The sequence below is a fragment of the Callospermophilus lateralis genome, chromosome 19 (assembly GCF_048772815.1).
Source record: "Callospermophilus lateralis isolate mCalLat2 chromosome 19, mCalLat2.hap1, whole genome shotgun sequence".
Classification (NCBI taxonomy): domain Eukaryota; kingdom Metazoa; phylum Chordata; class Mammalia; order Rodentia; family Sciuridae; genus Callospermophilus; species Callospermophilus lateralis.
Genome location: NC_135323.1, coordinates 16,299,812 through 16,422,583, shown reverse-complemented (window position 1 = coordinate 16,422,583; position 122,772 = coordinate 16,299,812). Strand labels below are relative to the sequence as shown.

Below are 122,772 nucleotides of genomic sequence, written 5' to 3'. Positions count from 1 at the left end.
CGCTCTTCTCAGAAAAAAAGGAACTCAGGTCTGTGACAACCCAGAATCTCAGCCCAACTATCAAGTGGCACCAAAGCTTCTGCTTCTGAGATGTTAAGAATGGTTACAAGAAATGCATTGGCCCGTGCCCAGGAAATGTGTTTTTAACAGAGTTGAGTGATCAGAATGCTAAACTGGTTCTGACATATGCTGCCAACATGGAAGAACCTTGAAGACCCTGTGCCAAGTAAATGTCAGTCATGAAACTGCAAATGCTCCATAATTCTACATATGGGAAGTGCTTAGAATAGCCCCATTACAGACAGTGGGTGGAGGTCGCCAGCTGCGGCAGAGGAGATGGGGAATCCTTGCTTAATGGCTCTGCAGCTTCGGTTTCACAGGAGGGAGAGTTCTGGAGATGGGTGCTCATGACAGTGGCACAGAGGTATGTCTGTAATACCGCTGAGTTGTATGTTTAAAAATGGTTGAGATGGTAAAGTTTATGTTTTTGTGTTTTGCCACCAAAAAAAAAAAACATTTTATCACAATTAAATTTTTTTTAACTTTAACACAATTTTTTAAAAATGCCAAATTGATGCAGCTGCTGCTATGCTTCCTCAATTGGTATGAGCTGTGTAGAAAATGTCTTCCCCCCCCTCCCTGTGGTACTGGGGTTGAACTCAGGGGTACTCTGTCACTAAGTTGTATTCCTTGCCCTTTTATTTGTTTTTTTATTTTGAGACAGTGTCTAAGTTGCTGAGGGTGTTGCTGAGTTACCAAGGTTCTTACTACGTTGCCACACTGGCCTTGAACTTGGGATCCTCCTGCCTCAGCCTCCTGAGTGGCTGGGATTCCAGGCGTGCACCACTGAGCCAGGCAAAAGCATGCATATCCTAATTGGAGGTTTTGCTCAGGACTAGTAGAAATGTTTGAAATGACTTCATGCATTGTGAATAACCTCAAGTCTGTCCCCCACTGTTTTTGAGAGAATAACACAGTGGTAAAGAACATGGAGGCCAGCTGTCTAGATTCATAGGCTGATTTTGCCACTTACTGTGTGACTTCTACACCTGAGTTTCCTCAACCTTAAGATAGGAATAAAGATTTACCTGCCTCCAAGAGTTACGTGGGTTAGCACAGACAGCACAAAGTTCTTAGAGTGTTACGGCACCTGATAAACACTAGCTATCATCCATCGTGATCTACGTTATTTTCTTTCTTAGAAACTTGGTTGCAAGACAAAACATATTCAGTAACTGAATTCATCAAATTAATTTCATAGATAAGAATTAGGACTCTCATGGGTCCAAAGAGCAGTACTTCCACTGGACCTCAGAAAAATTAGAAGCTGTATCTGGGACCCCAGGCAGTCACATTTTGTCCCTCTGAGACCACACAGCTTCTGACATTTGTCTCTGTCCCTGTCCTCTCATCTTCCCTCTGGAGACTGGCTTTTCTGCATCTCTGTACTTGTCAAAGAACTGCCTCAGCTCCAAAGCTGACTCCTCTCTCCTCCGACCACCGCCAAGATAACCCGCGTGGACTAGCCATACTCCAGGAGAGAATCTAACTGGCTCATTGGGTCAGCTTTCTTCCCCTGGTCCATTCAGCTGTGGTCAGTGGGACACAATCGTGTAATATGACCGTGGCTGCAGGGAACCCCCTGTAGTGAGCGAGCGGGCAGCTCCTTCCCTGAGTATATTCTCTGAGTCACTCAGAAATTATCCTCTCCAGAAAATTAGATTTTTATATCCAAATTTGGAATCTCATTCATATCACTTTTATAGTACTAATTACTGTATTAAATTACATAGTCCATTTGTTCATGTTCACTCTCTGGCCAAAACAAAAGATTGGCCAGGTAGAGTATCACACCTATAATGCCAGCCACTTGGGAGGCTGAGGACTGGGAACGCAGTTCAGTGGTAAAGTGTCCTTGGGTTCCATCCCCAGTATCTGCACTGGATATGTGTATATATGAAAGATGAAGGCAGATGGGAGGTCTCTGTTGCTTCTCGCTATAACAATAGCGCCTGGCACACTGCCTGATATTTAGGATTGATTCAAGTAAAAATCATGAAAAAAAATGAGGGCTTTGATGGTCAGATTCCATTTCCTTTCTTTTTTTTTTTTTTTTTTTTTTTTAAGAGAGAGAATTTTTTTTTAATATTTATTTTTTAGTTTTCGGCGGACACAACATCTTTGTATGTGGTGTTGAGGATCGAACCTGGGCCGCACGCATGCCAGGCGAGCGCGCTACCGCTTGAGCCACACCCCCAGCCCCAGATTCCATTTCTTCAGAAGTGCTAGTCATTAGCTGGTGCCTCTCTGCCACATTCTAATAGTCCCCCAGTATCACTTTCATTTACCCCAGGAAATCTTACCTCTTTGCAAGACTTGCTATTTAGTTCTGTGATCCATTGCCTATAATTTGCTTTTAATCCATGACCTGGAAGATACTACCTTTATGAGAGACTTGTTTTGTTTTTGATAATAGGGACTCAATGCAGTGTGCTTCACCACTGAGCTAAGTCCCCAACCCTTTTTACTTTGAGACAGGTTCTCACTAAGTTGCCCAAGCTAGCCTTGAACTTGTGATCCTCCTGCCTCAGCCTCCCAGATTGCTGGGATTATAAAGTTGTCTATTCAAACTGGGTGCAGTGGCACTGTAATCCCAGTGACTCTGGAGGCTAAGGAGGATCGCAAGTTTGAGGCCAACTTTAGCTGTTTTCTTTTTGTTTGTTTCTGTTTTGGTGGTGCTGGGGATTGAACCCAGGGCCTTGTGCATGTGAGGCAAGGCCTCTACCAACTGAGCTATATTATATCCCCAGCCACCCAGCTTTAGCAATTTTGTAAGACACTCAGCAACTTAGTGAGACCCTGTCTCAAAAAAGATGGGGGAGGTAGCTCAGTGGTAAAGTGCCTCTGGATTCAATTTCTATTTATCTGTTAATAGTTTTGCTTATGACAAAGTTGTTTACCTTCCCAGGAACCAGGAAAATTAATACTGAGAAAAGGAAAACCTTTTTTGAAAAAGCAATAAGAGTCCAGAGGAGCCATCAGGTAACTTAACAGATTATGTGACCTCTGAGGAATGAGTAGGAATTTCCCAGGCAGATGGGGGTTTGAAGGGCATCCTAAGCAGAGGGAAGAAAATTGAACTTGAGTGGATCCAAGCGCTGGGGTCAGGGGAGAAGTAGAGGTGGCTGCTGGGAAACTGGGAAGAGATGAGAACTGAATGACCTCTTTTATTTGCCAAGCAAAATGTATCGGGGATTGTGTGCAAACCCAAACACAATCCAGATTCTAACCAGTTTAAACAAGATGATTTATTGTCCTACGTAACAGGAAGTTCAGGGTAGGGCAGCCTCCAGGCCTGGTTGATTTAGTGACGTCCTGAGAGCCAGGGTCTTTCCACCTCTGTTCTGTTGGCCCCAGCACCTGCAGCAGCCTGGGGTTTGTCTGCACAGATGACCGCTTCTCTGAACTTCCTTCTTTGGGAAGAGGCAGCTCTTTGTGGTCCTGTCTCTTCTTGACGCACCCTCCCGCTCCTGACTCCCCGTCATTGCTGGGGAAGTGAGGATCGCTGTAGACAGTCTGAGCTGGGGGTGGGGTCTGCTTTTCCCTGGGGTTCATGACTGGGTGGGGAGTACTGGGTACCTAACAAAGTGGGCGTTCAGTTAGTGAAGACAAGGATCTGGGTCTTCACAAAACAGAAGCCTTGAGGTATTCCCAGCAGGGAAGTGACACTGTCAGGTTTGTGTTTTTTTGTAAAATCATTCTGGCAGCTGTGCTGAAGAGACATCTGAGCAGGGCCAGAGCAGAAGCAGGGAGCCCTGGAAGAAGAAGATTGGATGAGGAGGAGGGCTGCCGTCACGACCAGCTTATCGCGGTCTATTCTGGCCTGTTTGGGGATCCTCCGGAGAAACAGAACCAGCTGGATGTTTATCTAGGAAGAGGGTTGAGATAAGGTAGTGGTTCACATGATAATGCAAGCCAAGATGTCCCAAGCTGGAGGCTCAGGAAGGCTGGTGGTGCAAAACAGTCCTGAGAACCGGGAGCACCAAGGGCAGAGTACCAGTGCCCCAGCTCGTGCCGTCAGGCAGAATTAATTCAACTCCTCCACCTTTTTCTTTTCAAGCCCTCAACAGATCAGATCAGGCCTACTCACCTTTGGGATGACCATCTGCTTTTCTCAGTCCATCAATTCAAAAGCTAATCTCTTCCAAAATCGTCCTCACAGACATATCCAGAAATGATGTTTAACCAGCTCTCTGGGAACTATGTAGCCCAGTCAAGTTGACAGAAAATTAATTATCACAGTGGTGGTGATGGTTGTGCAATATTATGAATGTGTTTAATAATACTGACCTATATGCTGAAAATGGCTAAGAGAATACATTTTATGTGTATTTTACCCAAGAAAATTGAAAGAAAAATGATTAACCATCAAAGGGCCTGACAGATCTGACATGTTCCAGTGATACCTCACTCATTCCTCCTGCCCATGGCCTCTTGTTCTCGGTCACATCAGCCTGCCTTAAGTCCTTGAGCATCTTTGCTCATGCTGTTGTCTCTGTCTAGAACACTCTTGTCCACTCTCTGCTCTCCCCCTCTGCCTCATCCTCCTCTTAGCCTTCAAATCTTTGCTCCATTAGCATCTCCCCAGGGAAGCCCCTGACTTTCCTCCAGAGGCCGCCTCTTCCTCCTCATTAATCAGCACCCTGTTCTTTTCCTCAGCACACAATTAAGAGTTGGTTATGGAAATGACTGTATATGTAACTGGTCCTGCAGTCACTTGTCAGGGTCCAATCCTAAGGTCCACGCATGCAGGATCCTCATGCTTCCTGTCCAACACTGCCTCCAAGGCTGAGACTGGCACTTGTTCACAGGGTCTCACCGAGTTGCTTAGCGCCTTGCCATTGCTGAGGCTGGCTTTGAACTTGTGATCAGTACGGGGTCAGTAAATGTTGAATAAGCCCAGGCAGACATCTGGTTGGATCAGATGGTGAGGGTGTGAAGTCAAGCGCAGAGATGGCTGGCTCTGCCAAAGTCATATGTTTAATTAGATACTGTTTTGCAGTGTTCAGGAACTTCACATCATTTGTGGTTACTATTTTCATTAGTAACTCACATGATATGAATGTGAACATGACAGTTCTTTAAATTTAGAAGGCTGTACAAGCTTGGCTAGGCACTCATTAAACTCTTTATGAGACCCTGGGGATTTCCCTCTTACCCTTTAGTTCAGGGCAAAATGTTGGGGTCCTAGCCTTTCTGTCCAAGCCAGGAAAGTCATATCTGTCCTCTACAGCATTTTTCTCATCCTGACTGCATTAGGACAGATGTCCAAAAGGGAGGGGTCTTTTCTATCTATAATCTGTCTGGCTGAGTCCATCCAATTTTGTCTTCATTCATTTATGGGACACATACAGTGTGCCAGGTCCATGGGGGCCTGGGAGTGTACAGAGGAGTAAGACAGGCCATAGCTGTGGAACCCCGCCTGCAGAGGTCTGTGGCCTCTATTTACTGATGGGTTGATATTTGTTAAGCTTTCACAGACGAAAAACAAAATGGACAAAGATGAGACTCCTGCCTCAAAGAGATCACAGCCTGGAAAGAAATTGATGATTATGATAATACAAATGTGTGGACTGGGAGCAGAGGCACGCGCCTGTGATCCCAGCAACCCAGGAGGCTGAGGCAAGAGGATCCCAGGTTTTAAGCCACCTTTGGGGGGGGCTGGGGATGTGGCTCAAGCGGTAGCGCACTCGCCTGGCATGCGTGCGGCCCAGGTTCAATCCTCAGCACCACATACAAACAAAGATGTTGTGTCCACTGAAAACTAAAAAATAAATATTAAAAATTCTCTCTCTCTCCCCCTCTCTCTCTCTTTAAAAAAAACAAAAAAAAAAAAAAAAATCCAGCTTTGGCAATATAGCACAACCCTGTCTCAAAATATAAAAAGGGTCGGGGATGTAGATCAGTGGTAGAAAATATACAGGTGACAGCAGTGTGGGGGACAGGCAAAGGCAAAGCCATACAGGTACATGGAAATGATTGTATACGTAATTGGGAAGGAAGCAAGTCAGGGAACACACTCTTGAGGAGGTGAGTTGTTGCTTTTTAATTTTTTTTTTTTTTTGAGAGGGGTCTTGGGGATTAAACTCAGGGGCACTCGACCGCTGGGTCACATCCCCAGCCCAATTTTGTATTTTATTTAGAGACAGGGTCTCACTGAGTTGCTTAGCACCTCACTGTTGCTGAGGCTGCCTTTGAACTCTAGATCCTCCTGCCTCAGTCTCCTGAGTCTCTGGGATTACAGGCATGTGCCACTGTACCCAGCTGCTTTTTAATTTTAATTTCAGATAAAAAAAATTATTTTTTAATTTTTATTTTTAGTAAGTTCCCCACTAGGACTTATGCTAAAAACAAAACAAAACAAAACAAAACATTGTTTTGTACCAGAAGTGCATATTTACCTGGAATTCTGTTAGTTTAACTTGCTAAATCTGGCAAGCCAACCCTGAGGTTATTTGGAGGACATTCCAGGCCCATGGAAGAAAACATGCAGAAGCAGAGAAAGAAGGTCCGAGGTGCAGTTAACCTGCCCTGGTGCTTTGAGCTAGGCAGGAAGCACCACAGAGGGCTGTTCCAACCTAATTATTTTGTGCCAGTAAAGTACCAGACGTTCAATGAAATAGACATGTCATTGCCTATAAAAGCTCACTCTCCAGAAAGGCAAGACGGATCTTCCTCACCATATAGCGAAGGAAATGGCAGTCGGGGCTGCCTGAGCACACAGGAGGAGACCTGGGGCACGGTGCCAGCTCCCCAGAGGCCCTGCTCTTCCCCATCACAGGGCTTTGCGGATGCTGATCCCTCTGCCCCATCCTCCTTTCCTCTTCTCGGTTAATCACTGTTCATCCCTCCAGTCTCTGCTCAGTCGTCATTTCTTCAACAGGGTTCTCCCTGACCTCCTCCTGACTGCGTCAGAGCCCTCTACTTCTGTATCCATTTAGATGAGGTCCTCTGCCGGAAGCCATCCGTGACCCATATGTGAATCGAGCTGTGTGTGAACTGAGCGATGTTAAAGCCACCAGGCAGGGAAGCCTGTTTGGGGAGCTCCCAGTCGGAATGCACTGGTTTGTGAACTCGGATCCGTGTGTACCCTGTTCTAGCACAGCCCTGGAGATGGCAATGACCCTTTGGAGCCACACAGCCTCCTGGAGATGGGCGTGGCTTGCCCAGATGCCAGTCAACCTGTTTACTGCGAGATCCCTGCCAACCAAGAAGCAAGCACCAAACAAGACTCCTCCCGCTGAAACCTTATCCCTGCCTTTGATGTACTTTCCCTTAAATAGAGTGAGTGGGGGGCACTTTTTTCAGTAGTTCAGTTCCAGCTCCCATCAGTACTGGAAGACCCATCAGGGTCTTTTATCTCTAATTTTTATATCTAATTTCTGGCTCTGTTTTTATTTCTTACTGATTATTTCAGACTTTTTATTTTTACTTTATTTATTGATGATTGAACTCAAGGACACTGGACCACTGAGCCACATCTCCAGTGCTATTTTGTATTGTGTCTAGAGACAGGGTTTCCCTGAGTTGCTTAGCATCTTGCTTTTTGCTGAGGTTGGTTTTGAACTCGTGATCCTCCTGCCTCAGCCTCCTGAGCATCTGGGATGACAGGGGGGTGCCACCATGCCTTCCCAGGCAGCTCACACCGTCTTGCCAGAAGCCATCATGACTCATATGTGAATTGTGTGTGAATAAAGAATCGGGGCCATTTTTCAGTCATTCAGTTCCAGCTCCCATCAGGACTAGAAGACCTGTCAGAGGTGCTGCTTCATTTCATCTACTACCTGGCTCTGACTGTTTCTTACTAATTATTTCAGACTCTCTATTTCCCAGGCAGCTCACTCCTCCTGAGCAGAACCCCACCCTGTTGGGGTGCTTGTCGCCCTGTTATAGTCCTCCCTCCCCACTGGACTGGGAGCCTCTGAGGGCAGGAGCCACAGGTTTCGTCTCCCTCTTCCTGTATTATGCCCATTACTTAATCCATCAGTATGATCTGAAATGTTAAGAGAATGTATGAGGGGCTGGGGATGTGGCTCAAGTGGTAGCGCGCTCACCTGGCATGCGTGCAGCCCGGGTTCGATCCTCCACACCACATACAAACAAAGATGTTGTGCCCGCCGATAACTAAAAAATAAATATTGAAATTCTCTCTGTCTCTACCTCTCTCTACCTCTCTCTCTCTCTTAAAAAAAAAAAAAAGAGAGAATGTATGAATGAGGTATGAAGCTAGGCAAGAGAGTCACAAACTCAGGTGCCTACAGGAACTCAGGTAACATAAATGAAAGGGATACAAGTAGTGAGTTGGAGAGACCAAGCCATCTCTAAAAGGGGTACAAGTACTTAATCACAAAAATGTAGGCTTGGAGAAGAGGCGGCTTCTGGTTTAAAATCTGAATTTTTAACTATTATGTACGTATGTACCTATTAATGTATTTTTGTTGTGATTCTGAGGACTGAACCCAGGAGCATTCTACTACTGAGCCACATCCCAGTCCCTTTCTAAAAAGTTTTTGAAGCAAGATTTCTTTATTTTTTCCCTACATTTTTTATTGGTGCATTGTAGTTATGTATAGTGGTGGGATTTGTTGTTGCATATTCGTACATGCACACAGTATAATTTGGCCAATATCATTCCCTGGTATTTTTGCTTTCCCTTCCCCCCTTCCTCCCTGGTGAGACAGGATTTCACTAAGTGGCCCAGGCGGGCCTCAAACTTGTGGTCCTCCTGCCTCAGCCTTCTTGAGTAGCGGGGATTACAGGTGGTGCCACCATGCCCAGCTATGAATTCTTTTTTTAATAAATATTATTTTATAGTATTAGTGTATAGTAATTATACAAAATAGTGGGTTTATACTTTTCTTTTTTTTTTTTTTTTTTTTTTTTGTAGTACGGTAGATTGAAACCCAGGGCGCTCTAACTCTAAGCTATAGTCCCAGCCCTTTTATAGTATTTTTTTTCCTTAATATGGCTTCACTAAATCCTTACTAAGTTGCTAAGGTTGGTCTCAAACTTAAATCCTCCTGTCTCAGCCTCCCAAGTCACTGGGATGACAGGCATGCACCAGTGTGCCCCGAAGGGTCCATTTATTCTTTAACCTTTCAACTGTAGTCTCCAGGCCAGCAGGGTTGGCATCATCTGGAAACTCATTAGGAAGATAAATTCTTGTGTGGTTTTTTTTTTAAGATTTATTAAAAAAAAACTTTTTAAAATTAGAGCTTTATAGTTATACAATAGTTGAGGTTATCCCAACAACCTTCAGGTACATGGAACTGGATTTCAGTTCATGATCCCCTCCCCATTTCCTTCTCACCCTCCCTCCTCTCCCCTCCCCCATTCTCCTTCCTCTGCTAGACTTCCTTTCCCTTGTGTATTTATATTTGATTGGTTCTTTCTTTATTTTTATTTTTGGTTGCGATAGGGATTGAACCCAGGGCTTTGTGCATTTGAGGCAAGCACTCTACCAACTGAGCTATACCTATGCATAAAGGTGGAGATCCCTGTGGTATATGTAAATATGCACATGACTTTTTAAAAGTTTATTCTAAGCTGGGTGCAGCGGTGCATGCTTTTAATTCCAGCGGCTCAGGAGGCTGAGACAGGAGATGGTGAGTTCAAAGCCAGCCTCAGCAACAGCGAGGCACTAAGCAACTCAGACCCTGTCTCTAAATAAAATACAAACTAGGGCTGGAGATGTGGCTCAGTACCCCTGAGTTTAATCCCTGGTACCAAAAAAAAAAAAAAAAAAAAAAAAAATGTTGGTTCTACATTGCCTCCTCTTACCATTCCTCCACTCTACCTCTCATCTCCTTCTGCAGTACCCATTTTCCCTTTATCTTTATGTTATCCTATCCTTCCTTCTCCATTTCCTTTATTTTAATCTATTTTAGGAAGATAAATTTTGGGGCCTCAACCCAAACCTACTCCATTAGAGAATGTGGGACGGGACCCTGCAATCTGTAACAAGCCCTCCAGATAATTCTGATACATGTTAGTCTGAAAAACACTGATGTAGATGTCAAAAATGTTAAATAACTGAAGGTACTTAGAATAGATAATAAGTATAAGAAATACTCAGGAAGTGAAGGGTAGTCTTTGGCAATTAGAGAACCGTTCTCTCTAACTGCAGCCTCTTGACATTTGGTGCAAGGAGGAAAACCAGATCCAATGTTGCCAGATGTTTAGAATTTTCAAGAGACTAATGTACGTTAAAAGCATTATTTAGCTCATTAATGAAGAAATTGGTGAGCTGTTAAAACTAGTTCAAAGGAGAATCCAGGGAACAGGTTATAAATCAGGGATATGGAAATGCTTGTGCAAACGGAGGCCAAACTGGTTTTTCCACAGGAAGAGGGTTGTGTGTTCCCAGGATAGTATTCATTTGCATGTCCATGGAGAGAAATAATTTTCCATTGGTGTCAGTTACCTACAGTTTACAGAGATGTAAAATTATTTCCCCAAACCAAAATCAGGTGACATAAGAGGGTATGCTTTAAACAATACATACATAATTTTCATTATTAAAGTACAGTTAAATTTACAGAATTAAAGTAAAATTTTCCCTGTATGGGTGATATTATAGACTGAATTGTGTCCCCTTAAAATTCGTATGAGCAAGTCGCTGAGAAAGTGAACATCTGCAACCAAGAAGTGAGCCCTCACCAGGAACCCAGTCTGCTGCCATCTTGATCTTGGACCTCCCAGCCTCCAGAACTGACAGAAATCCATGTGAGTTATTTAAGACACTGGTGTAGCTGGGTGTGGTGGCACATGCTTGTAATCCAAGTGGCTTGGGAGGCTGAGTCAGGAGTATTGTAGGTTCAAGGCCAGCTTCAGCAACTTAGGCTGTAAGCAACCTAGTGAGACCCTGTCTCAAAATAAAAAATAAAAAAAAGGCTGGGTGCCTTTGGGTTCAATCCCTGGCACCAAAAAAAAAAAAAAAAAAAGACACTGGTCTGTGTCATTTTGTAATAGTGGCTTGAATCGACTAAGACCAATAACTGCAAAGTACTTAGCATAGGATCTGACACACAGTAAACAGTCCAATCGTGGGTCATTCAGTGTAGTTTCATAATTTTCAGTGTTGAAGGGCGTTATGAACAGATGGGAATATGTGTGGTTAGGGGATTTGTTTTGGAATTAAGGTAGTGTTACCGCTGTTGACTGGTGACGAGTCCTTGCTTCCACAATGTTGAAGTATAACACCAGAGAGCACACCGAGGCAAGGTCAGAGTGGAAATTAGAAGTTCATTAAAGGACAGCAGAAAAGACTTCTCCCAGAGGAAGAAGGGGACCCAAGAGATAGAATCCGTGGAAGTGCGGTTGTCTCCCCTTTTTATAGTTCTTTCAGTGATGGCATGTAGGTGGGAAGGCCTGAGGGGCTGGACCCAGGTGGGCCAAAGAAGTAATCTGGGCAGGAAGGACTTCTAAATCAGCATCTTCAAGTTTGCTGGGGGCTGTTCCTTAACACTTCTTTGGGATGGGCTCTGGCCTTGGGCTTTTCCAGGACTTCATTAACATTCCAAGAGTTGTTCAACTTTTCCCAGAGTTCATTCTCAACATGGCCTCCATTTTAAATCTCACTTGATATTAGATCCGAATTACCTAACTACACTGACTACCTAACTTTAAATCTGGCTTCAGTAGCACAGGAAATGTCCTTCTAAACTTAGTTTGTGTATTCATTGCTTTCACTGTTCAATTGCACATTCAACAAGTACTTATACAGTAATGTCAGGCATTATGGAAGGTCCTGAAGTACGGAGCTCTTTGGACTAAGGTCCCTGCTTAGTGGGGTGAAATAGGTAAGGGACTGCAGGGAAGATTTTGTACTTCAGTGGAAAATTGGTGTGTGTGTGTGTGTGTGTGTGTGTGTGTGTTGCCAGGGATTGAAACCCAGGCCTTATGCAGGCAAGGCAAGCACTCTACCAACTGAGCTATACCCCAGCCCCCTTCAGTGGAAAATTGGGCATCGTGTGGACTGCTCACCTTGCCAGGGTCTAGCCTTTCATCAAAGAAGTCTGGCAGTCCTCTAAGTAGTAGATGGCTGGTAGCAATATAAAATAATTCTGGCTTGTAGACATGCGGATTAATTCTGTCTGCTGGAAGGACAGCTCTCAGCACTGGGGGAAAGCCGGTTTTGTGAAATTGGCACATTTGTTTCAACAGCCTATTATTCTGTAAAAATTAGCCCTTTGACTTATCTTGTGGACAGATTATAACATCTGCTTGGTTCCCTTATTTTTTTTTTTTTTTTAAGAGAGAGAGAGAGAGAGAGAATTTTTTTTTTTAAATATTTATTTTTTTTAGTTTTCGGTAGACACAACATCTTTCTTTGTATGTGGTGCTGGGGATCGAACCCGGGCCGCACGCATGCCAGGCGAGCGCGCTACCGCTTGAGCCACATCCCCAGCCCTGGTTCCCTTATTTAGAGTCCTTTCGCAAAATAGATGTCTGATAAGTCGATAGTGCAATGGAGAAAATAAGGGTTTGTGGGGGACGGTGCGAGGGAGGAGAAGGTAGTTTGGGAAGACCCTCCTGGATTAAAAATGCTAAAAGGACGATGATTTGTCCTGCCTTTTATCTGGCAACCCTACTTCTGCAGGCAGAGAGCTCAGGCCATGCAAGGTTAATTTGACTTTGACCTTGCCGGCGGCCTCGGAGACCCGGAGAGGCGGCGAGGGGAGCCTTTCCTCCTTTGCCCAAGCCCGCGTGGGGGCGGGGCCTGGGCTGGGCGGGTCCAGGCCTGACCACGCCCCGTCACGTGGCCTTCTGCGCCTGCCGCGTCGGCAGACCAGGGTCGCGCCAGGCGGCAGCAGCTGAGGGGCAGGGGAGGCTGCGGCCACTGCAGCGGGGTCGAGCCCATGGCGGCGACGGCGGTGGCTGCGGGGGCAGGGGCGGCGGCGGGGACCGAGTCTGCTGAGGGCCCCCCAGGCCCGGCGGCGGCGCTGGAGCTGTGGCTCAGTGAGTAGCCTGGCCGTCCCTCGGCGCGGGCGCAGCGCCCCACGTGAGGCCTCGCTTCCCGCCTCCCGGGGCCTTTCTTTCTGTGGCCGGCGGCCGCGGGGGAGGCGGGCGGTGGGGTCGCCTCGCTCCCCGGGGGGAGGAGCCCCAGGAGGCGGCGAAGCCGCGGACCCGCGCCGGGGCGCCCTAGGCGCCCCCCCGCGCATGCCCTGCCCCCCGAAGGCCGTGCCTCTGGTCCCTAGGAGCTGCAGGGCTAGCGCGCGAGCTGTCCTCCTGCGCCCGGCCCCGTACAGCCGGCGTCCGCGCTCCTTGGGACCCCAAAGAGGCGGCTTCGGTTACGACCCCGTCTGAGAGCTGGGGACGCTTAGGCTGTAAGCAGATCAAGTGGAGAATACGCAGCCTCTCGCAGTCCTTCCGCCTGCTGCTTTTAATGTCAAAATAAGCCTTTATTAAAGCCTTTTGTGCGTGTTTACTCTGGCCAGCTGTTTATTTGTTCGGTGCTGGGGTTCGAACCCCGGGCACGACGCACGGTAGGCAAGCGCGCTGCCACTGGGCTGCAACCCAGCCCAGACGTCGTGTCTTGTGAAAGTTTCACGGTGGTCTTGGGGGCTGGAGGGGTTCTTGTTATCCTCCTTTTACTGATGAGGAATTGAGACTCTTAAAGCCGCTGGTGTAGGACTCTGCTAGGTGCCTTGGTCCTGAGAAGCGTAACCCAGGGTCCTAGCTCACAAAGGCATTCTTTTTGTTGGGTGCTGGCCAGACCCTAACAGCACCTGGTTCACTGGAGCTGCGGGGAAGGGCGTTTGTGAGCGTGCGGTGGGAGGATTCGGTTTGTTTACCTGGGGGTTGTCACAGCGGAGGAGGTGTTTGAGTGGACAAAGGAGGCGACCACATTCCAGGCAGAGGAAACTGCATGTGCAAAAGCTGAGGAGCAGAGAATGTGGAGCATTCTGGGAACTAGTAGGTCAGTCTGCTGAAGTGCTAAGCGAAGGAGCGGAGAATCTGGAAGGAGGTGCACACTCATTTGCTAATTGGTGTAAGATCTGCAAGGATTTTGTGTGCTGCAGAAGGGAACTGATATTTTATCCATGGAGTGGGTAGCTGAGGAATTTTTTCTGCAGAAGAATCCGTGGTTAAGTAAGCCTGAAAGCCTGCAGCATGTGGAGCTGAATTGTTTAGAGAGGGTGAGACTTCTGGCAGGGGCCATAGATAAAAAGCTCTTTGGATGGTGCTCAGGGTGCTAAGACAAAGGCAGTGTGGAGGAGAAACAGCAGTGTCTGCTTTGCAGTGCAGGCAAGAGATAGGAGGACTGTAGAATGGATCCCAGGTGTCACACCAGGTCCCAGTTGTCACCTATTTCTCACCTGTTAGGAGGAGCTGCTTTAGGAAGACCTTAGAGTTTGAAGTGCTTGCAGCACCAGGAAGAGAAGCTTTCCAGGCTGTTGGCTCCAGGGAGGATAGGAGCAGGAGGTGTGATTTGGGAGTCTTGGCTCCTTGACAGTGAGCTTGCTGGAGAGGCTGTGCAGGGGAGGAAAAGCAGAGGTTTGGAGACAGAGCATGGGCGGGGTGGGGGGGATCCCAACATTGAAGAGGCAGGTAGGGAGAACAGTCTGCAGACTGAGGGTGGAGCAGAAAAACCAGGGGGGAGGGGGTTGGGGGCAGGGCACAGGTGACAAAGGAGGGGTGTGGTTGGTAGGTAGTTTTGCTGCTTAAAAATGGAGTAGAATTTGGAAGAAGGGGGAATTTTGATTTCGGTAACTCAAAGGTTTTGGGATATTTTTGTAGTTTTGGGGTTTTGTGGTACTGGAGATCAAACCCCGGGGTGTGCTACCACTGAGCTTCATCCCTAGTCCTTTTTTATTTCGACAGTGTTTGGCCGAGTTGCTGAGGGTCTCACTAAGGTGTCTAGGCTGGCCTCCCACTTGTGATTCTCCTGCCTTATCCTCCCAAGTTGCTGGGATTACAGGCATGTGCCATTGTGCCTGGCTTAAAAGGTTAGATGTTAAATGGTTGAGACAGGCTATTTGGGAGGCTGTGTTCATGGGGCAGTGGAGAACAGAAAGCTTAGGCTGGAGCTGCAGGAAGAAAAGTAGACTGGGTGGGATGACAAATGGCAGCTGAGCTAGAGGAGATAGAGAGAGTGGCTGGAACCTAGGCGATCCCCCAAGAAGGGTTCTTCAGTTCCAGTTTATTGGGGTGATGTTCCAAAGTTGCTGAATCTTACAGTTTTTCAGGGAAGCCTTATGCAACCATTTTTATGTGAAATCTTTTTGGTTTTTAAAAGTCATCAGCAATTGCCCAACTGAGTGTAGTGGTGCAGGCCTGGAGACTGAGGCAGGAGGATCACAAGTTTGAAGCCAGCCTCAGCAACTTAGGGAGACTTTGTCTCAAAATAAAGCTCTGTAGTAAAGTGGCGTAGCTCAGTGGGAAAGTGCCCATAGGTTTAATTTTCAGTACCAACAACAACCGGAAAAGACTGTTTTCCCGGTGAAGATCAGGCAGAATAATCTGTGGGGAGAGTATGGGAGATGGCTTTTTTTGAGGGGGTCTTACTGGGGATTGAACCCAGGGGAACTTAACCAGTGAGCCACATCCCCAGCACTTTCTTTTTTCTTTCTTTCTTTTTTTTTTTAAAGAGTCGGGGTCTTGCTAAATTCTTTTGGGCCTTGCTAAATTGCTGAGGCTGGCTTTGAACTTGGGATCCTCCTGCCTCAGCTTCCCAGTCTGCTGGGATTAGAGGTGTGAGCCTCTGTGCCCAGCTCAGATGGCCTATTTTTATGGTGTTTAGATGTGAAAGGAAGGACAGAGAGGGGTAGCTAGCAGGAGTAAAGGGGCCAGGCGTGGTGGCACTTGCCACCTATCCCAGCAAGTCTCCTGTAATCCCAGTGGCGCAGGAGGATTGCAAGGAAGGGGTGACAGGAAGGAGGTTAGAGTCAGAGCAGGAAAGGGTGACTTGGCTTCACAGGGAGGAAGGGCAGCTTTTGTTTCTGAGTGTCTGGGGAAGGAGATAAAGGTGATTGCACATGTGAACTAGTTTGTCGTTGCTACACCATGTGAAGTGTCAGGGGCTGAGCCAGGAGGGGATGTGAGGGAAGTAGGGAAGGTCAGGAATGACTAGTAAGAGAAGCAAAGGGACAGCAGCTCAGGAGGCTGAGGCTGGAGGATTGTGAGTTCAAAGCCAGCCTCAGCACCTTAGCAAGGCCCTAAGCAACTCAGCAAGACCCTGTCTCAAAATAAAATATAAAAGGGCTGGAGATGTGGCTCAGTGGTTAAGCACCTGTGGGTTCAGTCCTCAGTACCAAACAAAGACGAAGAAGTGAAAGGGAGCCCACCTGGACACCGGAGGTCAGAGCTGTTCTCCCTGTGCCCTTGACATGTGGGGCCTGGTAATTCTGTGTGGTAGTGGACTCTCCTGGGACAAGGATATTTAGCTGCAGCCCTGGCTTTAGCCCACTAGATAGCAGTAACACACTCGGCCTTTCCAGTTCTGATGACCCAAAATACCTCCGGACATTGCCAGCTTTCCCTGGAGCAGAGGGATGAGGAAGGGTGGGGTAGAGCGGGAGACCTACCCTTCTCCCTGGAGATCGGACATCAGAAACGTGTGTTGTCGTGTGTCGTCTTGGTGGCTGGGTGTTGGAGGTTGTATTTTCCTTTTCTTCTAGGTGTGGGAGCAGAGAAAGTAAACTACAGTTTCAACCCTAACTGTTGAGGGAGGGCTACTGGTGGTGGGATGGAGGGACAGTAGAGGCTCATGGTCTGCCAGGGCAGGAGGGGAGCTGAAGGGAAGCGTGATGGGTCTGAGCTGGATGGAGAAGGATGCCGCTCTAGGTCTTGTCTGAGCAAGCAAAGATGGGGGCAGCATTAATACCTCCCTTTAGGATTGTTGGGGGGAATCAAAGACAGGCCTTAATATAGGTAAAGCACTTAAATAAAATAGTGCCTTACTATAGAGTGCAGTGGTGCCAGTAAAGTAGCTTACCGCAGATAACGGCCTAGGAGGGGCGGGCTCAGTTGGCAGCTCCGTTTTTTTTTTCTTGTTTGGTATGAGGGATTGAGCTCAGGGGCACTTGGCCACTGAGCCACATCCTCAGCGTATTTTGTATTTTATTTAGAGACGGGGTCTCACTGAGTTGGTTAGTATCTCCCTTTTGCTGAGGCTGGCTTTGAACTCCCGATCCTCCTGCCTCAGCCTCCCGAATCGTGGGGATTACAGGTGTGCACCACCATGCTCCGCCAGCAGCCCCATTTCTTCATGTGAATTTTCTCTACTTTGCTTTGTCTTCTGCTGCACTCCCAACAGAAATAATTAATTTTTCCTATTGATTTGAGAAAGTTATGATTCTGTTGATCCAGCTTGGGTCTTGAGTTCATTTTGGAATCTGGGTGGGGGTGGGGTGAAATATGAAGATTGCTGGACCTGGGCGGGGTGGTGGCCATCCCTAGAAATGAAGATGGGGAAGGCCATCATCAGACCCAGCTGGGCTTGGCCCTAGAATTGAGAAGGGATAGTTCCCAGAGGATCAGGAAGCTGTCAGAGACTCATGCTTTAAAATACAAATGGCAGCTCCTGTGCGTTCTGTTCTGCAGCTCCCCCACACACACATAGTGTATTTTGATCATTGTTCACGTGACTTCATGTACAGCTAGCTGCCTTACTCTTTTTTAAAATTTTTATTTTTGTAGTTGGACAGCATGCATTTATTTTGTTTATTTTTTAATGCAGTGTGAAGGATCGAACCCAGTGCCTCACATATGCTAGGCAAGTGCTCTGCCCCTGAGCCCCGGCCCCAGCCCACCTTACTCCTTTTAATGAAGTTTTATATGCTCATTGTGTCTTTGGTGGAATTTAACCAGTTCTGTTGGTGGAATCACCGGGGTTGCAGTCTTGTGCTATTTTTACGAGCACTTGGTCCTCTTGGTCTCTGAATCTGGATTCGAGCTCTGGCCGAGGTGCCAGGAAGGCAGTAGCCTAGTAAAAATTGAGTGCTTGGTAAATCCTGTTCTTCCTTCTGCCTGGATCTACTCCCAGGTGATGTATCCTTTCTTCCAGCCCCTCTTTTATTCCTCCCTTGGGGCTCTGGAGAGGTCTGGATTGCAGTCTATTTATAGTCTGAGGTTTTCCAGGGCTGAGCTCATCCTTCTCTGTTGGGAGTCCAGCTTAGAACATTTTCATGGTGGGTCTTGGCAGGTTTTCATGTGTGCTGAATAAAGTGACTTCCAGGATGTCCAGTCCATGTGTGCCCCTGGGGAGGGACTCCCTGTGCAGTGCACACTGCTGCAGGATTGAATTCTGTTGCTGAAGGTGACTGCCTCCCTCCCTCTCCCCTAAGCCTCCCCTTGCTAGTACATGCTGCTGCTGGTGTGGAGTTGTGACCCTGGGGTTGGTGGGCAGCTGGTGTTAAGATGATTGGACTTTTGAATTAGTCTTTCTCTGGTAAGCCTTTCACTCACAGCTGGAGGTTCAGCTGTTTTCTTAAGACCTCTGATCCTGGAGCAGGCTTGAAATCAATCATGTAAACACTGCTTTTATTTTGTTTTATGTTTTGGGGCTGGGGATTGAATTCAGGGGTTCTTTACCACTGAGTGACATTCTTAGCCCTGTTGTTTGTTTGATTTTGAGGCAGGTTCTAAAAATCTTAAGATTTTTAGATTTTAGCTGAGGCTGGCCTTGAACTTGAGATCCTCCTGCCTCAGCCTCCCAAGTTGCTGGGCTTACAACTGTGTGCCACTGAGCCTGGCCAAATACTTATTTTATTAAGCAAATAAATGGGAACAGAGTATTTCTTGGCACTCATTTGTCTCACCCACGTGTCAGCTGGGTAAACCACCTTGTGGAGTCTGGAGTAGCCATCTCAGTGCCTTGATAATCATAGAAGGAATCCTTTAAGTTTCTCCCTGGTCATGTCTTTCCGGCACCTAGCTGTTCCTTGGATCAGATTGGTGTCAGACAGACCTGGGCAGTTGCTGTGGCCTGTCCAGACCCAGCTGCTGGTCTTCTGAGCGTCATTTTCTCTTGGAGCTGCTCGAGGCCTCTGAAATAGCTTTGGCGGGTTGGGATTATGTGTTCAGAGACCCAGTTATTTTGGAATCGTCATCTCCTGACAGTGGCAGTATGTCCAGCCAGCCAGTCAAATGCTGCACAGCAAAAGACAGAGCCCTCGTTCTTTCGGTAGATATCTGGGCTGGTGATGTTCGTGTGCCCGAGTGTGGCAGGTAAGTGAGACAGACCTCCTTCCTGCCTTGAGACTGTTCACTTCCTTCCCCAGAGAGGCCCCACCCTGCATTTGTCAAGGAACTGAAGAGTACTGAGAGCGGTCCTACCTTAGGGACTTGGAGCCAGGCAGATGTGGGACTGGACTTCCGCTTCTGCCATTCTCTTGCTCTGTGGCTGGGCCACATCTGTAAATGTAAGATAATGGTGCGAACCTCGGTTGTTCGGAGGATACTTGGCCTGTTGCCTGGCCCAAATCGCAGCTAGAGAAAGAAAGAAAAGTAGAGAAGGAAATGAAAAAAAGTAATAGAAATAAAATGGCAGCTATTACTATTTCTCTTAATTTTGGGTCATGATGATAAACTCTGAGGAAATCCTCATAAGATCTAGCAAATAAAATAGAATCTAATTTACATTGTATAGACCTCTTGGCTTGGTCAAGGGTTTGGAGGTGAATAAACTCCATGGTGGTTTCTCCCTTTCTTTGAAAACGCTAGTGCCTGCCATGCTGTCTCTTTCCTCTGGCAGCCGGGGAGGAGGGGCAAGGCTGGATTGTGCCTCTATGTACAGTCACCTGTAGGGGTCAGAATACCTTTGAGGTGTCCACCTTGACCTTTTAATGGACTGAAATTGAAGCTTAACTGAAGTAGGATGATTTTGAGTCTGAAAATCATTGCTTTATTCAATTTATTTGAGTACCAACAGGAAGTTCAACTTGCAATTTCTTGACTTGGGGTTTATTTGGATAAGTCACCTCACCGAAAGTCAGGGAGCAGCTGCATTTGGTCCCTGTGTGCAGCATTGTGCTGAGCACTGCAGGGCATGCAGGGCTTCTGCCTTCAGGGGTTTATTCCCATTAGGAATAATGTATTTTTGCAGGAAAAGGCAGAGACTATTAACATAATGAGTAACAGGAGCTGTCCTTTATTGATTACTTTGTGCTACTGTTCTGAGTACTTTATTTGTTTTTGTTCTAGGAATTGAACCCAGGGGTGCTCTACCACTGAGCTGCATCCCCAGTCCTTTTTATTTTTTATTTTGAGACAAGGCCTTGCTAAGTTGCTTAGGGTCTTTCTAAATTGCTGAATTTGCAATCCTCCAGCCTCAGCCTCCAAATTGCTGGGATTACCAATATTTGCCACTGTGCCCAACTGTGCTGAACACTTTTGATGCTGTCCACTTTAAATCATATGACAATCCCACAAGGAAGATACTGTCTTCCTACTGAGACCCCCTAGAATTAGCCATCCCCACCTAAATGCAGTGAGGGAAGGTAAAAGACCAGAATTCTGAGGAAGAAGAGAGGGCTTCTGTTTTGTAGGGGTGGGCCATAAAAAGATCCAAGAAGCCCAGTACTCTGGTGCAGGCCTGTAATCCCAGCAACTGGGGTGATAAGACTGAATGTTCACAAGTTCAAGGCCATCCTTAGCAACTTAATGAGGCTTTAAGACCCTGTCTTCAAAAAAGAAAAAGAAAAATCAAGCAAGCTTTTATGAAAGGGGGAGCATTTAACATTTGAATTGGGGCCTGAATAGTGGATAGGGTGCTAGGGCACTTAGTGTTGGAGCACCTAGAAGAACTCTGAATGGGGCCCGGGAGTGACAGAACTGATCCTGTGATTGCCTTGCACTCCTTTGTCATGTTCTCCTTGCATTTACAGTGGGTGTGTCCTTTGAATCTCATGGCCAAGACACATGACTTCCACATGACATAGTGTGACTGTACAGGGAACAGTTGATTCTGGGTGGAGGATGGAGCCCTAAGTAATCAGAAGGCAAGAAAATTAGTGGGTTGGATCAAGAGAGGAGGTTTCTAGAGGAGATGGAAGTTCAAATGCCTCTTTAAGAATGGATAGGAGTTTGAGAGGAGTGGAGTGGACACTTGGACTAGAAGAATGATAGCACCTAAAATACCCTGAGACTGACCTCTTATTCCAGAGCCTGAAAGAGCTGCTCCCTCAGGACCAGCATGACTCTTTTTCTTTCCTGGTGCTGAGGATCAAACCCAGCGCCCCGCACATGCTAGGTGAGCGTTCTACTGCTGAGCCCCAGCCCCAGCCCCCAGCGTGGCCTGTGGGGGGGTCAGAACCAAGACCATCTTCCTGTGGCAGGGTCTTGTCTTCCTGACACATAGCTAGGAAACTTACAGGTGGCCTCCCACATGCAGGGACCCCTGTGCCACCACATTGCAGAACCAGCATGGGGTAGTCCTGACAGAGGGCACTCACAGGCCAGCCTCTGCACCAGAAATGGAGTCGCTTTCAGGGTCCTGGTTAATTAATTTGCTCATTTATTTATCCAGCAAACATTCAGGAAGGGCATGATATGTGCCAGACATGGCCCTTGACAGCGTTAACAACACCGGTGTGATCCCCAGTGCTGTCTGCAGTGCACAGTCTGATCTGATGGTGTGATGTTACAGCCCTTGACTCCCTCATATCTGGGGAAGGGTGTGTGACCTTTTTATGATGCGGTCTTTAACTTTCGCATTTATTTTCTTGGCAGACAAAGCTACAGACCCAAGCGTGTCAGAACAGGATTGGTCGGCTATCCAGAACTTCTGTGAGCAGGTGAACACTGACCCCAATGGGTAAGGTGACTTCACATAACACTTGACTCTGTGGGGACCCCAGACTGAGCACAGGCCCTTGTGTCTTGGGACTGATGGCTGTTACACAGTTAGGAAGGATTTCTGTCTTTCTCCCCCCGCCCCACAATCTCTTTTTCTAAAATTAGTAAATTCATGAGGGTTTGTTGTTTGTAGTGCTGGTGACTGAATCCAGGGACACTAGATCTGAGCCACATCCTCAGCTCTTCTTTTTAAATTTTATTTTGAACTGGCACAGTGTCATACACCTGTAATCCCAGTGACTTGGGCGACTGAGGCAGGAGGATTGCAAGTTTGAGGCCAGCCCAGGCAACTGCAAGAACTTCAGAAACTTAGTGAGACCTTGTCTCAAAATAATTAAAAAGGCCTGGGGATGTAGCTCAGAGGTAGAGTGCTCCTGGGTTCAAGCCCCAGGACTGAAATGAATAAATCAATGAGTAAACCAAGAAAGTAACAGGCCTGTAACAGTTGCCCAGACTGACCTGGAGCTGGTTCATTCTGCCTTAGCCTTCCAAGTAGCTGGATCCCAGGCGGGTGCCACTGGGCCTGGCTGAGTTTTGTTGGTTTATTTGTTTTTGTTTTTGTTTTTGAGAGGGTCTCCCTTTGTAGCACAGGCTGGTCTCCAATTTCTGGGGTCAAGTGATCTCCCACCTCAGCTGACTCCAAAGTGGCTGGGACTGCAGGTGTGCCCCACTACACCTGGCTAGGTTTTTAATTTTGGGATGTTGGTGATTCAGCCTAGGGCCTTAGCGTGCACTCTGTCACTGGGCCACATCCCCAGCCCAGGGTACGGTTTTATCAAATTCTTTTTCCCAAACCCCTGGACAGCAGCTGAAGAACCAAGTGGTTGATGTGCAGGTTTAACTCCATGGTGCCGGTTACTCAGTCGGAGAGAGCGGTGCCTTGCCCGCTTCCTGCCCCAGTCTTCAGCGGGCAGTTAGCTCGGACAGACGGGTTCTGTGTGTCTCAGACATGGCTGCATGTGGGTCTGGGCCCCTGCTGCTCCACTAGGAGTTGTCTCTTGGGACTGATGACTGGGGTGGGATGGCCAAGGGCAGGAAGATGTGGCCTGGGCAGAGGAATAGTAGCTCAAGTGTTGCAGGTGCAGCAAGGGTGGGTGGGGGTGGGTGCCCCGGACTGGGTGCCAGTCACATTCCACCTCTGCTTTCGGTCACCAGCTCTTGGAAGTGAGGTGACTTTACCAAGCACACTCAGCGAGACCAGTTAGTTTTTTCCTCCCCACCCACAGTTGGGATCTGTTTGTTTTCCTTTAGCCCCACACATGCGCCCTGGCTCCTGGCCCACAAGATCCAGTCTCCACAAGAGAAGGAAGCGCTTTATGCCCTGACGGTGAGTTTGGTCGCTCAGAGGTAGATGTTAGACCAGGACGCCAGAAAAGACCACTGACTCCAATTAAAATCAAATTAAAGCAAGCTTATTATTTCGACCGGCCGGGCTGCCTCTCCCACCCAAAACCGCGGGAACAAGACAGCACCCCAGCTTTCCTGCAGCCCAGCTTTATAGCCCAGAAAGTTACCAAAGGGGGGTTACAGATAACAAAACTCTTGACGAGCATAACACTAATAATGGTAGTTTACATTTTTGCTGGCCCCGACATCAAAATTTATGAAGGTCATTAGAGCCTCAGAGAGGGTCGTTAAACGCCAGGGAAGGCCAAGGTTTGTGAGGTGTCACCAGAGTTTCAGAGAGGGCTGCTCTCTGGCCAGAGACCAGGCACGGGTGAGTTCAAGGCACGGGCAGGCATTCCAAGCAGGTTCAGAATTTGCAGTAATTTATAGTAAAGCCGAAATTAGCTTTTCATGGCTTTGTGGCGAGATGGCTCCCAATTTTAAGAAAAGATCAGGTTGGGTCTATCGGTAGAGTGCTCCTGGGTTCCACTGAGGGGGACTTTGTCTCTACCCAGGCCTTTTCACTGAGGTGGGACATCTGAGAGGTTGTCCTTCGCAGTCTTTGAACAGCAGGCTGGAGGGAGTTCTTTTTTTTTTTTGGGTGGTGCTGGGGATTGAACCCAGGGCCTTATGAATGCTAGGCAAGCACTCTACCAACTGAGCTACATCCCCAGCCCCTGGAGGGAGTTCTGAGCCAAGTTGCCCAGACAGATCTGTCCATGGAGAGCAGCCCTGGGCCGCTTTAGGAGGAGGAAAGGAAGCTCTCCTCAGAGTGAGGCTGGCAAGATCCAGTGCCCAAGGGCCAGACTGGGAGCGTGAATGAGCGAAGCCACCAGGTGCAAGCATGTGCCATGTCTGCAGAGGCAGCTGCACCGAGGACCTGCTGGCTTGTTCCAGGCCTGAGTTTGGGCCCAGTTTTCTTAGAACTTTTGTTTTCTTTAAGAGAAACTAGAAGTCCAGATTTTTATGTGAGTTCTCTGAGTGTTTAAATGTTGGGGGACACTCACTCTTTTTTGTGGGATGAAGTATTGCCCAATTCTAGAATTGAAAATAAAACCAGTTAAGATTTTTAACTTAAAAAAAAAAAAGTGGGTAGCTGACTTGACATATTGAAAAACCAGTGTGGACTGCAGGTAATGTGTGTGGGCCAAGCTTGCCTCTGGAGAGCCGCCAGGTGACCTCTGCTGGCACACTTCTTGGGCCCTGCATACCCGATTTCTTCCTCCAGGGAGTGACTGATTCTCAGGCCATTTTCACCTGCCCATAGGGTCCCTAACAGGAGGGGTGACCTCGGGGTACACACACACCCCACTGAGGTACTGCCTGGGCATGAACATAGCATGTTGAACAGGTAACATTTTTTTTCCCTAGATCTGAAAGCGTTTATTTTTTCCAAAACTTCAGGGTCCTTGTAGGCTGCAGGAGGGGTTAGCTTTGGTCCCTCTGGTCACCAGCAGCTGCTCTCAGCTTCAAGGTGAGAAGCCACTGACTTCCCTTCTCATGGGCGTCCTCTGTCTGCACAGGTCCTGGAGACATGTATGAACCACTGTGGTGAGAAGTTCCACAGTGAGGTGGCCAAGTTCCGCTTCCTGAATGAGCTGATCAAAGTGTTGTCTCCCAAAGTGAGTAACTGGGCTTGGTCCTGCCCACTGCACCCAACCTTCCGACTCCTGTTGTGACTCTGTCCTACTCAAAGGCTTCCCTAGGCCACGGCAGGCCACACCTGGACAAGCCCTGCCTGCCTGTCTTAGCTGTCGAGAACAGGTCCTGCTGTGGACGCGGTCTCCTCCCCATGCCCTGGGAAGGTGGGGGTGCTTATCCGCTGGCCAGCACCCCTCCAGCTGACTTCCCACTCTTTGAAATGGCGCAGTATTTGGGGGTGTGTGGACAGGAGGAGCTTGAGCTCCGAGGCACAGGGTTCCTGGTGCTGGGAGGTGACCAGGTGTGACTCTGAGTTTCACGCCATCTCTTGCCTGGTCCTTTGCTCCTTTCCTACTGGCACCTGAGATAGTGATCCACCCTCAGAAACCAACGTTGGCTGACCCCTTTCTTGCTGTGAACCAGGTATGGTCCAAGTGGGCTTCCTGTGACTAACAAGACACCCTTCCCACTCAGGAAACTCTCTGTTGTGCGTGCGTGTGTCGTACTGGGGATCGAACCCAGGGGTTTGGGCACGGGAAGCAGGCACTGTACTACTGAGCTGCATCCCCCACCTTTGACATTTTTATTTTGAGACAGGGTCTCACAAAGTTGCCCAGATTGGCCATCCTCTTGACTTAGCCTACCAAGTTACAGATATGTCAGTTCAAAATAAGATTTAAAAAGAAGAGCTGAGGATGTGGCTCAGGTCTAGTGTCCCTGGATTCAGTCACCAGCACTACAAACAACAAACCCTCATGAATTTACTAATTTTAGAAAAAGAGATTGTGGGGCGGGGGGAGAAAGACAGAAATCCTTCCTAACTGTGTAACAGCCATCAGTCCCAAGACACAAGGGCCTGTGCTCAGTCTGGGGTCCCCACAGAGTCAAGTGTTATGTGAAGTCACCTTACCCATTGGGGTCAGTGTTCACCTGCTCACAGAAGTTCTGGATAGCCGACCAATCCTGTTCTGACACGCTTGGGTCTGTGTCTTGTCTGCCAAGAAAATAAATGCTAAAGTTAAAGACCGCATCATAAAAAGGTCACACACCATGCCCAGCTTTCTGTACCAAGAAGTGGAAAAAGATAAGTCTTTAAAAAAATTTATTTTTAATAACTTTATTTTGTAATGTGGTGCTGAGGATCGAACCCAGTGCGAGGCAAGCGCTCTCCCACTGAGCCACAACCCCAGCCCCAACTTTGTGTTTATTTTTTATTTTTTATTTTTTTTAAGAGAGAGAAGAGAGAGAGAATTTTTTAATATTTATTTTTTAGTTTTCGGCGGACATAACATCTTTGTTTGTTTGTGATGCTGGGGACCGAACCCGGGCCGCATGCATGCCAGGCGAGCGTGCTACTGCTTGAGCCACATCCCCAGCCCCCAACTTTGTTTTTAAAGTCTACCCTTGCCTTAGTAAAAACATGAATGTCCCCAGTGTTGTGGACAAGGCTCTGACTTAGCCCCATGTACAGTGGGCTTCAATTTTAGCAGTTCTGGAGACGGAAGGGGCTTTGGCCAGGTAATTGGGCTCTCGTTGTGCCAGCCACGTGGTCTCCTAAGGGACAAGTCCCTTTCAAGTCTCTAATTCTTTCTCTTTTTACTCTCAGTACTTAGGGGCCTGGGCCACAGAAAAAGTTAAAGGGAGAGTCATCGAGATCCTCTTTAGTTGGACAGTGTGGTTTCCAGAAGACATCAAGATCCGAGATGCTTATCAGATGCTGAAGAAGCAAGGTGTGGCCCCGTGGCTAACGCAGTGTCCCCTCGCGGTGGTGTGCTTTTTTCTGCTTTTTTATGTACCTTGTAATTTGTCAAAGGTGAACACGCTGATAGATGATGGAAACTGAGGTCAATGTCTTTATCCCTGGAAATGGGTGGACCTTTCCTTCTGAGGGGCTGCAGTTACACCAGGCTTGAGATTTGTTATGCCCTAATTGCCTGTGTTTAGGTTGGGGGCTGACTTGCTGGAGTTTGGAGTTTGCTCAGTCTCTGTTCCACCTTCCCTTTGCTCTGTTGTTGTGTTTGTTTCCTTCCTTCCTTCCTTCCTTCCTTCCTTCCTTCCTTCCTCCCTCCCTCCCTCCCTCCCCTCCCCTTCCTCCCGTCCCTCCCTCCGTCCCTCTTTTTTTTTTTTTGGTACCAAGGATTGAACCTAGGGCGCTTAACTACTGAGCCACATCCCCAGCCCTTTTTATATTTTATTTTGAGACATGCTCTCGCTAAGTTGCTGAGGCAACCTATGGTCCTCCTGCTCGGCCTCCCGAGCCACTGGGATTACAGGCATGTACCACTGCGCCCAGATTTTGCTCTGTATCGTAAAGAGAGCCTTCCTCCATGTTCTTTTTTTGGTGGGGGCGGGGGGTTGCGGGGAGGTACTGGGGATTAAACCCAGAGGTGCTTTATCATTGAACTATATCTCTAGCCACTTTTATGTTTTAAGACAAGGTCTTGCTAAATTGCTGAAGCTGGCCTCAAATTCGCAATTCTCTTGCCTCGGTCTCCCGAGTGGCTGGGATTTCAAGTGTGTGCCACTGCACCCGGCTTCCTTTGTGTGTTTGCGTGTGTGGGCCTAATAATAGGCAGCTATTACTTGTTAGAGGAGGGTGAGGGTGGGGGGACAGGGGCAGGATCTATTCCAGTTAAGCTCTGTTAGGCAGGCACTGTGTTCCTGGGTGTTGGTATGATCTGTCCGTGATCCTGGCATGAATCCTGCCCTGCCCCAGGGAACGTGGTTGTTTTTCCTTGTTCTTTTTCTAGCTGCAGCAGGTCCCTCCAGTGCTCCCAGGGCTGCAGGTGGTCGCCCTTCTCCCAGCAGTTTAAAAGCTTTGCTTCTGTGGAGCAATGGAGAAGGATTCAGTGGAATGTCTGGCCTTCCCAGCTTCCTTTTCGAGCCCCTGGAGAAGAGCTTGTGTCCTTGTTTCATAACCTCAGGAGTCCTGCGCTGGCCTGGTCGCCGCTGGCCTGTGAGCAGAGGGGCAACTTATCACACCAGTGCTGCCTCCTCGGCTCCCGGGGGCTCTGCCTCGCCTTAGGTTCCAGGTTAATTTGGTTGTAGTCCTGTGATCTCAGCTGTCTCATGGGTTGGAGAAAAGGCGTTAGATCGCAGGTATCTAGGTTTTTTTTTGTTGTTTTTTTTTTAAAGGGAGAGGGAGAGAGGGAGAGAGATAAGAGAGAGAGAAAATTTTAATATTTATTTTTTAGTTTTCGGCGGACACAACATCTTTGTTTGTATGTGGTGCTGAGGATCGAACCCGGGCTGCACGCATGCCAGGCGAGCGCCCTACCGCTTGAGCCACATCCCCAGCCCCTAGGGTTTTGTTATTGCTGTTGGGGTGGCGGTTAGTTACGTGTTCCCACTTTCGTGTGTCCCGACAGGAAGCTGGGAATCTGACTTCCTTTTACATTGGCTTCTTAGAAGAAGGAACTGGGTTCAGGATGGGTAATTTTTCCCTAACATGCACTCACGTAGCACTTTTAGGAGCTTCACCGGGGATGCTGCTGTCATTTCTGGGCCCTGGGAGGCTCTACGGTCGTGGTCAGTGGTCATTGTTTTTGTATCCTAAAGCCCACGGAGGTGGGCTGCAGCTGGCTGTGCTCTGACACTGCTGGTCATGGTGGTTCCTTGGATGCTCAGTGAGATGATGCACAACCTCTGTCACCCCCTGGGTGTGGCTTTTCAAGGGTGTTGACATTTTCCTAGTACGAGGAACTAAGGGCTTCCAGACCCCATTAAAGTCTCCGCATACCCATATCTATATCTTAACCTTGTGAAATGCATGTTTCAGGAATCATAAAACAAGACCCTAAGCTACCAATGGACAAAATCTTGCCCCCACCTTCTCCCTGGCCCAAGAGCTCCATCTTCGATGCTGACGAAGAGAAGTCAAAGGTAAGGAACGCCTCCCCGGCCTCAGTGGCTCTCACGGAGTCTGACTAGACTGCTTGTCTTGGGCCCTATTCTTGAAATGTCCTCTGATCTTTGAACAGAGTGTGGGCAGATAGGGTGGTGAGTTCCATCTCTTTCCAGGCTCTTAGGCATGAGTTAGCAGAAGGTCCACGTTTGTTTGTGGATGGGCCAGATAATAAATGCCACGCTTTGATGCCATACCCCTTACCTTGTGGGGGAGAAAGGTGCCAAGGGTAACCCAGGGGACTGTGGGGAGTGGGGTCCAGATGTGTGGTATAGGGTTAGGGTCAGGGAGAGGAAAGGGTCAATGTCAGTGCACATAATTTTCAGTGCCAGTAGGCCTGACACTCCCCCCACAATGCTCACGGTTGTCCTTCCATTGTGGCCTCCCCAAATTGTTGGTCCTCCAACATCAGAAAGGGAAGGGGGAGGAAGGTGATCAAATCCCAGGCCAAGACCCAGGGGGCGACGTGATGTCAAAGAGAAGCAGGCCCAGTGTCCCAGCAGAGCAGGCCCCGTCTTCCAGCCATCTGTGGTGGAGGGTCAGCCCCGTCGCGGAGCACATGGTCCCGGCACCCTCAGCACGCTTGACCTCTGAGCCCAGTAGTGCTCTGGGGGGGCTGCCCTGGGCACTGGTGGACAGCACAGTTCCCCTGGCCTCTGCTGTTTGCCAGAAGTACCTTCTCTTTGTTGTGACAATCAAAAATAGCTCCAGACTTGGCGAGATATCTGCTAGGGGACATAATCCTCCCATCCTCCACCCATGAAAACCCGCAGTCTGTTATTAGGACGGCCACAGTCTCGTCACAGCATCACTGACGACATGGTAAAATAATGCACATAACGTGGGGGCTGTTGTTGGAATGAAGGCTTCTGTTGCTGCCACTTTGGCTCTGGGCCAGAGGGAATTAACAGTGTCACCCCCTCCTCTTGACCACATTCTTCAGCTTCTGACGAGACTTCTCAAGAGCAACCACCCTGAGGATCTCCAGGCAGCAAACCGGCTCATCAAGAATCTTGTCAAGGAGGTGGGCGCTTTTCAGTCGGTTCTGTGTCACCAGCATGTGACCAGGGCTGATGGGCAATGTGAGCATCAGTGTACTGGAGGGCGTGGACGGGCAAGCCCTGAGCTCCCTGAGGGGCAGCGGGCTGGGGCCTGGGAGCAGCCCTGTGCTCTTGAGCTTCCCAGCTGCTCTGCCTGCAGTGCTCAGAGCGTTTTGTAGACGTGGCTCTGTGCCAGTGACAGGCATACTGGTGTGGACAGAGTCCAGGTTTGGGAGTTTTCTTTTTCCAACACGATTGAGGCTGGCAGCACAAAGGAGGTCACCAGGCCCCCACCCTGCGCTGTTACCCCAGGAATTCTGGGCTCTGAGTATTTTCCCACCTGCTAGGTGAGCGCCCCACTTAACCAGTGTTGTGCCCTGAGCCCCAACAGTGCGGTACCCCTTCCCATCCCTGTTCAGGCTGCATCCAGGGCTTCTGCTCTCTTACTCTGTCCTTTTTATCCCAAAAGGAACAAGAAAAATCAGAGAAGGTGTCCAGAAGAGTCAGCGCGGTGGAGGAAGTGCGAAGCCACGTGAAGGTGCTGCAGGAGATGCTGAGCACGTACCGCAGGCCAGGGCAGGCCCCGCCGGACCAGGAGGCCCTGCAGGTGACCTGCTGCTCCGACTTGGAAACCTCCCTGTGTGTGAAAGTGTGTCTGTAGGTCCACGAAGCCATCATCCTCATCAAGATAATAAATGTGGCTTCATCCCCTCCCCCCTCTCTTCCCCACCCCCACCCCCATCAGCAGGCTTCCTTTTTGGCTCTGGTGGGTGTGAGTGGACTGGTAACAGTGCGCCCTTAGTTCTCGCCTGGCTCTCACTGGGCGCTCCCATTGAGACCTGCTCCTGTTGCCTGGGTAGCACCACTTCCCTCCATGGCTGAGGCTAGTCTGTTGCATGGATGTAGCTTGCTCTGTCCATCTGTTGATTATTTGGGTTGTTTAGGGCTTCCAGTGATACAGCTGCTAAAAACATTTTGTGAGAACATGTATCTTCATGTATCTTCGATTGGGTAAATGCCTAGGTGTGGGATTGCTAGGTCATATTTTAAGTGTGAGGTTAATTTTCAAGAAACTGCCAAACTATTTTCCTTAGTGTTTGCCCATTTTCCATTCCTAACAGCCATATATCACAGTTCTAGTTTATTTATATCTTACATACTCTGAGAGCAATCTTTCTTTGTGATAACACCCTTGAGATAATTAACATATCATAAAAACAGTCATCACTATTATCTAATTTAAAACATTTTAATCAGCCCTAAAAGAAACCCAGTACCCTATATTTATTTTAAATTCTTTTGGGATATACCGAGGATTGGAATGGCTGGATCTTATGTTAACTCTGTTTGACATTTTGAGGAACTACCAAACTGTTTTCAACGTAGCACCATTTTATATTTATAAGGGTCTCAGTTCTCCACATCCTGCCAACACTTGTTATCTTGTTGATGACAGCTATCCTAGGTGTGAATTAGAGGCTCACTGTGACCTTATTTTGCTGATGGCTATGTCAAGCATTCTTCTTCTTTTTTTGTGTGTGTGGTGCTGGGGATTGAACCCAGGGCCTTCTGCATGCAAGGCAAGCACTCTACCAACTGAGCTCTATCTCCAGCCCATGTCAAGCATTCTTTAATGTGCTTTTTTTTTTTTTTGTTTGTTTGTTTGTTTGTTTGTTTTTTTAAAGAGAGAAGTGAGAGAGAGAGAGACAGAGAGAATTTTTAATATTTATTTCTTTAGTTTTTGGCGGACACGACATCTTTGTTTGTATGTGGTGCTGAGGATCGAACCCGGGCCGCACGCACGCATGCCAGGCGAGAGCGCTACCGCTTGAGCCACATCCCCAGCCCCTTTAATGTGCTTTTTGACTGCTTAAATATCTTCTTGGGAGAAAGTCTGTTCAAATCCTTTGCCTACTTTTTTTTTTTTTTTTTTTTTTTTTTTTTTTTGGTACTGGGGATTAAACTCAGGGGCAATCAATCCCTGAGCCCTATTTTGTATTTTATTTAGAGACAGGGTCTCACTGAGCTGCTTAGCGCCTTGCCTTTGCTGAGGCTAGCTTTGAACTCGTGATCCTCCTGCTTTAATCTCCTGAGCTGCTAGGATTACAGGCTTGCACCACCATGCCCAGCCTTTGTCTATCATTTAAACATTTAATTGGGTTATTTAAGCGATATGAGTTCTTTATATATTCTGGATACAAGTTCCTATCAGATAATTTATTCCCATTCTGGGTTGCTACTCCAGGGGCTTGATAGCATCTTTTGGACCACAAAAATTTTTTAAGTTCAGAGAAGTTCACTTTATTTTTTTCTTTTGTTGTTGGTGCTTTTGATGTCCTATGGAGGAATCTCCCCTGGCCTCGGGTGGGCGGTGGGGCGCTGCAGCCCTGCCTGAAGCTGCTGTTCGAGGTCTCTCTTACCCTCGGCTCTCTGCCTCCCCGCAGGCCTCCCTCAGCCTTCCCTTGGCGGTCCAGCTTTCTGTTTCTCTCATAGGAAAGAAAGATGGCCTTCACATAGCTCCTTTGTTACCCGTCCTTCCACTTCAGAAGACTAGCAGAAACAAACTAGAGTCTTTCCCAATCCCAAATTCCTGAGAATAAAATCCCTTTGGCCAGCGTGGTTTGTGTATCTGCCCTGGCTGACTTGCCTGGGACTGGGACTGGGCAGCATTAGGGAGAACGTCATGCCAGCCTTCCTTGGTGGGTGGTAGGGACAGAACTTTGAAGGGTGCTGGGCTTGAGCTAGGCAGACGCTCCAAAGCCCATCTCCTCCCACGGTGAGGTTGCACCAGGGTCCTTCAGGAAGGTCAGTGTGTTGGACTTTTAAATAGCACAGCTGTTCTTCACACAGCAGAGACGGGAGAGAGGCAGAGTCCGCCGTCAGGGAGGCCTGGAGTGTCAGATGGTGGAGCCCCCTTCAAGGAGGGAAATCTAGGGCTGGGGTTATAGCTCAGTGGTAGAGCACTTGCCTAGCACACGTGAGGCCCTGGGCCCCATCCCTAGGACTGCGGGAGAGAAAATGGAAATCTAAGCTGCGCAGAGCTGTATGTGCTCAGCAGTGTGAGAGTGGGCTGTCCCCAGGATGAGAATGGGACTTACAGCTGAGACAGGGGAGTGGGCCCTGCGGGCAGGCGTGATGGTAGTTTTGTTGAGGGATCAGGGCATCAGACAGCAGTTAGGGTGGGAAGTTCAGACTCTAGTGGTCAAGCAGGGAGTCGTCCATTGAGCTGTTCCAGCCCAGGGCTGGGAGAGGAGCCTGAGGAGGAGGGGACGCTGTGCCCCCAGCGACAACGGGTTCTTTTCTGAGCTCAGGACTTTACACTTTTATTTTTTAAAAAATCATATATTTACAGTCCAAACTTTTTCTGAAACTGACTGCTATCAGTCATGAATCTGGGGCAGACTGAGGGGCCCTCCTGCAGCCCAGACTCTGCTCCACACTTGAATGGCGCAGCTGGGGCCTGTGGGGGGCCCAGGTGTGGGTGTGAACCGTGCTCTTTCCCCAGGTCGTGTATGAAAGGTGTGAGAAGCTGCGGCCCACGCTGTTCCGCCTGGCGGGAGACACCACCGACGACGACGACGCGCTGGGTAATGCGGTTCTGGTCCCTGAGTAGCTGGCGCCTCAAGAGCAAAGCAGATGCGTCCTTGCTGCTGTGCTGCCATGGTGCAGGAGCAGGCAGAGTGCGCTGTGGCCCTGGGGCAGCTGGGCTGCGGGAGGGGGCCTTAGCTGACCCAGAACTGACTTCAGAGTCACCTGGGCTTGAACAGGAAATCAGCAGATCCAAAGCCTAGAAAAGGGTGGACATTTATCATGAGATTAAGTGTGTAGCCATCCCACAGAGGTGGGAACAGCACCTACCTCCCCACCACCCGTTAAAAATAGGTTCCTTGACTTTAGACTTCCGGATCTCCGTTTTGCATATCCTCCTACCCCATGGTGATGTATAATGATATTTCTTATATTGCCAGTTACATCAGGGATTGGTCAGATTCGGGTTCAACTGAGGGAGCAGGAATACATGATAGGTGGATTCAGGAGGCTGGTCCTCCTGCCGTATCTGTGTCTCCTAGAGAGATGTGCTTGTAGGTACTAACCATGGGGTGCTGAATGCAGTTTTGGAATCCAGTGTGTATTTTATGCTGTAAGTTTCAGTTTGGATGCTTCATTTCATTGGAAATGCTGGATCTACATTTGCGATTTTATAAAATATGTAGGCTTAAAAACTAATTCATAAGGCTGGGGTTGTGGTTCAGTGGTAGAGCACTTGCCTAGCATGTGTGAGGCACTGGGTTTGATTCTCAGCACCACAAATAAATAAAGGTCCATTAACAACTAAAAAAAAAAAAAATTGAAAAAAAATCCTAATTCATATGCCAATTTGTTCTCTAAACACTTTATTTCTCCTTCTTCCCTTTTTTTGTGGTGTTGAGGGCTTCACTCATGCTAGCCAAGTGCTCTACCAGTGAGCTATAAATCCAGTCCTTTTTCTTACTTTACTTTGAGACACATCTTGCTAAGTTGCCCAGGCTAGCCTCAAACTTGTGGTCCTCCTGTCTCAGCCACTGTTCCTGGCTCATTTCTAAAAATTCTCTCCAATAACTGAATAAAGTAGTAAGAATTTTTTTTAATATTTGTGTCCACATTGACTAAAGTTTCATGTTAGTTTTTGTTTAATAAAATTAAAGTTGAAAGTTTTAGTTTCTCAATGAACCATATTTCCAGTGCTTACCGTCAGCTCTTATGGCAGATAGTGTAGACATGGTGAAAAGTTTATTTCCTACTACAGTGGGAACTTAGAGTATTAGGGGGACTGGGAATGTGGCTCAGGGATGGAGCACTTGCCTCGCACGTGTGAGGCACTGGTTTTGATCCTTAACACCGCATGAGACAAATAAAGGTATTTATTTGACAATAAATTCTATAAATAAATAAATAAATAAATGAAAAAATATATATATAAAATATTAAAAAGAGAGAGAGAAAGAGTATTAGGGCTGCCAGGTGCCGTGGCACATGCCTGTGATTGCAGAGACTCGACAGGTAAGACAGGAGGAAGGCCCCATGTTTGAGGCCAGCCTCAGCAACTGAGCAAGGCCCTAAGCAACTTGGTGAGAATCTGTCTCAAAACCAAAAATAACAAGGACTGGGTTGTAGCTTGAGGGTAGAACATCTTGAGTTCAATCCCCAGTACCAAAAAAAGAAGAAAAAGGAAAAAGTATTAGGGCTGAGGGGTTCAGTGAGGAGGTCTGATAGGGCCTTATGCCAAGGTCTGGGCACAGGGTGTGGGTGTGCTGAACCCGAGGGCTGCTGTGTGCAGTGGCGTAGAGAGGGTGGAGGTTGTCGGTAGCTACACAGGGTTCTGATTCTCGTTTCCTCTGCAGCGGAGATTCTCCAGGCAAATGACCTCCTCACCCAGGGAGTTCTGCTGTACAAACAGGTGATGGAGGGCCGTGTCACCTTTGGGAACACAGTGCCCAGCTCAGTGGGAGATGTGCCTGTCTCTAGAGGTGTGTGCCATGAGCTCTTCCCGCCTTCTAGCTTGGGGCAGTCTACAAATCCCATAAAAGAAATGGACCCTAAGAGTATTGTGGAGTATGGCACAGAAATGAGGGAATTGTATCTGTTCTCTCTTCCTGCGAGAACGCCTTTCACATGGCCCGCTTCTACCACAGGAGCCGTTGTGAACTGACGGCCAGGCTGGACCCTGTGGAAGCCGAAGGCTGTGTGGGGCCTGAATGACAGGAGCTAGAGACCAAAAGAGTGGTCTTCCTCAGTGGTTCCTAGTGCCGGAGGCTAGCTGTGTCAGAGTCTCCTGGAACACTGAACCCCTCAGTATCTGTGCTGATCAAGCATGACAGGTGGCTGTGATCAGCCGGGGTCAGAAACCCCAAAGGCCTCTGAGCTGGAGAAGCCCAAGTTGCTGCTGCCCAGACTGAGGGGACCTCTGGAGGAAGACTAGTCTCTGGTGTCTCAGCTCAGATTGTGTGTCAGGACGCCCAGCTGATGTGGAAGGTGGCTCTGGGGTGTGTTGAGGGTTGAGGGGACAGGGTCTTTTGATTAGGAGGAGGCCTGAGGGATGCTGACTTGAGATTTTGTGTTTGTGTGTGTGTGTGTGTGTGTGCGCGCGCACGCACGCTGGGAATCAAACCCAGGGCCTCACATGTGCTAGGCAAGTGCTCTACCACTGACACTCCAACCCTGATTGGAGACTTTGCTGTCTGATATCTTCTCGTTATTCTCTGACCCTGTCTCTCTTCTAGTCTTTCAGAACCCAGCAGGCTGCATGAAGAACTGCCCCCTGATTGACTTGGAGGTGGACAGTGGGTCTGAACAGTCTTTGCTTCATCAGGACCTGGCAGCCTTAGGTTAGTGTGGGTGTTCGTGGGGCTCAGGCACAGAACGGACCTGAGGAGAGGGGCGGGTAATGGTTTCCTCAGGGTGCGGAGGCCTGCTTTTGAGTGAGTCAGGCTTACCAGGCAGCTCAGAGAGGTCTCTTTGCATGAATTGGTCAGTTGTGCCATGGGTGAGTTGAATGACCCTGTGTAAGTTGTTTCCGGAGATCCTAGAGAGGGGTGTGCCACTGACCTCCGCTTGAATCCGGTGGAGTGACTGTTGAGTGTCTGTCTTCCTCTCTTACAGGGATCAGTGATGCTCCTGTTATGAACAAGGTAAGGAAGCTCCTGCTACGGCTCAGGGAGAGTAGGGGGGTGGCCAGCCTGCCTTCTGAGGCAGCAGGGCCTTGTAGGGAGGGTTACTGCATGGTCCTAGAGGACACGGGGGTCAGTGCTCCTCCTCATCCACCTCGCTGGCTCAGTTCCCCAGGACTGACATCTTTACCTCTCCACCTTTATCCCGTCTTGTGTTGTATAGTCTCCTGCTTCCTGAAGATCTGCTCGGGGTCCTGTGCTTTCCTGCCTGTCTGTCTGTCTTCTCCTGAGGACACGTCCTAAGCCCAGGCTTCAGCAGCTCTAAGGGGCCACAGTCCCACCATGGCTCATAGTCCTTCATCCCCTAGCCTTATTTTAGCCATTGTCCATCTGCAGGTCGCCAGTCAGAACTGCTGCAAGGAAAAGAAGAACCTTGCTGCCAACACACCTCCAGGTGGCGGAGTCCAGAGCCCTTCCGCAGACAGGAACTTGCTGGATCTGCTCTCACCACAGCCGTCTCCCGGTCCTCTGTGAGTCTTCTGCCCAGGGGAGCAGAGGGTCTGGCTCTGACAGCTCCCCATGGCATCTGAGCAGCAGGGCCTCTCCCTGGAGGGGTGTCCTCCTGCTGAAACTGCATGTGCTGCGTCCCCCGTCCTAAGTACACTCTGGTCAAGACATCAGTAAAGGGTGCTGTGGTTTTGTTTTTGTTTTTAAGATCTGGCAAATTGATGATTTTGAAGTTTTCTTATTGATTTTTCTCAAGTGTCATGTAATTTTAAGTCATGCAAAACTCAGTCACTAGAGACTTATGACAGGAGGCCCTAAAACCACTGTATGAAAACATGGAAAGTCTTGGCTTTATCCTGTACATGTGGCAGTACATTATTGTGGCTTATTTTTGCACGTCTTGGCCAGTTTGCATGTATTTGCCTCATCCTCTTTAGGGGCTATGTTAGAATTCATTGTATGGATGTTAGTCACTCGCCCTGTGTGGACATTCTGTGGATAAGTGTGTGTGTGTGTGTGTGTGTGTGTATGTATTCACTTCCTCATCTTGCTCTTCAGAAAACCAAATCACAGATTCCTGGAATTCTCTATATAGTTATTGTTTGTCTTTGATATTTTTTATTTCTTTGTAGGAATTATGTCCCACAGAAAAGTATCCCCAAGGAAGTGCCACCAGGTACTAAGTCCTCTCCAGGTTGGTCCTGGGAGGCTGGCCCTTTGGCCCCTTCCCCAGCTTCCCAGAACACACCTCTGGCTCAAGTGTTTGTCCCTTTGGAGTCTGTGAAGCCCAGTAAGTGCAGTTTTATTTTTTATTTTTTCCCTTTTTAGTTCTATGTTACTGTAGAATGTATTTTGACTTTTACACATACGTACATGGAGTATAACTTTCCATTCTTGTGTTGTACATGATATGAGTTACCCTCATTGTGTATCATATATGGACACAGGAAAGTCATGTCCGACTCATTCTACTATCTTTCCCCATTCCTACTCCCCTCTCTTCCCTTCACTCCCCTTTGTCTGATTCAGTGAACTTCTACCCCCCACCCCGCCCCCTGCCATTTTTGTGTGTTACATTTGCATATCAGAGAGAACATTCAGCCTTTAGCTTTTGGGGATTGGATTATTTCACCTATCATGATAGTCTCTAGTTCCATCCATTTACCAGCAAATGCCATAAATTCATTTTTCTTTGTGGCTGAGTAATATCCACTGGGTATATACCCCCCTTTTTTTTGAGGGAAGGGGTACTGAGGATTGAACTTAGGGGCACTTAACCACTGAGCCACATCCCCAGGCCTGTTTTGTATTTTACTTAGAGACAGGGTCTCACTGAGTTGCTAAGAACCTCGCTGTTGCTGAGGCTGGATTTGAATCCATGATCCTGGGATTACAGGTGTACACCACTGTGCCTGGTCCTTTCTCCTTTTCTATTTTGAGACAGGGTCTTGCTGAATTCCCGAGCCTGGCCTTGCGCTCACAATCTCCTGCCTTAGCCTCCTAAGTCTGTGGAATTACAGGCATGTGCCATCACACTTGGCACAAAACAAAGTTAAACAAAAAGTTAAAAGCAAGAAAACATGTTCACTGTAGAGTTTTAGAAGACAGAGCAGAAAAGTATCATCATCTAAATCATTACCAGCTGGGCTGAGATGGAAATTTTATTAATATCCTTTTTTTTTCCTGTGGTGGATACTGAACCCAGGGCCTCATGCCCATATGTATGGACATGTACTTCTTAATAAATTGACATCACAGTATGTATAGACTATTTTGATGTCTGGTTTTATTTATTATTACATTATAAGCTTATAGCATTTTTTATGCCCTTAATTGTTCTTCAAAACCTTGATTTTTAATAGCTCCATATATTATATCATTAAATAGATGTGCCATGATTTATTTATTGGTTCCTTTTTTTTAGTGATACTAGGGATTCTACCCAGTGGCTAGCACATGTTAGACAAGCGCTCTGCCACCAGCCCAGTTTTGTTTTATTTTGAAATAGGGCCTCACTGAGTTGCCCAGACCAGCCTCAAACTGGTGATTCTCCTGCCTGAGTTTCCTGGTAGCTGAGATTGCAGATGTGTGTTTGGGCCCAGTGCCTTTGTGAAAGCTGACCTTGTTTGTTGTTAAAAACAGTAGTACCGTGAACATCGTGGGTGGCCCTTCTACGTGGTCTCCTGGTTATCAAGCATATTCCTGAATGTGGGGAAATGCTGGGTGTCGACTTTTAAGTTTTTGATCTGCATTATCAGTTTCCCTTCCAAAAAGGTTGCCTTTTCCCCATACTCTCAGCACAGACTTCACTTATGTTTTTAGTCTTTTAAATCTTTGGCAGTTATGTAAAACCACATCTTTATGATGTCCATTTTGATAAGTGACATTTGCCATAAGGATCTTCGTTAAAAATTTCCCCAGGTGCTTAGAGGTCAGCTGAATACCCTTTATCAAATTAGCTACTGATTTTTAAAATAGTTATTCTTGTTAAATTCTTGTATTTGGGTTTGTTCTGCATGCTCTGATTTATACCACTTGATGTGCAGTTTTTTCTCTGAATACTTACCAACATAAATAGCCCTGCCCATCTTTTTTTTTTTTTGCCTGTTGGTTAGTCGCATGTTTTTTTTTCCCCCAAATTAGGATTAGAATCCACTGTTAGTTAAATTAAAACAATCTCTTTGGGATTTCTGTTGGAATTTCATTAAGCCTATTTCAGAATTACTGTCTTTACGGTTTTGTAAAATTGAATGTTCAGGTGGATGTGGCTGTGTATATGTAGTCATGAAAGAGACCAGAAAGAAATAAGCCTAAGTGTTTGGGTTGTTTATTTCTGGGTAGAATCAATAGTAATAATAATTAAAAAATCTTATGGTATCCTGTATTTTCCACAGTGTTCACACTTTATTTTTATCTCTCTTAAAAGATGTTGTCTTTTATTTTTTTAATTTATTTATATTTTTTTTGGATGATAATTTTTTATTTGCAAGAGACAGGAGATGTTGTCTTTTAAAAAGCTGATAACGTGCTTAGGATGGTTGGTTGTGGAGAGGTCAGTTTGGAGGACCATAGGAAACTCGGTGGACACGGGAGGTCTTGGCTTACCGTGGTGCAGAGGGGTGAAGTCCAAGAGCTGGAGGAGCAGCAGCACTGGTGACACATGTCTCCGAGGCCTGGCTTCCGTGGCAGTTGGTGGCAGTACTAACCCTCCTGGTGGTCCCTCTCTCCCAGGCAGCCTGCCTCCTATTATCGTGTATGACCGGAATGGATTCAGAATTCTGCTCCACTTCTCCCAGACGGGGGCCCCTGGCCACCCAGAAGTGCAGGTGTTACTGCTGACCATGATGAGCACTGCTACCCAGCCAGTCTGGGACATCATGTTTCAAGTGGCTGTGCCAAAGGTAAGTCGTCCGCTACTGGCCAGCTTCTTTGAATTGTTCAGGAATGGCTGTCATCGTTGAGCACCGGATCCTTTATGGGACACTGTTAGGTGTAAGAGATGGAACTCTCTCTCAGACTAGTTGATGATAGAATGGGGATTTTATTTATTTATTTTTAAAAATTAAATTATTTATTCTAATTTGTTATACATGACAGCAGAATGCAATTCATTTCATATTACACATCTAGAGCATAATTTTTCAAGTCACTGATTGTACACAAAGTATTTTTGCACCATTGGTGTCTTCATACATGTACTTTTAGGGTGATGATGTCTAACTCTTTCCACCATCATCCCTAACCCCTTACCCCTTCCTTTTCCCTCCCTCCCCTTTGCCCTCCATTCCTCCCATGCTCCCCGCCTATCGACATTATGAGTCAGCATCTTCGTATCAAAGAAAACATTCGGCCTTTGGTTTTTTGGGATTGGCGTACTTCACTTAGCTTTATATAGAATGGGGATTTTATTGGCTCCCTTAACTGGGGGTTCCTGAATATATCTTACTTCACCTGAATCAATCCAGGTAGGTTTTTAAATGATTGCTTAAGAATCTCTTGGTTTGGGGCTATACTGAACCTTAAGCATTGTTATGCCAGGATCTCAGAGCTGGTGTGTGGCATGCACCTGTAGTCCAGGATACACTCAGGTGGCTAAGGTAGGAAGATCACTTGAACCCAGGAGTTTGTCCAGCCTGGGCAATATAATGAGACACTATCTCTTTAAAAAAGAAAAGAAGCTCATGTGGCCTGAGGTGTGCATATTGACTGCCCAAGGAAGGGCTCTGCTGGGCCTTGCTGGGGTTACTTGCATACCTTTGACCAGTAACTTGTGTCCAGGGAGATGAACTATTTGGCCAAGTTGGGATAATATGCCCACCCTTTTTAAGGAAGTAGGGCCCCACTGATTAATATCCATACCCTAATCACAGGGGAAGGGGCATCTCCCGAAAGGAAAAGATGGAAGGCAGAAACACAGGACTCCGTGATGTGTGTTTGTCCTCAAAGTGTTCTTTGTGAAGCATGTTATGAACTCTGGGGTTAGTATTATAATTACGTAACCCTACAGAGTCAGTACTCTAAGGACTGTTATCAGCTCTTATCTTGTAAACGATCAACGGAAGACTTAGGAGTTTTTGCCTGACGTCACAGAGCTAGTAAGAGGCAGAGTGAGAATTGTACCCAAGATGTGACGCAGCTCTTCACGCTGCCTGCCACTGATCACACCCCTTCAGATATATTTTGGGTGGAAGGAAAGGCTTTGGGTCCTTTCATCAGGTAGTGGGAACTGTCTCCATGGGTCCCATGGGGCCTCGAGATGCCACATTTCCTAAGAAGCCAGTTCTTCTGGATGGGTGGTGTGGAGTTCCGGTTCCTGTTGCCCTGATCTCCTCCCTGAGCCGGGGCTCGGGAGGAATGAGTTTTATGTGCTGTTCCCTGATAGTCAATGAGAGTGAAGCTGCAGCCGGCCTCCAGCTCCAAGCTTCCTGCGTTCAGTCCTTTGGTGCCTCCAGCTGTGATCTCTCAGATGCTGCTGCTCGACAATCCTCACAAAGTGAGTGCTGATGCCTTGGGGAGCAGGGAAGCGGGGCTCCTGGACTGTGGGGAGGAAACCGCAGGGAGAGGCACATGCCGCTTGCTCTGAAGCCTCTGGTTGGCGCTGGAGTGGGGCGTTGGTGGGACATCCCTTGCTGGTGATTTTCTTGGGGACTTATTTAAAGCAGGTCTGTTTTTCTGGGAACCAAGCAAGGAGCTCCCTCTAATATCGTGGAGTCCTCTGAAGGGTGAAGCCTGCTTCCTTAGCAGTTTCTGAACTGCAGTCCACTTCAGGACTGCAAAGTATGGAAGGGCTCCCAGAATACATGTCTGGCTCCCCTGTTGGAGCCCCAAAGAAGGCAGGCCATGGTGTCTGTCATGTAGTTGTTTGAAGCCCTCATTTGGGGGAAATTAGCATAAACGCCATTCCTTGGAGACCTTTGATCTGGCTGGCCTCTGGGTTGCTCCCGTCTAACTGAATGTCTTGTATCTCTCACCTCCCAGGAACCTATCCGGTTACGGTATAAACTGACATTCAACCAGGGTGGACAGCCTTTCAGTGAAGTAGGAGAAGTGAAGGACTTTCCAGACCTGGCCGTCTTGGGAGCAGCGTAATTTTTTGTGAGACAGACCCTTCAAGTGAAGCTTGGGCCACGTTCCTCTCACTGTCTAGTTGGAACTAGTCACGTGATTTAGTGCAGAGTGCCAAAAACTGTCTCCTGTCACAGGCTCTGAATGCCAACGTCTGACCTATTCTGCAGAGACTGTGTGTGTGCTGTCGGGGGCTGGGGGGAGGGAAGAGCGGGGCTGGGGTGGCAGTGTGGAAGCTGCTGGGCATTTCTGAAGACCATCTCTGCTGCAATCATCTGTTTCTGCATGTAGTGGACACCGATGTCCCTGCCTCAGGTTGGAGGTTTTCTAAGCCAAAGTTTTTTTCATGTATGTTTATCTTTTCATTCATCCACTCTGTGCCTTGTCAGCCTTTGAAAGTCTTGGTTGCTCCCAGACTGCTGTTCTCAGGGACCTTAAAAGGGACCTGGTTGGTCTTGGGGCAAAGAGTGTCTTCTGGGGACACTACTCTTCCAAGAAAGACCTTGTCTCCATTTCATTCGAGAATGCTGCTTGCATGTGTTCGGGAAGATCTCTGAAATGGAATGCTTGTTGCACTGTAACCAGCGAGGGGCTGCCGTGAGACCAGAAGACTACACCTGGTGGGCCAATCATGTCCTTCACCACTGTGCCTTAGAATCGCCCTTAGATAGACCCTCTGAGGCAGAGGGAAAGCAGACCCCAGGCCTTAGGTTCCATGGGTTGGGCAGCCTGGCTGGGCCCTTACTCAGGACCCTCATCTCCATCCTCATCCTCTTTCTCCATAAGCATCTCCTCTGAGCTCTTTGATTGTGACACCAGGTTAATCATAAATCATAGCTAGTGGCCAGCCCATTCTGCCTTGCGGGAAGTTGAGGAAATAGGAGTCGCAGAGCCAGTTGCGTTTAGAGCTGAGGGGCTGGAAGGGAACTGGCTTCCTGTTGAAGTAAGGAGAACATGAAGGATGGAGAGCCAGTGACCCCACAAAGACAAAACCCGAAGCTGAGCAGAGCTGGATATCTGTTCCATTTATAAGCTGAAAGAGAAATTCAAGCATATAGTCAGGTGATCCTTAGTGAGCATCTACTGTTTGCTCTGATCTTTGATGTGCATATTTAACAAGTCCTGCTCAACTAGACTCTGGGAAAAGGTGCCTGAGCCTGGCTGAGATGTACCAGTGAAGGGCTGGGAGGGCCAAGAGGTCGGCCTTCTGGGTGGCAGTCAACCTAGGAACCTGCAAGGCTGTTTGGAGCTTTTAATCGTGAGATCTGGTCTTGATGTCTGCATATAGTTGGAAATCTGCCAAAATTAATTGGCGGAAATGGCAGCTGTAAAGATCCTCAAGGGATGCTCATTTTTAAGCAAATGTGTAAACTCATAAGACAGATAAATGATGGGGAGATTTCTTCATTTGGCATAATTCATATGAGACTAATCTTAACCCCAAAATTATTTTAATGTTCCAAGGTCTTACAGAAAAGCTATCACAAAAAGTTTTTAAAGGGTGCCCATCAGGACGACGGTGTCTACCTGTAAAGAACTTAGTCCAAATGGGTGAATAAGACTGGCACATGAGAAGACAGGCTTTTTATCCTGTAGTTTAGAGATGAACTCATGTACATCCCTGAAGATCCTTCTGTTTTCCAGGAGAAATGGTACTCTGCATAGGTAGACTTGGAGAGAGGATGGATAGGAAGAGAGGAAGAAGGTGGCTGTCCTGGGAGGGTCCCTGGTTTATGCCATGAGTTCCTCTAATCACCAAATTCAGTGAGTGCGTAGAGCCCGGCCTGCACCCTCTCGTTCCCTCGCCCACCAGCGGCTGTCGTAGCCAGCACTGCTGTAGGCACTACGGATGTAGCAGGGACTTCTGGATCTTCTGGTCCCCTGGAGAGAGACGAGTTTATCCTGTGTCAGCTGGAGAACTGGCACTGATGGCCAGTGCTGTCTCCTGTCCTCATCTGTCTGGAATCCTGCTTACCTTTATTTCTTGACCTACCTCTGTCCCTTTAATGTGCTTTCCCAGGGCTGGTCCTTCGGACTTTTCTAAGTCTACACACTGAGCCTGGCATCTAAGCCCCTCTAGACCACTCGGTGGATCCTAACCCTCATCTCAAGCTCCCTCTCCCTGCTGACATCAGATCCGATTTGACTGTCAGTTGAGGTTCCCCTGGAGGCCCCCCTCTTGCTTAGAACAGAACCCCTCCTTCTATCCCTGTTCCATATGTGCTCTTTGACCCGAAGGCACCTGAGACTTCCCGGGTCCTCCATTTGTGCTTCACGTACATCCACTCGGTTTTGTCCCATGTAGTCTGTTTCCCCTACATTCACATTACCATGCCTTAATTTGGCTTTTTCTTGTTTTGTTCTGATACTGCAGTAGTCTCCCAGTTGTGATTCATACTTGCCACCACCAGAATTCTCTATCAAATCAGAGCACTTGATCTTAGGCTGAATGGCTTCCTAATGCCTGTAGGTGGGTAGGAACGATCCAGGTTGCTTGTGTCGGCGTTCAGTGTCCTTCTGCAAGTTTGCTCCCTACTCTCCTGTCATCACCTGCCAAGAGTAGAGCCCACATGGCCCCGCAACAATAAAGTTGTTCAAGCTCTTTGGTAAATGCCATGTTTTTTCTTATCTTTTTGACTATATATGCGGTTCATTCCTCTTCCTGTATCCCGTCACTGAACTTAAGACTCAGCCAAAATGCTATTCTAAAATGCTACTCTGGGGCTGGGGCTCAGGAATAGAACAACTGGCCTGGCATGTGTGAGGCCCTGGGTTCCACTCCCCCCGCCACCCACACAAACACCTTACCTCTGCCACTCTTTGAACACACATGGGAGGTATAGATAGTAAATTGAAAACAGGAGGGTGGTGCATGCTTGTAATCCTAGTGGCTTGGGAGGCTGAGGCAGGAGGATTGAGAATTCAAAGCTAGACTCAGCAAATTAGCAAGGCCCTAAGCAACTGTGTCTCTAAATAAAATCCTTAAAAATCTGGGGATGTGGCTCAGTAGGTGAGTGCTCCTGGGTTCAATCCTGGGTACCCCTGCCCAGAAATAAAAGTATAAATGATAACCAAAAGGAAATGATTATTACCCATTTAAGATAAAATAGCCCTAATTGAAATGGCAAATATTAAAGGCAGATAGCAAATACAAATCGTACTTAACTACTACAAATGTTAGTTCCAAGTTTCTTAAGTATATTCAATGAAGAATTAGTTACCCAGCCCCAGAAGTATGAATTCTACAACCAGGTGATTTTTTTGTTGCTTTTGTTTTAAACTAAGAGAATTCTGGAATGCTTGCTATGGGTTTCTTTTCAGCCTGATGATTTTCACCTAGAGCAAGGTGTGGCTCATCCTCAGATGAGCCAAGCCTTTGGTTTCTTAACTCAGGTACTCAAGGTCCAGAGTTTGAAAATTCAGGCTTCTCGTCCCATTCATCCAACACATTGCCAGTTATACCATGTTCATTCATTCATTTCTTTTTAATACCTTCATTTTATTTTTATGTGGTGCTGAGGATTGAACCAAGTGTCTCACACACGCTAGGCGAGTGCTCTACCTCTGAGTCATGACTGCAGCCAACCATGTTCATTCTTAGAAAGGTGGCATTTTGGAAAGCACGGACTTTCTCCTTTGACTTTCCGTCTTGAGAGGAGCATGTACTTCACTTCCTTCATCCCACTTAGAATTTTAGAAGTTGGAATAACACCTCAGAGTACAGGCCCCAGGGACAGACCTACATGTGGAGGTCAGAAGCCCCAGCCGCTTGAAATGACTGTTAACCCTTCCTGTGTTCAGTGGCTTCACTGATGCTCTAACTAGCCATGTGACCTAGGGAAATAATTTTTTGAAATTAAAAAGCATAATGCAATCTTTTTTATTTTAAGCCAAAGTCAATGTAAATTGCAAAAATATTTTCAGTGAGGTACAAATTGAGAATTTATTTAGCAAATTTGTAAACATCCTGAAATTTAAAACCTTGACACCAAAATCTGGAACAGGTAGTAGACAGATCAGTTGTTGCTTGCTTGTTTTTGGCATGGGGGGTTGAACCTAGGGTCCCTTAACCTCTGAACCACATCCCCAAGTCCCTTTTATTCTTTGAGACAGGGTCTTGCTAAATTGCTGTAGCCGGCATTGAACTTGCAATCTTCCTGCCTCAGCCTCCCAAGCTGCTGGGATTATACACAGGCAGAAGAGCAGGACGTTTTAGCTAAAATACTGCTTTGGAGCCAGCGGTATAGTGAAAGAATACACTGCACAAAGCATTTCTGGGAATGCCATCAATAGCTCAGAACTACTCAGTCATCTCAGTAGATGTAGAGAAGCCTTTTATCACATTTATTTCTAATAAAATCACCCAGCACCACTTACTGCTTAAGAAGGCACAGTGGCCAGAACACCCAGTTTACATTCCTGTGAGAAAGGGAGCCAGAGGTTGTCTAGAACCATCTCTGCTACAGACGTCACAGTCAATAAGGAGGGAGGCTCCTGCCATCCCCTAAAGCCCCTGAGGACGTGCTCCTCGGCGTCCTGTTCCAAGAAGACGGCTCAGTCCACAGCCGCATCTCTACTGTGAGTTGCAGGAAGGAGCTGGAGGAAAGGAAAGGGAAAATGCCAACATTGTTTTGAGGGCTTCCTAGAAGGTGTGCGTGACACTTGCACTCACATCTCGTCCTGTTCAGTTATGTGTTCACACATTGGTGCAAAGACAACCAAGAACATCAGATTGGTTCGTCACATGGAATTGGGGTTTGGTTACTAAGAAGAGATGAGTACGTGAGCAGTCCACCATGAGATGGGCGCCTGCTACGGGAAGCCGCCCTCAGAGCTACTGCTAGTGAAGAACAGATCATGCTTTTATATTTATCATAGAACCCGTTTTCAAAATTTTTTTTTCTTCTTTTTGTGGTGCTGGGGATCAAACCCAGGGCCTCGCCGTGCTCGGCAAGCACTCCACGATGTATCCCAGCACGGACCCCCATTTTAAAGCCAAACGGTCCACCAAGGTATTGTGTCCACATACTGGTGGTCATCTTTGGGTCACAGAATTATGTAAGTTTTCTTTGAATTTAATCTTCATTCTCTGTTATTTCTAAGATGAAAATAAAACTTATATACAGTGTTAATTTTTTTAACAGTAAAAGTCACGTGATTCAAAATTAAAATACAAAAAGGTGAAAGTTCCCTCTCACAAGTACATTCCTTGTTCCTTTTCAGAGAGGGTCTAGGCAAGCTCGGGCAGATTCGCTGTTTTTCATCTTGTGATGACACCATTATCTATGAGTTAAGTAATGCTGACAGAAGTGAGTGGCACCCTGCTCGCCTTTCCCCGACAACCTGTGGCATAACCGCATAACCAAGTGGGTGTGTGTTCAAAGAGCAGCATAGTAGAACTGGCATAGTCACTTTCTGGTAGCTTCCTGAATCTCTAGCCTCTCCCTCCTTGTTTAGGGGCCTGGCCTGGTGGATAGAGTGGGATAGAGTGGCTTAGGAGTCACAGGTAGGTTCAGGTTTTAGTTTTTTTTTTGCCACCTGAAGAGTCTTGAGCAGCCACTTAACCTTTCTGGGCCTCAGTTTTTATAAGTTGCTGAGGCTGGCTTCAAACTCAGGATCCTCCTGTCCTGGCCTCCAGAGTTGCTGGAATTACAAGTCTGTGCTACTGGATCTAGCTTCAGTTTTATACTCTTAAGAAAAAATGTTAACAATTTGTAAGTTTTGGTGAGGATTTAATGAGTTGAGCAAAATACCAGATACAATAGGGACTCTAAATTTAGGTGCAATTATTTGTCAAAATCAACTGGGCCAGGCACAGTGCTGCATGCTTGTAATCTCAGTAACTAGGGGCCCCAGCTAGCCTCAGCAACTTGGCAAGACCCTGTCTTCAAAACATAAAAATGGCTGAGGATGTAGCTCAGTGTAGCTCAGGGTTCAATCAATCCCCAGTACAAAAAAAAAAAAAAAAAAAAAAAAAAATCATCTGAGATTGAGGCTTCTCTAAGCCACCTTAAGAATGGTGGCTTGGGCTGGGGATGTGGCTCTAGCGGTAGCGTGCTCGCCTGGCATGTGTGCGGCCAGGGTTCGATCCTCAGCACCACATACCAACAAAGATGTTGTGTCCGCCAAATACTAAAAAATAAATATTAAAATTCTCTCTCTCCCTCTCTCTCTCACTCTCTCTTTTAAAAAAAAAAAAAAAAGAATGGTGGCTTCTGTTTTATCACTTCATTCCTTTCACAACCTCTCCTGCTCCCAAGGGACCACTGAAATTGGACTAAGGATGCCAATAATCTAGTATTTCCAGAGGCAGCTTTTTATAAAATCTGACTCATACCCTCTACTTGTTAGGCTTAAGATCAGCTGTAAGAAATGGAAAAATCCAAAGCAGTAGTGGCTTACACATGCTTAGTAGTTTCCTCTGTATTATTTTCCAGGACTGCCGTGACAGTACCACAAACTGGGTGGCTTAAGACTACAGAAATACCCACGTTCTGGAGGCTGGAAGTGTGAACTTGGGGCCACGATTGTACTCCTTCTGAAACCTGTAGGAGAATCTGGTGTTTGTGGCAGACTTTGGTGTTTCTCAGTTATAGATGCAGAATTCCAGTCCCTGCCCTCATGGTCACGTTCTCATCGTCACATGATCATCTTAAAAGGATGCCAATCATATTGGATTAGGGCCCAACCTATGACTTCCATCTTGTTATATTTGCAATGATGTCAAAGAAGTCACATTCTGAGGTATGGAGGCGGGTTAGGACTTTCTTTTAGTTTATAAGCTAGATGGCTTATCAACAACCAATTTATTATTCACAGTCCTGGAGATTGGGAAGTGCAAGGTTAAGGTGCCAGCAGATTGGTGTCAGGTGACCACCCACTTTCTGGTTCAGAGATGGCCTTGTCACTGTATTCCACATGGCAGAAGGGGTGAGGACTCTGAATTCTCTCATAAGGGAACTAATCCCATTTGTGAGGATTCTGACCTCATAACCTGATCCCCACTTTTTTTTTTTTTAAAGAGAGAGTGTGAGAGAGAGAGAGAGAAAGGGAGAGAGAGAATTTTTAATGTTTATTTATTTTTTTTAGTTTTCGGCGGACACAACATCTTTGTTTGTATGTGGTGCTGAGGATCGAACCTGGGCCACACGCATGCCAGGCGAGCCCGCTACCGCTTGAGCCACGTCCCCAGCCCCTGATCCCCACTTTGACATGCTCTCAAGTGGGCATCAGGTGTGGTGGTGTGTGCCTGTCACCTCAGCAACCTGGAAACTGAAGCAGGAGGATCGCAAATTCAGGGCCAGCCTCTGAAACGCAGTTTAGTGGCAGGGCGCTGCCCACCATGAGCAAGGACCTGAGTTCAATCCCCAGAACTGCAAACACACACACACACACACTCTCACACTGGGAATTATATTTCAACATACAATTGTTTTGAGGGGAAATGCAGCTTTTTTTTTTTTTCCTCGCCAGGGATGGAATGAACCCAGGGCCTCACATAGGCTAGGAGCGCTCTACCACTGAGCTCCACTCCCAGCCCCAGGACGTCATATCTTTGTGTGTGTGTGTGTGTGGTGCCGGAGACTGAACCCAGGGCCTTGTGCAGGCGAGGCAATCACTCTACCAACTGAGCCACATCCCCAGCCCCATGTCGTATCTTTTTTGAGGTGACACATAACTCTCATTCCAGAACCCAGTCCAGAGATGAGGGCTGCTGTGCCATCCATGGTGGGAGGCAGCTGAGTTCCTCTATCTTGTTGCTCTGCCATGAAGAGAGTGTGCCGTTCCAGAGATCATGTCATGATTCAAGACAGCAGTTATAATTTCTGCCTTTACACCTGAATTCCAACCAGTGGGGAAGAAGGGGAGGAGGAGAGTTCACCTGATCCTTTAAAGAACACTTCCATGACCTCCATGTAGAAATTCTCAAATCCCAATGGCCAGAATTGACTCACCTGGGCACACCCAACTTTATTCATTGAATTCCTTTATCCGTTTTTGAGATGGGGTCTCGCTATGTTGTTCAGGCTGGCCTTCAACCTGGGACTCAAGCCATCCTCCACCTCAGCCTCCGTAGTAGCTGGGACGACAACATCCCTAATTTTAAAGGACATTGGGATTCATCTTTATTCTGGGAGTCTACAGGCCCAGCGTGTGAAGCGGAAATCAGGGGAGAACTAGCAGCCCTTGCCATACCCCTTGGTGCTTTCTTGCCCTGTGATTCTTACAGTCTTCCCTTCTATCTTTATTCTGTAACTTCTCCCAGGACAGCCATTTGCTAAGTATACTGTCCTCCACCATCTTCCCAACTCTACTAAATCTCCCTGAAGTACAAATCTGCCATTTCTTTAATTATGACCTTTGATTACTTTGATTAAATAAAACCAATTTCCCCAGCATTCAAGTGTCTCCACAGTACAGCCTCATCCAAGCTCAGCCACACCTGAGCTTTAATTTCTTCTTTCTGAAACAGAAAAAATGCTGGATGTCGTGGCACGTATTTATAATTTGAGTTACCTGGGAGGCTGAAGCAGGAGGATCATAAATTTGAGACCAGCAAGGGCAACTTATTGAGAACCTGTCTCAGAATTATAAATGAAGCCAGGCGGGTGGCGCAGGCCTGTAATCCCAGTAGCTGAGACAGCTGAGGCAGGATGATCACGAGTTCAAAGCCAGCCTCAGCAACTTAGTGAGGCCCTAAGCAACTCAGCGAGACCCTGTCTCTAACTAACATACAAAAAAGGGCTGGGGATGGGGCTCAATAGTTAAGTGCCCCCGAGTTCAATCCCTGGTACCAAAAATAAATACATAAAAATGAAAAGAGCTACAACATGCCTCTGAGTTCAGCCCCCAGTTCTGCAGAAAAGAAAGACTAACACCTTGAAAGGTCGTGAGGATTAAAAAGATGGGTAAGAAAAAGTAAGCTTTAAGCTGTAAAAGTTTGTAAAAACGTGAGGAACCTTCCATGCTCTCTTACTGACCTGGATGGACAGATCCTGTACTCCGCTAATCTGCACTCTGCACTGACCCTGCAGGGCAGGAGGGTGTGCTCTGAAGAGGACAGCATGTCTCCCCTGCTAGTGGTGTGGCTTATCCCAAGGGCCCAGACATGCAGCTGTGACTTAATTCTGGTCCCTGAGCGTCCGCCTCAGGTCCTGTTAACATTTTCAGGTGTTTCTTCTGTTGAGTTCCTACGCTCTGCTCATGAGAGACACAACTGGTAGAAGGAATTACACGTGTGGTGGTGCTGGTGACTGTGGTCTGTCTCATGCTGTGACATGCTGGTATTCCTTCCTATTCACGGGATCACAGGAGAATATTAAGCAAATTCAGGATCGGTGGCTCAGCATCCCACATCTTCCGATGCCCTCTTCTTCTACCCCAGCAACGTTTCACATGTCCATCAGAGAGGGCCTCCTGGGCGCATTTGGTAAGACGTGGAACTTCCCCATGTTAAGCTAATCTGGGGGACCTGGACATGGCTTAGGGCCATGTAGCAAAGGTCAACTCACTCTTGCATGTCTCAAAAAGGGTGGACTTAGGGGAAGAACTTTTGAATGTGGACAAGTAAAGAGAATGAAAAATCCCCTTTCCAAAAAACAGCTATGAGCCTGGAAATTTGGGGTGATCATTTCAGTGGTTGAAACCAAGCAAAGGGAGTTGACAATGAGAGAAGCCCTCACGCTTGCTGAGGTTTGGACATGGACATCTGCAGTCTGTGTCACTTTTTCCTGGGGGTGCTCCTCCCCTTCCCCTCCCCCCAACTCAGAGGATCTGGTGGCTTCTTTTTTCCTGACATTAGGGGCAGGGGCTGAGGTGTGCAAGTGGGGAGGGCGAGTTTGAGGTGGTGGTCATCAGTAGAGAGAGTGTATTCCTTGCCTGAGGTGGTGTACAGCTTCATAAGTGGCCAGAGAGCCCAGGCTAGCCACACAATCCTGGCTGACACTGAGCCCACCGTCAGACACTGAACAAGCACAGAAGGGCAGAGTGGCCAGGACATGCCGGGCCACACCTGAACATGGCCTGAACTTTGAATGTGTCCCCGCCATGCAGACTTACTGTCTCAAAATGGTAGCACAATTTTAGTTTGATCGTTAACTGCCACTAAGCTTTGTGGAGATAGGATGCTAGATTTAGAAAACAAATTAAAAATAGAATCAAAAATCTGAGCAGAGACATCAGTGACCACATACCATAAGGGAGATAGTTCACAAAGTCAGTTCAGGCAAGCTACTGAGCAAGGACAGCGATGACCTCCAGAAGTTCAGAATCTGTTCTCGTACTACAGTACAGCAACGGCAACGTTCAGTTTTCAATAAAAACATAACATAAAGAAACAGGAAGGATGACTCATACTGAGGGAGAAAGAGTAGTAAATGGAAACTCTCTCTGAATGTCTCCAGAGGATGGACTTGGCAGGTGGTCTTCACAGCAGCTATTTCATTCAATATATAGAGATTTTTCCCCCAAAGGAAAACAGAAAATCATGTTTACTGCTCAGTTGTGATTCAGTGGTACAAGGCCCTGGGTTCAAGGGTTCAATCTCCAGCAATAGGGATAAAAAAGAAAACATGACAACACACAATAGTGATTTTCAATACCAAGATAGCATAAAAATAACTAAAAATCCTGGAGTTGAAAAGTACAGTAAATTGAAATGAAAACTTCACTATCACTCAACAGATTTGAGATGACAGAGGAAACAATGAACTTGAAAACAGATCAATAAGAATGACCCAATCAGGGGTTAGGGTTGTGGCTCAGCAGTAGAGCGCTCGCCTGGCATGTGTGAGGCCCTGGGTTTGATCCTCAGCACCACATAAAGATAAAAAAATAAAATAAAGGTATTGTGTCCAACTACAATTAAAAAATAAATATTAAAAAAAAGGAATGACTCAATCAGCCAGGCGTGGAGGCACACACCTGTAATCCTAGAGGCTGAGGCAGGGGGATTGCAAGTTCAAAGCCAGCTTCAGCAACGTAGCAAGGCCTAAGCAATTTAGCAAGATCCTGTCTAAATATAATATAAAAAGGGCTGGGTATGGTACAAGTGCCACTGAGTTCAATCCTCGCTACCAAAAAAAAAAAAAAAAAAGAAAAGAAAAAAGAAAAAGAAACTGTATATTAATCCCTAGAACAATTGATAACAAAATGATTAAAATATATAGTAAATAAATCAGAGGAGTCAAAATAGTATATTTTAAAATGCTCATTTGGGGGCTGGGGGTGTGATTCATGATAGAGTGCCTGGCTAGCATGCATCAGACCTCAGGTTTGATCCCTAGCGCTGAAAAAAAATGTTCATTTAATACTAAAGGAGGAACAGAGGGTCCAAAAAAGAGACAGAGAAATAAAAATGGAATAGAGAGGATTTAAGAAGAAAATGGCAAATGTGAACCTAATTATTTCAAAATAGTTACATTAAATTTGAGTGATCTGAGCATCCCCATCTAAAGGCAGAAGTTGTCAGCCCATATTAAGAAAAGCAAAACTAGGTCCAACTATATGCTGTTTATGAAAGACCCTCTAAGGTCACAATGTGGTTGAAAGTAAAAGAATATAAAAGATTAGCCTTGCAAACAGTAGCCCTAAGAAAGCTGAAATGGGTATATTAATATCCAACAAAGTAGACTTTAAGATAAGAATATTCTGAGAGGGCTGGGGATATAGCTCTCTTGGTAGAGTGCTTGCCTTGCATGCACAAGGTCCTGGGTTCAATCCCTAGCACCACCACCACCAGGAGAAAAAAAATAAAAACCTATGTGAGACAAAGGTCCATTGAATAATATTAGGTTAATAAATTCGACAAATGTTGGAGATTTCAGTACTTGATAGAACAACTATAAGGATTTAAAACATTTCAACCAAACTGGTAATCAACTTTACTACTCCACCCAGTGACTGTGGATACATATTCTTTTCAAGTACACACAACATTGCAAGGAATAGGCCAATATTAGGTCATAACAAGTCTCCACACAATTAAGAGTTTCAATCACACCAGGAATGTTTTTGATCACATGGAATTAAACTAGAAACCAACAATAGGGAAAAATCTGAGAAATATTCAACTTTTTGGAAATGAAATAACACATTTAACCTATGGATTAAAGAAGTCATAGTGTGAATATGAAAATGAATCAAATGAAAATGAAAACTTCAGAATTTATGGGATCTAACTAAACCAGTGCTTTTAATTACACTGGTAATTTAAAATGCCTATATTAGAAAAGAAGAAAAGTGCTGTGCATGGTGGCCCATGCCTGTAATCCCAGGGGATAAGGAGATTGAAGCAGGAGAATCACGAATTCAAAGCTAGCCTCAGCCAATTAGTGAGCAACTTAATGAGACCCTGTCTGTAAATACAAAATAAAGAGGGCTGGGGATGTGGCTTAGTGGTTAAGCACGCCAGGGTTCAATCCCCAGTACCCAACCCCACTGCACCCCACCAAAAAAGAAAAAAAATTGAAGAAAGGTTTCAGATCAGTAGCCTAAAATTCCAGTTTAACATATTAGACAAAGAAGAGCAAATTAAATTCATAGAAAACAGAAGAAAGGAAACTGATGAGTGCAGAAATCAATGGTAGAAAATAAAAAACAGAAAAGGTTGCAATAAAGGAAAAGTGGTTTTTTTAAAAAGAGTAATGAAACTGACAAATATCAGCCAAATTGACAAAGGGGGGGGGGAACAAGTGATAAAATTAAAGAAACAAAGAGGGACATACTATCACTTCTAAAGAAATTAAAATGGATTATAAGGTAGTATTATGAACAATCTTATGCCCCAAATTATTAGTTAAATGAAATGGGCAAATTTTCGAAAGGCCCAAAATACCAGCTGATTGAAGGAATAGCAAAAATTATTACATTCCAATATACAGTTATCTCAGGATCATTTGTTGGAAATCCTCCACTGATGGCCTTTTCATCTTTGTCAAAATCAAGTGACTTAGCTGGGCGCGGTGGCACACCTGTAATCCCCGTTACTTGGGAGGCTGAGGCAGGAGGCTCTCAAGTAGTTGAATAAAGTTGGGGTTCCTATGACATAGGAAGCCTCCTACATAGTCTCTCGTTTCCTAGGTGTCACGTTGTTTGTTTTAGGCTAGAAGAAACCATAAGGGCAAGAACTGGTGGTTTTCAAGGCGGTGTTTCGGGAAAGGAGGGCAACAGGGCTACAGCGAGGTGAGACCCGCAGGAAGAGTGGTGGGCAGAGGCCAGATCACACGGGCTTCCCCTGCCTCCCCTGGGAGAGCAGTAGAACACCAGGCGCCAGGGCCAGCTGGCCCGAGTCTTACTTAACTGCCTCTGATCTTCATCTGGACGTTGGGGAGACCAGCAGTACTCAAGGACTGTGCACATTAAACGCGCTAAAACCTGTTAGCACGAACCGGGACGACCCTACTTGCCTGGAGCTCGCGCTTCCCGGATCGCCTCCCAAGCGCCGGCAGTCGCTATGGTAACGGCCGCCCACTTCCGGAAGGAGTACGGCGCGCGGTGAGGCTCATTCCCGTCGCAGCCCCAGCCCGTTGACTGAGGGGCTGCAGCCTGGCGAGTTGCGGGCGCTGTAGAGGCCAGCTTCGGTGTTCTCGCCGTGTCGCCCGCTTCGACGTCCCCGTGGCCGCCCGGAGCCTACTCTTCGGGCCTGGACGTCAGGCCTGAGGCCGTGTCGCCATGGACTTCTCCAAGTTCCTGGCCGACGACTTCGACGTGAAAGAGTGGATCAATGCGGCCTTCAGGGCTGGCCCGAAAGACTCGGCCGCCGGGAAGGCAGACGGCCACGCAGCCACCCTGGTGATGAAGCTGCAGCTGTTCATCCAGGAGGTGAACCACGCCGTGGAGGGTGAGTCGCGCGGGGGCCCGGCCCCCCAGCCCCTCCCCTGAGCCCGGCTGACAGAAGTGAGCTCGGCGTGCCCTGGCCGTGCCCGGATTGGGCAGTAAATAGCCCTGCAGACCTGACTGCATCCCGGAGGAAGCCTCAGCCTGCTGCTGCACTGTCTTTAACACTTGCAAATTTCGCACATTAGTTTTCTTTCTTTTTTTTTAGGGGAGTGTTGGGGGTACCCGGTATTGAACCCAAGGGCGCCTAACCACTGAACCACACCCCCGAGCCCTTTTTTTTGTGTGTGTGTTTTATTTAGAGACAGGGTCTCACTGAGTTGCTTAGGGTCTCGCTAATATGCTGAGGCTGGCTTTGAACTCAAGATCCTCCTGCCTCAGCCTCCTGAGCCGCCCGGATGAAATAATATTTTAATGGATCTTTATGTTAATGGGGGAAGATAGGCTGGCCAGAGTGGAAACTTCAACCATTTTTTAAAGGATAGTTAGTTATATATATATATAAAAAAATATATCCATCAGTAGCCACGTCAAATACTTCCTCTGTTTGACTTTATTTTGCTCTGTGTTGATTCAGTACCTTCCGAACACCAGCCCTCTGCTAGGCTTTGTTGGAAAAAGCAAACAAATTGCTTCCGCTAAAACCGAATAGTAAATAGTACTTTGTTTTATAGATAAGCTCATTGTTTAAGGAAAGGAACTAGAGGGAACTAGAGGTTTTCTTTCAGTGCAGATTCTTTATTGTACTTTGCATTTTTTTTTTTTTTTTAAGTAATTAGGGAGCATCTCCTGTCTTGTATCAAGAAATGGGTCCTGGGGATGAAAAGTTAACTCTCTGCAGCTTGCTGCCTGTGGGGAAAGTATGTAAATAGTTAAATTTTAATGAAGGGTGGCTTTAAGGAGACTAGAACCTGGAGCCCTGAGAGCTGGCAGAAAAGTGCAGTTATCTCTTGTCTGGGAGAATCATAAAGGGCTTTCCCTGCGGTAGGCCTTGAATGAGAACTTCCTAGGGCAAAGGGAGGACATGAATAATAGTGTAATAACAGACACTTGAGGACTTGGTATACATCACATGACGTTCTAAAGTGCTTTATATGTGTTAAGGAAATGGGAAAGTGGACTACAAAACCTTTTCTTCCACTTTGCCCTTATCTTTGGGAATATTTGGAAATTTGTGAGAGCCTTTTTAATTGTGGGGAGGTAGTTCACTGATAAAGAGCCCCTGAACAGCTGGGCATGGTGGCACATACCTGTAATTCCAGTGGCTTGGGAGGCTGAGGCAGGGGGATTGCAAATTCAAAGCCAGGCTCGGTCATTTAGCAAGGCCCTAAGCAAATTATCGAGACCCTGACTCAAAATTAAAAAAAAAAAAAAAAAAAAATTAAAAAACCTGGGGGTGTGGATCAGTGGTTAAGCACCCCTGGGTTCAATCTGGTACCAAACAACAAACAAAAACATTGCTGGGTCCTTCCACTAAATGTTCACGATTGTGAAAGAGAGATGATAATGGGGCTCCAAGTCGGGTAATGGCAGTAAACATGAGAGGTGGGAACTTCAAGATATTTTTAGGAGCAAGAAAGGGGAGAATTTGCTGATGGATTGGAATGGGGGATAAGAGGGAGAGAAAATGAAGGATTATAGCAGATTCTTGAACTAAGCCACGGTGAAGTGGACATCCATAAACTCACCATCTAGATTATGCAATTAACATTTTACTGTTCCTGCTTTACCACCAATCTGTCCATTGATCCATTCCCTCTATTCATTGATCCATCTAATTTTTTTTTTTTTGGTGTATTTCAAAATCAGCTGTAGGTTTATATATTGGTATGTTTCATTTCTTGAAATTTCAGTTAGAACCCGAAACAGTAGAGTTCAATATTTATTTACCGTTTTCTTTTAGCTAAAGTTTACATAGGTGAGATGCATGGGTCTTATCCGAGGAGTTTGCCAAGTTTGGGCAAGTGTATTCAACTCCTATAACTTAGACTGACTCCAAAACACAGAATGTTGCTGTCACTCCAGAAAATGCCCTGACCCTTCAAGAGGGAGGCAACCACTGGAAGAGAGAGTTTTTTCCCCTCTTTCCACATATTTTATTGGTACATTATAGTTGTACATAATGATGGAATTTGTTTTACATTTGTACATGCACACATATAAGAATATGATTTGCCCAATATCACTCCCCAGCACTTCCCCCAAAGACAGAGTTTTTCCTTTGTTGTTGTTTTTGTTTTTGGTACAAGGAATTGAACCCAGGGACACTTAACCACTGAGCCACATCCCCAGACCTTTTTTATTTTGCTTTGAGACAGTCTCACTAATTTGCTTAGGGCTTCAAGTTGTTGAGGCTGGCCTCAAACTTGCATTCTTCTTGCCTCAGCCTCCCAAGTGTCTGGGAATTACAGGTGTGCGCCACCATCTGTTAGAAATAATTTTTAAGATAGATATAGGAAACAGCTAAATTTGGGGATGCTAAGGAGAGGGAAAAAGAGGTTCACAGGGGCTCTGCAGGACCTGAAGAGTGACTGAGGTTTAGCCAATGGGAGACGTGGCTATGGCCATGTCAGCTCTGTTGAGTCAGTTGAAGAAACCTTTTCATGTTCTGACCCTGGTCTCTCAGCCTTGGACCTGCACTTGGGTCAGTATTGCTATTTTGTGGCAGAGTTGAATGAGCAGGTTTCTACAGCACGTCATCAGGATGTTAAGGTTCCATTCAGTGCACGGGTGGAGCAGGAGACTGTGGACTCCTTTGCTTGATTCCCCAGTGAATTGCTCTTCAAGGGCTAAAGGGTTCTGCTGGTGACCTCCCAATCCAGATTACACATCATGGTCTGCAAAGATTTTCAAATTGTATTCTATACTTGGAATATTCATTATAAAACACAGATTCTTTGATTTCAAAAACCTACTAAATAAAAATCTCTGGCAGGTGGCCCCGGGACCTGCGTTTTAACCATTGACACTGATGCTCGGTGGACTACATTTTGGAATGACCATGAATTAGCATTGCTCCTTTCTCATCATACTTTTGACTATTTCATAAAATTGTTTAAGTGATAAAGCACCATCACCTGGTCTTGGATGACATCATTTTTGAAAGGACTGCCTGAAGAAACCAGTCATGTCCCTGGCATGTCCCTGTGTAGACCACAGAGTGGCCACCTAGACTCTGGTGCCATAGTTCTAGGGGTACAATTTGCCTTCTCAGTCTGATGAGGGGAGCAGAAGGAGCAGGCTAGTGAGCATTGTTGTTTGAAGATGGATTAGAAATGCAGATCTCGGGTCTACCCCACACCTACTGAGAGAGAAACTGGGTAATTCTGAAACAGGTTCAGGTTTGAGAACCACTGGATTAACTAGAGACTCCCCACTATTTATCGGCTGCAACCTGGTTGCCGTGGACTCCGCTCATCAACTAGGGTCACCCTTGACCTTCATAATCCCTCAAACTTAAAAATACCTGGATTCAGTATGTGACTCACTTTGTATTCAGGGTCTGCAATATGGCAGCCATGGTGCCTAGGAAAGTGTTACTTATCCTAAGAATTGCCAAAAGTTACTGGGCGTGGTGGCACATGCCTGTAGTCCAAGATACTTAGGACACTGAGGCAGGAGGAGGACATGGACCTTACCAAGGCCTCCTCCCCACCATCCTGTCTCCTGCCTGACACTTGGCGCAGGCTCTAAAAGCTGTGTGATTTGAACTGCTTCAGGCAGTTTTCTCTCTGTTGTCTCTCATATTTCAAAGTTTTCACTGGTGATTGTTCCAATTTTTACCGTTTGTGCATGTTGCTGTTCTTGATTTTTGCTGCAGAAACAAGTCACCAGGCCCTGCAGAACATGCCCAAAGTGCTCCGTGATGTTGAAGCTCTTAAACAGGAGGCATCTTTTCTAAAAGAACAAATGATTCTTGTCAAGGAAGACATAAAAAAATTTGAACAGGACACATCGCAGTCGATGCAGGTATTTCGGCTCCTGCCCTGCGCGGGGATTCTGGCTTTTGGAAGGTGTTCACTCTCACAGGGGATGGTGGACAGCACAGCATTGCCAGAGGCCAGCCTGAACTCAGAATTCTAGCCATCACTCTAGTCACCTTCCAGCTTCGTCCTTTCCACTTACGTATCTCTTCAGCATGCTGAGCAAAATCGACTAGGTGATTGGTGCTTTGGGGTACAGAAACTACCCGAAGGAGGAGCATGCCACGAGACTCATGCTTCAGGTCACTGGGGGGAGGTAGAGGAAAAGGAACCCTGCTTCATTTTGCTTCATTTCCTTTCAGGTATTGGTGGAAATCGACCAGGTGAAGTCCAGGATGCAGCTTGCTGCTGAGTCTCTTCAAGAAGCGGACAAGTGGAGCACGCTGAGCGCCGATATTGAGGAGACATTTAAGACTCAAGTAGGCGTCTTATTTAGGGGATGTTGGAAATTCATTTAGGCAAAAGCTTGAGATTTGGGGAAAGCAAATGCGATAGCCTCTCATCAGAATATCCCCAACCTCCAGGGATGTCATTCGCGGTAGACAGAAATGTTCAGACGTCCTGTAGGGAAAATCTGAAACTGCTCTCAGTTCTCCCCCCGCACACTTTGCACACCTTGCCTGATGAAGCCTCTTGGTCATGGAGATGAGTGGAGGAGAAGCCTCAGCCAACATGCCCACGCCGGGTGGTGCCGCACAGCTGCAGTTCAGCTACTTGGAGGCTGACGCTGGGGAGTGGCAAGTGTGGGACCAGCTGGACAACTTAGACCCTGTCTCAAAAGGAAAAAGAAGGCCTGGAAATGTGGCTGAGTGGTAGAGTGCTTGCCTAACGTGCATGGGGCTCAGTCCCCAAGGACTACAATAAATAAATAAATAAGGTTTCTGGTTGTAATAATTAACATTAGTGGTTTACTATTTTAACTACTAATGTCAATTAGTAGTTTAGATACATCCTGTTTTTCTGCCCTTTACTCTCCTGATACTTGAAACTAACTGCCCACAAGACCAGCAATATCCAGCTGGACTCTCCTTAGCATTTGGCATTTCAAAAACTGAATTCTGTTTTTATTTTTATTTTTTTCAGAATTAGACCTCAGGGCCTCGTGCATGCTAGGCCAGTGCTCTACCACGGAGCTACATCTCCAGCCCTTTTTATTTTTTATTTTGAGACATGATCTTTTTAAGTTACCAGGCTGACCTTGAACTTAGGATCTTGGTACCTCAGCCCCCTGAGTAGTTGGGATTACAGGTATGCACCACCATGCCCCGCTGAATTGTTTATTTCTCTCCAAAGCCATAAACCATCACTCTTTCTTGGGTTTCCCCATCCTGGTTAATAGGGCCATTTTCCATCCAAGCATTTAGCCTAGAAACGCCAGAAGCCTTAACTGCTCCTTCTTTCCTGTTCAGTTATAGCTGTTCTTTTTATCTCTGCTGGGATTCTAGTCATGCTTTTAATCATTTGTTCCTGGACCGTTAAGATAGCTGTCCATTGGTCTCTTTGCCACACTAATTTATCTTCCACATGCGACCACGGGGATATCCTAAAGCATAAATTGGCACCTTCCATTTCCTTGTCTCCCTCCCCTCCGCTGCATTTTAACTTTCAGTGATTTCCCATTCTCTTCTGGATAGATTCTGAGCCCCTAACAGGGTGGCCTATTTCAGGGCAGGTTGTGGCCTGCCTTTCAGCCTTTCCCTGGCTGCCCCCTCCATGTCTGTCCACCCGTGACTGTTCCAGACCAACGTGCCATCTCCTTCTGCTCTTCAGTTCTCTGCCTGAACTGTCCTTCTGCTTTTCTTTGCATCAGAGTGGACCTCCGCTCGTCCCTCTAGGTCCAGTCAGAGCACCACCCTTCACAGCTCTGCCCTACGACGGCTCCTTGACTCTCCAAGGCAAAACTGATTGCTCCTGTAACATGTGAGCCATTGTTCTGAAGTTGCATCAGAATCTTTCTATCCCACTGAGTTGTGAGCACATCTTTGTAATGTGACCTGACTCATCTGGGAGTCTCAGATGTCTGATACAGTGTCTGATACATCCTAGCTCATTGAATGCTGGAATACTATCACGTAGTACTTTCTTAATTCATTATTTTTCTAATTAAAAAACTCATTTATGTGTATCTTACAAGATTTGAGGAATTCAATACACAAGGAAAGAAAGAAAATGTTCCATATTTCTAGACCCCAGAAATATACTTTTTAAGCCTGTAAAGGATTTTTTAAAAATAATTTTTATAAGTTTATTTTATTTATTTATTTATTTTTATGTGGTTTGAAGATCAAACCCAGTGCCTCATCCATACTATGCAAGCACTCTACCACTGAGCTACAGCTACAGCCCCTATTAGGTATTTTTTATACATGTTTGTACACTTTTTTACTTAGGTATGTATTTTGTATGTATGCAGATGTAATGTCTGTGTACATTCAGTTATACCTGTGTATAACTAATATATATGTATGTATTACATGTATTACATTGTTGTATATGAAACAAAATTGGGACTCGTGTCTATATACTTTTTTATAGTGTTTATTTCTTTTAATAGTAAGTTGTAAAATTTTTTTTAATATTTATTTTTTAGTTGTAGTTGGACACAATACCTTTATTTAGTACATTTCAAAAACATAATTTTGGGTGGCTGTACAGTATTCCACATACCATTATGAGTGAGCCATAATTTATATTTTATTTGTTATAATAGAAGATTTATGTTGCTTCTAGGCTTTGTTATTTTAACACTACAATCACATTAATTATAATACAGCAATATCTCTATATCCTTTAAAGAAATAATCATTTCTGGAAGAGAAAATACCAAGTTAAGTGATGTATTTTTAAGACTCTTGTCACGTTGCTGTTGGAGTAAGTCAGCAGACATGTATGACACCAGAGTGTCTTTTTTTTTTTTTTTTCATCTTCACCAAACAATAGCTATCATAATTTTTTAAAACTTTCCCAGTTTTTTTAGAGGAAAATGGCACATTCTTGTTTTAATTTGCAGTTATTTGAGTACCAATAATGTTGAACATAATGTTTATTGGCCATTTTATTATATTAAGAGTTGCCTTTTTCTGTATTTTATTCAATCCCAATTGAGGTAGCTGGAGTCTTTTAAAATAAATACCCTCTATTCTCATTTTTTTACAGGATATCACTGTGATTTCTGCCAAGCTAACCGGCATGCAGAACAGCTTGACAATGCTTGTGGATACACCAGACTACTCAGAAAAATGTGTGCACTTAGAGGCCTTGAAGAACAGACTGGAGGCCCTGGCCAGTCCCCAGATTGTAGCAGCATTCACTTCTCAGTCTGTAGGTGAGTATGGCTCTTTCTTGTGTCTGCACATTTCTTTATAAAGGTAAGACTTTCTGAGTCTTCAGTCTTGAAAATGTCTTGATGTTGATTCTAAGATTAGAAGTAGCTACGCACCATGGCACATATCTCAAGAGGCTGAGGCAGGGGGATCACAAGTTTGAGGCCAGCCTCAGCAACTTAGTGAGACCCTATCTCAAATGAAAAAAAATTAAAAGGGCCGAGGATATAGCTCAGTGGTAAAGCACCCCTGAGTTAAATTTTCAGTACTAAAAAATAAATAAATTTAAAAAAGGGTGAGGGGTATAGCTCAGTTGTATAGCTCTTGGGTAGTATGTGTAAAGCCCTGGGTTCAATAACCAGTACTACAAAGGGAAGAAAATGGAACTAAATTATAACTTATGATGCTTATGTGTTTTGAACATCTTATGTGAAATTTTCAAACATACAGAAAAGTTGAAACAAATGTCGTGAACATACCTCTGGATTCCAGCATTAGTGTTATGCTGCAGTTTGCTTTATCACGTGTCTACCTACCATCCATCAACCCATCTTAGTCTTTCTGATGCCATTTCAAAGTTGCAAACATTAGTACACTTCAATCCTAAATACTTCAGTATTCATATCAATAAGTACAGTTCAAAATTAGATTATAATTATTGGATAAAGTTTATATTTAGAGAAATGTACAAATCTTAAATGTGACATTGGAATAAGTTTTGACCCTTATCAAGAATACTGTGATGTTATGTTATTTTTCAGCAGTTGAGTTCTCTAGTAGAATTGTGTATATTTAGATGTGCAATCTGAGGATTTGATACCTAGGTAGTGTATCCATCACCTCACATAGTGTTTTAGTCAGCTTTTTCACTGCTGTGACTAAAAGACCCAACCAGAACAGTTGTAGAGGAGGAAAAGTTGATTTGAAGGTTCACAGTTTCAGAGATCTTAGTCTATAGGTGGCAGCTCCATTCCTTGAAGCTTGAGGTCAGGTGGAACACCATGGCAGAAAAGTATGGTAGAGGGAAGCAGCTCACATGGTGATCAGGAAGCAGAGAGAGAGACCACTTGCCAGAGAAAAATATACCCCAAAGCCACGCCCCCCACTGCCCCACTTCCTCCCAGCCACACCCACCACTTCAGTTGCCACTCAGTTAATCCCTATCAGGGATTAGGTTAAAGATATAACCCAATCATTTCTCCTCCAAACCTTGTATTGTGTCACATGAGCTTTTGGGGGATACCATGTCAAAACTGCTACACATAGTTACTACTTTTTCTTACTGTGCTGAGAACACTTAAGATTTACTGTTAGCAAATTTCAATTACACAGCACATTGTTAGTAGCTGTATATTCACCATGCTGTGTATTAGATCCCCAGAACTGACTCATCTGTTGACAGTGTGTACCCTTTGACCAACATCCTCTATTTCCCCCACCTCCGGCCCTGGCAGCTACCAGTCCGCTCTCCTTCACTAAGTTCAGCTTTCATAGATTCCACACACAGAAGTCGTCATACATTGTTTGTATTTCGTTGCCTGGCGTATTTCACTTAACATGATGCCCTCCAGGGTCATCTGTGCTGCTGCAGATGAACACTTTTTATGACTGAAGGGAGAGCTTTCCTAATTAATCTGGGACAACATAAACCAGGACTGTTCAGGGCCAGTTGGGATGTATGGTCCCTCCAACTGGACAAAACTCTTGGAGAATGGCCCTCTGGATAGTTGATAAGCAGTGTGGATGAGTGAGCTTAGCCTCCTGTGCCCGTGGTCACACTGCTCCCCTAGAAGGCAGTTTCTCCCCACTCTTGGCTCCAGAGGTAAGGCCTGGAAGGTCTGGCCCCCTTCCAGGGTAGTGAAGCCTTATCAAATTGCTGTCCCTTCAGTTCAGCTCTGGAGAATTGTGTGCCTCTGTTTCCAGCTGAGAATCTTTTTCTCTGTAGTTCCTGGGTTATGCAGTAGCTCCAGAGGCAGAAATAAGGCACTATTGTGTTAGGTAAGATTTATTTATTTATTATACTATCAAAGTGAGCACTTAGATAATTTTTAAAAAAATAAAAATTATTGCCAAATTTATTAAGTGCCTTTTCAGCATCTATCAGGATTAATTTGTTATTTTTATTTCCACTCACCTACTAACTTGATAAATCATAAATAACATTTTGAGTATGACTCCATTCTTGCATTTTAAGAACAAACCTTGCGTGTTTACTCTGTGTGTGTATGTGTATAAATGTACTGCTAGATATTTGTTAATCTTATTTAGATTTTTTTTATTGAGATACCATAAGTGAATATCTTTGCTGGGTTGTGGTATCATGATTGTGTTGGCTTCTTGGAAGCCACCTTGGAAAACCTTCATTTTTTTCCTTCTTGCTCTATTAGTATTTAAATAGCATTTTTATTAAATACTGCCATGGCCCCATTGACTGATTTCTATCTCAGTTCAACTTGGGTATTAAATATCATGAGCTCTGCTTTCTTTTTGTTTTTATTTGCTTTAGTTTGTCTTGTTTATAATCTTCAGACTTTCTGAGACGTTTTATTTTAGAGTGGTCTATTACAAATGACACATAGTTGAATTTTGCTTTTTTTTTTCCTAATATATATATTTTAGTTGTCAATGGATCTTTTGTATTATATATTTTTATGTGGTGCTGAGGATCAAACCCAGGGCCTCATACATGCCAGGCAAGTGCTCTACCACTGAGTCACACTCCAGTCCAAATTTTGTTTTTAAATCTAGTCCTTGTATGTCTTTTAATAATAATTTTCATCCCATCTAGGTTTTATTCTTTTTTTTAAAATTTTTTTATTTTTAGAGAGAGAGAGAGAGAGAATTTTTTAATATTCATTTTTTAGTTCTCGGCGGACACAACATCTTTGTTTGTATGTGGTGCTGAGGATCGAACCTGGGCTGCACGCATGCCAGGCGAGCACGCTACCACTTGAGCCACATCCGCAGCCCAGGTTTTATTCTTTTAAAACAGAAATTTTCAGTCTTCTATGTTTCTATTTTTATATTTTTTGCTTGTATGTTTCTTTCCAATTCCTTTGTTCTCTATGCTGTATGATTTCTTTATAATTTTTCTCAAAGATAATTTTAAATACATATATATATATATAACTTCATTTTACTTTTACTTGTGATGTTTAACTTCAAAAAGTAAGATGAAAATTTTTCCCAGTTTGTCAACTTCATACATGCAGTAAAATCTGATTCCCCTACTCCTGCACTTACATTCCTCTTTCTGCCTCCTGCCCTTCCCTGTCTCCCTTATTGGATAATGATTTGCAAATATTTTCTCTCATTCTGTGGGATCAGTTCTTTCCTCAGCCCTGGGGACTGAACCCAGATCCTTGTGTTTGCTAGACAAGTTGCTCTACCATTGATTATATTACCAGTCTCTGCTTTTATATATATATATATATAATTTTTAAAGTCTGAGCGTCTGGCTCAGTTGCTCACACAGGCCTCAAACTTGGGATTCTCCTGCTTTAGCCTCCTGAATATCTTATTTTTGTAAGAGTCCATCTTTTTTCTTTTGCATATGGATATCCAGTTTTCTGAGCTGAAAAAATTTCCTTTCTCCTTTGAATGATCTTGGCATTCTTTTTTTTTGGCACAAGGGTACCAGGGATTGAACTCAGGGGCGCTTAAAAAACCATTGTGAGCCACATCCCCAACCCTTTTTTGTATTTTATTTAGAGACAGGTCTCACTGAATTGCTTAGTGCCTCGCTTTTTGCTGAGGCTGTTTGAACTTGTGATCCTCCTGCCTCAGCCTCCGGAGCTGCTGCTGTTACAGGCATGTGCCACCGTGCCTGACTGATCTGGCACTCTTGTTGAAAATCATTTGACCATGTATATGGGAGTCTGTTTCTGGTTCCACTGTTGATCTGAATCCACAGAATATAGTCTATAAAGACACATAGTTTGTATATCTATACTTATGTTTGAACTACACTTTTTTCATTGTTATAACTTTATAGTAAGTTTTTTTTTTTTTTTAATTTATTTTTTAGTTGTAGGTGCACACAATGCCTTTATTTATATGTGGTGCTGAGGATCGAAACCAGGGCCTTCCTCATGCTAGGCGAGCATTCTACCACTGAGCCACTACCCAGCCCCTTAGTAAGTTTTGAAGTCAGGAAGTATGAGACTTTCATTTTGTTTTCAAAATGATTTGATTATTCAGGGATCCTTGAGATTTCATATCTATTTGAGGATGGATTTTTTGTTTCTGCAAAAATTGTTGAGATTTGGGAAGGAATTGCATTATATCTATAGATCACTTTGACATCTTAATGATATTAAGTCTTCTGAACCAAAAACATGAGATGTCTCTCTGTTTATTTGTGTCTTTAATTTCTTTCAGCAATGCTTTGCAGTTTTCAGTGTATGTCTTTTAGCTGTTTGGTTAAGTTTATTACTAAGTATTTTATTCTTTTTGATGTTAGTGAAACTGAAATTTTTCAAAAAATATTTTTTAAAATTTTAAAAATATTTTAAAATGCTCATTATTAAATGTAAAGAAACAATTGGGTTTGGTGTATTGTTTTGATTTTGCATCCTGCAGCTTTGCTAAACTTATTAGTTCTAATAGGATTTTTTTTTTTTTTTTTTTTTTTTTTTTTTTTTTGGTGGTACTGGGGGTTGAAATACCTACTACTGAGCTACGTTCTCAGTCCTCTTTATTTTTATTTTGAGACAGGGTCTCACTAGGTTTCCCAGGCTGGCCTCAAACCTGTGATCCTCCCAACCTCAGACTCCTGAGTAGCTGGGATTACAAGTGTGCATTACGTACTCAGCTCTAAGAGGATTTTTGCGGAATCTTTAGGGTTTTCTATATATAAGTTTTTTGCCTGCAAACAGAGATAATTCTTTTTTCCTATTTGAATTACTTTTATTTTCCTTGCTAACTTCTCTGATTAATACTTCCCTTAATACATTCAGTAGCATTGGAGAAAGTGGACATCCTTTTCTTGTTTCTAATTTTAGAGGAAAGACTTGGAATAATCTTCACCATTGAATATTTTGTTAGCTGTGAGCTTTACAAAATTATATGGGGGCTGGGGATGTGGCTCAAGCGGTAGTGCGCTTGCCTGGCATTCGTGCGGCCCGGGTTCGATCCTCATCACCACATACAAGCAAAGATGTTGGTTCCACCAAAAAGTAAAAAATTAAAAAAATTAAAAAAAATTATATGGTTTATTTTTCCCTTTCCCCTCGCTACCTCTTGTATGTAATTTTGTATAACCCTGAGGGTCTCCTTCCATTTCCATGCAATTTCCCTTCTCCCTCCCTTTCCCTCCCACCTCTCTGCAGTAGAGTGGGTAGAGAGAGAAGAGGGGAGGGGAGGGGAGGGGAGGGGGGTAGTAACGGATAGGAAAGGCAGCAGAATACAACAGACCCTAGTATGGCAATATATAAATCTATGGAAGTGTAACTGATGTGATTCTGCAATTTATATATGGAGTAAAAATGGGAGTTCATAACCCACTTGAATCAAAGTGTGAAATATGATATATCAAGAACTATGTAATGTTTTGAACAACCAACAATTAAAAAAAAAAAAATTATATGGGCAGCTGGGCTCAGTGACACACCTAATCCCAGCTGCTTGGAAGACTGAGGCAGGAGGATCACAAGTTCAAGACTAGCCTGAGCAACTTAGCCAGACCCTATATCAAAATAAAAAGGGATGGGAATGTAAACCCAGGGGTGATCTTGGTGGTACAGTGCCCCTGGGCTCAATCCTCAGTGCCCCAAAAATGTAATGAATTGAAAAGAGAAAGTATATGGCTTTCATTATGTTAAGGTAGTTTCCTTCTATTTCTAGTTTGTTGAGTGTTTTTTAACATGAGAGAGTATTGAATTGCGTTAAATGCCTTGTCTACATCAATTAAGGAGATCACCCCCCCTTCATTTTGTTACTGTGGAGTAGTAATTGATTCTTGCAATGTTAAACCATCCTGGCACACAGGAATAAATTCCACTTGGTCATGGTGTATAATCCTTTTTTTTTTTAAAAAAAACATGTTTTTAGTTGTAGATGGACACAATATCTCTGTTTCATTTATTTATTTTTTTATGTGGTGCTTAGGATTGAACCCAGTGCCTCACATATGCAAGGCAAGCACTCAACCACTGAGCTACAACCACAGCCCTATATAATCCTTTTAATGTTGAATTTAGTTTATCAAGATTTCATTGAGAATTTTTGTGTCAATATTTATCAGGGATATTAGTCTATAGTTTTCTGTAGTTCTTTGTCTATTTTTGGCATCATGGTAGTGCTAGTCTCATAAAATAAATTAGGAAGTGTTCCTTCCTCTGTAATTTTTTTGGAAGAACTTGAAAAAATTGGTGTTAATTCTTCTTTAAATGTATAAAAGAATTCACTAAGAAAACCATCCAGTCCTGAACTTTTTGTTTTCAAGAGATTTCTGATCACTGATTCAATCTTCTTATTAGTTGTAAGTCTATTCAGAGTTTTTCTATTTCTATAAAGTTCATTTTTTAAAGAATCATCCATTTATCTAGATTATTCAGTGTGTTGATATATAATTATTTAAAGTACTCAGTGTGATCCTTTTTATTTCTGTGGCGATGGTAGTAATGCTTTCTCTTTCACTTCTGGTTTTAGTTGTCTTAAGTCCTTTCTCTTTTTTTATAGTGAATCTAAGTAAAGATTTGTCAAAGATTCCTTTTCAAAGAATCAATGATTTTTCCTCTTTATTTTCTTATTCTCTATTTTATTTATCTCTGCTTTAATCTTTATTATTTCTTTCCTTTTGCTGACTTTGGTTTTAGTTTATCTTGTTTCGTCTTAAGATTTAGAGTTAGATTTAGAGTTAGGTTGTTGTTATTATTATCATCATTATTATTATTATTTTGTGGTGCTGGGAGTGGAACCCAGGGCATGTGCATGCTGGGCAAGTGCTTTACCATTGAGCTACATCCCAGCTGAGGTCTTTTTGGATGTGTTTATAGCTATGAATTACTGTGCTTAGGTGCTTTCACTGCATCCCATAAATTTGGTATATTGTGTTTTCATTTCCTTCTGTCTACAAACATTTTCTAATTTTCCTCAGAATTTCTTCTTTAACCTAATTGCTATTTAAAAGTGTGTTGTTTAATTTTCACATATTTTTAATTTTCTAATTCCCTCTCTACTGTTGATCTCTAATTTATTTCTGTTGTGATGAGAAAAGATGCTGTATGATTTCCATGGTTTCCACCTTTTAAAATTTATTAGCACTTATTTTATGGTCTAACTTATGGTCTGTCCTGGAGAATATTCCCTGTTTACTGGGAAGAACATATTTTGCTGTTTGTTGCTGTCGGGTCTGATTGGTTTAGATTGTGGTTCAATTCCTGTTTCCTTATTGATCTTCTCTATCTTGATATAACTTCTGCATGTGCCATTTGCTGTTTTGACAAATTCTGCTTTATTATTCATTTAAAGAAATTCTACTCTATAGGGTAGATATTTTGAAAGTTGTGATTATACCTTCAGACAAGGCACACATTGTAGCAGTTGCTTCCTGAAAGTGTTGTTTAAATGTCCATCTAAATGTTAGTATGTCAGAGTGTGATGGTATTATCAGTAGATTTTTCTTCTTATTCTGTTTTCCACTTTTTCTTCCATGAACATGTTACTGATAATGCTGAAAAACAATGCTATTTCAACAGTCTTCAACTTAGTGCAGTTATTGAGTGTCTACTGTGTGTTGTGCTAATTTCTGGGGACAGTGAAACAAAATAGGAAATGTTACAGCTTTCCTTGGAGCTTGTGTTCGTGGATGAGAAGACAGATATTATATAAGTAATAAACAAAACAATGTAGACTGAGATTATTTCTGTGAAGGGAAGGCATGACAGGACTGCAGGAGGAACCTAGTCTAGGTTGGCTGAGGAGAAACCAGAAAAGCGTCTTAGATGCAGTAAGTACAGAGACCTTGAGGCAGTTAAGAGCTAGGTTTGTTCTTGGCACCTGACAGACGGCCTGCTTGTTCCAGTGTTTTTCAGTTCATATAAATACTGGATTGACACGTCAGATGAAATCGCTGCTTTTGTAGCCCAGAACATTGGACTCCAGCATTTCAACCTCTGCTATAGTTTGCAGTCCTGCAAGTCACTAAAACTCTCTGGGCTGCAGTTTTCTTGCCTACAAAATGAGGTCAATTATCAGTTATTTTAAGTACTTGTCGCTAACAGTTTGTGATTCAAATCAGGGCCAGGACTAGGTGAGGCAAGTGGTTGTGTGCTTGCACAACCCTGAGAGTGATAGCTTCTTTAAATTTCATACCCCAGGCTTGCCCCCCAGCCTGGTGCCAACCCTGATTCTAGTTCATTTTACTGTTCAGTTGTGCTGATTGATTTGCTGATGTATAATGTCAGCTCTATTAGTGATGCTTATCAGGGATGCTTGTTGACTAACAAGCAGAGCTTGTGGTGTCTGATTATTGGGTAACATAGTCTGCTCCTAACATTACTTATTTTTCATATTTATGATCACCATGCATGAGTTATTTCATTATCTAGTTAGGAATTTCTGAATACTAGTTACATAGAACCACAATTTAAAAATACTTTTATTTTATTTATTCTATTTTTATGTGGTGCTGAGGATCAAACCCCGTGCTGCCTCACACGTGCTAGGCAGGTGCTCAACCACTGAGCTATAACCCCAGCCCTAGAACCACATTTATCCTAGTGAATTATTTCCTTGGCTATATCAGAAAACCTGGTAACAGTCTTATATGTGTTTTATGTTGTTCTTTAGATCAGTCCAAAATGTTTGTGAAGGTTTTTACTGAAATTGACCGGATGCCCCAGCTCCTTGCATACTATTACAAGTGTCACAAGGTAAGAAGCTGCAAACCATTACAATTGTGGTGCTCCTAGCTCTGGCAACAGCATTTTAGACTTAAGGGCTGTTTTTCTTCCCGTTAACCAGTAGGGGGCACTCTTGGTCCAGCGTATGGACACATCTAATTGGCAGTTGGAAAACATTTCATCAGTTTCCATCCTCTTTTGTATTTACAGCTGGATTCATTTAGATGGATTCAAACAGACTTGAAAAATTGTTTTAATTCATTCCCATTTTTGTATCTTAAGGGAGATTCATGTCTTAAGCTTTATTGTGCCTTTCAGCAAACTGTAAGACTTGTGGGGTTGTTGAAGTTAGGTTACCAAAACACTCAGCAGCTTCCTTGGCTGCCCTCTAGTCCTTGAAGCCCAGTCCTTCAAGCCCCTGTGTCCTTGAAGCAGTAAGGAGAGGACATGAAGCTTTAGCACCAACTCACAGCCACCTCTAAGGTCTCTTCTGAAGAGCGCAGCGCACTGGGTGGAGCACCCTGGCATGTCTTTGGGGCAGGGTAAAAGGAGAGAGGTACTTGGAGGTGACAAATTCAAGTTTGGATAATTATTAGAAGAGATTACTGTTTTTGTTTGTTTCCTGCCTTTTTAGGAAAAAAAAAAGTGAATGGATTCAGTGGGCACTTGGCTTGGGACAGCAGGCAGCAGTGCTCACTGGGGTGGTGGAAGGGAAGGGCAGTTGGAGCAGGCAGCTTATTCAGTGCATCCAGCAAGTTCCTCTCTGTTGTGCCTCTGCAGGTGCAGCTTTTGGCAGCCTGGCAAGAGCTGTGCCAGAGTGACCTGCCCCTGGACCGCCAGCTCACCGGCCTCTATGACGCCTTGCTCGCTGCTTGGCACACGCAAATCCAGTGGGCCACGCAGGTAACAGCTTACTTGGTTTTTAGGGGAATGGGTAACTGGCTGGGAGCACCTGCTCTCAGCTGCAGAGCCCCACGGGAAACGTCCCCATCTGTCACCATCACCCAAGGGGTTACAAGACAGGCTTGGATACCCAGGGCAGTGAAGTCCTGAGGTTTCCATTAAAGCTCTTTTTATCACTCTTATCTGTATCTTAAGTGGAATCTAATGTGACAGTGTTGCCTGTGGTTCAGCTAGGGAGCCTTTGGAATTCCTGGAAGCCGTTATCTTCACATCTGAAGGCAGGAGGCCCCTAGTCGGGCCGCGGTGGAGTGAACAGGCTGTTTATATCTTAACCTCAGGTAAAGCTTACCTGGCCCGCAGTTACTTTCCCTTCTCTCACGAGACATCAAGAGTTAGAGGAAGAGTACAGTGTTGAAGGCACCCTCTGAGCAGGGGCAGTGAAACAGGGTTCAGGAGGAAGCTTCCCATCACTTACCCTCCCCAGGTCTCTAGCGTTTCCAGACGGAGGGGAATGGAGCGTCACTGCTTCGTCCGCAGGCCAGGAGGGCAGCAGACCCTCCTCTAGAAGGGGAGCAGCCCGAGTACTTGGGGTGATGACGGACTGGGCTTATTGGTGGTGTGGCTTATTATTTTTCTCGTCATTAGTTGTGGATTGCTCTTCAGATGTTCATCAGTCATTTGGTGGAATAAACTCAAATGTACTTGAGAGATTCCCTGCACAGGGTCATGGTGTTGAGGATGGCTAAAGCCCTTTTCTCCATCCTGGCTTCTTCTTCCTTGAACTAACCTAATTCAAACTTAGGCAGGTTTTGTTTGGTTGTTTTTTTAAGGAGAAAAAGAACCTCAGTGGTTTTTGTGTGATCCCGAGTTTCCAGCAGGCCTATCTGCTCACACCCATGTACCGCCCGGGCCTCTTGTACCACTTCTCAGACCACAGGAGAAAAACGGCTCCTGCCTGTACATACAAATGCCCTTCCTCATCTGAGAATCATCTAGGAGAAAGAACTGGGGCTTCTCAGACTTCTGCTTGGTCCTCACTGTTGATTTTGAAGGCATAAGTTTATGCTTATTTATACCTTTGGCCTGTGGCCTGTTTTCTTTGCGGGACGTGAGCCTGTCAGGTGGGCTTTCATCTCCAGAAGCTCAGGAGAGTGCAGGTGAGGCCAAGCCCGCAGGGTCTGTAGGTGTGTCTCCTCCACCTTTCTGTCCCCCTGGGTTTTAAATGAACCTTTTCCCGCCTGTTGCTGGGTTTCAAACTGAGGGCCTTGCACATACTAAGCAGGTGCTCTAACTGAACTGCACCCCTGGCCCTCCCCCAGTATTTTAGTATGAAAAATACCCAACATATAAAAAGGCTGAAATGATTCTACAGTGAATACCTGTGTACCTGCCTCACAGCTGGACTCGGAACATTTTGCTGTTTGCTTTGTCACAGATTTATCCTTCTATCCATCTTCTGTCTACTCATCAAATATTTTTTGATTCATTTCAAAATATGTTGGGATATAACATTCATTTAAGAACACATATATGTATATATACACATATGTGTATTATTAACTAGAGTTCAAGTATTTGTGTTTCCTCAAGTAAAATTATGAAATGCAGTGATCTTAAATATATCATTTGATTAGTTCAAACAAATGCAAATAGATGTGACCTTATCCTCTTTCTAGACACGAATCATTACCATCCACCTAGAAAGTTCTCTCTTACTTCTTCCCGGGCAGCTATTGTTCTGATATTCCCCCCATATAAATTAATTTAGCCTGCTGTGGGATTTCTCACAGATGGAAAACACCCTGTGGCAAGGCATCTTTGTTGTTGTGGCAAGGTTTCTTTCATCTGGTGGGTTTTTGAGACTTACTCATTTGTATGTATTGCTAGTTTGTTCCCTTTTATTGCTGAATTCTGTTACATTCTGTTACATGATGTGAATAGACATCATTTAAAAAAAAATTTTTTTAGATGTTGATGAACCTTTATTTTATTCATTTATTTTTATGCAGTGCTGAGAATTGAACCCAGTGCCTCACACATGCTAGGCAAGTGCTGTACCACTGAGACATCGTTTTATTTGCACATTTTCTTATTGATGGACACTTGATCTACTTGATCTCATTCTAGTTTGAGACTACTATGAATAAAGCTGCTATGAACATTGTTCTATAATTTTTTTTTTTTTAAGACACATGTCTTCATATCTCCTGAGTAAACACCTAGGAGTGGAATTCTGAGATCATAGGGCAGGTGTATATTTGGATTTATAGGAAACTGCCAGGCCTTTTTCTAAAGTTGTCGTCCTTATTGCACTCCCACACAGTGTGAGAGTTCTGATTGCTTCCTGTGCTTGCTAACATCGGGTGTTGTCTTTCTTCTTAATTTTAGCCATTCTGCTGGGTGTGCAGTAGTGTCCCATTGTGGTTTTAATTTGCATTTCCCTGATGACTAAGGGCACTAAGCACCTATTCATGTGCTTCATGGCCATTTGGATGTCTTCCTTTGTGAAGTGTCTATTCAAGTCCTTTGCCCATGTGAAACATTGAGTTGTTTGCCTTTTTATTATTTAGTTGTAGGAGTTCTTTATATATTTTGGGCACAAGTCCTTTGTCAGATATGTTTGTAGACATTTGCACATTTTCTTCCAGTCTGTGGCTCGAACAGAGGTTTTATTTTTAATTTTTTAACTTTTTTTGCAATGCTGGGGATCAAACTCAGGCCCTGGCAGGTGCTGGGCAGGCACTGTGCAAGCACTCCATCACCAACTACATCCCAGCCCTGAGTAGAAGTTTCAGTTTTGATGAAGCCTATCATTTTGTTTTTTCTTTTATGGTTGTTGCTTTCTGTATCCTAAGAAGTCATTGCTAGTCCTCAAGTTTCAAGGATATTCTTCCATGTTTTCTTCTACGAGTTTGTTTAGCTTTTAACATTTAGATCCGTGGTCCATCCTGAGTTAGCTTTTGTGTGTAGTGAAGGCAGGGCTGGACTATCTTTCTGTGGCCCAAGTTGATAAGTCTGGTCTTACTTAAATGACTTGGGGGTAGGGGTGAAGCTAGACTATGGTTGTATTCCAGAGAGTTCTCATTGGTTGGTTGATATGTAAAGTCATGTTCTAGACCTCTAGTGGCATTTTTTTTAAATGCGTGTTTCAATTAAGACCCCTAAACCCCTTATGTTTAGAAGTTTCCCCTTTTTTAAAGTAACTGGACAAAAAAGATTCTGTGGCCATTTTCAAAAGAGCAACAGAAGTTTACAGATTGTAGAACTTGGGGGCTCAGTGATGACCCTTAGCTGTAGAAAATAGTGACTAGACATGGAAAAACTGGTCTGGAGGTGTAGCTAAGTGGTAAGGCATTTGCGTAGCATGTGTGAGGCCCTGGATTGGATCCCCAGCACTGCAAAAACCAGACCAGAACAAACCAAACCTGAGGAATTAAGTTTCATCAAAATTAGAACCTCTGCTTAAGTCATAGACTGGAAGAAAGCATCTACAAACATATCTGACAAAGACTTATATCCAGAATATATAAAGTACTCCTACAATTAAAAAACAAAAAGGCAAACAACCCAGTTTTTTAAATGGGCAAAAGACTTGAATAGACACTTCACAAAGGAAGATATATGAATGGCCCGTAAGCCCACAAATAGGTGCTCAGTGCCCTTAGTCATCAGGGAAATGCAAATTAAAATGACAGTGGGATACTGTTGCACACACCCACCAGAATGGCTACAATAAAAAAGAGTAACAATACCAAACTATGAATAATGGGCAAATCTTGAGATATTTAAAAATACGAAATGTAAGAGAACTTTTGAAGTAAATTTAAAATAAAGAATTTGGTGGACCTGGGCTTGGTGGAGCACGCCTATAATCCCAGTGGCTCAGGAGCCTGAGTCAGGAGAATCGAGAGTTCAGAGCCAGCCTCAGCAACAGTGAGGCACTAAGCAGCTCAGTGAGACCCTGTCTCTAAATAAAATACTAAATAGGGCTGGGGATGGGGCTCAGTGGTCGAGTGCCCCTGAGTTCAATCCCTGGTACTGCCCCCCACCCCTACCCCCACCCCACAAAAAAAGAATTTTGTGGTGATACATAGGGTGAATTGCTAAGGAGAGTTGGGAGCCAGACAGAGCCTTTGCCTGGTAGGAATGATGTGGTGCTGTTCAAGTTGATGAAGGAACAATCGTTGAAACAATTGTTAGTAACCGATAAAGGGATTCAAAGAAAGGAAAGTCAGAAGGGAGATTTTCATCCTGGTGAGTGGAGACATTATTGACAGAAGTAGGAAGTTGAAGGGAACATCTGTGGAGTTCAGTGGGGACATGATGGATTCTAATTTGGGGTGCTTTTAAGTTCCCAAATGTCAGTCTAACCGTGGCTTCCAGTAGATGGCTGGGTGACTGCCTCAGGAAATACAGATTGCAGCATCTGCCGCAAGTTGGTCATTTTATAATTTATTGGATTTGATTGTTTCTTTCCCCTATTTCTTTGTCCCAGACCCTAGCAGGGTGGCACTATGTGGAGTCTAATGTAGGATGTATCAAGGGAAACAAATGTTCTTTGCAGTTTTGTAAATTCTCTGAGAATTAAAAAAATATATACATATTTTGGACCATGTGCATGGCCATCCTATAACCAGTTGCTAAGGATCTTTAATCCTTCTCAGGTTAACTTTTTACAGAGTGTAAGATCCTGGGCCTGCCTTGTTCTTTTGCATGTGGACATCCAGTTTTCTGAGAACCATTTGTTGCCATGATTGTGCTTTTCCTGTGAAATGGCTTTGGCACCCAGGTTTAAATCAATTGGTCTTAGTTTGCTTCTGGGCTTTCTGTTCTATTCCACTGGTCTGTGTGTCTGTCCTTATGCTATCATTATACTTTTGAAGAAGTTTTCAGCCACTCTCGAGGTATTGGGATTAGGACTTTACTTATAAATTTTAGGGGGACATAGTTCAGACCATAACATTCCCCTTTCTTCATGAAGCCAAACAGGGCGAGTCTTTTAACTTTGCTCTCCTTTTTCAAGATGATTTTGATTACTTGGGGTACCTTGAGCTTCCAGATGAGTTGTTTTTGTGGCTGTTCCTTTTATGCACTGTGCAACCCACTTCAGTGCCAGCAGCCTGTGGACACAGAGGCCAGACAACGGTTTGGGGGCATAGTTTGCTCTGGCATGGGACACTATAAGAGGCCCCAGGGACAAGCCTACATAAATCCAAACCCATGCATTCAAATGAATTTTTGAATGGGTTTTTCTATTCCTCAAAAAAAAAAAAAAAATACTATTGGTGTTTTGATCAGTGCTTGCATTCCATCTGAAGGTGACTTTGGGTTGTGTTGACATCTTAAGAACACTAGGTCTTCAGATTCATGAACATGGGATGTCTTCACTTATTTGTCTTCTTTCATTTCTTGCTGTTTTGTAGTTTTCAGTGTATAGTTGTTCAGCTTTTTGGTTAAGTTTATTCCTAAATACTTGGTTCTTTTTGATGCTATTGCAAATGGACTTGTTTTATTAATTTCCTTTTCAGATTGTTCATTGTTAGTGTGTTGACAGACAACTGATTTTGTGTGTTAATATTATTACCTGCAACATAGCTGAATTTTAACTCTTAACAGTATTTTGTGGATTATTTTGGATTTTCTACACATACAATCATGTCATCTGTAAACAGAGATCACTCTGTTTTCAATTTGGACACCTTTTATTTCTTTTCTTGTTCTTTTCCAGTTGCTCTGGCGAGAATTTCCAGTACTATGTTGGATAGAGTGGCAAAAGCAGGCTTCTTTGACTTGTTCCTGAACTTAGAAGGAAAAGCTTTCAGTCTTTCACCATTGAGTCTGATGTGAGCTGGGTTTTCACCTATGGCCCTGGTTTCCTTCTATCCCTAGTTCGTTGTATGTTTTGTCATGAAAGGGTATTTTGTTAAATGGATTTTCTGCATGAATTAAGGTGGTCATATGTATTTTCACCTCATTCTGTTGGCATGATATATTAAATTGATTAATTTTTATACATTGAACTGTTCTTGCGTTCCAGGAGTAAATCTCACTTCACGACGGTGCATACTCCTTTTAATGTGCTGCTGAATTCAGTTTCTAGTACTTTGTTGAGGATTTTTGCTTATACATTTACAAGGGATATTGGTCTGTGGTTTTCTTGCAGTGTTTCTGCAAGACGCCGCACTGCACTACGAATGGGAGACACCACATGACACAGATCACCGGAGAGGTTCCGCTTTATTACAAAAGGCTGTGGGTTTATATAGGTCTAAGGAGAGGTAGCAGGGCTGAGGTAGATAACAGGTCGCCCGTTTATTGGCAAGCTCTTCCATATGTCAGTTCCGGAGCCCAAGAAGTTAATTCTTATTGGGGCTAAGGCTTCCCACCCGCAGGATTTGAACATTGGCGCCGGAGGGAACATTTTGCGCCAGTGAAAGAAAAAAGAGGAGAAAGAGGGTTGTTAGGCGCCATGTTGGGGTTTTTCTCTGGGGTGCTGCTGCCGTTATATGTTTTCCCAACAGTTTCTGTCTGCTTTTCATATTGGGGTGATGCTGACCACACAGAATGAGTTAGGAAGTGTTCTGTATTAGTTGTAAGGGAGTATCTTGAACTGGCAAGTTTAAGCAACAGAAATTAATCTCCTCAAAATTCTTAAAGTCTTGGAGTCCAAGATAAGGATTGCTTCTTCAGAAGTCTCCTTGACTTGCAGAAGGCCATATTCTCCCTGTGTCCTTACTCCATATGTGTTTGTTGTCCTGATCTTTTCTTTGAATCAGAACACCAGTCATAGGGGATTAGAGCTCATCCAGAGTACGTCATAGTACCTTTGCTACCTTTTTTTTTTGAGAGAGAGAAACATTTATTTATTTATTTTTCAGTTTTTGGCGGACACAACATCTTTGTTTGTACGTGGTGCTGAGAATCGAACCTGGGCCGCACGCGTGCCAGGCAAGCGCTCTACTGCTTGAGCCACATCCCCAGCCCTACCTTTGTTTTTTAATGTTTTTTTTTTTATTGTGGCTGAACATAACATCTTGATTTCATTTTTATGTGGTGCTGAGGTTTGAACTCAGTGCCTCACATGTGCTAGGTGACCACTCTACCACTGAGCCACAGCCCCAGCTCCCCTTTGCTACCTTTTTAAAGGTCTTGTCTGTAAATATAATCACATTCAAAGCATTGGAATTGGGACTTCACGTTCAAATTTTAGGGGAACACAGTTCAGACCATTGCATATTCTCTCTTCTTCAGTTTTATTCCAAGTGTTTTAGAAGGGTTGGCCTTAATTCTTCTTGTATATTTTGTAGAAGTCACCAGTGAAGTCATCTGATTCTGATCTTTTTTTGAGGGGAGGTTTTGATTATTGATTCAATGTCCTTACTATAGGTAGAGGAGGATTCCAGTTCTCTCTTCCTGAGCCAGTTTTGGTGGGTTGTGTTCTAGGAATATGTCCATTTCATTCAGTTTGTTGGCATACAGTTGTTCACAGAATTCCCTTATAATCTTTTTTATTTCTGTAAAATTGGTGCAGTGCCTTAATTTTATATCTGATTTTAGTAATTTCTTTCTCTTTTTTTCTTAATCAGTCCAGGTAAAAGCAGTTTTTTTTAAATTAATCTTTGCAAAAACACCCTGCAGTTTCTGGTGCAATAGACTTTACTTTTGTTGATTTTCTATCTTTTTATTTATCTCTACTTTAATCCATATTATTTTCTTCTGCTAACTTTGGGTTTAATTTGATCTTTTTCCCCCTAGTTCTTTAATGTGTGCACTTAGGTCGTGCATGTGAGATTTTTCTTTTTCTGATCATACACACCTGCAGCTCTGCAGGCCTCTTAGTATTGCTTTTGCTGCATCCTCTAAGTTTTGTTTTGTTCTTTTCATTTTCATTTATCTCAGAGTATTTTGTAGTGAAATTTTGAATTCTTTTGGGTTTATAGTTTTAAATTTGTACTTTTTTTGGCCTTGGATTTGCCTAAAAAAAAGTTCTTGTATCATCTCATGTTTGTATATGTTATGTTTTAACAAAAAAGTACTTAACCAACCCTGGTGGTGTAGAGAGAACCCCGTCCTAAGTGAACTATGTACATTATTCAAAAATTTCCCAAGAAATCTAAAGTACATATAATGAGAGAGAAAAGACTATCAATGAATAATTTTAACTGGTCTAGGTACACTCTTCTGTGTGGTCCTTAAGAGAATCCATCAAGATCAGTGTCAAGGAGAGGCTGCAGCCAGACTGAATCTGCATAAAGGTCCTTCCAATTGTGATTCAGTGAATTGCTTTTCTTTCATTGGTGCCCCCACCCCTGCCCCAAAGCCATTTCTCCTTTGGTACCTTCATAGCCCTCCCTCCAGTCAGTTTCTGGTACTATCTAAACAAGGCAGCAAAGCATTTAGTAAATTTGTAAATAGGAAGGCACTGAGGGGGGGGGTGGAGACAGCAGTAGACAGGACAGGACATTGTCCATCATTCCAGACACCTTCCAGGTCCTGCAGGTTTGCTGTGCTTTCTGAGCACGTTCACTCTGCAGTGAGGGGACCTTTGGGCTTGCAGCTCTTGACTAGTCACTTTTTACCTATTAAGGGGATTTCTTTGAGTGATCCAGAAAACAGCTTCTTTAAGAACTCTGTCCTGTTGGTGGCGTGAGCTGACACAGCTGCCTGTTTCCCACTGCAGGTTTTCAAGAACCCTCACGAGGTTGTGACAGTGCTGCTGATCCAGACCCTGGGGGCCTTGGTGCCCTCCCTGCCTATCTGCCTCAGCGCTGGCGTGGAGAGGGCGGGACCCGAGCTGGAGCTCACCAAACTGCTGGAGTTCTACGACACCACTGCCCACTTTGCCAAGGGGTTGGAGGTGGCACTGCTCCCCCACCTACGTAGGCATTCCTTCCTCCCTTCTCCGACTTGTCTTTACTTGCTGTTTTGCAGCTTCTGGGGCCTGAGTTCGTTTCTTTTTCAGGGGACTGTGCAGAAAGGGGAGGATTCCAACACATATGGAAGTTGTCCGTGGAAACTGCCCTAGGGAAGTGGCTTTAATATACTTGTCAGTATCCCAGGTATTGTCTAGTGCTTTCTCAACTCTGGGAACTGATGGACCTTCTGCTGTGGCTTAGCATGTGAAAGAGGCAGGTAGACGCAGGTGGCAGCGAGCTGGCAACAGGCTTCCCTGGGAGGATAGTGTTCTCTTCATTTCGAGTCACGAAACCTTAGACAGTTCAACCTCAAAAGTAAGTTTGAGGGGACACTTAGGTTGTAGGGGCTTCTGAAGGGCAACAGCAAGTTTGTCGTGACAGCGGAGCTGTGTTAGGACTACAGGTAGCTGTGTGGAAAAGGGCTCTCCTGGTGGCTGACTCCTCATTCCCATTTGGGGGATGATGCATGGGATGGTGCATTTTCCCAGCTGTTTTCCGCCTGTGTTAAAACCATCGTGAATTTTTAGATATCATAGACCTCGTGACACATGCTGCTGTCAAATCAGGAAGTTGCTTGGGGAAGGCCTTGTTCTGCCATGTGGCTGCTGTGTGTCACTCACTGCGTTTATTTAATAGTTATTCTCTTTAATGACATTTGTACTTAATTGCCTGGACATTCCAGGGAGTGTGTTTGTTGTTCAGGTTCCTGATGAGTCAGAGGTGTTTTTGGCACACTCGCCTTAGGCGTGGGAGAGGCATGGTGGATGTGGGTGGCTTCCAGAGGACCACACTGCCCTGGCAGGTGGCTACAGAGTGTGCAGGCCGTGGATCCTGCTGGAGCAGAGTGGGACGAAGGCAGGGCAGGGAACAGGTTGCATTCCGCCCACGGCCATGGGCTTTCCTAGGTGAGGAGAACCACCCTCTGCAGAGTCAGAGGAGTGCTTTGTCGTCGGCCATGGGAGTGCAGATCTCTGACAATGGCTGTGGAAGGTTTCAAAATAATGTTTTGTTTTACTTTTAATTGAAAAATACTTTGGAAACACAAAAAATAAAAGAGAGGCTAAAAGTGACCCATAGCTTCATCACTCAGAGTCACTGATAGCATTGCATTTCTTCCCAGTAATTCAAATGTAAATGCACGTTGTTTTAAGCATTAATAAAAATATTTAGCATGTGCTATATATTTTTATGGTGCTGGGAATTGAATTCAGGGCCTTGTACATGTGAGGCAAGCACTCTACCAACTGAGCTCTATCCCCAGCCCAAGATCTGTTTTTTTTAATCTATATTTTTTTAGTTGTGGATGGACACAATATCTTTATTGTATATATACACACACACACATGTATTTTTAAAATTTTTAAAAATTATATATTTAATTATAAACAATTATATTTTATAATTGTTTTTTAAATTAATCTTTTTTTGTACAGGGGATTGGACCCATCTGTATTTTACCACTGAGCTATATCCCCAACCCTTTTTTAATGTTTTCTTCTGAGGCAGGGTCTCACTAAGTTGTTGAAGCTGGCCTTGAACTTATGATCCTCCTGTCTCAACCTCCCGAGTTACTGGGATCACAGGCGTGCACCACCGCACCTGGCAGTGGCTTATAATTTTTTAACCACTATTATAAGTACAACTGTTATGAACTATATTACCCATTAATGTTTAAACCTAATTCTGATTGGTCCTTGGGATAAATTTTAAATTGTGGTCATGAAGAAGTGGAAAAATTGAAAGATGTTTTTCCTACTTTGCTCTTTAGAACGTTTCTGCCAATTTTTGTATAGTAGTGAATAAAGGCACCAGGTCGCTCCTGCCTCTTCCATCGTTGTCAGATTCTTATACAATTAATAATATATCATTTTAATTTACTTCAGCATTAGCAAGTTTGAAAATTATATTATAAAAAAGATCTCTTTTTCTTTTTTGGTTGCTTATTTGCCTGTTCTGCTTGGAGTTTTAATCTATTTCTTGTTAATATCTTAGAGTAATTTATTTAAAATAGTGTTATTAAATATGTTTGTAAAAAGCAACAAAAATATATGTTACATAGTCTCCTATAGTCCTATTTGCTAGAAATAACCATGTTTAAAATTTTGACATGCTCCTAAAAGATTCTTATGTAGTGGACTTTTTCCTATTGTTTATCAAATATATTTCAGATATATTTTCTAACTTTTATTTTACCTTTAACATGTTTCTGTTATTTTACTAACAAATACCCATATATTATATAATTTAAAATATAAAAGATTATGGAAAAGAAAGCAAATTTTTAAAATGTAACTTAAGTTGATTTTATAGTTAACAAGCAATATGAATTTATTATAGATAAATCCTGAAAATACAAGGAAGGGGAAAAAATCATCCTCAACCTGACTTCTAAAACAGCATTTTGGGATTATATATATGTGCAGATTTTGTCTATGAGTATCCGTATGTTTATATTCTTAAATTTGGTTTCAGTAGAATATTATTATCACACCCAAGAATTTAATTTTGATTTCATATTGTCAGCTAATGTGCAGTCGGTGCTTGGGTTTCCCGGTTCCACAGGTGTCTGCATAGCGGCTTCCCCACCTCTGCCTCGCGCTGACCTCCGGTTCACATACATATATTGCCCCGATTGTCCTGTTTCTGTAGATTAAAATCTCTTTTAATCTACAACAGTCATTTCATTTTTCTTTTGTTTTTCATGACATGGACGTTTTTGAAGACGAAAAGGTTGTTTTCTTATGGAATGCCCCACATTCCAGGCTTTTATTAGTAGATTTATCTCAAACATTTTTAGCAAAACTGTTGCATTGATGCTGATGTGACTTCCCATTGCATCACCTCAGGAAACACATAGTGTCGAATTGCCGGTGACAGGTTAGATTAATCACACTGTAAATGTATCCTCCAGATCTCCCCATTGTCGTTACCTTTTCCTCTTTGTAATTATTAGGTAATTTGTGGGGTGATACTGTGAGCTCATAGGAATATGCCATTCCCCAAGAAACAATTGCCCAGTGATATCAGCACCCATCGATGAGCCTTGCCTTAATGATTCTTACAGTGCTGATTGTAAAATGGTGATTTCGTAATTATATCATTCATTCTACAATTATCTGCTGGCATTCTCTTATGAAGAAGAATTTCCCTTTCTGCCTTTTTTTTTAATATTTATTTTTTAAGTTTTTTTAGGTGGACACAATGTCTTTATTTTACATTTCTGTGGTGCTGAGGATCGAACCCAGTGCCTCTTGCATGCTAGGCAAGCACTCTACCACTGAGCTACACCCAGCCCCCCTTTCTGCCTCTTTGATGTCACTATAAATTCATGGATTTTTAAAAATATTTTATTATTTTTTAATACTTACAAAGAAGCCCACTTGACGGACAAAAATTCATGGATTTTAAAAAATCCAGTGTGTTATGATTTAATTGTTACCATTCTTTTTTTTTTTTTTTTTTTTTGGCAATACTGGGGATTGAACCCAGGGCCTTGTGCATTTGAGGCAAGCACTTTTCCACCTGAGCTATATCCCCCGCCCCCTCATTGGTACCAATCATTTTGATGTCCAAATTATTTCATTTTTGGACTGTGGGTCCCCATTCAGCTGACTCTCATATCTTTTTGGCATGTGTCTAATCAGTCGTTGAATGCTTCCTTGCTTTTTGGCACAGACTATTCCAGAAGCACCTGTGCTTTCCTTTACCCCTCACCTGGAGTCAGCTGTTTTTCCAGGGAGACTAGTTTCTTCTGGTGAAAATTGGTATTTAGAAATGAGAGTCTGAACACCAGGGCTGTTCATTGTTGCTGAGGTATTATTACTTCTAGGCTCTTTTGGTGGACAGAGCTAGGAAATACATATTTTTTAAAAATTGGCAATTTATACTGATATTTCCCAGTCAGATTTAATGCTGTAAAATTTTTACTTTTTGCTTTTTCAAGCCTACTTACATCTCCCATTTCCTGCAGTGAGAATCCTGGTTCCCAATCAGGATACACACATACACAAATATATATGTAATTATTTTTCATGACCACATTCTGGATAGGTCAACATATTTTTAACTTACTCATTCAAACACCAGAGGACTGTACTGAAGTTTAGAAGCTGAGGATGCAAAGATGAGTAAAAGCAGACACCGTCCCTAGAGTACGCGCAGTGGGAGAGAATCAGGTAGTCACACTTGATGAATGTATGATTACAAAGTGAGATGAGCACTATCAAGAAAACAGGTGGTCCTAAGCATTTATAAACAAAGAAAGATAATTGAGCCCAACAGAATCAAGCTGGTTGAGTATTGAAGGAATTAGAATTAGCAGGATGAAAAGAGTTAGGGAAGCAGAGGGTCCTTCCACACAGGAGGCTCAGCGTGGGACCAGAAGTTCCTATGAGGCTGGAAGCCAGGGGAAGAGTGAAGGAGGAGGTGGCTATAGAATTAATATTAAAGATCTGGCATGTGGCACATTTTATCTACTCAACAAAAGCCTTTTAAGATTGTTGGCATCAGTTCCCTCATTTTGTTATTGAGGGAACAGGCATCTGAATGCATAACCAGGGCCTTCACTCCTAATTGCCACCATCTTCCTCTTCCTGAGGTCAGGCTTTGCAGGTTCGAGAAAAGATAAGTTTGACTTCCAGCTGAAGAGCAGTAGAGATCTTTGGGAAGAGGCAAGTAGGGCAGTGATGTGGCCGGGCTTCTGTTGGGGAGTGTTCTGACTTCAGTGTGAGGACAGGTTGGAGGGGAGCAGAGATTGTGAGGAATCAGTCAGCAGGCTGCTGCACTTACTCATCGCCTTCGGATCGGGTCCACAGCCCTGTCCTGGCAGTGTTTTCAAGAACATTCTTCTTGTACACTGTGTCCCTGCACTATTGTTTGCTTCTTGGGTGTAATCCTTGGAAGTTGAATTGCTACACTGTAGAATAAGCACATGTACATTTTGGATACAAACATGTTTTAAATTTGTATGTAACTGAACTTGGGCTCTCCTCTTTCCCTAAAGTCCAAGGACACTCGGAAGAGTAAGATGGACTTCCTTCAGAACCTTTCTCTGTAGCAGAACCTAACCCTGACCAGAGTTTTCACTGAAGAGATCCTTAACTACCAAGGGTTGTAGGATGAAGGGGATGGGTGTCTTAATTGTACTTTCAATTGTGCTTTCAGCACACAATGCACAAAAACCAAATGTATCCAAATATTTACTGAAATGAGGTTGAAGAAGCTACCTGGAATGATCAAAGCAGATTAACAAAATGTAGACACCCCTGAAGATAAAACAAGAAGAGTTCCAGTAGTGTACCTCTCTCCCGTTGCTCTGTAGCAATTAATTCAGATCCTTTGTTCATTATTGTTTTTTAATTTCCGATTCCCTAAAGAGGAGCACAACCTGGTGAAAGTCGTGGAGCTGGTGGATGCCGTGTACGGACCCTATAGACCCTACCAGCTGAAGTACGGCGAGATGGAGGAGAGCAACCTCCTCATCCAGATCAGCGCTGTGCCCTTGGTAACGTGGCAGTGCCACCACTGGCCATTTGGGAAGCATTCTGTGTGCCGATCTTTCGGCCAAGTCTGGCAGAGGGTTGGGGGTGAGGTCAAGTATACAAAGAAGGAGCTGAGCGGAGAGATGGCTTTCAATCCTCACGGGCTCTTGCCATCCAAATGTAAAATGAGGCCGCAAATATGCTACCAGTGTTCCACTTCAAATCCCTCATAGAGATCTAGTAAAATGAGAGGCCTAAATTCTTTGGAAAGCTTAAGTAACTTTTTTTTTTAATAGTTGTAAATGGACACAATACCTTTATTTTATGTATTTATGTGGTGCTGAGGGATCGAACCCAGTGCCTCACACGTGCTAGGCAAGTGCTCTACCACTGAGCTGAGACCCCAGCCCCCTAGTAACTTATTTTTAAGGGGGACTTCTGTTTATGGAAGATGATGTGGATGGCACAGGAGCTTCACATCCATGGACAGTGCTTTAAGGGGACTGTGTGGGCAGGAGGGAGGGGATCGAGCGCCTCTCCTTTTAAAGGTGATTTTGTTTTCATGTCACTTGAGGTTGTCCAGCATGAAGTGCGTTGACATTTAGGAACTGATCTTACAGAAGTTAAAGTCTGCTGCCTCTTGCTATTTTCCCCATTTTACCTAGAAAGTTCCTTCTGCTTCATTTACTTTCATGCTTTTGAGGGAAACATTTTCCTTCTGCTACCTTTTTTTTTAGAGTGACTGGTATGGAGAATTAGAGTCCTAGCTTGAGAGCCAGAGGAGGAAGTACTATCTTAATAATCACAGGAAAAGGGGAAACAGATGTAAAATGTAGGGACAGCCTAGACATTTGGTCATGCTTTTCTGCCATGAGTTATTTCTGTGGTGTCACTGGCCACACATCAACTGTCCTTCTCCATGGGGCTCGGGCTCTAGAAGAGCTGTCCTGGTTGAGGACAGTGTTTCCGATAACCTCAAGTGATTTTTCCAGAGAGGAGAGGGCTGGGTGGGCTGCCTGCTTCGTGTTGTTTGTCTCACAGTATTCTTGAGTCTCACGTGGCTCTTGCTTGTCCACCTCTGACCAGGAGCACGGGGAAGTGATGGACTGTGTGCAGGAGCTGAGCCACTCCGTGAACAAGCTCTTCAGTCTGGCATCTGCAGCTGTTGACAGATGTGCCAGGTTCACCAACGGCTTGGGGACCTGCGGCCTGCTGACAGCCCTGAAATCCCTCTTTGCCAAGTAAGGTTGGGGAAGCTAAAATAGGGTAGGCCATGTTGGAAGGCACTGTCTGTCCCAATTAAAAATACACGTGTTCTTTATCCCTGTTGTGAACACTGGAGAAACACTTGTATCTGGGCCCAAGAGGATGTTCTTAAGGGTGTTCATTGCAGCATCATTAGTAAAGGCGGAACATTTGAAGCAACCTAAATGACCATCCATTAGGCAGTGGCTAGATAAGATGCGGTATTTTTGCGAGGTAACCCTGTGTGGCAAAGTATGAATTAGACCTACACATATCAACATGGACAGATCTCAAAACAGTATTGAGTGAAAAAAAGCAAGTTGCAGAATCATGTAGAAAGTTAATATATTATGCAAAAAGAACACACAAAATGTAGGGTCCATTTTCTAGAGCAAGATTGCAGTTTTTCTAAAAAGAGGCAGATAGTGTGACTTATTTCACAGTAAAGCTGTTACTGAAGGGTCTGTGGGTGTGGCTGTATGCTTTGCATGTGCAAAGCTCAGTGTGCATGCCTGCGTGTGTATGTGCTTATGCACACACACACACACACACACACACACACACACACATACACACGCTGTTTCCCAAAGGAAAGGAAAATAAAGGGAAAGTTAAATTACATTTTGTCAGAAAGAAGAAAAGAAAGCTGTATAAGGCTGGATCCTCTGACCTGTTTAATTGAGGTGCAAGGGTCCTCAGGAAGTTACGGGCTCCAGTCTTAGTTTATAGACAAGTACGTTCTTATGCTCTCCAAGGGACCTTCCCTCGACCGTGTGTTCCACAAGGAAGTTGCCCTGGAGTCTCAGAACTCCCCGTATTGAACTGAAGCAGTTTTGCTGGGGGAGTTTAGAAAGCTCTTGTCATTCCAGAAATGCCAAGCTCACCCCTGGGAGATCTAAGTGCTGTTGAGCCAGAGCTCAGTCACTGCCATGAGCTGTCACCACCTTCACAGGGCAGCTCCAAGTGTCGGCATTAAGGCTGGAACTGTGCCCAGATGAGCCCAGATGTGTTCCCAGAAAAACAGAAGCAGCAAATTTAATCAAAGTTTTAACTCTTTCGTGTCACTATCAGGATTTTGTGAATGGAAAGATTTTTTTAAAAAAATTTTTTTAGTTGCCAATGGATTTTTCACTTTATTTGTTTATTCATATGTGGTTCTGAGATCGAACCCAGGGCCTCACACTTGCTAGGCAAGTGCTCTACCACTGAGCCACAGCCCCAGTCCTGGAAAGATTTTTTAAAAAATATTTTTAGTTGTAGATGGACACAAGACCTTTATTGAGTTCCTTTAGCTTTTTATGTGGTGCTGGGGATTGAACCCAGTACCTCATGCATGCTAGGCAAATGCTCTACCACTGAGCCACAATCCTAGCCCTGAAAGATTTTTTTAATTTTAATCTAAGAATTTTATTATGAAATAGCAGAAATGATGCTTTTAGAAATAATTCCCCCTAAAAATATGAAAAGACATAAAAATGTGAAATTCTTCTCCCTTCCTAACCATTTTTTAGTCCTCATGAGTAACTAAGTTTTGAACATTTGCTTTTAGTTTTCTGATTCTTCCCTACAAACTTTAAGGAAAAAAATTTTTAACAAACTTTAAATGTCTCCACATGAAAGGTGAGGTCTTGAGTTTCTTAAGGCTGTTGCTCTAACTCCTGCTTCTCTGAGCTTTTGCAACTTACAATTTTGCTTTTAGTTCTTCTGTTCATTATTTGTTTACTTTGTTTCTAAAAATAATATTCATATTAAAAATTCAAACTGTATGGTGAAATCAGGTCATCTCCTCTAGGAGGGAAGATTTACTAAAATAGCTAAAGTTTATACAATTAGTCAGAAAACCAGGTTGAAGCTAACTCGAGTAGGGTTCAGATGGGACGTGGTTCACTGGTGAGGCGGGCTTGGGAGGGTGTTAGGGGCGCAGGGGGAGGGAGGAGCAGACGGGCCTGGCTTGAACTAGAGGGAAACTGTAGAATACAGCAGGCGACGTCCTGGCCACAGAATGAGGGACTTGGCAGCTGTGGTGGGTGGGAGGGCCCTGAATGGGACCAGCCTGGGCTCAGGTCCTGGCACTTACTGGTTAGGATCTTGAGCATGTCACCAGTCTTTTCTGAGTCTTAATATCTTCCTTCTGAGTAAATTGATGATAATAATACCTTCTTTTCATGGTGGTTTTGATATTAAGCAAAGCTTGTAATTAAAATCCCGAACACAGTGACTCTGTGTGTAGACATTTGGAAATGTGCATAGTGAGAGAGAGTCGGAGAGTTTGAAGACAAAAATAATGTGGTAAAGGCTACCCTTTCATCTGAGATTTCATGATAAACCCATTTTGAGTCCAGATGGAAAGATAATGAGATATCCTGTCTGCTCACCTTCCCCCGGTACACTGTCATAGGAACTTCTGCAGAGCGTGGGGACTGTGCATGGCATATTCTCCTAGTGCATGCTTGTCATAGTTGCAGGGTGTGACACGGTTGTTTAACCTCCCACAGCTGAAGCTGGTGTTCCTGGGCATTGCCCTGCTAATTTGCCCTTGAGGCCCAGGCCCCACCCCCCAACAACTAATTCCCTCAGGGAGCTGTCCCCTCTCTTGATGGGTAGGGAAGGTGCCATCCCTGGAACACGAGTTTTGTAGCTTTCTGCTTTAAAGCCGAAGCCTGTGTGGAGGGAGGAGCAGTGTGGCTTGCAGGTGGGGTGGCGGTCTCAGGTACTTCCCTCCCTTGGCACCTTGAAAGGCCTTTCTCTCCACTCCACACACTTACTCTTCAGGCCCTGGGCTGCATGTTCTACCTCCCTCACTCAGAGCTTTTGATTTAGAGGGCAGAGAGAGAAAGCTGCTTGTGATGTACCCAAAGTCACAAGTGTTTTGGTTTCCAAAGGACAGAACCCTCACTTCATCCTTGCCACCACCAAACCCGCCCAAGGACATGAACTGATTTGTTAATGTTCCAAGAAATTTAAATCCTTAGAAACACCACCCATTCCGCATCAACAGTCATTTTATTCTTTCCAGAGAATGTATATTATGTCATTTATTTAATTTTATCACCACAACAACTCTGTGAGGTCATACAGAAGACATCATTAAATCCACTTTAAGGATGAGGAAACTGAGGCCCAATGACCCAGAGGCGCTTGTCCAACAGTGCCATGCAAGTCTGTCATTCATTCAGGAACTATTTCCAGTGTCTCCTTTATGCTCTGCCCAGTGCTAGTTCCTCAGGACCCACCATGAGGTACAGAGGCACAGTCCCTGATCTCACAGATCTCACAGGCCCCCACGCACTACACACACACTGATTATAGCGTGGAGGGTGCAAGGAAAGAAGCATGTTCACACTGCGAGGGCAGGCTGCGGTCCATGAGGGAGGGTCTTCCGGCTTTGAGCCCACGTTTACCATCCTGTGCTGATGAAGCCGGGCCCTTGCCTGCTGTGGAGGTGTGGTCGTCTGCCATGGCCATTGGGTCTAATTCAGGGGATTCACTTGCAAAAGTACCCTGAATATCCGCAGCTGCCCCGCAGTGTCCTGCGTCACATTTGGTTATTACAATAGACACATGGGTTTCAAAATAGTTCTTCAAATCTGCTTCCAAAGACATGCATCTGTTAGAATGAGGGGAATTTACCAGCATCGTCTCTTGCCTGATTGTCATTGGAGTTGACTTAGTGGCTGTCGCCTTCCTCTTCATCTTGAGCATCTCTCAAGGCTGCCCTGCCAGGTGATTAGGATGGTCTTGCCACAATGAGAAGGCATTTTTGTGGTCAGAGGTTTGTTAGTGTTCTCCTCCCATGGTGGGAGCCACTCATTCTCAAGGTAATCAGCAATTTGTCCAAAGCTGTGGAATTGCAGGTGTCTTTGGAGTGGCGGAGTTTATTCACATACCTGTCATTTTTCCCCTTCTCTCTAGGTATGTGTCTGATTTCACCAGTGCTCTCCAGTCGATACGAAAGAAGTGCAAACTGGACGATATTCCTTCCAACTCCCTTTTTCAAGAAGACTGGACAGCTTTTCAGAACTCCATTAGGTAACATGGGGGTTGCAATTTAAGCATGGGCCCAATTGTACAATAAATGTGTTTATCAGGTGTTTTTTTTTTTAATCTCACTGCCTCTTTTATTTATTTTTCTAAGATTACTAGGGATTGAACCCAGGAGTGCTCTACATCCCCAACCCTTTTAATTTTATTTTGAGATAGGGTCTTGCTAAGTTGCCCAGGTGACCTCCTGCCTTGGACTCCTGAGTAGCTGGGATTACAGATGGGTGCCACCACACTCAGCTTTTCAACTGCCTTTTTAAAAAAGCTAGTACTCTGGATTCCAAAAACAAGTCAATAAACAAAAAACAAACCAAACCAACCAACAGCAGCAACAAAACACCAAAAAGACTCCTCTGCTCATAAATTAAAGTTCTTTAGGAAAGCTTTGTCTTCCCTTTTTTGAGGGGTACTGGGGATTGAACCCGGGGGCCCTCCACCACTGAGCTGCACCCCAGCCCTTTTCATCTATTATTTTGAGAAGGGGCTCTCTGGTTGCCCAGGCTGGCCTGGGAGTGACAGTCCTCCTTCCTCAGCCTCCTGAGTCCCTGGGGTTACAGGTGTGTGCCACTGTGCCCAGCTTCATCTTCTTTAATGACTTAATTTTCTATGTTTGTTGTGAGGTTTTTATTTCTAGCCTGCAGCTTTTTCAGCCCTGAAATGATTTGTTGCTTATATTTTAGAGGATGAACAGCGGTCCTGCCTCTGGATCTGAGAACCACACATTCTGTGGTATGACAACACTGTGTGTCCTGGAAAGGGACACACAAAAGTTTGTGAGAGGCACCCAGGTGACCCTCTCAAGCCATTGTCAGTGGCCAGATCCTGGGGAAGTCCTGTGACCTGTGGGCCACTGAGTAGGTGCCCTGTTGCTCCAAGCCTGGAGGTCAGGTGGGAGTACAATCAGGAGTGGCCTGAGAAGGTCTGGCCCTGGACATGTCCAGCTGGAGGGTACAGACTGTGGCCCATGGCCAGATTTGCCATACAGACATGTTTTTTGATCATAGCATTTAAATTGGATTAGTCACCAACACTGACAATTTAACATCGCCCAAATTTCTAATGTTGCCTACAAAATTGGATGCTCTGGTGTTATCATGCCTGCATTGTCACAATGTGGCACTGCGGTGGCAGCCGAGGTCCCTGTGAGACTGGCATGTGTTCTCTGTAGTGCCGAGGTTCTCTGCTCCCAAGTGGCCTAACAGCTGTTCTGTTGGCTGAGATAAAAAGAAATCTCATGGATGCAAGTTCTAAAGGGACTAGCCATTCTTCGTCTGGCCCACGTCACCCACTTACATTTCTTGCCTGGTCCCTGGCCCAAGTACTGGTGACACATGTAGTGTCACAGCCAGGCCCACTGAAGGCTGTCCAGAGTGACCCGGGACCACCCAGGACCGTGTTGGATCACCACCTCATGGACTCTGTTTTGGACTTTTAATTTTTAATGACGTGATATTCTAGAGGTTAACTTAGTCCCCTATCATCTGTGGTGGCGTAGCACACAGGGACATATTCTGCACAGATTTTTTCTGTGCACCTGAGGCTAGTGGAATATTTTACTTTCTCATAAACCTTTCTTATGATGGAATGCCCAGATACCCTGGTGACGACAGGCACTTTTAGAGAAAGTTAAAAGTTAACTAAAGATATTTTTAATCCTTGGATTTGTCCTGACCTTATGAGTTTGCTGTTGAAGGGCTCTAGATGGGGTTTAAGGTCTGGCGTAAAATTACTTGGAAATTAAAAGATCATGAAATACAGACGTGATGGTCACTAGGCTTATCTCTGAGAAGCAAATGGATTAATCTTCATCTGCCTTTCACGGGATTAGAGGCAGAGAGAGACTTCTAGTGTCAAAACAGTTCTATGCCTTATAAATAATAGGCATCTAACAGATTGTAAGTAATACATATGGATTTTAAAATTATACAGAAATTTCCAACCCATTTTCTCAAAGATAAAGCCCAATATTTTTGGAATGTAAAAGTCATTTGGATAGAATTGTGGTTCATAACAGAGACACTAGTAACATGGAAGGTATTGGAAGGGACCAACATTTACCTTTATATTAATTACTAATTAGTGAAATGGCTCAGGTGGTCCAGCAGAGGGTTCACGACTTCACCAGAGCACAGCTCCACCAAAAGGAGTGAATAGTTAGAATTTTTATGAATGAGCCAATGTTTGTCTGGTAAATGTTGGCATTCCAGGTACTTGAACTTGAAGTGCTTTTTGTTTTGTTTAGGATAATAGCCACCTGTGGAGAGCTCCTTCGGCAGTGTGGGGACTTCGAGCAGCAGCTGGCCAACAGGTAGCAGTGGGGTGTCATGTCGTCCAGGCCCTGGGGTTCTTGGTTGGAGGAACTTGATCCAGTACAGTACAGCAAGGGAAGCATATAGTCAAATCTGAAAGCTCATGAATTGTCTGAACCTAGATACAAGGTGTCATTATTGTCATCATTAAACATTTATTGAGCACCTATAAAGGGCAAGGCTGTTCTACTGGCACCAGTCATGTGATTTTGGTTAGCTGTGGAGGTCTCAGCCCTAAAGGAGGAAACAGTACATGTTGTTTCCAAATCGTGTATGGGCTGGGCGCTCACTGATGTTTGTCAAGCCAGTTATTGGGCTCCGAACACATTTCCCCATAGCCAGTGCTCCAGTGGTGGGGAAGGGCCCGGGCCATCTCACAGAGCAGGGAACCAGACAGCCTTCCCCAGCCTGCAGTAAAAGCCTGTGCAGCAGGTGTGTGTGCAAGGAGAATTTGGTCCCCTGTCCCCCTCTTCTCTGATGCTGCTAGGGCTTTTACATCACCCTGAGACAGCCCTGTTGGCCCATTTTTTTCCGTCCAAAGGGTGCCAACTTCCCATATTTCCCTCTTTCTTTCAGTGGTTAGAGTGCTTGCCTAGCACACATGCATGCACTCTGGCTACATCCCCAGATGACCCCCTGCCCCCCTTTTAAAAAAATTTTAAGTCAGTGTCTCACTAAGTTTCCCAGGTTGGCTTGAACTTGTGATCCTCCTGTCTCAGCTGGGCCTACTCCTGTGTCCCCTTCCCCCTTTATTACACTTACTGAGCTTCACCACTAAGATGAATCCCCCCAGTGGCTGAGGAGGTGGGCACTTACCACTCTAACCTCATTTTTATAGGCAAAGGGACATTGAGGCGTAGACTTTGCTATAGGTAATAACTTTCTAAGTTTAAAAAAATTGTAGAAATAGCTTTGTCTGAGGGGCACTGACTTGAGCCTTGATGTCGCCTGAGTCACCAGAGCTTGTGAGCGTCCCTCGTGTCACCTTGTGCTGGCATTTCTCTGAGTATATCTATCAGACATCTTTTCTCATCAGGACAAGCAGGGTTTCCTTGATCTTTACCATCCAAAAGCTAAGGCGGGTCCCGTTAGGAAGGTTAGAGGGAGGAGAGGGTGAGAGTGAACCTCTCTAGCTGCGTTTTGCATCCCTGAGAAGCGAGAGCCTGGCTCCACCTTGGCTAAAGATGAGAGCAGCCTCTGAAGGGGTTGTCATCCTGGCTGCTCTGAGCCTGGAAAGGGACAGTCGCCATCCGTGTTCCTGTCTGGGAGGCTGCACAGCCTGTGTGGCATGTGTGGTGGCCGCCTGTGAAGCTTATCTTATCTCCCCATCAGTCTCCCCTTCGGAACCCACACTCTCACCAGGACCACTCCCCGGGGCGCAGAGCAATTGCTCAGAATACTCCTGTCTGCGGCAGTGATAGCCGACATTGCCACCAGGCTCTCACCTCTTTGCAGAAGGAGTCATTTTGTGATTTATGGCCTGAGTAAAGCAGGGCTGGGTTGGGTGTCACTGGAGAGATTCTCTAGTCCTGGGCAGCTTGGGTGAGACACAGGGAGATCACTGCAGTTTCTTTTTGTGTTCCTGTGTCCGCCACTCACTTTGGAACACTGGTACAGAGGCCCCTGACTATGGTTTTGCTCATAATTTTTCAACTTTAGGATGGTCTGAAAGGAATGCACATCCAGTAGAAACCACACTCTGAATTTTGAGTTTTGGTATTCTCTGGGCTGGTGATGTTCAGGTTACCATCTTCTCTCACCATGTTGGGAGCAACAGTGAGGCTCAGCTCCCCTTAGCCATGCGGTCCAGAAGGGAAGCTAGTGGTGCTCTGTGGTGTGCTGCATTGTAAGTGAGGATGACCAGTAGGTTGGGTGGAGCAGATGCACTTTGTACCTGGGACACTGTCAACTTATAAAGGGTTGCTGGACGTGACCCCATCGTGAATCTAGGGGCATCTGTATTTTACCAGGAAAGTGTCATAGTAGGACAACTTGAATGGACAATCAGGTTTTGGGAATTTAGTGTAAGTGTCCAAGTTCCTAGGGCAGAAGAGTGGGCAACAACGTATCGTGAAAAGGAAATGAGCTGGGCTGGGGATGTGGCTCAAGCGGTAGCACGCTCGCTTGGCATGCGTGCGGCCCGGGTTCGATCCTCAGCACCACATACAAACAAAGATGTTGTGTCCGCCGAAAACTGAAAAATAAATATTAAAAATTCTCTCTCTCCCCCCCCCTCACTCTCTCTTTAAAAAAAAAAAAAAAAAGAAAGAAAGAAAAGGAAATGAGCTGAGGAAATAGATGGGAACTGTGGCTTTCCCTCCTCGGTGCACGTTCATGCATTTCCCCGGCAAGCAGCTGGTTATTCCACACTGTGATGCGCATATAGCAAGAATGTTCTACCTAAAATGTACACTGCGTCCCAGATGGCAGCATGTGAGAGCTGCCCTTGGGTAGGCCGTGTGTCCATTAGGAAGACGGTGTCCATTAGGGTGTTCAGTAGGAAACAGAATCACCTGGCCCTACTGCACCCCTGAGGTCCAGGTCCCTCCTAAGTAATGAAGGCTTTCTTCATTCCCTTATGAACTGGACCTTCATTCTGCTGCCTCGTTTGATGTCTTACAATTTAGAAAGGAATAATCTGACTGCTCAGAGAAAAAGAGCTCCTTAAAAATAGCCCGGGGCGTAACAGCCATCGCTTTCATTACAGGATTCTGTCCACAGCGGGGAAGTATCTGTCCGACTCCTACAGCCCTCGGAGCCTGGCTGGCTTTCAGGAAAGCATCTTGACAGACAAGAGGAGCTCTGCCAAGAACCCGTGGCAGGAGTACAATTACCTCCAGAAAGACGACCCTGCCCAGTACGCCAGTTTAATGGAGACCCTTTATACCCTCAAGGTGGGAGAGCAGACGATGGCGTTCTTGCAAACGAAAGGTCCTCCTTTGTCACCCACCCTCTCTAGGTTCCTGGCCCTCTGTGTGTCCTGCCACCACTTCTCTTTCTCATTCATGTTGGTCTTTTAAGGAGCTAATCACCCAAATAGGTTGAAACCATTAAGATGCTACTGGGAGGGCGATGGATCTTTCTTTTTTTAATTAATGAATTAATTAATTTTATATTAATTAGGTATATATGACAGCAGGATGCATTTTGATTCATTGTACACAATTACAGCACAGCTTTTCATTTCTCTGGTTGTAGCGTTGCACCATTTTGCCATATGCACGTCAGACAGAGCTGATCTCCAGGATATATAAAGAATGAACAAAACTTAACACCAGAAAAACAAACAACCAATCAAATGGGCTAAGGAGCTGAGCAGGCTCTTCTGGGAAGAAGATATACATTCCATCAACAAATAAAAAAAAAAAAAAGTTTGACATTTCTAGTAATTAGAGAAATGCAAATCAAAACTACTCGAAGATTTCATTTCACGCCAGTCAGAATGGCAGCTATTACGAATACAGACAACAATAAGTGTTGGTTGGTGTTGATGTGGGGAAAAGGCACACTCGTACTTTGCTGGTGGGACTGCAAATTGGTGCAACCACTCTGGAAAGCACTATGGAGATTCCTCAGAAAACTTGGGATGGAACCAGCATTTGACCCAGTCATCCCACTCCTTGGTCTATACTCAAAGGACTTAAAATCAGCATATCACAGGGACAGAGCCACATCAATGTTTATGGCAACTCAGTTCACAAAAGCCACTTAGAGGCCCTTTGATAGATGGATCTTTCTTACTGGTAGAAGCCAGGTTGAGACTGTGGCTCTGCACCATGGCTGGGGGACTTGCTGTGTTTCGTTCCAGAGCAGACCTGTCCACAGGATGGGTGGAGCTGGGAGCCCCTGGCCCGTGTTTGGTGCAGTCCCCTTTCATTGAATGGCAGGTGGGACCATATGTATAGGCAGGCTAAACCCATAAAGGAGGACCCCAAATCAGCATTTGGAGAAGTCACTGTTTCCCCAGAGATGGGCCAGAGAGACCCCAGGAACCTCTGTGCTGTGAGTTCCACCACAAGGAGTCTGGAGGACTTGGGGATAAAGGTCCCCTCCTCCCTTCTTTGAGATCTTTATTTGTTTGCTGTAAAGCTCCCTTTAACTTTGCACTTTGGGCTTCTTGGGTTCTGAGATGGGAGAACTTCCCAGCAAATTGGATAAGTCACAGGGTTTCCTGGAAATGGCTCCCAGGGTTGTAAGAGGGCAGTGGTCATCACGTCCAGAATCCTCCCTCCTCGTGGTCTGGTTGGAGAAGGTGTGGCTCTCTCTGTCCCACCAGATGCAGTCTCCAGTGCTCCTGACCAGCCCAGAGCTCTGGGGCGAACTGCACAGTGAGGTTAGACACAGCTGAGGCTCTGATTCTCCCTCCCAGGGTCTCCCTGTCTCTGCACTGTGGCCCACCAACTGGCTGCACTTGAGCTTGACAAACGTGCTTCTTAAGGCAATTCTGTAAGCTCATTCATCCATGCTTCTGAGGTTAGGTTAAAGCAGCTCTGTTTATCTTTATTGCTAATCTGATTCATGTCTGTTGTAATCAGTTCATTTGTAATAGCAAAACTAAGGTTATATTTTCCATCTCTGTATTTTCTCAGGCTGTTTGGCATTCCTTGGGACTCACACAGGTTGTGCGTAACCTGGCTTTCAGCCAAGTAACTTGACCTGACCTCCCTGGGAATCAGGGCTCTGTCCATCACTCTTGCTTCTGTGTGAAGCCTCTGATCATTTTTTCTCCTCCTCCTCTATTCCTGAGGGAGGGTCACAGGTTGTGTCTTCCTAAACTGCCAATCCATGAGCCCAAAATATTAGCCCAAATGCATCCGAATCACCTTGGGAAAGTGAGTCAGAGATTTAGGTTCTGGAGGACTGATTCAGTGGTCTGGGATGTTTCCCCGGGACCTGGGGCGCAGCCAGGCTCGGGCACTGGTGTACACAGAACCCCTTTCACTGTTTTCCTCTCAGTAGCTCTCAACATGAGTAGCTGATACCTTGGTTGGTTTCAGGGCCTAACAAAGTGCCTTTTGATTTTCTTGTCTAAGGAAAAAGGCTCCAGTAATCACAACCTGCTGGCCGCACCGCGGGCAGCCCTGACTCGGCTCACCCAGCAGGCCCACCAGCTGGCCTTCGACTCCGTCTTCCTGCGCATCAAACAGCAGCTGCTACTCGTTTCCAAGATGGACGTGAGTTTTCCTGTGACCTTGGTGATTCCCCCAGGCCCTGCCTCCTCCTCGAGCACAGTTAAGTCTAGCCTTAACCCTCCCGACCGCACCTGCTTCAGGAGGATCCTACATTGATTGTCCCAGGCTGCAGAGGGCCACTTTGTCATTTCAACTCAGGGCTTACCCATGAATTTCCTTTATTTATTTATTCATTTATTTGTGGTACTGGGGATTAAACCCAGGGGTGCTCTACTACTGAGCCACATCTCCAGCCATTTAAAAAAAAAATTTTTTTTTTAAATTTCATGAGAGGATCTCACTAAGCTGGCCTTGACCTTGCAATCCTCATGCATCAGCCTCCCAAGTCCCTGGGATTACAGGAGAGCACCGCTGTCCCTGGCCTTAGCATGAATTTCTTATCTTAATTGTAGTTACTCAGATGCTTTTTTTGCAGGATGTGTTCTAGGATTGCTAGTGTGGCTTGATTCATTTTCCCCACTCAGAAAGCACAGCCTGCCTTCCTGGGGAGGAAGGGAGAGGGTGTGCCACTGCCCGGCTCAGGCCAGCTCAGGAGGGCGCGCTGCCTTTTGAGGTTGAATTGTTTTCATGCCACAGGAGAGTCTCTGGAGAATTGGTTCTGGAGCTTGGCTCAGGAGAGCGCCTTATCAGATCGGATCTTGTGTTTTCGAGAAGGCCTTGGAGGGTTCTCTTGCATTCTCTCCTGGTACCCTGAGCTTGGTTGTTTCTGAGTTGTCTCGCCATGCTCGTCCTGCACCCTCTGCTCTTTCCTGGTTGTCCCGATCCCTTTGGAGGCATCGTCTAGGAGTCCTGGGCTCCCCTTGCTCTGTCTCCTCCTCTCACCCAGCGTAGATCTTACCACTTTCCTTTTGGATTATGGGGTGGGACTGCCCCTTGCTTAATCGACTCCTAAGTCCATTTGAATTCCACTCTTTTGAAAAATAATCTTTTGGGAAAGACTGAGTTATGGCCTTTAATGTCCCCTGAGGAAGCAGCAAGAACTTTCATGGCATGATTATGCGTTCTCTGTCGTCTGCTGCCCTCCAGAAAGCACATGAGGCCAGGAGCCTGGGCTGCTGTAAGACGTCAGTCTCGTCTCACCCCCTCTCTGGGCACCAGAATTTCCATAAATAAAATGGCTCAGCTTAACTCCATGTTTGTAAGGTTCTTCCTGTGCCTGAGGTTCTGTGGTTTTCACTCTTCCTTAGGGCCAAGGGGTCTACTCCAATCACATTTCTCACTCTAGCATTGAAGGCGGGTGAAACTAGAGGAGACTGGAGCAGAAATGATGGGCTGCCTGGCAGCTTTGCTGTGGCGAGTGTTCAGGGCCTGGTCCCTGCCGTGTGTGGTCGCGAAGCTTCGCAAGACTGAAGTTATTCATTCTCCACCTCCTCGTCTATACCATGAGGGTTCAGTCGTTCTCACGAACAGATTGGTGAGGACTCAAATGATACAACTTAGCACAGCCCCATCCCTAGAGTAGATGCTTATTAATGAGCAGAAGTTTTCTTCCTTGCTATGATTCTTTTTAAACATTTTCTTTTTTTAGTTGTAGATGGACACAAACATTTTATTATATTTATTTCTTTTTGTGTGGTGCTGAGGATCAAACCCAGTGCCTCATACATGCTAGGCAAGTGCTCTACCACTGAGCCACAACCCCAGCCCCTTGCTGTGATTCTTAGTCTTAAAAGAAATGACTTGATTTTTAAAAATAAAAATAATGCATATATTCATTTTCAGACACTCAAAGAATATAGGAAAGCGCAAAGAAATCCCTTCAAAACTGCACCATCTAGAAATGATCTGGCAATCTGGACTTCTCTTCACACCTGCTCATACACATGTTAAATGCTGCCAGATAGAGTCACAGATAGGTCCATAAGAAGAAATGGAGCTCTGCTGCACATGCTGATTTTTTAAAAGCAAAACACGTACAATATAAGTTTTATTTGTACTTAATGGGAAAAAAAGAGAACAAATGAAATTGTTGAACTTGAGATCATTGTTTTTTTCATCACAAAAGATATTAGCTCTCTGAAGATATCTGCATGGTTAAGAAAAAAGTTGATGAGAACTCTGAAGATTGGAGTCATTACTTTTTGTTAATTGTGTTTCCATTTTAGACAGATACTGACACTGATCCACCTGCTCTGAGCGCAAGGGGATTAGCTTTCCTTGTATCACTCATCTCCCCTGCTCTGCCTCAAGATTTGGTTGCTATTATTATTTTTATTTTCTCAAAGCTTAAGATATTGACCTTCTGTTCTGAAATTAATTCCCTCAGTTATTTGGTCCGATTTCAACAGGTTTCTGCTTCCCACCTGTCCTCTCCCCTCCATTTCTGCATTCCAGAGTTCTTCATTATATGATTCAGTCGCGGTGGCTGGGCCTCACCTCTGGGCCTCACCGCAGCACCGCAGGCCACTGGGAATGGGCCCAGCAGCTCTGGAGGTTAGGAGGAGTTCCCTGCGAGCCAGCGCAGAGCACACAAAACAAAGGCAAACACTTGGGCCTGAAGGATCTGAAAATTAAACCCTGGTCATTAGATGTTTGCTTTTAACATTTGCTGTAAATTGTGTTGCCCTTTTATGTTTTAAGACTATAAACCAACACCGTATCCAGTTTCAGAAGAGATCATTGACATTCATCTGTATTACCTGGTGACAGATGGGTAGAAAAGCCCATTTGAAGGGCATTTTAAATAAACTTGAACAATTAAGAAATAACCTACCTCATTTCCCTGTCGCCCTCCTCAGGTCGCCTTTCCTGCCTGGCCTAGGCCTCTCCCAGACTCCGCACTCTGTCTCGCCCCTTTCCACACTTCTTCCTCGCTCCCTTCTTCCTCCTGCACGGGTCCCATTCTGATACTGCTGCTCCTGCCATCTCAGCGCCCTCTCCGGCCTCCAGCCCACAGCACCCATCCCTTGGCTGGATGGTGGCCACGCTGGTCTTTGCCCCCACAGTGGTCCTGCCCTGCCCTGTGGCATCGTTGTTGGTCTTAACAGGAGCCTCTGTTTCCCGCCTGGCGACTTCTCGGCCTCCTCTCTGTGCCCTCTTTGCCAGTGAACCACCAACTGTTACTGGTCTTTCCCAGCAGTTTCCATGGCTCCTGCCATTGCTGAGCCGCTTTTGAGCTTCTCATCTTCTGTGCACCCCCATCCTCCTCAGCTGCTGCCTCGGTCTTCACAGGGCATTGCTGTGGTGCCGTCCCGCCCCATTCAAAGCATCCCCCTGCCTCCACTCTCCAGGGCCAGTCTGGCAGTCTGTTTTTAGAGACTTTTTATTTTAAAGTCTTTTTGTAAAAAACTATCATCTAAAATTCAAGGACTCTAAGAATAACCATAATACTACAATCACCCCCGAAAAAGAAGAACATGGCTCCTCCATATCATCCACCAGTGTGCACATTTCCAACTGTCTTATAAATGTCATAGTCATTTTAACTGAATCAGGATCCAGGATCCTGCACAGGGGGATTGACTGGCATGTGTTTTTGGGTCTCTTTTGAACTATAGATTTCCTTTCTGTCTCTCTCCTGCCTCTGACTCTTCTCTCTCCTCCTCTTCCTTCCCCTTTCCTCCTCCTCCTCCTTTTCTGCCTCCTCTTCCTCCTCCTCCTCCTGCTCTTCTTCCTCTCTCTCTCTTTCTGTTTCTTTCTCTCTCTCTCCCCCGCCCCCATTTCCTCTTGCAGTCAATGTGTTGGAGGTAAGATCTTTCCCTAGCCTGATTTTCCCCTTCCAGCCTTACTCCTGCCTCAGGGCACTGCATACATCCTGTGGCTAGCCCCTCTCTGATCACCCTGAGCTCTTGCTTGCTTGAGCTCTTGGGGTATAAAATCTCCCATGTGACCCTGAAAGCTCTCATGGACACGTGCATGTGTGTGCACAGGGTGTGGGGCAGGCAGCATGGGCGTATCAGGGGGATCTTGCTTCTCCAAGGAGCTTCCGAGGACAAGGGCTAGTCTTAGATTTCTTTGTATCAGCTCCACAGAGCTTAGCACGAGACCTTGCGCTTCATAGGTACTTGGTGAGTGTGGATGGTTAGAGTTGCTTCTCAGTGGGTTGAGTTACTTGGGAAAAAGGTGGGATCTTTTGAAATGAAAGAATTCTCAAACAAGAACAAGGAAACCTCAAGAGGTAGAGAAGGACAGAACTCACCCACAGCAAAGACCAGGAGACCCAGGAGCAGCGGAGTCGGTGCTGGCGGGCACGGAGGCCAGCAGGCTGAGCCCGGGCTGGGAGCCCAGTGGGGGTGGTGGACGTCGTCATTCCATTCCCGGAATGCTACTTAAAGGATCAAGCAACCGGATCAGGCATCAGGTGGCCGCTGAGAGCAGCTACATGGTGACCTCAGGAGTCACTCCCACAGGCCACCAGGAAAGGACCCGTTTTCCAGGCTGCCATTAGGGCAGCTCAAGTGGGGTCTGGGAGGCCAGCATTGTGTAGGAGGGGTGCCCAGCTGGGGTCTGTAAGCGCGTGTGTGAGGTAGTTCACCTGCAGGGTGCTGAGAAGCTCCAGCAGCAACGTCCGGCATGTTTCTGCCAGAGCCATGTGGAGGGGCTGAGGTCCTCGTCCGTCAGAGGGTCACGGAGTCACGGAGAGGACGGAGGGTGGCTGCTGAGGCTTGGAGGCTCCATCCTCTCCCTTCCCTCTGAGCCTGAGTCAGTTGAGAAATAGATCCAGAAGGCAGATAGGAGCACAAACAGCAGCTTGAATTGAGGCAGAGTCGCTTTGGGGACTGCCGTTGGGCTAAGCCTGCAGCACAGGGGCTTCTGAGCCTCCTTCCCAAGAGGCAGGATTTGACATGGTCCCTGAGACGGCATGTGGGGGTCCCAGCAGGGTCCAAGGTCCCAGGCTAGGAGGCTCCCTGTACCCAGTGACTTCTTGTCTGGTGGCCTCACCACGTGGAGAAACTCAGATCAGAGGATATCTGACTCGTTTCATGTGCCCAGTGAGACAAAAGGGAACCGAGCCACCCAGTAGCTGGACTGAGAGGGGGTGTTCCCAGCGAGAGAGAAATGATTCCTTTCTCTGGGCCTCAAGGAGGTTTGAAGAAGAGAAACCCCTGGCCCGCTGGGTTGTCCAGAGGTCAGTTCTGATCGCAGTGGACCCTTTCAGGCAGGCCGCTTCTTCGAGTGCCTGCGCATGGCATTTCCAGCTCTGCCAGACGTGCCCTCAACGGCTTTCTCTCCTTCCTCCCCTAGAGCTGGACCACAGCTGGCACTGGAGAGACCCTGACCGATGACCTGCCCGCCTTCAGCCTCACGCCTCTGGAGTACATCAGCAACGTAAGGGCTTCTGGGTGCTTCTCCAGGGTGGTCTCACCTGGCCGTCTAGGTGAGGTGCTCACTGCCCCTCAGTGTTGTCTGCACCCGTGGTTTTGGACAGCAGAGCCACACAACCACTTCAGACCCTAAGACATTTTTACCCTGTTCCCTCCCTCCCATTGAGATTGGCCATTTCCTGAGGGCTTTAGATTTGAGAGTCCAGTAAGAAGTTAGGACCTGGGAAATCAAGGAGCCAGTGGTCACATTCTTCTGTCTTGTCTTAGAGAAGAGCAGTGCATATTGTTTCTGAATTCAAGTTCAGCACACAGTTAGTGAGCTCCTACCCTGTGGCAGGCTCGGTGCTGGGTGCATTTGTGGTTAACCTCATGGCACCAAGTACATCTCTTAAGAAGAATGGTAGACCTAGAAGCTTAAAGTGAAAAGAGAACAGAAAATACCTTCAGCGGGGGAGGGGCCTTAGAATCATTTCCGCCTTCCTCACTCACCTCCAGGAATTGACAGTCACCCTGGTCATCTGCATATGGCCTTTCCTTCCATTCCTTCCTGCAGCCCCGCTCCCTTGCTCTTAATTGTCAGTGTGCGCAGATAACTGACTGTACAGGAGTAACACACCCCGGCCGTGCATACCTCACATAGTAAGAAACTTCTGGAGTGTTGTAGGTTATCTACCCGAAGCTCTTAGAATCCAGCTCCTGTGTAGGTTGTGACTTAATTGTAACAGATAAGGAATTCAAGAAGCCATTATTGTAGTTGGAAGCAGTGAACGGCAGCTCCGCTCTGCAGCGGGGGAAGGCTGGCGCTCAGCGGGGGCTTGTTTGCAGCAGCTCCAGTCTGCGGTGGCCGTCCTCCTCCTGTGTGCCAGGGCGCTGCCTGCCATCCTGGATGGACGAGGATAGCTGTGGGTGGTCTTTCCAGGCATTGGAGTGCTTATATCTTTAGGATTAGGAGGATATGCATCATGGTCTAGACTGATTCAGAAAGTGGTGTGTCTGGAAAGGACCTGAGAGCCAACTGCCTTGACGCTAAGGTTGAAGAAACGAAGTGTAGGGAGGTAAGGAAGCTGGATGAGACCCAGGTCCAGGCCCTTGCCACCCGTGGTGCCCTGCCGTGTGGTGGAAGTTGTCATCCCTGGAAGCAGGAAAGGAACCTTTATTAAATGTGCACCAAATGCCAGGACAGTGCCGTGAGACGGTCCATGGTCTCAGTTTTGTCCAGTAGCCTCTTTCCTAGGAGTGGCTAAGGCTCTAGTGAACAAGAGGGCAGCTGGGAGTGAGCAGCCACTCACCCAGTGGGGACGCCAGATGCTTTATGTGCATATACACAGTATCCATTTCACCTTCTCAGCAGCGCTTTGAAGTAGGTCTCGATCCATCCTCATATGAGCAGTGACGACACCAAGGTTCCGACAGAGTAAGCCACCCAGGGTCGCGCAGAGGTAGAGCTGGGGCTCAAACCCAGGCCTGTCTGGTCCCAGAGATTTCCATTTTCCCCAGGCATGGGATGTCAAGAACAGCTTACTGATTATGTGAGCATAATAGATAACATCCACAGGTGTGATGATAAGCATCCATTTCCACACCGAGTTCCAGAGAATAAATAGAGGCAAGAGTCCCCAAGAAAAAGCTGGAGCCATAGGATCTGTCTAGGAGCTATAGCTGTCCCTGTCATCTAAGGCCAGTTGATAGAAGTTTAAGATGTCAGATTATTAAAATGTCGAGCTTTGTTGAAAATTTTTTTTGCCTTGTTGGTAAACCATCACCCCACCCCACTCCCCCAAAATCATGTGAGCATCATAAAGGGGTGAAAATGAGAGAAGACCTTGGAAATTTAAAAACCACATATATTCCAGCTATAATAACATGACTCTCTATTTCAAACAAAACTGGGCCCATGGAGTTAACCTGAAAGTCTGGTACCTAAAGGTACCAAATTCAGGAATTGGCCTGGGTCTTTGAACATAGCAGGTGCACAGGAAATGCTTCTTGAATGGAATTAGAAGGAAAATCCAACAGCAGAAAGTAGTATCTTTCCTTTCCCCCAACCTTGTGGGGAGAAAGATGAGTTGTTGCCATTTTCAAGCAGAAGTGTCCCATAGTGGTTATTGTGAGGTAAGAGGCCACTTATCTAGTTAGAGTGAGAGAGTGTGCTAAGTAAATGAATGAAGAGGAAAGAAAAGAAATGCCATTCTTCCCATCTGTGTAATTCTTTAGAGGGACACCAATCTAAGAACTGTTTGTTGGCAACACAGACCACTGAACGCTGAGACCATGCTAAATGGTGGGATGTGAGGGTGGACGTCCCGGAGCCTCTGGGCTGGGTGGATTGTAGAGTCTGCATGAGCTCCTGGAGCCCTCGTTCTGAGAGGCGCTTGCCACTGTGAGGTGTGTATGAAGCCCGATGGAGAAGGTCCTTAGTACCCCTCTGACTTGCAGCTTGTGGAATTAAGTGTCCATAAGGTGAATGTCATAGAATATGTCACCAAAAAAGAAAAGCAACAACAGTCTCAAAAGACCTTTCTAGAACGTATATATTGTTGTAACCCTGAAATCAGACTTATTTTGAGATAAAATATATACTTACCTTAAAACACAAAACAATTATGAGCTGTAATAGAAATAGGTGCGTCAGATATACCCGTGGTAACTGTCACAGGAGTATCTGACAACACAGGACAAATGCTGCAATGATTGTGGGCTTGTCCCAGATGTCGCATTACCTGACCATTTGTGATTCCCTGCCAGCCAAGAAAGTTTTGTCAGTCTTATTTTTACTTTTTGTAATTGTAGATGGACAGAATGCCTTTAATTAATTAATTAATTTATTTATTTATTTACTTGATGCTGATGATCGAACCTCTGCCGCTGAGCTCAGCCCCAGCCTGGTTTTGTCAATCTTTACTTTCTAGTTTGTGTTGTGAAAACTACATATTTCTTGCCAAGTGGCTGTTTTCAAACAGAACCCCTTCCTTCCCCTGTTGGATCGTCTAGATGCAGTGCGGAAGGCAGGCTCTGAGTCCCTGCTGGGCCAGCTCTGGTTGGCGTACGCACCTTCCTGGCTTTTCCTTGTGTGCAGGGTCGGTGCTTCACGTTTCACACAGCACCTTCTTGGTACCCACCGCCTCCCTGGGAGCCATTGTGTGAACGCGTCCCTGAATCTCGGGGCCACTGCTGAGAAGGGTGAATCCACAGTCCCCCGCAAACTACCATTGGCTTTTTTGAAGGTGTCGCCATAGCTGACATTGCCACACACTGGTGCTCACCCAACTCTGGCCACTTTGTCTTTCTGTTGTTGACTCTGCACAAGTGTCCCACGTAAGTAGTGCCCGTATGCGTCAGTGTCCGGCTGAAAGTGCATTTTTTTGTTTCAGATCGGGCAGTACATCATGTCCCTGCCCCTGAATCTTGAGCCATTTGTGACTCAGGAGGACTCTGCCTTAGAGCTGGCTTTGCACGCCGGAAAGCTCCCGTTTCCTCCTGAGCAAGGTAAGAGGACCAGGGAGCCACGACTCCTGTGGCCAAGGGAGCAGTGTCCCTTGAGGCTTGTTTTTAATACCCTCACTCCTCAACCAATGTCTCTTTCTCAACCCCACTGAAGTAGTTGTCAGAGTATTCAGTGGAGACTGAAAAACATCAGGGCCACTGGTTGCTCCTGCTGCGGCACTTCAACAGGGCAGAGCTCCGGCCAGGCTGTTGGGGAAGGAACTGGAGGCAGGGCAGCCCTGGAGGAGTGCGGAGACCCTGCAGTGGACCCAGGGCCCCTCGGCCGGGGAGGTGGTGCCCAGGGTCCTGGGTGATTGGTGGTGGCAGTGAGCTCACAGGATGTTGATCTGCTGAGCATTCACCTCTCTCGACGCCCTGACATGGGCCTCGTGCCATGTCACGTGCCACCTCGTGAGAACAGATTTGCTTGCTCTGTCAAAAATCAGCTCTCCCCATAGAGGCAACGCCTCCTGTGCAGATGTCTCCAGCCTTAGCTTGCTGCTGACTCCCAAGGCTCCCGAGTCTCTAAACTGACCAGACAAAAATATGAATCATTTAGATACTTTCTTTTTGTTATTTGGGCCTGACAGATTTGAACAGGGATCATGAACTTATTGATCAAAAAGTTATCCTAATTTCTAATATTGGCCCCCCGCCCCAAGGAGAAGCAAAGAAAAATCCCCTGGTATGTGGAAGATTCAGCAGCTCATAGGGAGTTTCCACACTGACGATAAACTAGTCACCCCAGAAGGCTAGAAACTGAGAATGCCAGAAGATAGCCTAAAATTTTAAAAAAACAGGATGATTGCTACAAATAAGTTGGATCCAGATCAAAAGGTAGCAGATGAGACCTGGGTGATTCTTTTATGTTGATAAAAGGCGAATCCTTCAGTAAACCTGCAGTAGTCACATGCTCTTCAGTGTCAGACGACAAGGCACTGAAACACACAAAGGATAAACCATGTAATCCATACCCGATCAGACTTACAGTGAGAATCTGACAAAACCACAGGACTGTGGGGAGACCTCTCCTTTAGGCTTTGGGACATCAAAAAGAAAACTTGGGATGCGAAGAGGAATTGAGCAGGATAATCAGTGTGCTTGATCGTCCCACAGAGAACAGACATTGTTGTCTCATGTCTGTAAATCATTTGCAAAAATGATACAAATGAAATTTCCATAGGTTTCATAGGGTCGTAAACAAAAGACACTCATTATTTTTAAAAAGACTAGTATTTGCAGTTCATATTTAAAATGTGAAACTTGCTAAGTTAAAATATGGGTGGATATTAATATAATCTTAGGGGAGAGAATGGAAGACCTTTTGAAATGGAAGATAGAAATTTTGAAAAGGAAATTAAGAGGTAAATGGTCAACTGGAAGAAACAGCAACATATGTGACTAATGATGGTTAATATTTTTATTTTATAAATGGTCTTACAGATCAGTAAGACAAAGACGAATACCCCACAGAAAAATAAGGGCTGTATTTCACTGCATGATCATCACCATTATATGAGCACATATTCACGAGTATTTTGAATATACTAATCTTGCAGCAAAGATAGTTTAGTTAAAAACGATTTTTAAGTAATACCAGCACAATTTTAAAAAAAGCTTGGGCTGGGGTTGTGGCTCAGTGGTAGAGCGCTTGCCTAGCAAGTATAAGGCACTGGGTTTAATTCTCAGTACCACATATAAATAAATAAAAATAAAGGTCCATTGACAATTAAAGCTTCACATAATGGTCACATTCACTTGCAAAAAAATCGGGCATAAAATCTGTGACAATTATGTAGCAAAATACAGTAAATAACATGAAGGCCTTCACATAACTCCCCCAAATTAAGATTTATTTAACTTTATTAATCTTTAAGTAACTGCAAATGAAAATGGAATATACTATTTTTTTTTTAAAGAGAGAGTGAGAGAGGAGAGAGAGAGAGAGAGAGAATTTTTTGATATTTATTTTTTAGTTATCGGCGGACACAACATCTTTGTTTGTACATGGTGCTGAGAATCGAACCCGGGCCGCACGCATGCCAGGCGAGCGCGCCACCACCTGAGCCACATCCCCAGCCCAGAATATACTATTTTTAACTGATCAAATTGTGTGTGTGTGTGTGTATACTGTCAGTCTTCTGATTGTGAGTTCTGCATCTGTGGATTTAAAAGTATCTGGGAAAAAAAACTCTCCATCTATACCAAACATGCAGGTTTTTTTCTTGTCATAATTCCCTAAACAATAGCATAGAAACCAGGTATATAGTATTGGGCGCTGTAACTAATCTAAAGATTATTTAAAGTACACAGGAGGATAGTGGAGATGATATGCAAATACTATAAGACACTTAAATATCTGGATTTGGTATCTCTGGGGTTCCTGAGATCCATCACCCATGGATCCTGAGGGATGCCATGTACATACTAAAGCCACTACATTTAGTACTGGCAATAGTGACGGATAACAGTTTATATTGTATAATTTGAATTTCTGGAGGGCTGTTTGACATAAGATCAGAATTACCTTTTAGATTGTTGCTATGTAATCATGCTCATAAAATAATCATGAGTGCAGGTACAAATATGTCAAAACAAGTCCCACTATTATGTATGATTATTACACCACAATAAAAATATGGAAAAATAAATAATCATGAGTATAACTATGAATTTTCACCCCAGCACTTTTTATAAAGGCAAAACATTGAAACATTATGAGAAACCACAGATATTAGTTAAAATTTTCTAGTATATTCATATAATAAAATGCTATGTAGTCATTAAAGTATTATAGAAGAATATTTAATGACTTGGAAAGGTGTTCCCAGTGTATTAAGTATACCATATGCAGTGTGGTTCCATTTTCAGAACTGCTATGAATATAAATGTAAGAAGAAAAGACTAGAGAGCTTTGGTCCACCTCAGGAAATTGGTATATCTGCCTGGGAACAGCCTGGCATTTCTAATAGAGTGATAATGTGCTGACCCTTTGGCCAGTCAGGTTTTATTCCTGGATACAGATCCATATGTGCCCCAGAGACATCATAAAGGTCTTCATAATGATTTGGTGGTAGCCCAGTCTGGAAGCAGCCCAGGTGTCCATCAGCATTAAAATGGGTACATGCATTATGATACGGCTGTCCAACAAAATCACTGCACCCTGGAAAGCAAGGGAGCTAGAGCTACACACATGGCATGGGCAGATCTCCAAAGAGTCCCTGCGACCCAAAGCCAGGCAGCATGCTGGGGTGGCGTACCTGTGGGGCGGACTGCAGGGCAGAGCAGGAGGCCATCTCAGACCTGGCCCAGTTCACACCTGCTGTGGCACTTGTAGGGCCATGTGGGGACTCTTGGGCACTGCAGGGGCCGTGTGTCGTGGCCAGTGGCGTCTAGTTGTTCTCTAAAACGTTTGTGATGTGCTTTCTACCTCTGTCCTGTGTTCAATGTAGCTCATGATTTAAACCAGAAGAAAACCAAAGTGAAGAGCCTGTTGGTGTAGGATAAACTGGTAAAGGCTTTCTGAGGGTGGTCTTTATCAAGAGTAAAGCAAACCCACCCTCTGAGTACATACAGTGGGAAAGCCCTGAGAACAGGCCTGGAAGAATCCGTCCCGGGGGACCAGGGGCCTGGCACAGGGCTGGGAGCACACATGTGAAGGAAGGTTATTTTACTCCTATTTCTGCGTCTCCTGCATTATTTTATAAGAATGTATTTCTCTGTTGTGTGCAAGAAGTATCTGTACTCTAGAATGTTAATTATTATTATTGAAGGACTCTGTGGTCATGTCAGTGATTTTTATTTTCAACTATTTTCTAGTGTACTTTTTTTTTTTTTTTTTTTTAAAGAGAGAGTGAGAGAGGGGGAGAGAGAGAGACAATTTTAATATTTATTTTTTTTTTTAGTTATCGGCGGACACAACATCTTTGTTTGTATGTGGTGCTGAGGATCGAACCCGGGCCGCACGCATGCCAGGCAAGCGCGCTACCGCTTGAGCCACATCCCCAGCCCCTTCTAGTGTACTTTTAAGTTTCATTTATTTATTTTGATTTTTGGTGCTGAGGACCAAAGCCAGGGTCTGCTCACACTTAAGTACCAATGAGCTGTGTCCCTAGCCCCTTAAAATGTGCTTTTAAATTTAAAAAAAAAAAATGTAAATAAACATTTTTTTCATAGGAATTTCACACACACAAATAGTGTCACGAAGCCCCAGGTACTCAAAGCCGAGCCTCAAAAATGGCCCCTGGTTTTTCTATTTCTCTCATGTTTTTCACTAGAGTCTTTAAAGCAGATCTCTTAATCATTTAACTCATGAATCTTGCTTTTCTATGTCTAGTTTAAGGATTAATGCTGGTTCAGATTCCTTGGCAAACTTGTGGTGCTGTGTGTACTCTGATTTCATCACAAGGAAGGACAGAATTGCTTCTGTTTCCCCAGAATCTGTGTCTGTGGGCGGGTGGGCCTCCGTGGTGGGGCGATTGCCCGGCATGCACCAGGCCTGGGTTCCATCCTCAACCCTGCCGAAGAGGGAAAAAATGAAGATAGAGTGAGCCAGCCATTGTTTCCCTTCACCCATTCATTTACTCATTCACCAAACAGATGTGTGTGAATTGTTTACTGTGTGCTGGGCACTGGGTTGGGCACTGCCCAGGTGGCCACCACCAAGTGGATTTCAACATGGTTGAAAACATAAGAACATCAAAAACAGCCAGGCTGAGGGTTTCAGTTTTTCTTTATTTTTTGTTTTCCTTTCTCAACATTTTGTTATGGAAATTCCAACATACAGAAAACCGGGAACAATTACACAGTGAGCATCTGACAGCACCTGGCGGTTTCTAGGTTTTAAGAACTGGGTGGTGAGCAGCCAGCGGGAGCCTTCTGTCACAGGGAAAGGGCTTTCTCGGAGAGCTGCCGTGGAGGGTTTAAAGACCTTGACAAGGCCTTTCCCCACAAGGACACTGACCTTTGGAAAGTTAAACTGTCCTGGGGGTGCCCTGCCCCCGTGCTCATGAGCACAGACACTGGATTGTAGCAGTGGTTTTCAGGAAACCTCAGACCTGTGTCCTTGTCATGGTCCAAGTGCTGGCTGGCAGTGGGGCAGGAGTTGTGGCTTGGGCTGAGGACGAAATCGCTGCACAGCGTGGGTGCAGAGGTCCACCCACTCCCTGGAGGCCTGGACCAGGGGCTGTGGCAGGTGGCTCCTGTTCTGGGGCTGAGCCTCCTCTGTGTTCGTCTGTGGGCAGGTGCAGACTCATGAACTGCTGCCACTGAGTGGAAGAGCCATACCCACCAGTTCCGTAAATAGGGACGGTGCAGCTCTATGCCCAGTGTGGGACCTCCTCTGCCTGCTTATCCCCCTCCATCTGGATTGTCTCCTAGGGCACAAGCCTTGGTCTCTTGCTCATTTTCCTTTCTCCTTTTCATCCATTTTTATGTAGTTGTGTTTTTCCATTGCTGTGACAAAATACCCGAGAAAATCAACTTATAGGAGGAAAGGTTATCTTGGCTCACAGTTTAAGAAGTTCCAACTCATGGTTCCTCACTGGCCCCGTTGCTCTTGGCCTGTGGCGAGGCAGAACAGCATGGCAGAGGACAGCTGCTCACCTCATGGCAGCCAGAGAGCAAAGAGGAAGAGGCCAGGGACAAGACAGCCTTCAAGGTCACACCCTGAAGGACTTACTTCCCCCATCGAGGCCCTGCCTAACTTCCCACCTCCTCCCAGTAGCCATTCAATGAATTCATCAAGGATTAGAGCCCTTGACCCAGCTCCTCCAGAGGCCCCATCTCTGAATATTGCTGAATTGGGGACCAAGCCTTCAACACTGTTGGGGGACATTTGAGATCCACACCAGACAGTGGTCACCTTTCATCTCCAGCAGCTCTCAAACGCAGGTGCTCTCTGCCGTTCGCTTCAGGCCTGCGTCTTCCACCATCGGGTCAGAAATCCCTCTCCCACACCTGCTCCCCTGCCGCCAGTTTCCAAGGGAAGCCTGAGATTGCACGTGTTGTCCTTGTGCTTATCTGCCACCAAGCCCTGTTTGTCTTTTCAGCCTTCTAATTTAGATTTGTGGGGCAGGTGGGTGTGTAAGCAAGATCACAACTTAACAGCGCCACACGCCACACCGTGCCGCTTCTCCATTTCCCACACGCCCCCCGGCGCCGAGTGCAGGTGGCGGTCCTCACAGAGCCTGGGCCGTGTGTCATTGGTCTTAGTGGTGGTCGCAGCAGGACCACGGTGTGCTCTTCTTCACAGTTGGCTTCATTCTCTCCCCCTTTCTCTCTCTTCTTTAACGTGGCACTCACATCTCCCCTTCTTTCCTGACAAGTGTCCCTCCCCCTTGGAGGCCAGGCCATCTCCCTGGCCTGGAGCGTCACCTCCCACTGTGCCCTGCCGCAGCCTGACTGGGTCCCCTGCAGGGGCTTGGCGTGTTGCAGCCTTGCTGAGATCTGCAGGTGCCCCTGTCCTGCCCCATCAGGCAGCCTCCGTGACCAGCCTCCTCCCCCACAGTTTATTCCCATTGTCCCCATGAGACACTTTCCTCTCCTCGTGATCCTTCTAGAACTAGAGCTGCCACGTGTTGAGTACCAAGTGTATGAGCACCTTGCAGGGGCCCTTGCGTGTGGCTGTAGTTCCCACGGTAGCCCTGGAAGTCGGGCTCTTGCTCTCTCTACTGTACAGGTGACAAACACAAACACAGCTCGGGGGGTTTGGGTGACGCTCAGTCTCCGGAGGTGGGGTTGGCCTTGAGCCTGTGGCAGTTCCCACAGGACGCTCGGCCCCTCCCACTCCACCTAGGCCCTGGGGTTGGGGCTCTCCTCTCCCTGGTTTCCTCTCCTGCTGTCTGTCTCCCTCCCTGATTGTGGAAGCCCCTGGCCAGCGTGGCTGGACTTGCTCTCGTGGCCTGCGTGGGCTCTGACCTTTGTCCTCGCCTGGTTGTTTCCGTTTCTGGATCCACGTTGTGCTTTCTCAGGACGAGTTGACCTGAGGTTCCCTTGTTCTGTCTCCGGCGTTTTCTTCCCATCGAGGCCACAGCTCCCTGGCGTGTTTGCACACTCGGCCCGCTCCTGCCGTGGGCCAGGTCACCCACAAGAGCCGAATTTTTCCCGAGTGGGTTCTGGGTTGCTTTGGTGACCTTCTTTCCTCTTCCAGGGGATGAACTGCCCGAGCTGGACAACATGGCCGACAACTGGCTGGGCTCCATCGCCAGAGCCACCATGCAGACCTACTGTGACGTGATCCTCCAGATCCCAGAGCTGACCCCACACTCAACCAAGCAGCTGGCCACTGACATTGGTGGGTCCCTTGGGCAACTCGCCCTCCTGCCCTCCGGGGATCTTATCCCCAGTCCTGGGTTTAGCTTCAGTTCTGATTCATCTCTGAAGCTGGCCCTTCCCTGAGAAGTCAGACTTCATGAGCCTGAGGCCCAGAGCCATTAAGGGGAGCTCCAGGGAGAGGAGTCTGAGCGCTGCGCTGAACCTTGTGCAGTCCTGTGAGGCAGGCGCTCTTGCATAACCAGGCCGTAGTGAGGGCCGCTGGGTGGGCTCCCTCAGGGAGAGGCCGAGTGCCTCCTGTTCCCAGCTGCACTGGTTGCTGCTGGCCGGTGGCAGGAGAGAGGTTCAGTCCCCGGGATTCTTTCCATCCACTTGCCTGCGCTCGAGCCCAAGGCAGTCCTGGGTGGTCAGGAGGGAGGTGGAGGGAGCCTGAAAGATCAGCCCCCTGAGGACCTGGTGAGTTTGGACGTGGGCAGCTGCAGAGTGGAGCCAGGCTCAACTCCTGCCTCTCATTTTTCTGCAAAAGAAGTAGAAGCGAGGTGCCATCTTTTGGGTCCCTGGGTGGTTAGGGATGCAGTGGGGCCTGGAGTCTTGCTGCTTGGTTCCCTGCTCATTTCCTAGTCAGCTCCCAGCAGTTAGCACAGGAGAGCAGCTGTTTGGCTGTTTCCCTGGGAACAGCATATTCAGAGGACAGAGGAGGAAATTCAGACGCCGTCTGGTATTCCCTGTGAGCCTGGGCTGGAGCACCCCGAGAGAAGCAACCAGAACTCGTGTGCGAGTGAGATTCGGGATTGCCCCTGGCTTTTAGTTGTCCATGTTGTTTCCCGCTCCCTGTTAAGCTTCAGATTTATGGGTTCACTCATTCTGCATTGTTTGAGTGCCTACTGTGTGCCAGCCATAGTGCTAGGAGATGAGCTGCAACAGAGACTTAGATGGTTCCTTTGCTCATTGAGCCACATCGTAAGGGGACGAAGCTGGGAGGGGGACCCCATGCGTGAGGTGTCAGGGTGCAGGATGGTGGAATGGCGAGGTCCAAGGTGGTGCAGCCTACCTGGAAGGCATTCGGGTCAGGCATGAACACAGCCAGCAGAGGACATTGATGGCCAAACAAGAGAATGTCACAGTAGACCGAGGGCTCGCATTCTGCAGCTCCTGGCCTGTGGTCGAGTGGATCACAGTTTGGAGGGTGAACCCGCCAAGGAGCAGGTGCCTGGCCGAGCTTCTTTCCTGGGCAGCAGCTCATCCCGAGTTGGCATGAGTCAGCCACAGGACAGCAGCCACCTCCAGGGTTCCTGCCCTGAGCAGGGCCTTAAACAGAAGACACAATGGAACATCCAGGCCTGGCCTGCAGCTCCTGTCTAGCCAGATAGAAGGGACAGGCAGTGATCAGAGGTGACGGGGACATTCTAGACAGTGCAGCTTCCCCATCCCTCAAAGCAGGAAGAAGGTGGAGCTGCCCTTGCCCACCTGCTGAAGCTTCCCTGAGGTTGGGGTTGGGCCCGCCCAGGAAGGACAGGCAGCACCCAGTGGTTGATCACCTCTGACACACTTGTGCTTTCATGGCCTCTGTCCCTGCTGGCCCCGGACCTGTGCTGCCTTCGAGATGCTGGGCGTTAGAATCACTGGGGCTCCTTTTTACAATGACAGGACCTTAGAGTCCTCTCCTGGACATTCTCATGGACTTGGCCTGGGGTGATCCTGTAACAGGAACCTGCAGCATAGCAGGCCACCGCCCCTGGCACTGCCCTTGTCTTCACTGGGGTGGTCACTGCTGCCTTGGGCCCCTGTGTCCTGCCCTTTGGGTTCTGCACTGGGATGCACTGGGACAGGGACAGGAACCCAGGAGTGCCCAGAGCTCTGGGTGAGGCCCTCTGTCCTTCAGACTGGCACTGGAAGGGGGTGGGTGGCATGGGGGAGGTGGTAAGGGTCAGTTAGGCGGTCATTAAATTTTTAACGTCTGACTCCGGCCAAGCTCTGAGTCCAGTGTGACCCTGCTGGAAAGGCCCTGCATAGAGGCCTGCCTCCCTGGGGCAGAGCAGGTACCCAGCTCTGGGGACCTGGGGGCTTCTCCCTCCTTGCTCAGGGGAGGCCTCGGGCTCTGTCCCTCACACTGCTAAATCTGCCTCCTCCCGCCCCGCAGACTACCTGATCAACGTGATGGACGCCCTGGGCCTGCAGCCGTCCCGCACCCTCCAGAACATCGGGACGCTCTTGAAGGCCAAGCCTGAGGATTACAGGCAGGTCAGCAAGGGTCTGCCACGCCGCCTCAGCACCACGGTGGCCGCCATGCGGGGTGTGAGCTACTGACCCCACGGCCCATCCGAGGAGAGGCTGGGGGCTGGTGTTCTGGGGGCACCACGGCTCTCCAGAGTGGACTCCCCTCAAAATCTGCAGCAATTAGGCACAGGTTGCTTAAAAAAGACTTGGTTCTTTTGTATAATGAAAAAGGTTGTACGTAAGAGGTATTTTATTTATTAAAAAGGACTTTTCAGATGATTTTTTTAAATGATCTCATTTTAAAAATGGAATTAATAAACGAAATGAAAGAAGGCTGTTTCTTCCCCCAGTGAGTCTCTGAGTGCTGCCCACAAGGGTCCGTGCTGAGCAGTGGGCATGTGGCTGCCAGGGGGGCAGTGAGCAGGGAACAAGGCCAAGTGCTGGGGGGAGGCTGCAGGGCGGGCGGGGGCCACCCCAGACCTTCAGGGTGCAGCTGTGCAGCAGGGAGCTCTGGGCTGGGCCCTGACGGGGCCCAGGGTCAGCAGGACAAGGCAGAGGGAGGGAGGAAGTTGGGTCGGGGGGAGGTGGGCGGCCACATGGGGTCTCGCAGGCCCTAGGAGGACTCTGGCTTTTTCCTTTAGAGGTTTGTGGGGCGATGTGAACTGCATTCATTCTTTTTTTCTTTCTTTTGTTTTTTTTGGTGAGTTGCTTTCGTAACTGGTTAAGATTGTGTTTGGCTTAAAAGTAATAGAAAATAATGTGATTTGAGTGACTAGAACGAGGAGGAATTGACTTTCCTCAACAAGGAGAAGTCAAAGGCCGCCTCCCAGGACTGATTCTGTGCCTGCACAGCCTGGAGCAGGACCAGCCAGGGTGATCTCCACCCTTTCCCAGGGCTGGACGCCGCCTCATCGCAGGGACCCCTGCAACTGCGGCTGTCACACCTGTGCTCTGAGAAGAGGAAGGCGGGAGGGGCTGCGGAGCAGCAGAGCTCTCTCTTTTCCATCGTGAGGGCAGGGGCTTTGCCAGCAGCCCTGCCCAGACTTCTCCTGGGCCGCGTTGGCTCTTCCTTGGTTATGTCTCCCCAGCTGCAAGGGATGCTGGGAAAACAGGAGCAGGACCAGCTCAGCCAGCGTTTCTCAGCCTGGTACTCTTGATGCCTTGGGCTAAGAGCACGTCCCTGTGGAGCTGTCCCATGTCTTGTGGGGGGTGGAGGGGGCAGTATAGCCGTAGTGGCCTCCTGAGGATGTCTGCAGAAATTCCCTGAGGGGCACACTCACCGCAGCATGGGAAACACTTGCTTAGATCGATCAGGAGTTGCTGCTGGGCTGGGCTGATGTTGCCCTGCACAAAGCGAGTTTTCCGTAGCAAGGAAAAGGGGAATGGCAGCTGTCCGTCTCAGGGCCATTTATTGGACGTGGGCACTTCTTGGGGCCCCGGGGCCTGGCTAAGCTTCACTTCCTCTGGATTCTCTCAGCTAAGCCTCACCTCAGCTGTGGAAGGCAGAGGTATTATCTCTGATTTGGAGAGGTTTGGGGGCTTCCTGAGGTCACTCAACTACCACTACCAGAGCTGGGGCTTGGAGTGAGCCTGGTGACGATGGCGTCTGCACTTCTGACCCATGCCAGGCAGCCTTCCTCGTGTGTAGTGAGGGGACCCACTGTGGACACCTGATCTTGGCGGGTCAGCGTGCTTGTGCCTGCTCTGTAGAGCTGCACCCTGTGCCTCCGCAGGCTTCCAGGGCCAGGGTCCCCCAGGACTGTTCTTGCACCCTTGGGACCAGCCTGACTGCCCAACACAGCACCCGCTGGGAACCCACACTAAGAGCGACACTGAGGTTTCTCACGTGGTGGGTCACAGACTGGCCCTGGCAGGGGCAGGCCTGGCTCCTTCCTTGAAGAAGCCAGAGCTGGAAACCTGAAACGGGACTTGTGCTCCTGGAAGATGGAAACTCACCATGGTGACCTTTGTGCTGCTCTGTGAGAGCCACAAAAGAGATGTTTTGAAGGGTCAGGCTTGGGCTGAACGTGGCTTTACCATCTCCCAGCTGTTTGAGCTCAAGAAAGGCACTTCACCTCTCTGTGCCACTTTCCCTAATCTGAAAACCAAGGGTCATAATGGTGCCCAACTCAGGATTATTTGCAAAGCCATTGAGATACAGTGGAGGCAAGGGAGCCCAGTAAGTTCATGATCCATGCTCATCTTAGTCCTCCAGAGTCTATGACCTCACATCCCTTTTGAATTAGAAGTGAGTCATCGAATGCCATTTTCCAGACAATTGGGCATTGTCAGCCTGAGTTCTCATTCCTAAAAGGCTCTGGGATGGCCCCAGGGGGACAGCACTTCTCTAGATCCTGGGAACAGGGATGCCAGGCTGCTTGATGGAGCCTGCCTTCAGAGATGGGGCCATCATCCCAAGTCCTAGCCCCGCTGTTCCCCCGAGAGCAAGATGGCAGGATGAGGCCCACCATCAGCCTGGTCCCCACTCACATGCCCACAGGCAGCTCCAGAATATCTCTAACCAGAACCTCTTATAGTGTCTGTCAGGGCTGCCCTCCATAGATCCCCCTGGGGTCCCCTGGCCAGGCAGCACCTTCCATCCCCTGTCACAGTGATGGGTTCAGGATGAGCGTGGGGCCAGATGGATCCAACTGAGCTTCATCCTTGGAGCTCTCACGGGGTGCTGAAGGAGAGGGAGCTCTCTTTCCACTGTTGCTGAGCTCATGGGGGCGGAGCTGGATTGAGGGACGTAAAGAGACATTCTAGAAGAGCAGAACATGGAGAGAGCCTGTTAAGGGGACGTCGATGCAGAAACACCAGCTCTAGGGAACCCTGCGCGCAGCCATGCTGGGCCTTGCCTACAAGAGCTAATAAATTCCCTTCAAAGCTTAAGCCAGTTCAGATGGACCTGTGACCAAAGGGCTGCAAAAGGAGGTGATGATCAGCACCTGCCTGTCCACAGGTCACACAAGATGCCGGAGCTCCCATCCGGAAACGATGCTGTTAGGGCCACTGGCACTGCGGCAGGCAGGCTGGGATGGCGGCTTTGCCACTATCTGATTTCCGTGGTTATAACTGAACACGACAGGCTGTATCCTTTATAAAGAATAAAGGTCTTTTTGGCTGAAGGTTCTGGAGGTTAGAAGTTCAAGATCGAGGGGCCTGCGTCTGCTAAGGACCTTCCTGCTGCATTGTGACATATCAGAGGGTGTCCCAGGGCCAGACACAGCAGGTGTGCTGACTCGGGCCTCTTCTTCTTACCAAGCCACTAATGCCATCACGGGAGCTCACCCTGATGACTTTAATCCCAGTGACCTTCCATTGGTGCCACCTCCAGGAACCATTAACTGTGAACGTGGGCCAGGCTCTGAAGCCGGAGCTGCTTCAAGACTTGAACCTGGTCGGTGGCAGCAGGGGGCTGCAGGGTCAGCTGACTAGACCGTCAGGCCCCCTACTTTGGGAATTGCTCCCTGATCTCTTCCTGGGGAACCATTAGGTTTGTCAGATTTAGCAATAAAAAATCCAGGACGCTCACTTAAATTTAAATTTCAGAAAAACAACAAATGGTTTATTAGTATATTATAAATATTGCATGGATATACTTATACCTAAAATTATTTTTATATTTATCTGAAATTCTAACTGAACAGCTTAAATTTTCTCTGGCAACCCTAGGAGCCATTTCCCATTACCTGGGACCAGGTGATTCAGCTGGGGGCCAACAAGGCGGTCAGCCTACCCAGCTGGACCACTCATTGGTTCAGAAACAGGCACGTGACCCAGTCAGGGGCCAATGAGTGTCAGCCTCAGAGCTGCAAATGCAAGGAGAGGTGGCCTTGGGGGAGCAGAGGGAGACCCAATGGTTTGGGCTGCTTGAGAGTGTCTCGCTTTAACCCATTTCATCCCACTGTC

General features: G+C 45.8%; 2 protein-coding genes and 1 non-coding gene across 5 annotated transcripts; 2 read left to right on the top strand and 1 right to left on the bottom strand.

Annotated features, from left to right (window-relative positions):
- Positions 1-12,866: 12,866 nt before the first annotated feature.
- On the top strand, positions 12,867-45,162 carry Gga2 (golgi associated, gamma adaptin ear containing, ARF binding protein 2). 3 transcript variants are annotated; one of them, XM_076839961.2, is made up of 17 exons: positions 12,867-13,020; positions 21,736-21,820; positions 23,113-23,188; positions 24,771-24,869; positions 26,495-26,618; positions 28,667-28,770; positions 29,736-29,816; positions 30,302-30,439; positions 33,338-33,419; positions 35,214-35,339; positions 36,093-36,197; positions 36,472-36,500; positions 36,876-37,009; positions 37,619-37,776; positions 40,218-40,387; positions 41,869-41,979; positions 42,465-45,162. In XM_076839961.2, the coding sequence occupies exons 1-17, from the start codon at positions 12,921-12,923 to the stop codon at positions 42,573-42,575; spliced, it is 1,833 nt and encodes a 610-aa protein (XP_076696076.1). In that variant the 5' UTR covers positions 12,867-12,920; the 3' UTR covers positions 42,576-45,162. The 3 variants fall into 3 exon arrangements, with proteins under 3 accessions (XP_076696076.1, XP_076696078.1, XP_076696077.1); XM_076839963.2 differs by having other exon boundaries at positions 12,918-13,020; positions 21,736-21,800; XM_076839962.2 differs by lacking the exon at positions 12,867-13,020 and adding an exon at positions 19,016-19,233.
- A 10,893-nt stretch (positions 45,163-56,055) lies between these two features.
- Cog7 (component of oligomeric golgi complex 7) lies at positions 56,056-119,192 on the top strand. The gene is made up of 17 exons (XM_076840591.2): positions 56,056-56,391; positions 60,208-60,356; positions 60,673-60,789; positions 63,527-63,695; positions 72,487-72,569; positions 73,320-73,442; positions 82,123-82,321; positions 87,733-87,860; positions 88,924-89,078; positions 92,995-93,111; positions 95,366-95,431; positions 98,140-98,326; positions 100,466-100,606; positions 105,809-105,892; positions 109,260-109,374; positions 116,522-116,665; positions 118,784-119,192. Exons 1-17 carry the CDS (start codon positions 56,223-56,225, stop codon positions 118,948-118,950), a joined length of 2,313 nt encoding a protein of 770 aa, XP_076696706.2. The 5' UTR covers positions 56,056-56,222; the 3' UTR covers positions 118,951-119,192.
- Positions 78,533-78,666, bottom strand: LOC143385524 (small nucleolar RNA SNORA42/SNORA80 family). The gene has a single exon (XR_013089479.1). It is a non-coding gene; the product is annotated as a small nucleolar RNA SNORA42/SNORA80 family (small nucleolar RNA).
- Positions 119,193-122,772: the final 3,580 nt, after the last annotated feature.

Bases quoted from the DNA above. Each gene is read 5' to 3' on its own strand.
- Gga2 (XM_076839961.2), top strand. From the start codon at position 12,921: ATGGCGGCGACGGCGGTGGCTGCGGGGGCAGGGGCGGCGGCGGGGACC. The intron at 29,817-30,301 runs GTGGGCGCTTTT...TTATCCCAAAAG, and splicing joins TCAAGAATCTTGTCAAGGAG to GAACAAGAAAAATCAGAGAA. The intron at 40,388-41,868 runs GTAAGTCGTCCG...GTTCCCTGATAG, and splicing joins TTCAAGTGGCTGTGCCAAAG to TCAATGAGAGTGAAGCTGCA.
- Cog7 (XM_076840591.2), top strand. From the start codon at position 56,223: ATGGACTTCTCCAAGTTCCTGGCCGACGACTTCGACGTGAAAGAGTGG. The intron at 60,357-60,672 runs GTATTTCGGCTC...ATTTCCTTTCAG, and splicing joins ACACATCGCAGTCGATGCAG to GTATTGGTGGAAATCGACCA. The intron at 100,607-105,808 runs GTGAGTTTTCCT...TTCCTCCCCTAG, and splicing joins TACTCGTTTCCAAGATGGAC to AGCTGGACCACAGCTGGCAC.